The sequence below is a fragment of the Gymnogyps californianus genome, chromosome 3 (genome assembly GCF_018139145.2).
Source record: "Gymnogyps californianus isolate 813 chromosome 3, ASM1813914v2, whole genome shotgun sequence".
Classification (NCBI taxonomy): domain Eukaryota; kingdom Metazoa; phylum Chordata; class Aves; order Accipitriformes; family Cathartidae; genus Gymnogyps; species Gymnogyps californianus.
In genome coordinates this window covers 62317028-62460732 of record NC_059473.1, presented here as the reverse complement: position 1 = coordinate 62460732, position 143705 = coordinate 62317028, and the positions used below count along the sequence as shown (strand labels likewise).

Genomic DNA, 143705 nt, shown 5'->3' with positions numbered 1-143705 from the left:
TGCGTATGTATTGGTACAACATGTACTCAAAACCTGACTGTTTTTTCCCAGTGGGGAAACACTTAGTAAATGACAGTTATGTTTGAATGGGAATATAGTGAGCTGCATTTTCTGGTCTTTGCTAAGTCTGCTAAATGCCACAGAAGATCACACTAGAATAACTGAGAGTTTGTATCTTGCAGAATTAGGTCTTTTGTGAAGCTTTGGTGATAGAAGACATATTATTGCCAGGTCTTTATTAGTCAAGAGGCCTTGGTCTGTCTCTGCAGCTAGTGTTCTAAAAAGCTTCCTTTATAAAGTTGTATTTTGGAGCACAGTATGATTTTCTTGGAAATCTGCTTTCAGTTTTCTTAGAAAAAAAAAAGACATAAAGGCAACAGCAGTTGAAGACACTCACCACCATCCAGCAGGAGTTCAGCACTATGTAGCAGTTGACACAGAAGTCAAGATCCAAACATGGAAATAATTGCATAATAGATATGGTACCTGCAGTGGCATTGGAGTACTTAAATTCAAGTATGCGACATCTGCAAGGTACTCTGGTAGCTCCAAGTCCACACGCGTCTAAGGTTTGACTGGAAAACTTTGCTGGGAACCTAAAATCATGCAAGCCTCCATGTACCCAGAGGCATTGCTACCTTTTCTGCACTGAACACCAAATTGCACAGGGGATCAGCACACACTCGTGCCTAAACTCCCCCAGGATCTGTGCTGGGAAGCATGGACACTGAGTAGTCCTCAGCCCTGTACAGAGATGTCTGTAATCTTCTTCTTAAGAGTCCACTAAGAGACCTTTCATCATCTTGGCAAATGGTTCTGGCTTGAAGGGAGTGGGAGCATCTGCAGTGGGTGGGTGCAGGTTGCTGCTAGGCCCTGTGTGCTTACCCCCTGCATGGCATGTGGTGCACTGAAAAACGTGTCAGCAGATGAAGAGAAATCACTGTGTAAAAAACTGTGCCTCAGGCCCCTTGGGAAGTTGCTCTGTGCTTCTGTGTTAGCAACACCGAGGTTGAATGGTTTGCTCAGAGCCAAGAGTGGGATTCCCTAACCTGTGTCTTACTTTGTCTTGTGGAAAACAATGCCACGCTGTGTGCTTACATTTGTATTGTATTACACTCAAGCAAGCCCAGCCAGCTGGCCCAATAGCGGGGAACTGCCGTAGTGGGACTTCTCAGAATTGTTGTTTTCTCTATAAACACATTTGGCAGTTTGTAGAATCATAGAATATCTCAAGTTGGAAGTTGTAAGCACACATCGGCTTGGTTCCCTCTCAAATACCTTGCACAGTGAGAAAAAGAGGTCCCAATCATGCTTGGGACCCCATTCATGGACATGTGCCCTAGTAAGGGTCTTGTCAGCTTTGTTGACATTACTGAACACATCTCGTCTTAAAAGTACAACAATATGCGGCCCAGAAAATGAAGGGTTAAAAAATGGCAGTACCACAGTCCCACTGTCATCGCTAAGTTTAGGCCTGTACGCAACATGCTTCCCTTATATTTTTGAAACAGCCGAAGACAGCAGGCTTTGCATTTGGATGTCAAAGTCAGACCTTCCCCTCCACGGTCTGCAGCCCGAGCGCTGGCAGGATGTGGCGGTGGGTGACAGCCAGGGGTGAAACGTGCCCTGGACTTCTGCAGAAAGGAAAACGAAACCAATTGACTTCAGCAGAAGCAAGAGGAAGTAAATGGTATAAAAAGTGCAAAGTAAATGATACTGTGAATCTTTGTTTTATTGCAATCCAGACTGCTAGTGATCGTGCAAGCACATATTTTAAATTGCTATGTTGATAATCTCCATTTTAAACAAAAAAAGAAACATCACTGAAACTGTCTAGAAAAATCCTGACTTGAGCCATACCTTGCAAGCTGCATGTGTTGCTGTCAAGTCTTATGACGCTCTCCTTTAAATTTAAGAAATAAAACTGATCGTCTTTGCATTATTAGTTATAGACGATGGCAATAATCTTGGCCAGTTAATGATATCTTGAGGGTAAAATGCAGACAGTTGGCATTTTATCTATTTATAATCATTTTTAAAATGGCAGTGCCATCCCTTCACTCCCACCCTACCTCTCCCACACACACTCAGCATTTTATGAGTCAGGCTGCGAAAATATCAAGAGGCTGATGTAAAGATGAGGTTTTGGAAAGTTCTTTTGTAAAGAATGCTTGAGGTCCTTTTTCTTTGCCTTCCTTTTTTCTGGCTGTGAATCGGTCATATTTCCAAGCCACTGCCTGCAGTACAAAGGCAAGGTTTTTATTAAATCTAAAGTCTGAGGGTATTCTATGGTTAAGGTGAGGCCACAAGAGAAATACATTTTTTTGCATCAAATTTCTAAGAATGTTTCTGCATTTCATAGGACCTTTGTTTTTGCAAATGTTTAGGAGTCAATGGGGCAGTTCACACGTGATCAAGCCATGTATATGGCTGTGGCTATAGAAGCAAGGGGGCAATCAGTGCGAAAATCACAGGTCTCATCACTGCACTCACTATTTATGCACATTCCCATCCCCAGCACAGGTAGTTTGTGAGCCATTCAGGCATATTGTCATGATCTTGTGGCTTCATGATCGCAGCAGTTAGTGATACCAAACCATTGACCAGATGGTACCAAGGCCACAGCTTGGACACACAATCATATTCTAGACACATTTGTCTCATGAGAGAGGTTTATATCACCATTTTAACCCATTAACATTACTGTTTAAAAAAATACACCTGGCATGAGATGTGTTTCAGGTTTAAAAGTTCACTGGGGTAGAACAGGTGTGAAGGCTGCTGGGCGACCTGGTCCCCTGGCTGCGGGAAGGCAGCAATCCTGGGGGAGAAGCCCAGGCTGGAACTCCTGAGTGAGCCTGAGGTCCCGCTGGGTGCTCAGCCCAGTCCTGCCCACGGTTGCGAGACGGGGCTCCGCTCCGGGGACACTGCTGTCTCTACCTGGGAAGCACCCACATAGCTCCTCCTCGCTCGGCGGTCTGCAGGATGAGGGGTGGGCATGCTGCCTCCACCTCCCTCCGCTCTGAGATGTGGCTCTTTGGGTGACTATCCAAAGGGGTGACTATCTATGTCAGCCCTCGTTGGAGAAAGTAAAGTGTGAGTTCGTGTCTCTGTAACAGCAGCAGTCCATTTTACAGGTCTCTGTTTGTTTGTTTTAGTTTATATCTCTAGCGTAAATATTTAAATTAAACAGAATTACATCCCTCCTTGCTCTCTTCCATCCCCTAAAGCCCAAGCCACATAACCCTACCTGTTGTATGGCAAAATATCTCCATCTTTGCATAACGGGTAGACAAAATAACCTTTTGAGATGTCTTAGCCCATAAATCCTAGAAAAAGCTCTTGTAAAGGCATCGGATCACAAAGTCCATCCCTGTGGCTTTCCAGGTAGCACAAGGGCTTTTTGGTGGAAACTCTCCCGAGTAAGTATTGTTTCTTTGAATTTGTCCATGCATGTTATGCACCACTAACCTAGTCCTGACTGGAACATCTGCTTTACTGACGTAATGGTGCAAATGATAGTATCATCTAAACTTACATATAGTAGCTTTCCAAATAATTTTTTCATGTCAGAGTTTGCTTCCCACAAACACAGCAAAAAGTTTTTAAAAAAATCCATGTAAGACATTGTTTTGCACCAGGGGTGGTGAGGTGAGGTGAGAGAGAAAGAGATGGAGAGAGAGAAAGACGGTGCAGGGCTCTTTCTGGATCTCAGTAAGAAAGGCCCAATGACAAATAGATTAATAAAATAGCCCTTTTAATAAGACAGAATAAAGAGAGGAACATAGATAGTGAGTAATTCTTATGTCCCTTCAGATGCTGGGCATCCTGCATTTGAGCAGCATCGGACAGGCCCCAGATGGATTTTCCCATGGCAGATCCCTCCAAGGAGAGGTTCCTCCTTTTTGGTCCTTCAAGCTATTAAATAATTTCCTTACAAGAAAACAACTCTATTCCTAAAGGATGTTTGCGGGAGAACTTCCCGCTGCGCTTTCAGATAAAGGCAAGGCCAGGCGGGTGGCATCATCACTGGTACCAAGCGGGAGCTGCCCACAGGCTCCTCTGTTATAACGAGGTGGCCGAGTTTGTCCCGCGGCCAAGGGATGCGTGCAGCACAGCGCAGGCTGAAGGCCACGCTGGATGTGTGGCACGGCACAGCGCCAGCCTGGGACTGCTCAGGTTTGCTGTGATGTGGATGACCGTCTCCTCGATGCACAGCAGTCTCCTGGTCAGGATGACTACACAGATGCTTTCAAATCTTTAGTTTATTCCTTCTAACAAGCTGCTAAGCTACTCCTTGGCTCATCTCCAGAATGAAGTCATTTAACGTACCGGTGCTAACGGGAAGAAAAATTGGGGAAGTACTTTCTGTTGTTTTCAAGTAGAGTAACTGGTCTTTCAGAAAACTTGGGTGTTTCACGTCTTGGAGTGAAGCTTAAAAACTGTCCCAAGGGGAATTTTACCAAATGCAAATTTTCTATTATGGAAGAACTATATCATATCACATAGAGTTAGAATATTAAGAGGTACCTAATCCTACTGGGTGTCATGTCCTGTTTCTGTGCCTTCCTATTCTTACAAAGACTCAGTCTTTTCTGATTTTCAAAGCTGCCAGGCACTCTAATGTCAGCCCATGTTATACTGACCTGTACACTTCTTTTCCACCCTGTTGTGTCTAAACTGTTGATTCACTGTCCGTGAAGCAGACTGAGGGAACTGTGGTTACGGTCAGGGAGGAAGTCTGTAGCAGCGGCAGGGACACGACTGAGTTTTATTTTGTAATATTCACTTGCTTTATTCCAAAAGACATGCTCTCTCCTGCAGTCTCCTGCCTTTGCTCTTTGCAGAAGTTTAATTTCCTACACGGTGGAGCAAATGAAGCAAGGAGCCTCATCAATTCCCAGTCCTGCTTCTTTTTCTTATCGCTGTTCTCACCATATGACAAGATCCCTGTGAAAAAAAAAAGAACAACAACATTTAATTAAAGGTTATCTTCCATTGCACATACACAAGGAACCGAATTAAGGCTGCATGGAAGGTGTAATTTATAATTCTAGAGTGTTTAACCTCAGTCTAGAGCATATTATGTAAGTGCTGTATGTACAAGCATATATACATATTGATAAGCATTATCTCCATATTGATAAGCATTTGTACATACAAGTCCTCCGTGAGGAAGATGGATAAGCAGGGTCTCACTCTGGATCCATGTATGAGTTATTCCTGGTAGCACACTCTGTCCTCCTGCTTCAGAAGGGCTTGTGCTCAATTATTTTGGCAGGATCTTGGCGGTGGAAATGCAGATGGCAGAAGGACCGCAGCAACCTGAAAAACGCTGTTTGTCATCCAAGCTTGAATGGAGCTCCATGGAAGGCAGGCAGAGCATTTGTTACCACTCCCCTCCAGACTTGCAAAGGCTTGCTATGAGGCAGAGGTAGCAACTGAGCTCCTCCAAAAAAGGTCAGATATCTTTTGCAATAGCAAATGTTAATCAAGCTAAATACGTAACTCCTCACAGCCTGCACATACAAGTCCAGTTTGCTCTCTCATATCATCCTTACTGCTGAACTAAGTCATGGCAAAAGGCAGGGAAACTTCTTCTTCAGAAGACTGATTTTGGTATGCTTAGAAATTTGGTAAACTTAGAAATGTGTTTTATTCTTTTCTGTGGATACACAATGGCTCTTAGAAGCAAGTGTAATATTTAAAAACACCCTTCTGATCCAGTGTCACTAATTACATCTTACTGAGCATCACCAATTGACAGCTGTTTTCTCCTAAATCCTTTTTAGAGCTTCCCTTTCTTAACATTTCCTATTAGTGCAGTACTAGGTCTCAGACAGTGCAGGTCCAGCATAAATAATATGTAAACTGGATGCAAGCTGTGTTTTCCCTCCAGTCCTCAAGACTGCCTGTGAGCAAGGTTAGAGGGCAAGATGGTAAAGATGATAATGTTTTCCTACTCTCCAACTGATGTTGCTCGTAGGAATGAAGCTGCTGCACTTCCATTCTTTTTCTACTTCCATTTTATGTAACTTCCACTTTATGTAACTTCCACAATTTTGTGGGTGTCCTTCATTTTTCCATCTTTTTCTGCTTATTATAGATTCATAGAATCATAGAATGGTTTGGGTTGGAAGGGACCTTAAAGATCATCTAGTTGCCACCCCCCTCCCATGGGCAGGGACACCTTCCACTAGACCAGCCTGCTCAAAGCCCCATCCAACCTGGCCTTGAACACTTCCAGGGATGGGGCAAACACAACTTCTCTGGGCAACCTGTTCCAGTGTCTCACCACTCTCACAGTAAAGAACTTCTTCCTTACATCTAATCTAAATCTTCCCTCTTTCAGTTTAAAGCCATTACCCCTTGTCCTATCACTACATGCCCTTGTAAAAAGTCCCCCTCCAGCTTTCTTGTAGGCCCCCTTTAGGTCCTGGAAGGCTGCTATAAGGTCTCCCTGGAGTCTTCTCTTCTCCAGGCTGAACAACCCCAACTCTCTCAGCCTGTCTTCGTAAGAGAGGTTCACCAGCCCTCTGATCATCTTCGTGGCCCTCCTCTGGACTCGCTCCAAGTGGTCCATGTCCTTCTTATGTTGGGGGCCCCAGAGCTGAACTCCAGGTGGGGTCTCACGGGAGTGGAGTAGAGGGGGACAATCACCTCCCTCGACCTGCTGGTCACGCTTCTTTTGATGCAGCCCAGGATATGGTTGGCTTTCTGGGCTGCAAAAGCACATTGCTGGGTCATGTTGAGCTTCTTGTCAACCAACACCCCCAAGTCCTTCTCCGCAGGGCTGCTCCTAATCCATTCTCCGCCCAGCCTGTATTTGTGCTCGCAATTGGCCCGACCCATGTGCAGTACCTTGCACTTGGCCTTGTGGAACTTCATGAGGTTCGCACGGGCCCACCTCTCAAGCCTGTCAAGGTCCCTCTGGATGGCATCCCTTCCCTCCAGCTTGGTGTCATCAGCAAACTTGCTGAGGGTGCACTCCATCCCACTGTCCATGTCACCGACAAAGATGTTAAACAGTGCTGGTCCCAATACTGATCCCTGAGGAACGCCACTCTTCACTGGTCTCCACTTGGACATCAAGCTGTTGACCGCAACTCTTTGAGTGCGACCATCCAGCCAATTCCTTATCCACCAAGTGGTCCATCCATCAAATCCATGTCTCTCCAATTTAGAGACAAGGATGTTGTGCGGGACAGTGTCAAATGCTTTGCACAAGTCCAGGTAGATGACATCAGTTGCTCTTCCCTTATCCACCAATGCTGTCACCCCATCGTAGAAGGCCACCAAATTTGTCAGGCATGATTTGCCCTTAGTGAAGCCATGTTGGCTGTCACCAATCACCTCCTTATTTTCCATGGGCCTTAGCATAGTTTCCAGGAGGATCTGCTCCATGATCTTGCCGGGCAGAGAGGTGAGACTGACTGACCTGTAGTTCCCCGGGTCTTCCTTTTTTCCCTTTTTAAAAATGGGGGTTATGTTTCCCCTTTTCCAGTCAGTGGGAACTTCCCCGGACTGCCATGACTTCTCAAATAGGATGGACAGTGGCTTAGCCACTTCATCCGCCAGTTCCCTCAGGACCCGTGGATGCATCTCATCAGGTCCCATGGACTTGTGCACCTTCAGGCTCCTTAGATGATCTTGAACCTGATCTTCTCCTACATTGGGGGGTTCTTCATTCTCGCAGTCCCTGCCTTTACCTTCTGCGACTTGGGCGGTGTGGCTGGAGCACTTGCTGGTGAAGACTGAGGTGAAAAAGTTGTTGAGTACCTCAGCCTTCTCCATATTCTGGGTAACTAGGTCTCCCATTTCCTTCCGGAGAGGGCCCACATTTTCCCTACTCTGCCTTTGATCACCGATGTACCTATAGAAGCTTTTCTTGTTGCCCTTGACGTCCCTGGCCAGATTTAATTCTATCAGGGCTTTAGCTTTCCTAACCTGATCCCTGGCTGCTCAGACAATTTCTCTGTATTCCTCCCAGGCTACCTGTCCTTGCTTCCACCCTCTGTAGGCTTCCTTTTTGTGTTTGAGTTTGTCCAGGAGCTTCTTGTTCATCCATGCAGGCCTCCTGGCGTTTTTGCCTGACTTCCTCTTTGTTGGGATGCATCGCTCCTGAGCTTGGAGGAGGTGATCCTTGAATATTAACCAGCTTTTTTGGGCCCCTCTTCCCTCCAGGGCTTTATCCCATGGTACTCTACCAAGCAGATCCGTGAAGAGGCCAAAGTTTGCCCTCCAGAAGTTCAGGGTAGCAAGCTTGCTGTGTGTCCTCCTCGCTGCCCTAAGGATCTTGAACTCCACCATTTCATGGTCACTGCAGCCAAGGTTGCCCTTGAGCTTCACATTCCCCACCAGCCCCTCCTTGTTGTTGAGAACAAGATCCAGCATAGCACCTCTCCTCGTTGGCTCCTCTATCACTTGGAGAAGGAAGTTGTCATCAACGCATTCGAGGAACCTCCTGGATTGCTTATGTCCTGCTGTGTTGTCCCTCCAACAGATATTGGGGTGGTTGAAGTCCCCCATGAGGACCAGGGCTTGTGAATGCGAGGCTGCTCCTATCTGTCTATAGAGGGCCTCATCCGCTCGGTCTTCGTGGTCGGGTGGCCTGTAGCAGAGCCCCGCTATAATGCCTATTATAGCCTGGCAATCTCGTGGAAGCAAGAAAATTGTCTCTCCAACTTCTTTCTCCTTGCAGAACAAAGCATTCGTTCACTGTGGCTTTGCACCTCACAAAGATGGCAAAATGATGTACAATTATTACTAGATCAGAAAAGGTGTTTGTGCTCAGTTTGCACAACAGCAGGTGATTACACCAAGTGCAAACTGCTGTACAATTAGGCCCAGTGTTTCTAAATATATGCAGAGCTAGAAGGGGTAAGTTTTACTGGAAGTTTTCCAGCAGAAAGTATTTGATCTTCCAGCTTGTACTTTGATGTTTGTTGAATATGTCTCAATCAGAGCCATAGGATTGGGCTCAGCATATTCAAAGCAGTTTGAATCTTTCAAGATCAAGTCTTTTTTCCATTTCCAAACCCGATGGTTTCAAATCATCACATTCCACTGTAGCTGAAGTGATTTATATGTGTTAGCAGTGCTGCAAACTGCAGTCTTCTAACCTGGAACTCTCCCCGCAAGGTATTAATGCTCCCCAATGATTTCAAATCACTTAGCACACTGTAAAAAGGGCTATGTGATTAACACCCTTAAAAACTTCTTATCTTTGGCAAAGATTTACATTTAAATCCTAGGCATGTAGAAAGCCAGGCTGATACAAACGACAAGATGTATTATTTTGTACATTTGAATGTGAAAGGTATTTCCCAAGCTTTTTGCTCTATCATTTGGCTAAACGTGTCAGTCTGTAAAATTACTCTCTGCCTCTTAACTTCAAGCCAAGAAAACTGGTGGGATTTTTTTCGCATAAAATGCAAACTCTGCCAATATTATATTATGCTTCCCTAAATTATATACTGTCTCTGTGTTGTGGTTTAACCCCAGCCGGCAACTAAGCACCATGCAGCCGCTCGCTCACTCCCCCGCCACCCCTGGGATGGGGGAGAGAATCGGAAAAAAAACCCCTCGTGGGCTGAGATAAAGACAGTTCATTAGGACAGAAAGGAATGAAAAATAATTATAATAATAATATGACAATAGTAATACTAAAAGAATTAGACTACACAAAGCAAGTGATGCACAATGCAATTGCTCACCACTCGCCGACTGATGCCCAGTTAGTTCCCGAGCCGCGATCCGCCCCTCCCAGCCAACTCCCCCAGTTTATATACTGGGCATGATGTCATATGGTATGGAATAGCTCTTTGGCCAGTTTGGGTCAGCTGTCCTGGCTGTGTCCCCTCCCAGCTTCTTGTGCCCCTCCAGCCTTCTTGCTGGCTGGGCATGAGAAGCTGAGAAATCCTTGCCTTAGTATAAACACTACTTAGCAACAACTGAAAACATCAGTGTGTTATCAACATTATTTTCCTACTAAATCCAAAACACTGCATTATACCAGCTACTAGGAAGAAAATTAACTCTGTCCTAGCCAAACCCAGGACACTCTGTTTCTCACTACCCTTTCTTCTCTCCTTTTCCTTCTCCACGGGCTGTACAGAATCGCCTGTTCAGCATGGGCTATTGTTTATATAGACAAGGGGGTGGCTCTGAGAGCATACAAAGCAGATCCAAAGCTGCATTCAGGGATTAGAGTAAATCCGCTGGATTTCTCCCTCTTCCTTTTTTTCTATGATCTGGTAAAATGAGGGGACATAGAGTAAGAGCATGTGAGGTTGGATCAGTGGGTGTTGGTGCGTTGGTTGGAAGCAGACGGACCTTCCAGATTTGTTGCCAATGGATACAAAGGTATTTGCACAGGTGGAGTAAGAACGGTCCAGTGTGGAAATTCTCTGGTTTTCCTTTTTTTTTAAAATGCAGAACAGGCTATTTTTTTACTTTCTGGAAAGAAAAGGGCAGAGTTTACTGCCTTCCCTAACCAGCTGCAAGCACAAAATCTGTCCCCTCTACCCTTGTGCACATAAACACCACCTTCACTCACACTGGGTCTGTCTGGAGATGGACTCCTCCAGCCAGGTTCGAATCCTTGTCTGTTCCTCATATTCCTTTTGCTCTACTGCACTTTTGTTTCCCCGTACAGCTGGAGTCCCCACTGGTATATGTAACCTCAGAACTATGGTGAGCAATAATTGCTGCTGCTGGGCCAGCAACTTCAGCCTCTGAACCCTTCTTTCCTTTTCTCCCAGCATCCTAATACAATGTCCTCCTTGAGACTAGTCTCTTGGATTTGGATCAGCAGAGTTTTGCCACTGAGCTAGTAATGTCCACAGAGACCTACTCCTTGATATTAGCCCTCCTGAATGTAGTAAGTGCCAAAATCTGTGTGTTTGCCTTATCCCATCAACCTGGGGCTAAATTCTGCTGTCAGCACATCGCTGCCACATCACTACAGTCAATCCCATTCAAGGGTATAATGGAAGGGCAATATCAGCTACGTACAATACCTGTGGTGCAAAGAGCAAAGCTTTTTTGATAAAAAGATCCCTGCCTGAGTATGTGGCTAGGGGATTTCAGCACCAACGCCAAGAGCAAACAAGCTGAACCACATAGCTCTTTTGTAGCACAGAGAATTGCTGATGTGTTAGTAGGGTAAATCAACTGTCAGCTCCCCGAGAGAACTAGGTTTGGCCAAGCATCTTGTTTTCTCTGCTAAGTTTTATGTTGGGGTTCATTTATTTATTACATTTTCTTTCTTTGTTCTGTTTTGAGAGGAAAGGGATGCAAGCTGAACAATACCTGCGTGCTTATTTCAAGACAGGCAGTCTCATGGGCCTAGAAGTTGTGAGTCTATAGGATGAACTGAGTTGTAACAACAGGAGCAAGAAGTTTGTATTGGTCTGCCTTTGAAAAGGAAAGAGTAAGCTACGGGACCTGTGAAGCATCTACCGTGATGCCTCTGAGTTTAAGGAAAGTCCAGGCTATTGGTTTTATTTTTTAATGCGAAGCTTTTAATCTGCACCTGTGTTTGTATGCACACATATGAAATGTTGAAAATTAAATGGAAAGGAAACATTAGGTGGTCTTCAAAGCTTGTCACCGTTATTTTTTGTGCCTGCTATTTTGCTACTCTAGAAGCAACCAGAAGCCGCTAGAACTACTGCATGGGGCTCCTCGAGACCCCAATTCCTCTCAACAAACAAAGAACAAGTTACGAGAAGCCAAAAGTTAGGAAGTGCAACATGCTCCTGGCAAAGAGCAGGGTCCTGCTGCCCATGATAGTCCATGGGACATCAGGACAGGTTTGCTGCTGCCTTCCCCTGTTCCAGAGGAGCCAGCTCGAGTCTGACTCTGCGGAAAATCAGTTTTGTTGCCTGAGAGAAGCAAGGTGAAAGCAAATGGGAGAGTTTGGATACCTGTTCCCTGGTCCTGGCACTGGCCCCAGCTCTTTCTGTGATAGCTTGATGACTCAATTTTCCTGTATGTAAGATGAGGGTAGTAGTATTTACTTACTCGGCAAAGTGAAATGATGATTAATTGGTCTTTGTTTTTACAGTCTGATATACAGAGTGCGATTAGTTGCAGTGCGTGCATGCACTCCCCTGCCAAGAGCAGGCCGTCTTCAGGCTGCTCCTTGGTGGCATGAGCATGAACCCCAGCAGAAGCAGCTGCTTTCAACCCTTCTTGAACCAGGGAGGGAGGTGCCTGGATTTTTCCTTCCTCAGTCCCACACAAAGGTCGTTGTTTGTCTTTTACCTGAAGGCTTAGTGCATATGTGGGTGTTTTGAAATCACCTTGTTAACCGTTCCCCAGATTCTGGGCTGGCCCTGTGCATGGTGATGAAGACCCAGTGGACGTGAGCTGGCAGCTGTAGGTGGCAAATTGCATTACAGGTTGCCCAGGAATATCATACTTGTCCTTCAGTGAGGGCAATGCCTCCCATGAAGACAAATTTCAATCTAAGTGTAACAATATTCTTGAAATATAATGAAACATAATGCAACAAGATTGTGATGACAACAATATGAATCAGCACAGCAGTTAATGAGAAAACCCTACAGGCCATTCATGCATACGGTCCCATTAACTGGTCTTCATTCTGTAACTTCATTTTTTTCCCTGTTTCACTGCAGAGGATTTACAGGTCTGGACATTACATCTATTTGACTTTTGTAACAGAGTAGAGAACAACACTGCAATCTAAACCTAAACTCAGTACCTGACAGAAGTACTCTTGCTCATTAGAGATGAGGGAACTTAGGAAAAAAGCTCAGCTCTTCCAAGAAACTTCAGCTATTCTCAGTGTTTCCAAAGACTGAACATCACCTTCACTCTCTCTGCTCTTTTGATCATGTGCCTGGGGCTATCCTCCATAAAATCTCTATGGATTCGCTAGAATTGCTAGAGCTCATGGCATCCCTGCAGGTTCCAATGCCAGCTTCTCTTTTCCGTAGTGCAGAGGTCCATACTACAGATAAGAGGGAAGGAGCCTTAATGATCTACCCCAGAGCCCACAGCCTCACTTGGAGAAATCAAGGAATGATGGCAAATTAGATAATGAAAAAGACCTCTCAATTTTTTTTCTAGTTCCTCCTTCCTGACTGGTAGCAGATTTTTTTACTGCTGGAAATTACATATATACTACAATTTCATTTTTATCATTTACGCTGAGTTCATGCACGTTCTCTGGTGTGAGAGTCTGTGATACATGATCGACTTTTCCTTTGGGAGTTGAAAAGACGACTTCTACTTCTTACAGCAAGAGAGACCCTTCAGCCTGTGACAGGAATGGCGGGGAGGTTGAGTCTGGCAGTGACGGCTAACCTTTGTGTTAAGTTCTTCATCACCTTTACCCATCCCCATCCTGCTCACGTCATCCCGGCTATTTCTTGTGGCAGAAATGTACTGAATTGTTACCTAATGGAGTCTGCTCCTGAAAATCACCAATCATCTCAGACGTTCAAAGCAGCAGCCAGGCCCAGAGTAACAAATGCCCTCTCATTAACGTTATTTTTCTGTGGTGAAGAAAGTACATTGGGGGTTCTCTTATCTCCTCCTTTTTGAGCTTTCAGATTGCCCTGAACTTTTCAACTTTTCTCTGAAATTATCCGAGGCGGACTCTGTTAATTCGATGCTATGCCCAGCAGCGGGGGCTTTCAGGGAGACCTCAAGGTGCAACACTCGCTGCCTGGATGGTGCCTCCACGCAAGCAGCCCAGGAGGACCTGCATACCCGAGAGGGAGCAGGTAAAGCCAAGCATGAGTTATGGCATGAATAAGCCCTGGGAAGATGGTGTTGGGAAAATCTCCTGGGATCTTGCTGAGCTGAGCGCTGGCGGCTGGCCACACCAGACCCCCTTCTGAGAAGCTGTCTCCAGCTTGCTGGTTTCTGCCTTGTTCAAGGAAGCAGGATTTTGTACATTATTTGTAAACAAGTGGAGCTGTGTCAAAGACACCCGCCTGTCTTATCATTAATTTCTCTTTCTAACAGAAAATGACTACAGAACCTTGAATTTTGGCTAAGCGTTAGGGTTAAAACACAAAAAGAAGAGGAACAGTAGTTTAAATACACAAGGCGTGTCTGGTTCTCTTCAGGCATCCTGCAAGACTAATTTTCTGTTCCTCCTTACCCCCTACCTGAGGCACCCATTGTCTACAATGCAGGATTCACTTGGGTATGTAATTTTTTTTGGAAGCCGTCCTTCCTTGGTATTTTTGATTATTTTATTTTTTTCCCTTGGAACTTCCCATTTGCAGGAAATATTAATAATTTCTGAGTTTGGTATGATTCAGGCCAATACTGAATTAAAAAAAAAAAAGGCTAATTGTCCACGAACTGGGAATACGGTCTTTTCAGACAACTTTATCTAACTAGAATACTCCTGAATTAATGCACGCATTTTTGTATAATTTCAGGATAGCATTCTGAGGCTCTTAGAAGTTGCTCTGTAAATGCATACTGCTGGTGATTTTTCAGTGTAAGGCTTGACTTCATCCATGGATTTCAAGGCATTTTACAAAGGATAGCCATATCATGGTCCTTATTCTAATGAATGGGAAATTTTAAACTAAAGAGAGAGGATGATTTGCTCAACCTCACACTGTAAACATGTGGAATGGCTGGGAAGAGAAGGCAGATCTCCTGGTATGAAAGTCAATATTCACAAAAAATAGCCAGCAGTCCCCATCTCTGTACCTCAGCATGAACTACTGGTTTAATTGGCTACATACACAATTTTGAGTCACTAATACAGGGTCTATTGGAATTGAAGCTATTTCTGAGTGACCTCTCTCAAAGTTTCATTTATTTGGGGGTTTTATTACTGTATTTACAGAATCCCATTTGTCTTGTTTTGTTGGCCTGGAGAAGAACAGAACGTACTATTCTGCAGACACCAGAGTCTACACAAAGAATGACAGACTATCAGCAGATAAAACTGGAAAAATATGAAATAACTAAGCTACCTTTGGCATCTACCGACTCAAGTTAGATTAGTAGAGAGAAAAAGGTCAAAGTACTGGCAAATTCCTTCTCTCAGCTGGAGGGAAGTGAGCAGAAATCTCAGAGGCAGAAGTACATTCTTCGGTGGGGAATTCTGACTGATAATATAATAGACTGAGCTGGGAGAAGAAAGAGGGGAAGGAAAATCTCCATTGATGCAAGTTAAATGCCATAGCTATAAGACAGTCGGTTTTGTCTCCATTTAATATTAATGAAAAAGGCTTGGAAGTAAAACAATTAGTTGAAAAATTAATTTAAAAACAATTAGTTGGAAGAGATCTGTGAATGACATCATCGAGGCTAAGAAAAGATTTTCCGAGTTTAATTTCTCTTTTTTTGCATTGTTTTCATACAGCTGCAAATTATATCTCCTCCTTTGTTACAAAACATCTTGTTCGAAGCAATTTTTAAAAACCTGGCAGATAAAGTTTTGGTGAACAGCAGAACTTGAAACCAGAACCAGAATTTCCCTGAAAACCCAGACAGTCTTATTTCCTTTTTAAATGGGAAACTATGGATTTCATGCTCCTGAAAGCAAATGACCAGGGCCCGTATCCTCAATCTGGGCTTCAAAGGCCTCATGACATTTAGAAAGCAAATTTTCTCTCTCCTCTCCTCTCCTCTCCTCTCCTCTCCTCTCCTCTCCTCTCCTCTCCTCTCCTCTCCTCTCCTCTCCTCTCCTCTCCTCTCCTCTCATTTGGGGGTCCATGTAGAAAAAAGCCAGAAGCAGCATTGTCCTGGGACCTCTAAGCTGCCTGGTGCAGACCGACTCCTGTGGTCACAAGCAAATCCAAGAAACGGGCTCTGCTGGCTCCAGGGTCTTTGTAGGGCTGAGATGTACTGTGGGCTCTTCTTTGGCATCCACCTATTTTTGTCAGGCATATGTGATTTGTATGCTGGAACACAGAATTCGGTGGACACCAGTAGCAGGGTAGCGATTCACTACCTGGTGTTATCTAATCATACCAGTCCACATCTCCCGTGAGTCTGGGGAAAAAAACCCCCAAAACTCACAGAGACCTATAAGCTATTCTGTAACAGATTTAAAGCCTGGAATACACCTTTCTGTAAGATATACTTACTCCTTGCTATACCTACGCATGCTCTCGGAATGATCAGTCTGGATTAGCTCTTAAAATTAAACTCACAGCAGCAGCAGCCGTAACAGGGCTGTTGTCAGCAGGACCCAGACTCGGTGCATGCTGAGGGGAACAGCTGGTGCAGAGAAATGAATAGCCAGCTATTGTCCTTGCACCTGGCCGGTACCGGCTCCCGCAGCCGGAGACGATAAACAGGGCGACCACAGAGACGACTGGTGTATTTTTCTGGAGAGGCATAAATTAAATGATAATTGTGGCAGAAGTGTATGATGTGTAAGAATTATGTATGAAGGAGATGTGATGAACATGATCTTCCACTCCCCCCATCAACGAAAGCTTTTTAGCTCTCTTGTCTTAGGGACAGAAAGACGTTGGGGGGGTCCTTTCACAAAATGGAAAAATGGGGAACAGCCAGATCAGGGAATGCAAATGAGCCTCCCGGCACACTGGACGAGACTCTAATCCTCATTATTCTTTGTGGACGCAGTGGTGATTTTGATTGTTGCTTTTGTTAACTAAATGCAACTGAGACATGACTTGTACACGAGGCCCATCTGCTTGTAAGAGTGAGGATGGTGGGAGAACAGCAAGCGCCGAACTCAGCCTGCCCTGCTGCTTACAGTGGAGGGCATACGCAATTATTACAAACATCGGCGATCTCTTCAGACATGGAATATGGAATAACTGACTGTTATCACCATGCAGGGCTGGTGACTGGGAAGGGACAGGTAAGCCTGCTGCACCGGCTGCGCTCAGGAGGCTGGAGAAACCCTGTGCCTGTGCTGCGGCCACAGCTGCCCTGGTCCCAGTACCGGGAAATAAGGTGTGGGGCGGCAGGACCAGGTTTCAGCACAAGGTGAACATCACGCTCATGCTTTGCTGGAGTCAGGGCCTTCACCTTTGATTGTTAGTGCTCAAACTCACTTGAGCGCAAGGGACTGCACACAACACCGCTTTCCTTAATTTCACGTACAGCTCTGCAGTGCTTTGCAGTTTCCCTGCCACAGATGTCTAAACCAATCTTCCCGTTCAAATGAGTAACAGCAATTAGTAATAGCAGAACCCATCTCCTGAGATCTCATTATAAATCCCCAAACCCAGGCGTTTACATATAGTTAGCAATAGTGGGAGACTGATCCCCTGCCTGTCGCTCCCCTCAACGCAGGAGACAGATCCCAGGGATGGCAAACGCTTCCCCACTGAATGTTTGGAAACTCAATCCAGTTTTTCAAAAGTAAACATCACAAAAGCGATATGAAGACTTCTCCATCCCTTCTCCTTTGACAACTGTTGCTATACCACCTTCCTACAGACGCCAAGAAAACTTGCCTATGCGTCGCTTGGGGCCTTGGCAAAAAATAGCATCCATTATTCAAAGAATGAGTAACAGCTCACAGATTACATGTTGTGTTTCCTTTTTTTGTTAAGAAACGCCTGGAAGAAATGCTAACAACTCCTTTGCAATAAACACTCATGGAGAACTGGAAAAATTTCCAGGTTGTGGATAATTTTGTGTTTTGCAACTTCCCACAAAACGGATATTTTTCACAGATGCATGATATTCCCTTGGAAAATCTGTGCACTGCCTATCATCTCCGCAATAACTACGTGAAATTGATATAATTTCCTTTAACTTCATCACCTACCCACTTCTGAATAGCAGCAAAGGTAACAAATGCCACCAATTTTCCCTCAGTAGTTGCACAAGCTTTGAATGTGCTGCCCTGGAACTGAAGCTCCCAGGACATGAAAAATACTCGGGGCTTCGCAAAAGTCTGTGTTCAGCCAGTTGCCACAAATCATTTCTCAGCTGAAGCACTCACATTTTCTGATTAAACCACTTTTCCCTGGCAAACTTCACTGACCAGCTGCGATGAGAACAGCCTGCTTGCCATTATTCCACATTAAGGACGGAGAAAGATGCTTCGGGAAACCCAGCTTTTATTGTCTTAAAAATTGGAAGGAGTCATACAACACTACTTAGGAAAAATTACAAGTGACTTGTAGGACCAAAACTACTTAGAGAGAGTGGGCAGAAGAAGCAAAGTCACTTCATCTCTTGCTTTCTGAGTTTCAGCCAAAGCCATTGAGGAGAGGGGACCTGCAGCGCAGATGTTCCTGGGCACTCAACTAGGGGCTTTAATAATGGGATGGGAGGCAAAAGACCACTGTGGCACCAGTGGAAACCACAGATGGGGACCGCAGAGGGACAGGACGAGGGACTCGTCTCTCTTCTGAGAGGGTATTTTTGAAAGACAAGTAACTGGAGCCCTGAGGTGAGTTTTTAGTCATCTTAAGTAGCTGGGTGAGCAGCAACCTGTTATCTGGAAAGGTGACAGTAATAACTAGCAATAAAATAAACCAGTCCAAGTACTCTATTTTGTCTCCCACAAAGGATGTTTTATTTTTATTTCTTGGTTATGGGTAGTTCTATTTGATCAGCTTGAAATTGGACTTGAATGAACATTTTAGAGTTGTGCAGGAGAACTGCAGAGGTCTGAGTCTTCACTGTTTTAATCTAATTATTTCTTTTTCATCCTATGCTTCCATAAAAGTACCTAAATAGAATGCTTATAATACAGGATATTTGTATTAAATATTTCAGACAGGAAGATCCCAAAATGATTCACATCCTCTTCCCTCTCATGGTTTTTGACAGCCATGAAGTGGAATATGGTGCTCTCTCTCTCCCTGTCAGCAATCTAACTAAAATGACACTATGTTATCTACTCCTATTTCTTGTGAATTGAGTCTCTTTTCAGAGTATGAACCTGGTTTCAAGTGTCTAGTTTGTATCCATTGAGAAAGTCTTGTTTGCTCCTATACCATCACACTGATTAGGTGCAGTCATTTATTTCTGTTCTTAATGCTTTCAGCTCATTTTTTAACCTCAAAGGAGATTACACCAAGAATGAAATACTGGGCAATACCCATAAACCCAAAATATATTGGTTATGGGAATCTTTCTTCTCTGTAGAAAACAGTCTTAGTACATTTTCTCAAAGTCTCCTGATCCTTTCCATGTGCATCTCTTTTAAATTATACAAATGTGACACTGTTTTGGCTACTACAGCTGGGTGTTGAAGTGTCTTTTATGTTCTAAACCAAAATTTAGTGAGATTGAACAATTTGTGAACATCTGCAAATCAAGTAAGCTAAGGTCAGCTTACTGGCACCAGTGCTAGCCCTTTGTATAGGGAAAGAAAAATCAAAAAATAAGAAAAAATAAGAATAAAAAGCTGAGAAAGGTGGCTTGTTTTGCTAAAACCTTCCTTGTTTATTTACTAAAGGAGGAGATCATATCTATTCTGATAAAGGAGCTCCTGAGAAATTATGGTAAATGGAAAAGATCCAGGTGTGAACAGAAATCTGGTTAGGTTTTTCAAAATTTGTGTGAATAATGTAACTACTTACCTGGCTTTTACATTAACTCATTTCAGAGTGAAATGGCCACAACTACTCTGTGCACAATACCTAGAAAGAAAAAGAGATGCTTATTTTTGAGTTATGAAAAACAAGGCTTCTACAAACAATTGGACTGTGGAGAGAGAAATTGCAGTACCGGTTGGTGTGGACTAATCGCACTCGTCAGAAAGATGCACCTCCAGGACAAGTCCTGGCTGACGATGGGCAGCAAGGACCTGCAGACCCAAGCAGAGCCACCTCGCTTCCATGGGACGGGGAATGGGAGGGCCTTTGTGGAAAGGCTGGTGGAGACCCCTCACCCTCACGCAGAGGGATCCTCATGACCCCACAGACAACCACAGGTCTAAGTAGGGAAGTGCCTGTACCAGGGGACTGTGGCAGTCTAGTTCCACTGCCAGACCAGGCAAGGGAAATCAGGCAGCATACATGGCAGCATCAAGGCAGTTGAGATGAGTTTCCCTGTCCAAAACTAGTGTGTACCTTGAGCCTTCTCCTGCCCGACGCTCCTGCTTCTACTCACTGCTCTGCCAAAAACTTGTCCTAGGTCACAAACTGGCTCACAGCTGACTCAGAGCTGTGGGAATCCCGGAATTGCCTAGACGAAGGCCACTATCTGTGCTACTCCCTTTCTGATGCCATAGGGGTTTTTTTCCTGCTGACCACAGACATACCATTAATGATGCCCAGTTTGTCTTTACCAAGTCAGCTTAGAGACATCATACCAATTCAGAGAGAAAATTTCACCTTGCTGTGATTACCTAGGACCCCGCTTCAGTCCTCCTGCTGCTACTCACAACCCTTCTGCTCTTTGTTAACCGACACAGGCCTTTGGTTCAGTAGGTTTTGCCACATAGCTACAAATCTGTCCTCAGCAATGCTAACAACAGGCCTTTCATTTGGACGTGCATTTAGTAACGGTGCTTTGTACCCATAGAGGGCTTGTCGCTACTTCATTAACTAGATCTGAACAAGAAAAGCCCGAGAGGCAGACACCTCCTCTGTGTGAGCCAGCAGGTACTTGCCACACTTGCGGAAGACTTTTTTCACCCCCAGAACATTAGGGCAGATCTCCATGACTACTGAAACTGCCATGAATTACTTGATCTCTGCACATATTTCTACGATTTCGCCCTGAGAAGGTCTCACCTACACACGGCACAACCCTCGCAGAGCATAAAGGCTGACTGGACATCACCAAGATTTGAGCTTGCAAACCAGGAAGCTTAAATTTTACAAAACTGATGTTTGAGACGTTACACTCTTGTACCCAGCCGTGGCATTTAAGCAGTTACTCCTCCAGCTTCTCTGATGCATGGTAAGGAGCTGCTTTCTTGGCTCAAACCGGACCATTTAGCCCGACACTCCACACCTACTCCAGACATGAGAATCAGGCCCCTATTTTGCATCCATGGGGTTTTCACTGTTTTATAGGAACATGAAGACTTGAAAAGATTTCCTTGGAGGTCTGACCCCCTGTTACTGCAGGCAAGCACATTTACGAGCCTGTGAGCGTGGTAGTGGAAGGGATCAATTTTTTTTCGTCTTGGAAACCTAAAAAACTAGGGGTGAAATATGCTCTTGCCAAAACAAATGGAAATTCTGCAACTGAGATGGCTGGGATCCAGATTTGCCCAAACTTGTGGCCTCAGAAATCGGCCACACTTTCTCCATTCCTCTCATTTCTAGACAGAAATGCAATTTAGAAGCTTCAAAGCTGTGAACTGAGGTAGGCAGGACATTTAACTATGGGGAATGCACGATACTGAAAAGCACATCATTTCACAAGGCTTCCACCAACACAAGAAACTGCTTTAAAATCTCTCTAAAATGTTGATGTCTGCAGGCAAAGAAACTAGGCCATGTGACTCAAAACTTCTTGTGATAGCTGCTTCAAGAGTATTTGAAAATACAGCTGCTAATTTTCTTGGAAAACTAAGGCCTTGGCTACAGGTCCAAGGAGATCCAGGATGTATGTATGTCCACAGGATGTATGTCTAATAGGAAGAAATTTGGGAACTATTCCAGGCAAACAGTTTGGCCAGTCACTGTAGATAAATTGTAATTTACAAAATGTGGCACCTTCCCATTAGACAGACCTCACTTATTACAGGTTTTGACCTATCCACTTTGACTTGACCTTTAGAGCCCAGACAGCTCATGCAAGCTCTTGTCCTCCCAGCCTGGATCAGTTACAGACCACTAACCATAACTGCTCTATGAAGGCGCATTCTTGCACGCCTGTGTACTTCTTCCGTAAGGAAATCATGGAAACCTAATCTGCAGGATCTGGGTCAGAAGGAAAAAAAGTTAATTTATGTGCAAGGAAAAGCTTGCCAGGCTCAGAATAACTGCTCAGCCTGGGAGTTGGCGCGCCGTTCTTAGGACAGGTTGTATTTTTTATTCTCAAGTTGGATAAACCGGTAGGTAGCAACGTGAGCACACCAGCAAATGACATTTAGGAGCAGGGAGCCGCTGCTTCTCAGCCAGGCAAAGGCATGTCGCGAGCGCTGCTGTTTTGCAGCTGACTGGCAGCACCTCACCTCCCTGGGTGCGGGAATCCCGTGAATATTTGTTACCAATTTTCCGCAGTGCCTCCCACCAAGCCCGGACTCCTGCAGAAGCTGAGGCTGCTGCCCCTCCACAACGCCTCTGTCGAGGCGCGGTGGCTTCCAGCTCTGCTCCAGGTGTGTGCAGCAGTTTGACAGTCTTCATCTGACTTGCATCCTAAAGGTTCACCCCCGCTATCCATCACCCACAGGGCTACCCCTACCAGTAACTACATGAGATGAAAAATCTCAAGTCAGGGCTGTAATGCTGTAAGGCTTTCTGCTTCTTATTCCGCCCCCTCAAACACGAGACTGCATTATTTTGATATCCCCCCCCCCCCTTTAATTCCTGCACCTTCAGGTGACATTTTCCAGCTGTTCCCCGCTGTTTGGACATTCACACCGCCTGGGATGCCGAGGTGGGAGACTAGCCCTGACCGCATGGGCCGGGGCCGGGGCTCCGGCGAGAAGCTCGCACGGAAACCCCCGGCACCCGCCGGGCCCCGGGCTGCCGCCCGCCTCTCCCGCTCGCCCGTCCCCCCCACCCCGTCGCCCTACCCCCGGGGCGCGGTACGGCCCACGGCGGCAGCTTCCCGGCACGGCCGCCCGCCCCGCCCCGGCTGCGGGGGGGCCGGCTCCGGCTCCGGTTCCCGCTCCGGCTCCCGGCGACGGGGCGCGCTCTGCCCCCTCCCGGGAGGCGCTGCCGCCCTCCCGCCGCCGTGCACACCGGCGGCGACCCCCCGCCCCGTGCCGGCGGGAGCGGGGCTTTCCCTCTCCCGATAAGCCCCTCCCGCTCCCCCCGCCTGGCTCAGCCCCAGTCCCCCCCAACGCGCTCCGCTTCCCGCTGCCGCCAGCGCCCGCGCCTGCTCCGGGAGGAAGCGGGGCGGCGGCGGCCGGCCGAGCGGGACACGCCTTTCGCCCTCCCCGTCCCGGCCCCCCGGGCCCCGCCGCCCACCGCGGGCGCGGCGCAGCGCAGCGCGGCCGCCGCGGCCCCGCCATGAGCCGGAGGTAGCGGCGGCGGCGCCTTCCGCAGCCGCCGCCGCCCGCCCCGCCGCGGCGGCGGCCGGGCCCGCGATGCCGAACCAGAAGGGCGGCAAGGGCAAGAAGAACAAGCGCGCCAACAGCAGCGGCGACGAGCAGGAGAACGGGGCGGCAGCGGGCGGCGGAGCCGCGGCGGCGGCGGGCGGCGGCGCCGCGGCTGGCGGCGGAGCCGGAGCGGCGGCGGCGGGCGGCGGCGGCGGGGCGGGCGGCGGAGCGGGCGGCGCGGCGGCCGCGGGCGGCGCGGCGCCCGGAGACGTCAAGAGCGGTGAGCGGCGGGCCGGGCCCCGCGGCCTCCCGCGGCCCGCGGTGGCGCAGGCGGCGGCTGGCGGCCGTGTGGGCGGCGCGGGGGGGCCCGGCGGGGCGGGGGAGCGCCCGGCGAGAGGGGGGATGTGCGGGCGGGTGCCTGGGGGCGGCGGCGGGGCCGGGGGAGGAGGGGGGCGGGCGCCGCCCGGGGCCCGGCGCGGCTGCTGCTGCAGCCGCCGCCGGGATCTCCCCGAAAGGCGCGGCGGGGCCGGGGGCTGCTCGCCGGGGTGTCCCCGCCGGCTGACCCGCCGGAGGGCGGGGGCCTCCGCGGCGGCGGTGCTGAAAGCGGCGCGGGCGGCGGGAGCCCGCCTGCCCCGCAGCGCCCGTCTGCCGTAGCTGCGGGCAGGCGGGGGGGGCCGCCCGCCGGGGAGCCCGGTCAGGGGGGCAGAGCGCATCCCCGGCGGCGGGCGGGAGGTGGAGCGCCCGCCGGCTCCGGCCGCGTCTCGGCTTGTTCAGTGCCGAGTTGAAATATCCCGACTTTATTTCAGCACAATTAAAAATGGAGTCCTACTTTTCGGTCCGTTTTATTTGTCGTTTTCCAGCAGTTGGGTTTGTCAGGGTAATAGACTCACTTTTCATCAACCATTTTATGCTGCCTTTCGTTGGTGGGTTGGTTTTTGGCTCGGAGCAATTTTGGTAAGGTGTTTTCTTGCAGAAACTTGCGTTGCTCTCCATGTTTGGAGATAGTCTTGCTGCAAAATGATATTTCAGGCTAAAACTAAAGGTAGGCTGGGATTTTATTACACTTTTTGCTAAGCTAAGCCACCCCCCCCCCCCCACATCTTAGGTCTGCTGCAAGATTTACAAACTGCAGTGCAGAGTCCCTACTCTTGACTTTTTTCCCCTCCCAAGATGGACTTCAGCTTTTTACTCTCGATGCTTTGGAAAAAGTGGGAGGGTAGCTGCAACTGGTTTTATACTTTGTGGCGGTAGTTTTGCCTGGCTGCTGTTAGCGAAAGGTAGTTCCAAGAATCTCACTTCGGCTTTCAAGATGTCTGATTCCTGTGTATTATTTAATGGAAACTTCTCCTTAGAAAAATTAGCGATTAATTATGAATCACTTCAGCTCACAAGGTCTTCGCCAGGCTGCTTTTATAAGAGTATTACTTACTCCAGAGAATCATGGAGAATGCTTAGAATTTCCTTTTTGGTTGGGTTTTTTTTTTTTACTATTTGTTCTAAGTGAGTAAACAAGGGGGGGAAAAAAAAAGATTAGCAGGAGTTAGAGAATTTCTAGAGCGTTTTTATCATGACTTTAGTCAGGTGATATAATATGTGTGACATCCGCTTTGCAGGTGGTGTCTCATACATGACACTGTTGGCTTTTATTTAGTTTTTAAGGTGGGGAGAAACAGTGTTTCCAAATCTTTTCACTCAAGCACAAGTGAAAGCAGAGGTGTGTTTCTGGTGTGGCTGTTTTGCATGGGGTTAATGAAGTGTTGTTGCTTGTGCAGATGCCGCTGAAGGTGATGCCGATGAACACTGGTAGTGGTACAGCTTGCTAGCTGGACAGGTTGTCAGTCATCTTCAGCTGTAAGACTGTGTGACCGAGGTACCTTACGTATCCTTCCTCTGTGCTGGCCAGCTTCCTCAGAAGTTGAGGCTGCCTTTCCGAGAGCTAACCTGAGATGCTCCTTTATTCTCTCTCTCCCTGCTTCCATATGACTTCAGTGGTCAGAAACATCCTCGACTTTTTTGTCAAATCCCCCCCCTCCCCTTTTTTTTCCCCCCTCACAACAGAGGTACAACATTTTCTTCGGCATTTGCTGTAAGCGCCTGGTCCGCACACCTGATCTTTGCCTTGATAGGATCATTGCGTCTAGTCATATCTTTCATTTCAGATAATCGTAAAGGCTGAGGAGTAGATGTGGTTGCTAGCTTTATTTTACATTGGCTACTGCCCATCAGATAATCCTGAGCTGGAAGTTTCGTAAATTGTATTCTCACTGATAAGTCCAAAGCTTTCAACAGTTTTGATTCAGGAGATAAAAGGAGAAACTGCTCCTGTCGTGCTACAGAGCTGGGAATCTGGCTCTCATGTGCAAGGAAAAGATTAGATGATGATAATAGATTCCCCCAAGTCTTCAAAACTGATGAATCTGAAATGAAGCTATGTAGTACAGCCAGGGCCTTGGAGGCAAGTATCCCATTACTAGACTCAAGACATTTGTAAGAGGCTGTGCACTTGATCACTAAGCAGTTTATGGAGGACGCGGCCTGCTGCAGTGAGTTGTGAGGTTAATAGAGTTCTGCTGTACACAGTCAACTCTCGATTATTCATGGGAGACTATCTTGGTTGCGGATTAAGCGTGCTGGGTGCAGGGAAGCTCTTCGCTGTGCTGCTGTTGGACCGTGCAGCTGCATGCTCTGACTCGTGCTGCCCAGGCTCACCGGTCCTGTGGGTCCCTCGTCCCTGGGCTTGCTCTTCACTCCTGCATCGTCACCGTATGTTGTTCTGGAGCCATTTGCATGTGTCTGATATTATCGCTCTCCTACCCTGTCTTTACCCTGGAAAAGTGGAAGATGATCATAAGAACATAACCTGTTTTCTTTCATTAATGTGACAAGACAGAAATATGCAGAGATGAAAGCAGCAGATTTAATAATTGCAAAGTTAAGATTGTCTGTGCAAACCTTGGCTTTGCATCATGATGTCAGTATGACAGTCTAATTATGCAGTCCCATCAGGATCCTGCTTCACTCAGGGAAGGGATAGTGGTTCAGATATTTTTTCTGAAGTCTTCACAGTTCATTATGTGGTCCATGTATTGTTTCTGCCCCCCATCCACGTGCTGTAATGAAACAGAATTTTTAATTTCCTCTGGGCTTCTCCGTGCAACTCTGACTGGCGGTGCCATGTAATATGGAACTGCCATTATAGCACCCCTTTGCAGTGGGAAGATGTTGTTCCCTTTTACATTTTGACAAATTTAGCTTCAATCCCTGCACAGTTTTCCCTCAAAGTATCAGTCAGTTTTTGGCAGGATGATTGAGAGAAGTAAGCTGTTTTTTCCCCTGCCCCAAGAGGGCATCTCTTTATGCTTTTTTTGGTGGTGTTTTTATTTTTGCATGTTCAGAGCTCAAACTGCGATCAAAGGGTTCTAGACTCCGACATGGGAATTGGGAAGGTGGAAGAGCATAACCACTGACCAGACGTGATGGCTTTTCTCCACCTTGCACTGTAACTTTTCAGCAGGTATTGGGATGATGCCCACAAGGAGGATTCACGTTCTGTAGCTGTGCCTTCCTTTCCTATCTCTTCCATCAGACCAAACAGGAATTCTGTATTAATCTTTCTTGACCAAAGTGCATCCATTTTCTGCATTGAATGAGGCACAGGTCATGGGTGGGAGGGATGGACTAATTTAACAGTATCGCAGTGCACAGGAAAACTGAAATGCGATATCACAGAAAGCCTAATTTCTTAGATTCCCTGTCTTCAGAGTGGTTGAATGATATTCCTAATAAATTTTTAGTTTTCTAGCTAATTTTCTGCGTTACTTTTCTTAACCAAACTGGAAAATCTGAACTGTCATCATGTAAAATTATACCAGCACCTCCATGGGACTGTGCACTTACCCCACTGACTCCAGCCTTGTGGATTACCAGCGTTCCCAATGGCAATAGTTGGTTACCTTCATCTGCAGACATAAACGAGTGTGAGGGGGCAAGACGTACTTTGCCCTGAGCAGCAGAAGAGGAGAATCCACAGGATTTACTTCAGATCTGAGGGCTCTGAGTGGCAAATTCCTTCTCCGTTTCTGCCTCGCTGAGCCTGGGCACTTTTACACCGTCAGCTCCAGCCGTTTTATCCCTTTACCCTATAAACTTCTCGCTCTGGTCTCCACATATAGTTGTTTCTGACCCTAAAATTCTTTCTTCCATCCATTTTCTTTGCCTTGTTTCCATTCTTGGTCTCATTGTCGAGTAGACTCGAGTCCTCTTCCTCCTCTTGATGGTCGCTATCTTAGCATCTTGCTGCTTCATCCCCTTGTCCTTGTCACTCTAGTCTCTCTAGCGTTGGTGCTGTGAGAAGATGAGAGACAAGGAGAAGCTGGCTCTCTTTATCTGTGCTTTTCCCCTTTAACATGGGGTTCATTACAGCCAGCTAAATTAAACTAAAAAAATATGGCATAGCTGTCTTTAAATCACTGTCTTACGGTATATTGGCCACCTGTTTTAGCACCATACTTTTTCCCCTCTGGCATAGCAGAGTCCTTAAACTGCAAAAGTGGCAGAGCTGGCGAGTTGGTGGGTTGTCAGGTGGAGTTGCCAGAGGTCAGATTTGTGCAGGATCCCCAGGTATGAGAGTCCTTCAGGGGAAAAAAAGCTGTGGGGGAGCTGGTGGAGGTGGTTGCTGTAGGTCACACTGGAGCATGGTTTCCCAGGGGTGGAGTTCCTGCCGCGGCAGCCGAGGGGTTGTGCGAGCGGTGCCCACTGCGCTGGCCGGGCTCTGAACTTGTCTGTAGTTACCTGGGTTTAAAATGGCCGGCTGTGCTTTTGCACACTCTTCACCTGGGTTTCACAAATTTCTAAGACTGATTTACTTTCAAATAAAAATGCTAATGTGGGGCAAGTGTATGAAGAAGAAAATCTGTCAGCACAACAGTGACTAATGTATTGAAAGCTGTGACTGGCCAACAATTAAGATTTAAAAAAAAAAAAAAAAGATTATATCCTGGAGGTGGGATAGTTAAAGGGGGCCAGAAAATTTGTCAGTGCAATATTTAATTTAAAAATGTATTTTTAGAGCATGAATTGCTCTAGTATTTAAGCGTGGATTAATATTTGCTGTCAAATGTTCCCTGCTGCATATAACATCCAGTTCCAGTTTGGCACCCTGGTGATATTCAGTATTGGCACCTTCTTATTACTTAGCTTGAGGGAGTCCCACTGATATCAGTGAGACCACCTGGAAAATTAAGTTTCTATTCTGTTGCAGTGACTACAAAATTTAATACCTATTAATTTTCTAAAGGAAACCCATTTTGCTTCATAATGCCATTGAATTCTTCTAACTGGAGAAATCAATTGAATGCAAATTTCACTGTCTCTGTCAATGCAAATCGGGTTCGAAAGGACTTTCATGTTAGTTTTAGGATTTTTAAAACTATGCAATTACATGCTTTTGTAGCAAATGCAATTCATGTTCTGCAAATCTTTGCAAATGGAATCATGTCTATGGTATTACTGAATAAAATAAATACTCTCCTTTCATGTGAGCAAGTACACACCCATTTAATTTTTTTTAACAGTTATTTGCTATCAGAATGGTTATCAGTGCCCTGACGGCATTCTGTGTTCATGTGATTAGTCATTTGCTCAAGTGTAGTGCTTGCATGAGTAAGGGTTAGGCTTGATGTTTGTTAGGTTTCATATGAGGAAATAAAGTTTTTGAACTGATTGCTTTACTTTGTACTCGTCCCGGATCTTCCTCCCAGTGATTTAACAAGTAGTGACAAAACAATTTCTAGTCCTTGGAGACATTTGTAAGTTTTCTTCAGCCTCGCTTACAGCCTTGCATATTGAGACATCCTTTGATATTAAAGTACTGTGATGACTGGCAGATGTCCGTCCTCCTCTGCTTTTCTTCCTGCAGTGTGTGTGAGGGAAAAAAATAGAGGTAAACCTTGCATCCAGCTCAGGGTAAAATACTCCAGCTAATCTTCAAGGTGTCTAAATTACAACAGCATTAGTAGGGCATGGGCTTTCTTTAAACAATTTTGATAGAAATTCAAATAATTTCAAAGAGGCCTCTTGAAGCAGTAATCTAGTCACTGGAGTGGGTAATTCCGTTTTGAAAGCTTGCAGGATTTAGAGTGGAGCACTGGCATTTCCCGGTAGACTTTAGTGACATTTATCTTGAGAGCATTCACTTTAACCTTTATCTCTTTCTCTCTGTCTCTCCTGCAATAGTAGAGTCTATCAGTCCTCCTTCCAGGGCTTGAGAGGGATATTGCTGTTGTTCCTGTCTTGAATGCCTGCTGGGAGAGGAGGTAGCTTCAATCAGAGCCTGGCTATTGAGTGTGCCTGGCACTCCCTGTCTCCAGCTCTGTGCTACCGATACCCATTTCGGGAGCAGTGTACAGTCGAGGTCTCTGTGTACTGTACAGATGCCAAAGATGGCACACGGGCAGGACTGGGAGCCAGCACAGCATCGTGAGGGAGATGTCTATTGGAACCGACAGCTCCACACTCAGGAGCTGCTATCTTGCAGATGCTGGGTGCTGCAGCTAGGGTGACTGCATCTCCTGTTTCCCACTGAGTTTCTACCAGCTTCTTTAGCCTTTAGCATGGGAAATAAAAATACCGTCTGTCATATTGAAACTTGGGAAGGATAGACCAATGACATAAACATCCCTAGACCTGAAACTAGAAGAGGTGCTGATACCACTTGATTCAACCTTTTTTCCTTTTTCTCTTCCCTTCTTGTGCTTTTGGACTGAGTCTGGTGGCTAGCTGGCTCTGAATCTGGGCAAGTCCAGCCTGTGATGTTTACATCTGTGCTTGGTATTAGGGCATCTACTGCTTGCCACAGTTATCTCTTTATTCCCAGCATGAGTTGGAATTTGCCACTGAAAACTTGCTAGGGCAGGTGCATTAGAGTCTGCTTTAGTTATTAGGATGTCTGTTTCTTGAGGCACCAGGGTTAGTTTTCTGTAACATTTCAAGGTATTAAAAGCTATTGGGAGGCAACAGTGAGAGAATTTAATGGTGGAAATGCTTTTCTGTGAGGATGATTCATGTGCGGACAAAGCAACAGCCAACGTTCAAAACATGTTAATGCCCACCAGTCTTGAGATAGTCACTAATCTCTGCATTCACAATGATAGAGGTCACCAGGAAAATCCACCTTACGCTGAGGAGCGCGAGGAGTCTTCCTGGCCTGGGCACAATTGCTTGTGGCATGGAGGACCAGTTGTTGCCTGACCTGGTTAAGCCAACTCAGAATTCACACGGGAGTATCAGGAGTGCATTGGCGTTAGCTGTCCTGGTGCTGATACAGGTAGAGGCTCAGGCCTGTTCTCTTTTGGTGAACTGGTGATATTTTCAGTTGGATTGAGGGTATTACAGCACAAGCCAGGGCAAGATTTCTCCTATGCAGAGAGGGTCCTAAGCAAAAGCCAGAGCTGGTGACTGAGTTGTTCTCTGTGTTTGGATGACAGGTATTAAATAAAAAGAAGTTGGCTAAGTTGGCTAGGTGAAAACTGTACGGATTATGGTGACTTCTACAAGACCGTGTGAATTCTCACAATGGGTTTCAGCAGCGTAGGCAGTTGGTCCAGCTGGGAGCACAGATGACTGTGTAAGCAAACTGCAAAACTATTGTGCACATGTAAGTGCCTGTCCTCCTTAGTTTGTATGGTTTTGCTCTTGACTTTCTGACTTACTTTGGTGGGGTGATGGCTGAGCTGGGAGTGAGTGGTTGAATAAGAGCCACAGATAACTGACTTTGTATCACGTGCTAATTACCGATTTCATAAACAGGCACTAGCTCTGACTGTGCTGTAAGTTAGAAGGTGTTAATGTGGCAGGTATGAGTTAAGCCTTCATGATTTCTATGGCATCTTCCCACTGCTGTGTAGTTGCTAGGCCTTTCTCGGTTTTGTTTTTTTTTTTTGTGAAGAGACTCTCTTGGAGGCTACGCGTGAAGTCAGCATAAGTGAAGTGCATGGAGATGGTTCTAGCACCTACTGAGCCCTCCAGGAGTCCCGTCATCTGAATTCCCAAGTGAACTAGGGTTTAGCAGCTCCAAATTACCTGAAATCTTTTCTAGGGGAAGGTAATCACTTCATGTGACTGCTCACCTAATAGAACTAGTGACGTCTTGCACATGGGGCAAGCGTGCCAAGGAGAGCCGGGCTGCTTATGGCTTTGTTCTCTTTAAGTCCCTTCTGAGGGTAAATATGGACTGCAGCTACTTGGTCCTTGGGGGTAGGATTGAGCTCCAGATTGGCATGTAAGCGTCAATATGTAGGTGCGTACATGTGGAAAGCTATCAGCCAGACTCCCATTGCAATGAGGAGTTGTCTGGAGTCAGTGGCTCTCAGAGCGTGATTCACGTGGGTCTGTGCTGGGTGTCACGCCAGCCTGAGCTCTGTCTCACTGAAGATGGACTGCCGGCGTTGGCTTCTCTTTCCAAGAACGTAAGAGGGAGTCTCGTGCCACGGAAGAAAGCCTGTGTTTTAGACGGCTTACCAGGTACTGCTGTCTTGTTTTTTCCCCTCCCTCCTGGAGGATGACTGGAAACTTTCATCTTGATTGGTCTGCAAAGATTGCTTAAGAAGTTTTGGAGAGACATCAGTCATCATCAGTGAGTGTTATCAATATAAGCCATGAGCCGAGCTGTTTGGAAAGACTTCTCTCTTACTCTTTGTTGGCTGTTATTTGTTGTTGTTGCTGCACTGAAGATCCAAGCCTGCCTTTTGGATCCACTTGTGAAACATTTTTTTGCATTGCATTCTTCCTGCTGCATTCAGGCTCTTAGGAAGGTGGCTGATCATTTCTGTATTGCCGTATTATTTGTACTGTTTAAGCAGTTATGGCAATACCATTTTGTCACGTCTTGGTAATCTTTTGAATATTAGGTTGTATTCCAAGGTTCACCAAAGCAAACACATTGGACAACTAATACAAGTTTTCGGTTCAGTCTGTTTTGTTGTTGTTGTGGTGGTTTATTTTCTACAGCTGCATTTACAGTATTAGCACAATGATATTGTATGACTTCAATTAAAATAAAGCTATGCTGATGGCAAAGGAAATTCAGAAGATTCATGCAGATGGTTGGTAGGGAGTAGCCTTCCACAGAAATGACTCAGCTCTGGTTCAAGCTGGCAGAGTGAACAATTCCTAGCTGTGTAGGGTTGTGAAGAGAGCACTGTTCATGGGAAAGCGGTGGCAGAGGTTAAAGTGCTTGATTTGCAAAGTATGTGTCCCACAGGTACCCTTCTGGCCTAGGTAATGTGCTGGCAAGTAAAGTGTCCTTGGCATAGATGATTAGATGCTAGAGTAATGGTAGACCAAAAGCAAGCCGTAGTAAGTGTCTTGCAGCCGATCCAGTGCCAAGACCTTACCTTTTTTTTTTTTGATAATTTCTTTTTCCAGATCCATAACAACCTACTGTCGCCTGACAGTTGTTTTAAGATGACAGTAGGGCTGCCTCTTCCAACAGCCGCCGTGCTTCTCTCTCTCTCCAGTCATGTTTAACACCTCCCTTGAGCTTTACCAGTGATCGCAAGTCTGCGTGGTGAGCTGAAACCTACACTGACGAGTACAGGAAATAATTATCTGTTTCTGTCCACTGACTGAAAAACTCTGGTGTTTAACACAATGGATAATGTGGGAACGTGGCGGGGGAAGAGCGAATTTTGCTTTAGGCGTCCACATTGAGGACTTGGAACAAATGAGAGCAGTCACGAAACTGAAGCCGTGGAGTCATTGCATTTGGCTTGCTGGGTGCATCTTTGGTTTTATGATGGGTGTGTAAACAGAAGTAAACAACATTCTCCTCCATTTACTTCACCAGAGGGAAGTTCCTCAGGCAGCCGTTGTTCTGCTGCTTTCGTTTGGGTCATAAAATGGAAAGAGTGGTCTTCATATACCCTCTTTCTTTTTTACTAAAAGGTAGAAACCCATTAGTGTGTTTTTTTGGTTGAAGGAGATTTATCTCAACTGTCTGTTTCTGTTCCTGGCGTTTATTGATGTTTATAAACCTGTACGGAAAAACTGAGAAAAAGCCAAACACCCAAACCAGCTTTCTTGCAATCTTCTGTCATGTTCTCGTTTTTGAAAGAAAAGTTAATTTTATGGTAGTTCTGTCAAACATAAAACATACCCTTGTTTAAACAATGAGCTATCTTTGCTCAAATGTATGTTTGTTTGGAATATTGTATGTTATTTCTGTTTTAGAGGACACTTATGTGCTGCCCCTTGCAACTATTTTCAGAATTACTGATCAAAATCACTGCAGTGGAGTATGAGAAAACATTGATTTTTTAATGTGGAAGCATAACTTCTTGAAAGAAGCAGCGTGCAATTGTAGTTGCAGCTTGGCAGCCTGTCTGTTACAGCTGTGCACTTGGGTCTAAACGTCGAAGCCGTTCTGCTACACAAAACTGCATGCTGTCTTGTTTTGTTCTCTTGGGCTGTGAAAACCATATTGAAACTGAGACATAAAATAGAGGTACTTTTATGGTCATTTAGGCATTCTTTCAGAAGGGTCTGCTGGGAGGATGGATGCTGCTCTCATACCTGGTAATCTTTCATTCTTCCTGAAGTTCAATTTCGTAACTTTGGAAACCAGAAATCCGTTGAGCTATTAGCTACTTGGAAGCAAATTATATTTAGGTGACAAACCAGCTTGGGGCTGCAGGTGTGGATGGGCAGTCTGGCCGTGTGAATTTCTGTTTACTCCCCTTTATTGTCTCTCTTGACAGTAATCATTGTACTGTTATCGTAAAACATTAAGACAATTCTAGCTCTGACTTTTTGAAGAATAATCTCAAAATGCATTTCTAATTAATGGGAAATAGAAGGGCTTGATAACAAGAATTTTTAAAGTTTTGTAATTCTGTAGTAAGTGCTTTGTCTCATTTATAAAATTATGATTAAATAACCCAGAGCACTTTCAAGGGTGTGAATTGATGGGAAGAGCTCTTCACATTTGCTAATGTGGCTCCCTTGCTAAGTGATCTGAATGCTTTCTCTTTCGCTTCTAAGGTGTATCTGTTGCTGTGAACTGGGAAAGTTGCACAAAAAATTGCTTTGTTTTCTGTTTCTCATTTATTCTTTATGTAGGAACGCGTGGCATGATTATGTTTGGCAGGAGACACGAAGGGAGAGAAGTCTGCAAGGGATGTTCAGTCCTGCATAGTCTGTTTTGTACAGATAGACCTGCTGGAATTTGAAATATTAGGCAGAACCAAATGTTGGCTTGAGGTTTCTATAGGCTTTTCAGGTAGTGGAGTTTTTGACTTTCTTAAATACGGGGATACTACAGAAGTGGTAGAACTTTCTACTGAGACAACTTTCATTAGCCTTGCTGGGCTCTTCAGTTTCTGTTGTGGAAATACTGCAGTGGTTTTATCAAGGCCGCCTCCAAATCAGCAGACTTCGTAATAACAAACCTGTATCAGTGCAAGCAAGTGCTTTGACTAGCATGGCGTTAACCTTGCTGTGGAGCATGGCAACATGGCAGAGAGACCTGGTGGTTTTCTAGAGTATTTCCTATGCTACTACAGTGACAGTAGTGAAATGTCCGGTGAGTCCCTGGACAAGGTGAGTAGGGAACAGTAGCTTCTCCTCTTAGCAATGATGTTTTCCAAAGCAATCTCAGTGCCACCACTTAGCAATGCAGTGGAGTCTTTTGCGTGGGGGAAGGCTCTTGTTCACTCTGTTGCTTTCTTCCAGCTGCTCTAGACCTGCTTTTGTTATGGTGATTGTGTGACCAGCCATTTCATACCGACTAGATGATAGAAAATCAGACGAGGGAACGTCTGAAAACTTTGTAGTCATCTAGTTAACTTAAAGGTTGAAAAAGACATGGCTGTCCAAAACTTGAAGCTTTTTCTTGCTCATAGTTATGCTGTGTGAGAAGTTCCTCAGGTAATCTGGCATCTGTAAGTTCTCAATGAGAAGCTGGAGAAGATGCCATTCCACAATCCTTCCATTGACCAGACAGGGAAAAGGGGAAAAAATCTGTTGAAAGGCACCTTTACAATAGCCTCTAGACACCCAGTACATGATCATAATCAAATAATTGTGGACATGTTCTGTGGAATACACGGGCTGTGGTGTTTTTTTCTGTATTTCAGCCACTTATTTTATTAATTTCTTTTTTTTGTCCACATAATGAAGAGGCTGTAAACTTCTCAGGGGGCTAGAGTTCATATGTTTTTGCATCCAAAACCAAAAACATGTTCAAAGGCTAATCAAGGAAACACTTCTCTTTTTTAGTCCGTTAACTATGCCAGTATGGATGAACAAGTGTAAAGTCTTTATTCTAAAGTGGCGATCTCTAGACTTGTCTGTATAGTAACTTTCTCGGCTGTCAGCTATAATTATACCTGCGACCGTTAGAACATTTACACTCCGAAACACAGGGGGAGCATAAGTGGATTTTTGGCGTGTTCTTCCTTCCTGCCTCCTGGCAGTGGTGGAAAGGAATATGTACCAAAATAGATGAATACAGGAAATGCATAAGTGAGAAGTGTTCATATTGGTACCTCCGGTATCTTGCTGCACATCTGACTTCTGACGGTTTGCCTTTAATGGTTTCAGTTTAACTGGCTTTTCTGAGATGAATTGCATAAGGATGCTATAATTGCAAACTATACCTTCAGACCTTAAATATGATGAAAGAATGACTGACAATGAAGAAAAACTTTGCAGAGATGCTTGGTGTGGCGTAGTGTGACTTGAATCGAAGTCTGGGAGAGTGGGTGGGAGAACTCTCTGAACTGGTAAACTGACAGATTTTGTTTCAGACCGAATAAGTTACTCACTTTTGCTCTTGGCCAGCGACGTTATACTCAATAATACACAGTAAAAAACGTGGAGAAAAATTAGTCATTGGTAGCCAATAAAATTCATGCTTCTCAAAGACATCTCAAAACCTGCATGTTCTTAGTGGGCTTTTCAGAGACCTGAGACAACTAATAAGAATATAGGTGTCATGTATAGAAGGAACTTCCAAAGAGTCCCTAGGGAAAGCCTCTCTTATCTCTGTTCTCTCCAATTTGGTAATTTGTTTTTAATGACTGAACAAGTCCGTGTTTTGAAATAAAATAGGCTTTTTTTGCTTTAAGATAATGTTTTTGGGAATGTGCTTTGCTTGCAGTTTATAGAGCAGTCCCTGAAGGAAAGGTATTGCAGAAAATTCTCCTTGCAACTGTGCCACTTCTGGCATTAGAAACGGAGGCAGAGAATATAGGTGAAGGATGTGGCATCTTCCAGGGAGCGGCTCGGGAAAATTTTCTCGTGCTCTTGTGCCAGTCTCTTCTGGGTAAATAAGTCTTAAGAGCTACCGTAATCTTGAATTTACTGAAGGTAACCTTGAAGATTTTGTTTGTTTGTTTGTTTATAGCCTTTTAACAAAAACTTGTTGGGAAGGGGCAAAACCACTAGCATGGCAAAGATCTGTTGTTTTAAAGCATCTCGTTTGTGTCTTGCTGCTGTAGGACAGGTGATGATGGGTAGTATGTCTATTACTGAGAGTCTGAGTAAAAGTAAACGTAGCAGTGTAAAACCTATCATCCCACCGCAAATTATGTTGTATTATTTGTGCTAGCAGTGACAAGAACAGGATTAAAAGCAATGCAGCCGAGTGGTGGTTTTTTCCCTGCTTATCAGACAGCAGTTTGCAGTCCTAAGGAAAAAAAAACCTGGATCACGGCAGCCTCTCTCCACAAGGTTCGGTGGACCTCTGTTGCAAGTCCTGAGCTCTGGGTGAGACTGGGGAACTGCAGGGAACTGTGTGCTCTGTTTTGCACGGGGTGAGACAGCACTTGACCATGGAAGACCCTGAAGAAGCCTGCTAGTATTTGAGTGCAGCAATACAGAGGTTAAAAGGCAGCCTGCCAGCCCTGTTGGAGCAGTATTTTTTGGTGAAGTGGAGGAAGTAGGAAGTCAGAAATACGGAGGAGAAATATTTGTAATACTTGAGTAAGCATCTAAAAACTTCATAATTAGAAACTCTTAAGATCCAATAGAAACTCCAACTGAAAATTTCCTGTCCTTTCTGTGCCTCCCAGCTGCAACTGAGCAGCCAGAAATGGGAGTCATATGTAGTCAGTGGTACTTTGGTGAGGGAGGGGAAAATGTCAGTGGTCCATAAATGCAGAACATTTTTTGTAGAGCATTTTTGTGTAGAAGCTGATATTCTTGCAAGGAGAGAATTGAAATAAACTGTTCTTTGCTCAAGGATATAGCAAAGACTGCTACTTTGCTGATAAAAGACCACGTGGCATTTGGTTTTTCTAACCTGTCTGTGTTGCAGAACTATTTGGTTTGTGAAATTCAGCTATCCAGGAGGTCAGTGATGGTGGTATAGTGTATATTTGCCTAAGTAATGTAATGAAGGCCCTCCTTTCTGTACTAGGAACATAAGCTGTTTGTCTTGCTTTTCAAAGTCCTCTGCTTCCTCCTTCTCTCCCTAGCTGTTGTCTCTTGCTCAGTCCCAAAGAAAAGATCAGTTCCGGCCTCTCCCTGTGATTGCAAAGCCAGGCTGTATTGCCTACTTGTTTTTCAAACAAACATCTCTGTGTGTTCTCCCCATGTTGCCTCTCAGGCTTCAAAGCAACCCTGCAGAAACATCCACAAAGCTTTCTCCTTACTTCTTAAGGCCTTGCAACGGTATCCACAAACCCTTGAGGAGGGCTAATGCTTCTGAGGTGCTTTGGCTTTGAATATTAAACAAACTGTAATGTCATTTTGTTTCTTTATTCCCTCATTTCTGTATCTCCTTTCACGTACTTAACTTTTTTTGGCAAAGACTGCTTTTTGCCCTGACCCAGAGCTAGTGCTTGTGGGCCCTTTGATAATACAGATCATGAGTAAGAGCTCGCTTGCGTTATTTGGCACGGTGTTTAAAAAAGTATTGCAGTAAGCGGGCCATTAAGTTATTAACGTATCTGTGTTATCTTCCACAGAAGCCCCTTGTGCTACTCCACTGATCTGTAGCTTTGGAAGGCCGGTGGACCTGGAGAAGGATGATTACCAGAAGGTTATATGCAACAACGAGCATTGTCCGTACAGCACTTGGATGCACCTTCAGTGCTTCTACGAGTGGGAAAGCAGCATTCTCGTCCAGTTCAATTGCATTGGCAGAGCCAGGAGCTGGAACGAAAAGCAGTGTCGCCAAAACATGTGGACAAAGAAGGGATATGACCTGGCTTTTCGCTTTTGCTCCTGTCGGTGTGGGCAGGGTCATTTAAAGAAGGACACTGACTGGTACCAGGTGAAGCGAATGCAGGATGATAAGAAGAAAAAATCAGTGTTGGAGAAGAGCACGGGAAGGTCGATGGCAGAGTCAGCAGAGGAGGCCAAAAAGGGCAGGCCGGCCAACAAGCCGCAGAAAGGCTTGAGTAATGACCTCCAGCGAAGGCACTCGATGGACAGGCAGAACTCCCAGGAGAAGGGCGTCATGGGCGGCAGCTACGCCGTTCGTTCGCCTTGTGTCTCTCCCGGCCAGTCCCCACCCACTGGCTACTCTATTCTTGCCCCCACGCATTTCAGCGGCCCTCGTTCCTCGCGATACTTAGGAGAGTTTTTGAAGAACGCCATTCACCTGGAGCCCCATAAGAAGAACATGGCTGGTGGGGGCATGTTCAGGAACGCGCATTTTGATTACGGGGCAGCTGGCTTGCAAGCACATAGATCAGGACACTTCGATGCCCCTGTGCAGTTTTTGAGAAGGCTCGATCTATCTGAGCTGCTTACTCACATCCCCAGGCATAAATTGAATACTTTCCATGTGCGGATGGAAGACGATGCCCAGGTGGGCCAAGGGGAGGACCTTCGGAAGTTCATCCTTGCTGCTCTTAGTGCCAGCCACAGGAACGTTGTAAACTGTGCGCTATGCCACAGGGCGCTGCCAGTGTTTGAACAGTTTCCGCTGGTGGACGGGACCCTGTTCCTTAGCCCATCGAGACACGATGAGATTGAATATGATGTTCCCTGTCACCTTCAAGGTACAGGTTGTCTGTCAGTCATGCTAGGTTTCATTAAATGATGGAGCTGCCGTCTGTGCCCTGTCCCCCCATTACAGATTTTCATCCCGATTCTGCATTTTTAAGCAGTTCTGTAAAGCTTGAAGTCACGTCCAAATTAATCACGTGGATCAGATTGAAACACTTAGAAGGAATTACAAAAAGCAAATGCCATGTAGAAAGATCCATGCCTTGTGTTTGGGTTTACAACTAAGAGATTTCTCATTCGGTTTCTAGGTAGACCATGGGAAGGTTTTCCAGCCAATCTGTTCTGCAGCGTGTGCGTGCTGATTTATCTGTTGTGAGCTTTACTCCAAGATACACATCAACCTTTCAAACAACCTTTTAAATTTAAGCATGCTGCGCTGCAGCATGGGTGAAAGTTATATTTGTACCACCAGTGAGATGAGATGCCTCTCATCTGCTTTCAGACAAGAGAATATCAGTTTTGTTTTATAGCAAACTATTTTTTTTTATATATGGAAAGGATTATAGTCTGGCCTATGTTAACACTGGACTGGAGAGGTTGGACGTAGTAAAAGTAAGCTTTTAATAAGGTGGGTTGAAGCAGCAATGGTGTAGTGAGGGTTTTAGACTTATTTCCAAACTCCCGCCTGTTTGGAATGCATCCTGATCATGTCCCAGCTCCAAGCTGAGTTGAGACCAAGGCATGTATTACTTTTCTCCTCCTAGAGAAACAAATGGATGTGGGCTAGGATGAGCTTCAGCTCTTTGTGAAAGCTGTGCCCCAAACTAAGTGATCGGGGTGGTACACGGCAAAAAATACCTGTCCTGATGCCTGCTGGCAGCCAGCATGGCTAAAATAAGTCAGAGAAAGTATACGTATTTTGGTGCTCAAAAATATAGAATTATATGTTGAAAAGTGTGTTGGGAAGGCATTAACGAGAGGTATTTTAACATTTAAGTTTCTCTCCTTTCAATAAAATTTGTTAGTATCCCATGCATGGTCATAATACATGTTATGTAACATTCCTTTGCTCAACAAACTTTGTATTTTTTTTTTCTTTCCTTAAATCACTGTACCCTAAGTCACTAAACTGTATTCATGCTAACATTATTGTTTCTGTCTTGCCTAATGTACTTTAAGGTGAAAAAATGATAGGCAAATATACAAGCTAAAAAAGCTCCAGGATAAACAGAATATACGTATGTGAGATAACAATGCTTATTTGCTTTGGTGGGGAGGCATGCACAACGTGCTTATGATTTTATCAGTACTGATGGCTGGTTTAGTAATAGTGAAACTCATCAGTTGTTAACGTTTGCCACTAAGAATGAAACTCTGCGAAATTATTTTTTTTTAATTAATTGCTCCTTACCTATTGGATGATACATCTGAAAAACTTGCTCAGACAAGATGCCATGAATAATTAATTGTTAAAATTTTTACCTCCTTGTCCTGGGTAAAATGGTTTATTATCTATCAGAAGTACTCTTTGAAATGAAATTAAGCTTGCAAGGTGCTGTTCCAGGGTGTTATTTTCTCTTCAGTACGGAAAATAACTTCTTTTATTTCAGGCATGTTTAAGATATCAGGTGCCTCACTTCCTGTATAACAAGGATCCTGAAAATTAAGTGGTGGGGGAATGCAGTATTTTAATGTGCGGGAACAGTGCAGAACTTCAGATGGGGAAAATTATTTTATCTCCTTGCACAACAAAACTTTTGTGCGTGGAATTATTTGAATATCTCAAATCTTGAGTGTTCACTTTAGGAACAGAGTTTATTATATTTGCACTTTAGTCTCATCGCATCACATTTTCTAGAGCTGAACACGCCAGTGTGGAATAACTCAATTTTTACCAGCTCATACTAGCGAGTTTATTTTTTATATATATTTTAAGAAGAATCTGTTTTTTCCTCTCATTTTTTTTAAAATAGTTGGCTTGAAAAACAAAACAAGTCAAAAACCAAACCATTAATTTTGAAAGTGTCTGGTATGGACTAATCATAAATTGTTAATATTTTATTCCCTTTTATCTAGAAGACGTACAAGATGTGTGTGTTCATTAAATTACAGGTTGTGATGTGTTCAGTACTTCGATGCTAAAAAGCACAAATTGCAACCCAAAATAAACACATATTATATGCAGTCCTGTTTTGTAGCTGATCTGTAACTGCACTACTTCGTAGCTTTGTCTTATTTAGCAGTGCAAAATATGGTATATTACAGAATTAGTACTCTGTGCCAGCCCACTACTAATAGGCAGCTATTAAACTAGAAATCGATTCAATCACTACAAATCGGGCATAATCTAGATGCCAGATCTTTGTAATTTGTGTAGGGCTTTTTGTTTTCTGTGAAATTTGCATCTTGGATTTTGCATTGGTGAGTTTAGTCACATTTATGTAGAGAAAATATTTCATTTTCAAGTCTGAGCCACTTGATTTTTATGGAAGTCAGTATAACTCAGGTTTTGAAAGTCATTGTGCATACAGAGCCTAAGGTCACAGTAGAGCTCGATAGATTTGTAGTTCTGAGTGACATGTTAAAGTCTGTGTAAGTGTAATATATAATGTTTTAAAATATACTTACTGTTAAGGAACAGTCAGGAAAAAGTACATGAAAGAAAATTGCTCTTCTGGCTGTTGCTTTTTTCCATGAGGAATATTAGGTCCTTAGTTCCCTCTTTGCTGGAAGATTTTGGCAAGTTGTTAAATGAATCTGTACCCAGCTTGCTAATAAGCTCCAGCACTTCTCCACTTCTTCTGTCAGGTGGGGATGAAGCTAGGGCACAATCCTGGTTTTGGAAACACTGCAGCTGATCATATAGCTTAACCTGGCATCTGTTCATGCAGCTTAAGCAACTCCTTTTATAAAATATTTTGCTAAGGTCTACCAGCAAATGGAGGATGGGAGAGTGGGCAGGGTGATGACTAATTCCTGAGTTTTGCATCCATGGAAAATAGCTTCAGTCAAGCCCTATGTATTTCCCATAGAGAAACATTTTTTACTTTATCATTCACCCTTTAAAAAAAAAAAAAAAGATTTTAATAAGGTGTGATTTGTATCACTAAGGGGCAGAGAACACATTGCAGGAAATGTCTGTTTTAATCTTCTGTTCTAGTCTCCTTAAGAAGTGTCTTTCCTGTCCACAGGAAGGCTTATGCACCTCTATGCTGTTTGTGTAGACTGCTTAGAAGGGGTTCACAAAATTATCTGCATTAAGTGCAAGTCCCGATGGGATGGAAGCTGGCATCAGCTGGGAACTATGTATACCTACGATATTCTGGCAGCATCTCCCTGTTGTCAGGTTAGTACCATATGTAAATAAGACTCATAAGGTGAAATTCCAACTGATGATAAGTAAAGCCAAGGTTTGTGTTTCTCTTCTCCCTTCCCTTCTTTCATCCTTCTTTTCTACCCTATGAGTGCAATACAAGAAAGCTGACCAAGTCCCTGTCCCTTTGTCTTAACTTACGAGGCACAAAGGCCGATAGCTAGACAAAAACCAATGCAATGGTCAGTGGTTATTACTTATGTTTTTAAATAAAGCCCCTTTAAATGCATCCACAATTAAATCTGATTCTTAGGATGATCCCTAGCAAGTATCTCTGACATCGGGTATAATTCTAGTAGTATTTTAATAATAATTGCACATTCTTAGCAGATGTTTCATGTATTCACGTTTCTTTCAGTTGCTTGAGTTGTGTTTTATCATAAGATAATTGTAGCAGAAAAGCCAAGGGAACGGAAAGGTCTAAAGAGTCTTTGTGCTTGGAGATTACCCAGCTCTCCTTAATCTTTGCTGCAACTGACTCTGGTAATGGTACTCCACCAGAGCCTGAAGCAGCTTAGTTTTCATTAAATGCTCACCTCATCTATACCTTGGGTGAGAAGTATCCAAGGCCTGGGCTTACTCCAGAGTAGACACATGCCTGAGGCAGCAGGGTCATCAGCATCCAAGAGAATTGTCCATGTGAAGGGCAGCGCACTTTTGTTGTGTAGGTAGGGGTAGACAGCCGTGGAAAAAGCATTTGTCTGGGAATGGCTCAGTGGTCCGCTTGGGATGCTCAGGAGCGGGCTGTTGCCTTCAGACATGTGGGTGTTGTTACTGGGTTAGGACAGGAGCCTCGCAGAGATGCACTCATTCAAAGCGTGATCACTTCATGGTAATGTGCATGCTTAAGAGCAATCTCAAATACAGTTTTGTCAATATGCGAAATGCCATTTTATTTTAAATTTAACATATTTACCAAAATGCGTTGCTCAAAAGACAAGTGGAGTTGCTGCTACTGGATGAAATGACATTGATAACAATTATAACTAAAGACAGAGATATGACCTCCAAATTTAGTGCCTCTTGAGATTGTAACTTTTTTTTTAAAATAGGGACTTTTAAAGATAAAACACTGATGCTGACTTGGTAGCTCTGTAAAAGAAGGAAATTTAAATCTGAATTGCTTCTGTTGAATGTACAAGACAAGAATTAAGGTCTCATTATACAAGAGCCTTAATTATATGATTAATGGACAGTGTGACAGTACATGGTAAGTAATAGAACTGACTATGAAATCATTAGCTGCAGTGACTGTGATTGCCAGATAATACGCATTATTGTTTCACAATGATTGTTACAGATGAGTCTGTGCATACAGAGGAATGACATTTAAATATGGTATGTAATTTAACTCCGAATTGCCTTGCTAATTTCTATTTTGAATAATTTCATACCTTATTTCAAAATATTTAATTATACATCACAAATGTGCATGTAGGATAATGAACTGCAGCCACTGTCAGGTTACTAGCAGATAGCTGATGTGCTGGACAGTAGCAAGGGGGAAGACAACACTTTGGTTAAGAAAATCGTACAAATCCATGCCCTACTAGATTGCACTTACTAGAATTTTTGCTTTTCAAGCAGAGCAGATGGCTGTGGAGCTGATGGTTTGTTTCTTGTTGAGTCTTGTCTCAACAGTAATAATACTTTAATAATTTCTTCCTTTCCTCATCCCAGGAAAATTTCTTAAATCAAGATTGCCATAGAAAATAATTTTTTGTTCATTTCAGTGAAGAGCTGAAGCTTTCATTAGCGTATTGGGCTGCAAGGTTAAGCTATGATACAGCTCAGGCCCTCGCTGCTCATTTGCCACCTTTACTCTTAAACTCCTTTATGGTCTCAAATCCCTTCTACTTCTCTTGAGTATTTCAAAGGGCCTGCTGAGCTTTCACACCGCCTGTTGCTTTCTTTACATCAAATGGGCTGGGTTTCTCAACTAGATTTCTTCTGAAGACTTACTTTTTTTTGTTACTGCTGAACATTAATAGCTCTGTCTGTCCTCACCCTTGACCTTTGATTATTTCTCATATCCACCCAGTTAATATTGATCCTTTCTCAGTTGGATTTTGCAGAATAGTTTGTGTGCTTGAAGTGATGTTTAGTTTGTGTAACCTGATATGTATTATAAATGTTTAAATAGATACTTAAAGTGATACAATACCATGCCATGCTGATAAAGTAGATCGAGTTATACATTTGTTAAGCCAAAAGATTAAAATGCTGATATATTTCATAGACAGATCATGTTCAAACGTCAACCTAGGCAGTTGAATTGCATGGCACAAATGTAAAATTTCTCTGTTCGCTTCGGGGCTTCATTAATGATTTATTGAGACAGCATTTCTTGTGCTGGGGATTGAGGAATTGGTTCAGAGATTAAGCAACACAAAACAATCATTTGCATATATAAATTTAGAAATTCTCTACCTCCTGTCAGTCAAAGTGGGAGGTAACCTACTCTCCAGAATTTGGTGGTGGTATTTCATGTGAAAAACGTCGTGTATGTGAGTTACCAGTCTGGGTGAGGAATGTCCTTACCAGCAGATCCCATTACTGCCAGTTTCCTGACTTGCCCCTTCTGCTGCCGGGGCGGGCAGGGCAGGGGGCTGCGTGTGACACCCTCTTTTTCAGAGGCAAGGAGTGGAGGCGAGTTTGGTTATTTCAAAAGGTTTTTTTTGTTTGTTTCTTTGTTTTTTACAGGCTCGACTGAACTGTAAGCACTGTGGGAAGCCAGTAATAGATGTACGGATTGGCATGCAGTATTTCTCTGAATACAGCAACGTCCAGCAGTGTCCTCACTGTGGAAATCTAGACTACCACTTCGTGAAGCCATTTTCTTCATTTAAAGTTTTGGAGGCTTATTGACGAAAGCTTTGCTTTAGTAATAGCTATTTTATGGGTATTTCAACTTTATTACATATCTTTTTATAGGATTCATTCTGTGATGAAATTTAATTTCTTTTCTAACTGAAAGAGCAGCTTCTTTGTCTGTGTACATATTAATATGTATATATACATGTTGTTAAAACCAGAATCCTCCTGACAAGATCTCTGTGAAGGTTGGAGGCAAGCCAATTTAATGGCCTTTGAATATATCCCGAGTGTGGGGTAAAGTTCAGCTAAAAATGATTTGGTTTTATTTTTTTGTATAATTGTAATACAGTTTATAGGAAGGGTGTGGGGAGAGATACAGGGCAGAGAAATATGTCCAGTTGGAAAGTGGGTAATTGTGTAGGGTTGTAGTCCCTCCAGCTTGGTGGAAATGGGAAATCCTTGGAAAGAAACCGTCCTGTTACTGTTGAATTCATTCAGCCTTTCGCATCGGTTCCCACGGGTGCAGGAGCTGGCCCTGTGCTGCCAGTCACCCCAGCAGGCTTTCTTCCAGATTTCCCAAGACGGAGTAACCTAAGGTATTGTGACAAGTGAATGTAAATGTATGCCAGAAAATGCAATCTTGAAATGAATTTTTTTTTTTTGGCGTAGCGTCTTCCTGCCGTGTGCGTTTGACGTGCGTTGCCCTCACTGACGGACCGTACAGCAATAGTACTGCTTCCACCGGGGCTGTCATGTGCCCAGCCGGGTCATCTGTTCATACCAAAACAAGCTGGAGATCTTAAAATGCTTTATTTAAAGGTGTTTCTTCACAGACATTTGAGGGAAGAAACAGGCTGAGCTGAATGGGGATGTGTTTGTATGTGTCTGCTGGGGCTGAGGCTTTGCTGCCTACTGCGGACTGGTTTGACTGGTGTGGAAGGAGGACCATGAAGTGGGATCTGGGCCGTCAGACCTGTAAGAGCTGAGAGGTACTGAGTACGAAACATGGCATCGCTTTTTAAAACAATTAATTGCTGCACCTTTGTCTGTCAAAATTGCGTTGAGGCCAGGATCTAAAAACTTGGAGACTTTTTAAGAAAGCAAACTTAGCGTATTTACTTTCTACGTGCCTCTGTGCTGTACATAATAGACTATGCATTAGGCAGTGAATTTGTATCACAGGGCTTGGCCCTGTAGACTCTGCAGTTGTTGTTTCTTTGTTCCCATTTCTCCCTTCCTTAAATAAAATTTTTAAAATAGGTCATTAATCTTTTGCTTGGTTTCTCAAGCCAATTGAGATTTAGAGGAGGTTTGGGTTTTTTGTTTTTCTCCATAGTGTATTTATGGAGTGTTTGTCCACTCGAGAGGTGTGGGTTTTGTTTCTGTTTACAAGGTGGGATTATTTTTTGTTTCTTCTGAAGTTTTTTTTTTTCCAAATTAGAATCTTTTTAAAGAGTGTATCTGTTGAGATCATGATCTTGAAAATGGCCCTGATACTCTGCCACCCTGGGAAAGAAAACAAAAAAGTCAGAAGCCAAAAAAGTGTTTCATATGCTGGACTGAGAATTATGCTAAGTTAAGAAATCAATGTGCACATAAAACTCGGAACTGAATATCCATGTTTCTTTGTGCATAAGAATGCCAAGCTCACAGTTTTATTTCCTGGTTGTCTTCACTGCAGAATTAGCTCCTTTTAGCATTAGCCAGTCTTCGAGTAATACCCAAGCTGCACAGAGGGCTTATGTTGGCACAGATGACTTACTGCTAACTTGAGTGGTAATGTCCTTAGAAGCCAGCCAGCTCACGTTAATGGTTTTCACATCTGGACTGTCTATCTCGTACAGTTACACTGGTGATCCGCTGCTGGTCTGAACAACAATGTTAGCAGGCTGTGGTAGCCTTCATCACCGGCGCTCCCCTCCTTCTGTCCTCGCTCCTGGGCTTGGTTTTGGGTCTGGAGCACATCCTTGGGATTTTGTGCAGTTGTTCCCTGTTTGTGAAAGTTTGGGGAAAACTTGTTTCCTTTTTGAGGAGAATTACGGGAAGGACTTTGAGAGACTTCTAACAGTGTCCTGGTGTGGCTGCCACAAACGAAGTTACACCAAGCCCAGTTGCAGTGGGACCAGCACTGTAACCATTGCCCATAGGAGCAGGAGCTGGCCTAGGCATACCTGGGCTGAAAGGTGTCTGGCAGATAAAACCTGGTTAGCTGTGCAGTGTAGACTTCCCTTATGGAGAACAATCAAATTATAAATTGAATTAACTCCTCAGGGAGGATGAGCCCTTCAGCTTTGATGGTGTGTTGAGCAACCTGATGGAGTTAGGGTGGCTAACAAGGTTTGGAGCTGCGTTGCCTGGCAGTACTGTGAAGAACCAGACCAGATAGACAACGGCTAGACTGTTCCAGCGGCCTGAAATCACACAGCAAAGACAAAGTTCCTGTAATGAGAAAAATTAAAGGATACATCTTTTACGGTAGTGTTTGGTCTTGAGTGCAAGTCACTCATGCCATGAGTCTAGGATGTTAATTCCCACATAGGCTACGTGGCATTGTGTACCCACGTTTTCGCGCACTCGGCGAGGGGAGGTGTCACTGTACAACACACATGGTAGGGGAGAAGTGGGATCTGGAGTTCTTCTAAATAGTTGTTCATTTGCTTTCCTTAGAGTAGCTTAATTTATAATTCTGTTCTTTAAGTACTTAGATGCCTCTCCAGACATGTATGTGTGACAATCAAGAATGAGTAGACATGGAAAAAGGGAATTTGGCCAGCTTTAAAAAAACAAGTGTATGAAAGTTTGTACAGTGTATTCAAGTCAAAACCAAGAATGCAGCAGACTGAGAAAATGGGAAGGGGAAAGCATATTTAAAGTCTTAACAGTGACAAGGAGTTACATACAAATCTATCCAAGAAAACAATTTAGTTCTCCATCAGCTTTTTCTTTTAATTCTGCTGTTAAGTGAGTCTTACCTACTGCTTGAGGAAATGCCTATTTTCTTGCAAAACACATCTCTCAACTGGAGGCTAGCAGCACTTGTAGCACTGTAAAAATGATCCTCGATGGAAACCAGCTGAGCTACAGAAAGATTCCTCTGAACTTCCACTCCAAAGTAAATTGTCCCTAATTTGTAGAGAATGCTTTCCCTGCTTCTTGCTAATACTGAAAACTGGTCTTGGGTTACTGCAAAATGCAGTATTTTCTGTAACATGCATCAGATTCCAGTCAAGCAGTCAGGCCCACCCTTTGGCCATGAGAGTTTCAACTGGGCTTTGCATAAGTAGAAAGGCAGATGTAACTTCTTTGGGACCTAATGGCTACTTCAGAGGTTAAACTAGACCACAGTTGGTTTGCTTTCTGTCTTGATGAGCACTGGAAGTAGTCATGAGCTTTTAAATGTGTCAAAAGGGAAATTATTTCCCTAGCTAGGGAGCTGCTTGCTTTGCTTGTTTGGCTAAAGTTTATTCTTCATTACCTTTCATTTTTCTGATGCTGTGTGTTCTTTTTAATCTGGCCTGTGGTCAGATTAAATTATGCCTGAAATATGTTTTGTAAACGAGAATACAGTCCTCTGGATTTGGAGGTTCATTCTACTCTTCTTAAGTGCACGATACTCCTTGTGATAGTAATAGGAGTTGCATGTGCAAATGGCTTTTCTTTCCAGTAGTTAACTCTGTTTTCCATAGGAGGGGCTTGCATTTAGATAGACTTCATATTTTGGATGTGTAAAAATGAATTCATCCATCAGTAGGATGTTTAAAAGTAAATTTTGATAATCGTAACTAACACAATGGACATCTTTTACATGATGATGTGTAATTTGACATCTACCAAGGTGAACAGCCTGTAATTCTTGTTCTATCTAATGCTGCGGAGTCATTAAAACTACAGTGTTCTATAGCCAGCCCACAGACTATCCTATAGTCTATTTGCATTAACATCTCCAGTAGTGAGCAGTGTATTCATGATGAATTTAGTTGGGAAAATAGGGAATATTCCTACAAGGGAGGCATCTAACCCAATTTCTTTTTTCTTTTTTTTTCCCCATGTACTCTTCATTTTGCTGTACCAGGTAACCGAGGACAAACATGTTGTTGTAAGGCCACTGGTGAGAAAACCCCTCAAAAATATACTTGTCCATAAAGGTTTCTTGTTGAGACATTCTTGGATTGCACTTTTGCAGATGGAAGAATATGTACATAGCAAATGAATGTTGATGAAATTAAAATAATTGATTATGATATCATTTGTGTGTGTTGTTAGAGAATATTTTGTTGTGACTTCTCTGTATTAAAAAGTAATAAATACCAGACAGCTAACGGTGTGGGTTCTTCTTTCCCCCTTCTTCTCTTGACTGGTGTCTTACACCTGCTCTTTATAGAGAGACTTACTCTAGTTGCACTAAGTATTAAAGGGCACAGTGAAAACAGGTTTTCAGTGTCAATTACAATGAAGCTTTGATGTAGTCATTTTGAAGACTGCTGTACTAAAAGGGTGTGGGGGTGTATGTGATGTGTCCCCTTGCAAAAGAGAAGTCCTGTTCACTCTGTTGACATTGGAAATGCGCCTCCCGTAGCGTAGCATGTCCTGCGGGAGCTGTTTTGGGAACGCCCGTGTGCTGCACCGGCCGTTGCCAGTGGGGATGAATAGAGGACAGAGTGCCGAATCCTTCACTTCTGGTTGAGTCGGTTAATGGAAATATGCCCTCTGGTGCCTGAGAAATATCAGAAGGGCTTCTGTAGGGGAGAACGCAATATGATAGCACTAGGCAAAAGGATTTCCCATGTTACGACTGAACACTTTATCTCTGAAACCCCGTTGCAAGGGAGGGAGCCTCAAATCCTTGTTTCCTGCGTAAGGTTTTCAGCAGTCTGACTAATCATCTAATCATGCATTTTAGCAAACCTTGCTCCATATCCTTACAGCATGATTTTTCAGCCTTTGCATATTACCACAGAGAAGTTCAGGAAGGATGTAAATGATCAAGGCAATCTGGACTTACAAAAGATAAAACAAATACTGCCGCGAGGGAAGGAGGGCCACGGCTCAAGAGAGATGAGGTGTGATTTGGAGATTGGAAACACTCTAAAGAGCCAGCTGTAGCTGTTCAGGTTTCATTTTGGAAGCAGATACTGTGGCTGGCTTGAATAACCTTGAAGCTGAAGAACTGTGTGTTGTGTTAATTGTGAAAATACTCTGGATAGCTGCCTCTTAAAATATGAAGATCTGTTTATGAGGTGGAAATGTCAATAAGCTACCATCAAGTAATTGCAAGTGAATGTAGTGATTCCATATCGATATTTTGCTGAAGGGATCTTAGGTCATGGTTTAAGCCTTAAGCCTATGTGGGAAAACTAAATGAGAACTAATATTTCGGCGAGACTGTTCCCCTAGCTTAATTACTGCAGTCTTTACCACTTTTGGTAGAGAGCACTAAACTGCAGAACTTCAGGTTTGATCTGCTGTGGTAATTACTGTGTTGCTAAAAGAAACTGAATAGCATTGTGAGAAAGTAGAGGAAAGAAGAAGTCACTGAAAAAAAGCTTTTCAAGCTGTTACATGATATAGTATGTAGTTAAAATAGGGGTGGCACAGGCAAATTGGGTTAGGAGCATGCCTGGGCTCATGTTCCTGCTGGAGGCATCCCTGATTGTATAAGAGGAGGGGAATGAACTACTCAGGCTGCATATGTGTGTGGGGGTGTGCACCTAAAAATACACGTCCAGGTTTCACACAGCTATATTCGTATTTGATTTCTATTCTGACAGTACTCTGTGAAACAACTTCTGTTCATTCTGATGCTAGTAAAACCTGGCCATATAAAACAAAACCTGCTTTCCTGTTAGGGCTGCAGCTGCTGTGCTTTGTCATTGACTTGGTACATTAGTATTTTTTGGCCTTAAATACATGTATTAGTCACTGGGTTTCCTGCACATTCGCTTTTCATTCAGTGATGTCCAACCAACATCAATGGGATGTGCAGAGAAACTACAGCGGCTGGTATAGCTCCTTAACCCACAGACCACCTGATGCGATGCTCACGTGAGCAAAGGAGCCGTGGTGGCATCCAGGAGTAGCTCTCTAGCCATGTTCCAAGAAGAAATTTGCTTCTTCCTCCCATGAAGAAAAATGTTTCCATTTTGTAATGTACCTGCCTGGAGTGCTGTATATTCAAGAGTTTATATCTGGCTCCATTATATAATGTAACCTCGAAGCTACTCCCTTTTGTTAAACATGCACTGCAGTTGTTTTCTTGTGAGAAAAACACGTGTGCAGATCACATCCATCTTACTGCTTCTGTGTCCCATTTTCCTGGCTACATACTCATTTAACGAGCAGTTGAAAAAAATAAAAAGCTCTGGCATGATCTTTTCAAAATAAAAATCTCTCTGGTTATCCAGATAAGAGTTACAGAATAACAAATCAATGCTGCCTTTGTGTGATGCCTGCATGACTTACTAATACGAGAGTCATAACTGTGGAATGGAGTCTTTGGAGATAGAAGGTAATCCGGCCATAAAATCAAGGAGACTGAAATAATAATATAAATTGCCAATTGCCAAATACTTCCGCCTTTTTTTTTTTCTTTTCTTTTTTTTTTCAGTGCCTGAGCTTTTAAATGAGTTTGGCTCCAACCTAAGTAATACCTTGTGTTTGGAATGTGATTAATAGTAGGCTCAGTTTAATTGCCTGGGACTTGTTCTAAGAAACATCCCTGCTAGCCGATTACTTGTATAATGTTCACAAACCTCCCAGTTCCCACATGACAAACATCTTTTCGTATTCGTATGTTTAGGAAGCATCGTTCTATTGGCACAAGACACAAATACTAGTTGAGGATACTTGGTGGCTCTGAGACAAGCTCTTCCTTTCCCATGTCTCTTATAAGACCTGGAGGCAGACAGCACCTCTGAGATCGGAGACAAGAGGAAGATCAAGAAACTGAATCAGAATCAAGGATTAACATTTTAATAACAAGGGAATATTTTTTTTAAAGCTTTGTTTAAATGATTGCTATGGTTACAAGCTCTGTAACCAGGATACTCCAGTTACACAAATAGTAATTGAGTTTAGCCTGCTTTTTAATCTCAATTTTCTGCCAAAGAATATATTGAACTGCGTGGGAGTCTTTCCTTGCCATCGGGCAGCCTTTCCATTTGGTGCAGTCACTGCTACAGTGGCTGGCTGGGCCGACAGCGGAAAGGGAGCAGGCTGCAGACCTTGGCGTACGGCCGGGGAGGACATGGGAACCGAATGGTCAGTAGCAAAATAGTGCGTAAGCTGTAAGTCACTGCTGAAGGCGGTGGGCAGCCGGGTTGGTTGGAGTACAAGTCAAGTGCAGAGTAAGGGGCATTTCCTGTCAAAAGTTTTATGTCAGTTTTTCCCGATGTTTTTGTAAGCAGTCCTCACTTAAAAATTGGCAGTGCTTGTACCTTGTTGAATATAACTTCCCGTGGCTCTGGCTGGAAGAGTCCTTGTTCTGCTTCTTCACCTCTTCCCTCCCACCCATGCTGAGGCTGAAGGGATGCTCACAGCCAGGGGGGCATGGACCTGGCTCCTTCCAGACCCACTGAGCTGGCTCTGCACCTCGGTGCTTGCCCGTACAAGATGCAACGCGGAGAGGCTGAAGCCAGCCCTGGAGAGGGCCAGCATGGGTATGACTGAGCTGAATTATTTTGCCTCTGTGTTCTGCCTCCCTCATCTGTAATATGCTTGTGACCTGCTGCTGAGGACTATTTATCTTAAAGGTTTGCATGGAAAAGGAAGGAAAAAAGGAACAACACTTAACTGCCCCTGCTACTGCATGTTAATGGCATAATACCTGTTGCCCAGGAGAACATAAAGCATCGTGAGCTTGCTCAAATTCCCTGCACCACAGAGATGTCTCGTGAGGGTCCTTGCTTCATTACTTGTGCACTGGAAGAAGATCGGCGGGGGCATACTGTTACTGCTGTGATGTGACTGCTTAGTGCGAGGCATCCTGCCCATGGAGGTGGAGCAGCTACGTAGCAGGTGGAGCGGGATCGCCCAGCCATCTTTCTGCTCTTTGGGAAGATCCTAATAGAAGTAGTTTTCAGGAGCTGCCCGTCTGTGGCTGGAACAAATGAGAAAGGAGTAGCTTGCAGCAGAGCCGGGAAGCCAAGGATTTTGGCAATGTAGCTGTCGTCTGTCTCCTGAAGTCTGTGGAAACGGTGGTGTGCCTGTTTATGCCAGAAGAGGATTTGTACTAGTGCTTCAGATAATTGCTGGACATCAGAAATTCAGAGTACAGGTATTGCTGAGAACAAGCACTGTATAAATTACTCTAGTCATGTGTTTGGTGGATGTCTCATTAACAAGGAATTCTTAATAAGAATTATAATATTCTTATTAATGAGGAATTACCCTCTAAATCTCTTTCACAGGAAGAAAAGAATCAGAAATCCAATTCATACAGTAAGGTGAGGACATCTGGCTGAAGGCTGAAGGCATGAAAGAGGTGATGGGAGAATTAACATTTCACTTCCCCTCTGGAGAGCGTACAGCAGAGCACGGTTGGAGGGAGGAATGTCCTGACACAGCAGACTGGGGGAAAGGTGGAATTAGCATTTAGATGAAGATGGGGAGAGCTTCAATCAAGGTGTTTGATGACTAGTTTAGTTTACTTGCAACATAAAATTTGGCGTGGGAGAAACTGTTGTCAAGTACAAAGGGCTTCCTTTGGTCTCTCTCTTGTCATTACTGTCGCTAGAGCCAGTAGGAGTTTATAGCCATAGCACTGAGTACAGCCCAATGCAAGAACGCCTTGGGAGGGGAGTCTGTGGGTTGCACTCAGCTTTTGCCGAGGATGGTGTCTGCATGCTGGCACTCTCCTCCGTGGGGATGGCAGTGTTGTCGTGGCCTCACTGGAGGTTTGTTATTTGTGTGGATTTTGGCATGCTCCATGTCTGACCTTCTCTGATGAAAATGTGCTGGCAGGAGAGGAGCGCTGGAGAGGCCAGCCCCGTTCTGCTCCTGGGCTGAGAGCACAGCTGCCCTGTTGTCCCTTCGCCGCTCAGCTGCCACCTCTGTGCAAACACACACCTACACATAAAGCAGCTGGACTTTCCAGGCCAGATTATTATTGAATCCTCTCTCCCCACTGCGCTCAGCTGCTGATTAGTGGAAATGTAGCTTTGTGAGCCAAGCCAGAGAGAGTGGGCCAAATTTTAAAGTGGGTGTGTATAATCTTCAGAAAAAATACGTGTAGCTGTGAACTCTCATTTTCTTCTGATTGTTTTGACGGAGGTCAGGGCACGATAAATGTGCATGCAAGAACTTGCACTGGTTTAACTTCATCAATTTGAAAATGGACAGGCATGAACAAGACCAGAAATGTCTGTATTGCACTTTTGAAAACCTGTAGTGTGGTAGTGAGGACCCCAAAATAAGCCTGACTTTCCTTCATATTACCGTCACTCCCTCTGACAGCTGTAGGTGCACACTGCACCAGCACAGTGGAAGATATTTCAGACAGGCTTTTGAGTCCTGGAGTCAACAGAGTGAGGGCACAAACCATGTGAATTAACTTCATCATAGTGTCTTAACCTTGCCCCTGGCTTTTGGGACCAAGTAGTAGACACCTCACAAGTCGTAGCAGTTAAGTAGTTAATCATCAGCTGTGACTGTGACTCTTAGCTAAGTTGTTTCAGCAGAAGTTTTTAAAACAAAAATACATATCCAACAGACTTCAAAATGGTTGTCACACATTTATTGTTCAGACTTTGCTGGTTGGAGTACCCCTGGGAGATGCCCTGTAGGGTACATTTCTGTTCGATATATTTATCAATGATCTGGATGCAGGAGTTGAATGCACCATTAGCAAGTTTGCTGATAATACCAAACTGGGAGGTGCTGTTGACTCTCTTGAGGGACAGGAGGCCTTGCAGAGGGATCTAGATAGATTGGAGCACTGGGCAATGATTAATGGGATGAAATTTAACAAGTCCAAATGCCAGATCCTGCACCTAGGATGGAGTAATGCCAGGCACAAGTATAAATTGGGAGAGGAGTGGCTGGAGAGCAGCCCTGTGGAAAGGGATCTGGGGGTGCTGGTTGACAGCAGGCTCAGTATGAGTCAGCAGTGTGCCCTGGCAGCCAAGAGGGCAAACCGCAGCCTGGGATGCCTCAATCACAGCATAACTAGCCGGTCAAAAGAGGTGATTATCCCGCTGTATTCAGCGTTGGTGCGGCCTCACCTTGAATACTCTGTGCAGTTCCGGGCCCCACACTTAAGGAGGATGTTAAGGTACTTGAACGTGTCCAGAAGAGGACAACAAAGCTGGTGAAAGGGCTGGAAGGAATGTCCTATGAGGAGCGGCTAAGGACTTGGGGCTTGTCTAGTTTGGAGAAAAGGAGGCTGAGGGGCGACCTCATTGCTCTCTACAGCTTCCTGAGGAGGGGATGTGGAGAGGGAGGTGCTGAGCTCTTCTCTCTGGTATCCAGTGATAGAATGCGTGGGAATGGTTCGAAGCTGTGCCTGGGGAGGTTTAGACTGGACATTAGGAAGCATTTCTTTACGAGATGGTGGTCAAACACTGGAACAGGCTTCCTAGAGAGGTGGTCGATACCCCAAGCCTGTCAGTGTTTAAGAGGCATTTGGACGATGCCCTTAAGAACATGCTTTAACTTTTCATCAGCCCTCAAGTGGTCAGGCAGTTGGACTACATAGTCATTGTAGGTCCCTTCCAACTGAAACAGTCTATTCTGTTCTGTTCTGTTCTGTTCTATTCTAGAGCGGCTTCTCAGTGGTAGGCTGGTATGACAAGACAAAATGTCTTTACAAGACTGACTTACGCTTCTTAACCTTTAAGGATTAGAAAAGACTTTTGCTTGTTTTGTTTTCTCTAGTTGAATGTAACACGCATGGGTGTGCTTTAACCAAGTTCTCGTGGTGCTGCATTTTTCTTCTTATTAATCCTTGTAACATTTTGCCTGGCAAGTAGGAACAGTACATGCGGAAAGTTCATACACCTGTGTAAATGTTATTGTTAACAATTACTACTCTGCGGAGGACTTGGAAAGGTTTGCCAAAGCCTCAGGAGAAGAACTTTATCAAGCGTAGGAACTTGAGCTTATGAGAGGTAGGGCCCAAGTAGCTGATGCTGTGTCACACATCCCGTTGAGCTGCAGCTGCAGGGGGGTGAGGATTTTGTATTCCCAGCAGACCTGGATGAACCCACCTGTTTGCCAACAGTTGCTCCTCTACTCAGCTGGCACAGCTGCCTACGTAGTCATCCCCCGAGCAAAGCCAGGTGTCCTGGTTTTGGCTGGGACAGAGTTAACTCTCTTCTTAATAGCTGGTACAGTGCTGTGTTTTGGATTTAGTGTGAGAATGATGTTGATAACATGCTGATGTTTTAGTTGTTGCTAAGTAGCGCTTATCCTAAGTTAAGGATTTTTCAGTTTCCCGTGCTCTGCCAGCAAGCAGGTGTGCAAGAAGCTGGGAGGGAGCATAGCCAGGGCAGCTGACCTGGACTAGCCAAAGGGGTATTCCATACCATGGAACGTCATGCCCAGTATATAAACAGGGGGGAGTTGGCCAGGAGGGGCAGATCGCGGCTCTGGCATCAGTCAGCGGGTGGTGAGCAATTGCACTGTGCATCACTTGTCTTTTCTTATTTCTTTTTTTTGTTGCATACTTTTTCATTACAATTATTATTATTCTTAGTTAGTGTATTTTTGTTTTTACTTTAGTTATTAAACTGTTCTTATCTCAGCCCACGAGTTTTACCTTTTTCCTTTCCTCCTCCCCACCCCACTGGGAGGGGGGAGGGGGAAGGGGCTGCGTGGTGCTTAGTTGCTGGCTGGGGTTAAACCACGACACCAGGTCAAAATGATCTGGTTTGCTTGAGCATTTTCCTAACTAAATCTAAAGCTGCCTGATGCGTTTTCACCAGGCTGGGTTAGGAAATGATCACACGAGCCGGTACGCTGGCAAAATCGGTGAGGGGTTAAGCTGTGGTGGAGTTCATGGTGAGGTACTGGGAAGACTGGGGGATGAATGGGGAGCGGTGGCTGCTTCGCTTGGATAGCAGCAGTTCAAGCAGGCAGGGAACTCACTGCTGCAGTTAAGCATGTACGTGGGCTCTCTTGTCATGAAATAAGGGTGTCCCATGTCATCTCAACAGAAGAAGAGCTGGGTTTGTTCAGTCTGGAGAAGGCTCAAGGGGAATGAACTGTTGTCTTCAACTGATGATGGAAGGCTATGGAAGACACAGTGGTGCACAGTGGCGAGGTGAGAGGCCAAGGGCATGGGCTGCACCAAGGAAGATTAGATAGAAGGAAAAAAAATTCACTGTGAAGGTAATCAAACATGGGAACAAGTACCCAGAGATGTGCAGTCTCTATCCTTGGAAATATTCAAAACTGACAGGACCTGAGCAACTTGACGTAACTTCAAAATTGGTCCTGCTTCCTTTAGGAAGGGGACGTGACCTCTAGAGTTCCCTAGCAACATAAAATATTCTATGTTTATAATTTTTTTTAGGCATTTTAAATTAGATGAAAGCAATTAATCTTACTGAGAAGTAAATGTTGCTTGCACTCAAAATAACTCACAACCACGTTCACTACCTGAATTTTACATGCAGGGAGATGAGGCAGAAAGATCATTCATTGGTCTGAGACACAGGGTCCCAAGAGCAGGGATTATAATGCAAAAATTGCAGGGGTTTCAGATGCACAACCTGGTGTCCGCATTGTATGTCTCCCCCTGCTATCTGCCAGTGCCAATGCGATTCTCCAGGGTGCAGCAAAGATCCCAGCTCCTCCCTGGGGGAGAAGGGCACCAAGGAGAGCAGTGATGTTGCAGTGTGTCCCTGCAGCTGTGGTGTTACAAAGCTTACACTATTAAAATGCCTTACTACAGCTCTGCAGGTCTATGTGCCTTATAGCTACAATAGAACATGCTACATCATATGATATGTTACAGTAATATATAATTAAGATGTTAGTATGGTATATGTTAATTCAATGGTAACTGCAGATGAAGCTGTGTTCCATCAAGAATCTCTATTGGTATGTATATAAAAGAGACATAGAAATAGATAATAGCAAACATAATAAACTGAAGATGTGGAAGGCCTGGGTGGGTTAACGGCAGCCACCGTTCTGTACACAGAAGGTAAATGTGATCTTTTATAGAAGGAGAAGTTCAATCTTCTTTCTGGGGAGCCAGCTGAACATACCATGCTGTTGTGTACCATGCTTGTAAATTGCAGTTATTTTAATCTATATTTTAAAGTGTTGTGGGTGTATTTAATGATGCAGGAAATGATAGGTGAAGAGGAATGGGTTGACTGAGGCAAGTGCAGAGAACTGCTGCTGAGTAAGACATCTCTTGCGGTGGCAGGTCCATCTCTTCCTGACCCTATGTCAAGCTGCTATTTCTGTCAAGACTTTTCTGAACAGACTTTCTAGCTGTACAGAATAGCACCAGTCAAAAGTGTGGTTTTGTGCAATGGTTTGGCAGTCTAGCAATGGTCTAGAAGCACAAACTTAAACCCAAAACTGTCTCCAGTTGATGTAATTCAGATGTGACCCTGAATTTTAGGAGGTAACACTGCATTACCAACCCACAAAAAAAGGCTGCTTCTAATAAAAATGGCATGGACCACACTGTTTTTTTCCTTTCTTTAAAACAAATGCCTCATTTTCTTTACATTACATTCAGCCTCCGGTGTAACAGAAAGATGAGTCTTTTGTGTTCTGGGATGCTGTGGTCTTGATTTAATAACATTTTGTAGTACAATAAGCAAAGAAAGAAAGAAACTCAGTACATTCATAGTGCTGAGGGGATTTGCCAATTAGGATCTACCAGAATGACTTGGAGCAGAGATACGATCCTTGAAGTTTGAGCAACCACCTCGCTGCTGGCACATGGCCTGTTCTCGTGTGTGAGAACCCAGGGTGTCCGTATGGAAGCGCGAGAGCTTTCATTTTCTTTGTGAGCAGAAGATGTGATGCACAGTTCCAAACACTGGAGCTGGTCATTATCGTCGTGTGTTGGGTATTGTGTCTTCCCTGTCTTTTGTGTAGAGGGTCAGACTGAGATTTAAAATACAACTTTTCAAATTCGGTTTTCAGTCCAGGAGACGTCTGCTAAAATAGTCACTGGAAAGGCTACCATTAACTCTGAGAACAGCATTATGCTCCAGAGTTAACATCCAAATGTGTGGATTCCTTTACGAGCAAAGGATGGGTGAAGTTCAATTAGCAGTTATTGTGACCAGAATTCAGGTCATAGTTTCATGAGATACTGTCACAAAAAACCCCCAACTGGATCACTGCAATGATCTGAGTTAAAATTAGTTCTTCTTGGTGGTGGTGGTAGGGTATTTTTAACCTGAATCGTTTGAGTGACCCAGTTGAAGTGCAGCCGTGCAGCAGCACGCTGGCGAGGGCAGTGGGTGCAGCACGTGGGTGGGAGCAATGCCTTGAATGGGGGGACGGGGGAAGAAGCTGTAAGTCCTGTTACTGCTAGAGCCGGCATTTTATTTTTAATTCTATGGAAACTGGTGGAAACACCCAGGAAGAGATAGCTGAGTAACATGATGACTGGTACAACTTGACTCTCCCCTTGAGACTTACTTAAGTTTTTTTCTGTGTATGATTGCTGTGACACTAGAGGTGTTCAGCTTGCGACTTTGTTTTTCAGAAACTGAACTAGCTGGCAGTTTGTAGGCTGAAGCTTTCTGGTGTTAGCCGTAGGGCACCGGGACCACCTAAACTGAGAAAACAGAAATTCCAGAAAACCGATGAATCTCAGCAAATGCTGATTTTAAAAAAGCTATTGCTTTTTTTGTTGTTGTAGTTTTTAGTAATACCCTCCAAAGGGATGGATTGAAAAGGGGACTGAGCATCACAGTGCCCAACTTTAATGTTGCTGACACCTGGCAAATCATGGAACGATAAAGCTAGGAGGGACCTTGAAAGATTCCCTGTCTGGGTGAGGTCTGGCGCTGTCCGTGTGCCCGAGTTGCACAAGCCAGCTCTTCTAGCCCTGTTATTTTGGTAAGGTGCCCAGCCCTATGCCGACAGCATGCCTCACTGAGCTGGCACGTAGTGATGGGACCTCAGAAATCTCTCCGGTCCTCTGGTCCCCAGACCATAACCCTTTCTTTAAGGGGTCCACAGTGTCGTATAGCACACCTTTTCCCTCTGGGCTGCAAAGGCAGATGCTGCCACAGCCTGCCATTCGAGGTAGCTTTTTTGGCCTAGAAATCTGCCCAGCTTTGCAAACTGGAAGTGATGTGAAACAAGAGTGATCTGCCAGAGGAGCTCTTCATGGCCTGAGTGTTACTGATGTGTGGGGGCACATGGATGCTCAAAAGCCCTCGGCTCTTCTCAGCTTCTGCACTGAGTGAAGCACTAGCGCCCCAACCCCGTAGTAAGCCAGTTTGGGGAGCCACACCAGCAAAAAAATATTTTTTTTTTCTTTTGCAAGATTGGTTTTCTGCCAGGTTAAACCCCAAACCAGCCCACAGCTGCGTCAGAGGGGTGCCAGCACCCAAATAGGAGAGGAGGCTGTGATACCCAGCAGAAGTGGGGGAAGGAGGACTCCTGCAGTGGTAGCTAGTCTTTAAGAAATAACAAATACCCTGCTGCTCACAACAGTCATCCACCTGGTCCTGTATTCTGTCTCTGGCTGTGGTAATAGGAAGACCACACTTTAGGTAGCGCTGAGATTAAGTAGTAAGTGAGCAGGATGTCAGTACACCTGAGCTGACCTAGTAGCTTGCTACTGCCAGAAGGACTATTCCCATTTTATCCATCAGCATTCTAACATGCTGGAAAACAATTCTTTTTTCCTTAGTTGGATTACTTTTCTGTTGAGCTAGTGAGTTAGATCAGTTCATCAGAGAGCCTGACAAGTGCCGGAGCCGGCGCAGAGGAGGGTCTGCAGAGCCGTAAGCTGGTGAGAGGAGCAGGACCTCCCCTGTTGTGGAAACAGAGAACTGTTGCAGCAGCTCAAACGATATTGTCAGCCCTGACCTAGATCTCGTGTGAAATGAAACCTGAATCTAATCATATTTTGTTCTATTTTTAACAAGGACTATCCAGCAAGCTGCAGCAAGAAGAATAGGTTTAGACCTGTCATTGGGTGGGAGAAGTGTGAGAAAGAGCAAAGGGCTGCAGGAAGTAGGTGAAGTGGTTGAAGAAATGGTGCTCTGCCTTTCATCCTTTCTGAGGAGAGGATGTGAGCTGGAGCACTGCAGCACTTGGTGTTTGGATGAGCCGCAAAGTGGAGGCTGTGGCCACTTGTGGTCAATAAAGATTGCTTTTTTGGCACTTTTCCTAAAAGTAGCTTCATTAAATGCAATGTGTTGGCCAAATTCTAATTGAGTAAATCCGTTCTGTCTCTCTCAGGGCCCCTGAAGTATCGGTTGGGTAAAATGTTCACTTCATAGGAACAGAGGACTTGCTAATGGCCCAGTAATTCAGCCCCTTGGATGGGATTCTCATTGGACGTCAATGTGTGGAGCTCAGCTGGCTCCAAAGGAGCTGCTCTGATTTACAGCTGCAAAGAGCTGGACCTTTATTTTCTGCTGATGGCAGCACCAGAATTATCAGGGCAAGGTACAAAAAAATAAGCAGTTAGGGAATAAACTGGTAATTGAAACGATTTCTTTCTATTACCAGACAGTGGTTGGATTCTGCTCGGAAAGTTTATACCTAGTGAAGGCCTCTGCCCTAACTCTCTGTATTTCTGCAGTGTATTGCTATTGCATTACAACCCAGAGCAGGTGGCCCTCAGCCCAAAGTGAAGTCATAAGTCATTCCTTAACATTTATAGCTTGAAAAGCATTTTGAGATCCTCTGAAGGCACTCTCTGTGGTGTATTTTGATAATCAGTATATACAATGATTCATGCAAATAAGAGGGCTTCCTGAACATCCTTTTTTTCCCCTTTTTTTCTTCCCCCCCCCCCCCCCGAAAAAAGGAATATTCTACTGATACAGAACTTATTTTCTTGATCAGTGAACGTGAGATATTTTTCTTCATCTCTTCTTTGTCTCGTGGCTTGTGGCCACAAGGTGCAACATCTTAGCCCAACTTTAGAACCCCTTTTTGTGCTGAGTGTAGAGTGTTTTGCTAAGGCTGCCTTTCTCTCAGGCTGGATTGCAAGTATTTCATCTGTGCCTCAAAGCTGAAGCCTACTAACTTTGTCAGAGACAGACTTGCACTTAAGCCTCTCCCTTTTTTTATTTTAAGCATAAAAATATTTTCAATGGGATAAACAGAGAAAGTAACCTTGAATCAGAGATGCATGAAGAAAAAAAAAAGGGCCAGGATCCAAATACAGGGAAATGTAAAGCTTTTCCCAGTCTTCCAGTCAGGGCTGCAAGCAGCTGTGACAGGGAGGGAGGATGATGTGGTTGTTCCCTCCTTATGGGACATCCTTATGGGACACAGAGCACATGATTCATTAGGCAACATGAATGGGTGTATGTGCATGCCTTTGTCACATCCTCAGGGTAAATCCAGGACTGCCCTAGCCTGGGTGCATGACTTCAGTTGCTCTGTCTGGCCATGCTTACATTACGTGGCTCCCTTGAGTAGGGGCAGAGAGCAAAGAGCATTCCCTTTAGACCCTTGTCCATACACATGTGATTTAGATATTGTAAAATACACTATTCTGGGCTTATTTCTGAACTGTTACCTCTTTTGGCTCTTCATATGCCCTTTCTGTCAGACCATCTCCAAATATAAGAAGGAGTGTGGAAGCTACTTTGCTGATGTAGAAAATTGTTCACAAATGGCATACGCCCTGGCGTCTTTCTTTACCACCCCTCTCCCAAGGCCAGGACCGAAACGTAAGAACCTCCGCCTCTCCTCGCCGTGCCTGCAGAGGGGGAGCTGGCCCATGGTTTGTTCAGCTGTCTGCGGCCCACGAGCAATTACCGCTTGACTCGCTGTGTTGGGTTAAGTGTGATGAGGGGCCGGGGCTGCAGGGCGACCTGAGCTGTCAGCCATGTGAAGCTGTGAGCCAGTGGGGACTGTGGATGATGACATTTCTGGGTTTCCCTGGGGTTTGAGCACTAGCCTAGCACTGTCCTGCCATAGCCACAACCATCGTCTCCTGCTGCATCTTCGAAAGGCATCTGATGATAAGTCTTTTCTAAGTAGAAAAAACAGCATTGCACAGTAGTGAACCATGTCAGTGCAAAAAATTCGTGGGAAAGGGAACCCGCCAGCGCAGCAAACACCCTTTCTCCACGTCTGCCCTTCCCTGTCCACCCGACTCCCTCATCCAGCTAGTACGTGCTGCATTGCTGGGCAGGCCGACTCGAGGGCAGGGTTATCTCCGTTCCTTATGCTTGCCCCCTGGCTCAGCAAAGGTCATGGGTGAACATTAGTATGAACGGCAATGCAGGGGTAGCAGGTAGGCCCAGGAGAGGAACAAGTCCTGCTGCCATTTCCTAATAAGGTGAAAAGAAAAGTCTAAATTCAATACAGATGAGCGCAACGATGTTCATTGCAACATGGGGTGGTGTGAATCTGGAGACGACTGCATATGTAGTTGATTGCAATCTGACTGGCAAAGTGAATTTAAAGATTACATTAATAATGAAGCCTAGAATGAAAGTTTCACTGTATTTTACCGTACATCCCTGTTCTGGGTCACTTGCAGTATTGCTGCAGTTCTGTCATCTGGATTGTATATTCCATGCCTGCATCTATTTCTGTTCAGTTTTGTGGGAAAAGTTAAGCTGAAACATCAGCTGTTTCTTACTAATCTCTCATCAACAAGATTTATCATTACTGTGGTCTGCCACAGGGATCAGAAATTAGGTGAGAAGGTCATGCTAGCATAATGGATGTGATTTTAGCTGTCATCGTGAAAATCCCCTCACATTTGGATAAACTCTGGGTTATTGAAAAATGTTGTGTTTTACATGTTCAGCAGGGGAGCTGTTAAATTTTTGAGGTGACAAAGGTCAGACATGCAGAAAGGGAAAATATTTTTGTTCTTTCCTTGCCACTTTTACAAATAAAGGCTGTTGCTGGTTTGGAAGCAGTGCAGCAATGGGTGGTTTTGGTAAGGAGGACATAGCTACCATCACCACCTTTCCTCACCCCCAAATCTGTGCCTGGTAGTGTAGGAATAACTGTGTGAAATAAAAGCAAGACTGAAGGAGGCAACCACAGCACACACCAGGATTGATGAGACTGGCAGTATCAGTAGGAGAATGATGATAAGGATGAACAGCAGGGAAGACGCATGTCTCACTGCTACTTACTGCCTCTGAATGATCACAGAAGTGTAGTGGATTTCTGTGTCTTGAGTGCGGAGGTACCTGAGGGAAGTGCAGCAGAGCTGATGTACAGACTGCAGTCCCAAAGGCTTTTCACAAGGACACTGCTACCATGCCGAGGCAGTTTTGTATTGGGTACCAGTACAAGAAGAGAGCAAGAGGAGGCCAGCAATTAATGTTGAAGAGTGAGAGAAAGTAGGTTAACACACAGAAATCTGTGATGGTGATGGTGATTTAAACTGCCAGTCTGATGCAATGGATGACGAACAGGTGCATGGTTAAATTTCGTAGATTTTTCCACCTCTACTGAGGGTACTCCAGCCTCCCACAGCTCTATAGGCCATGAGATTACACATAAACCATCCCCGTAGTTTGACACTAAATGCTCTATCCAGCCTGGGATCAGCCAGAATTTTCCCTACAATTTTTTCTCCCATCTCTTGCAAACACGTGAGGCCAAATCCTGGAACTAAAAGCCAGGAGGGTCACTCTCCTGTGTTTTCAGTGTTGTATGTGGGCACTGAGAACGAGGAAGAAACTGCTGGGATAAAATGCAGTTGGTAGATGGTATGGAAGAAGAGAAGCAACAGGTATGTGGGTAGAAATGCACAATGTAATAGGAATTGCAAGTATGTGAGTGCAGTTTTAGATGCAAGAATTAAAAGGGCAAAAATGAGGAAGGCGGAATAGAGTGGGAGTGATTTTCCCAGAAGGCTGTGTAATTATTCATGAAGGATGATGCTGTAAGAATCAATCATGACTATGTAGGAAGTTTTTATCTGTAGGATCCTTGTCTCCCTGCTTGCTGAAGTTGGAAGGTATGAGGCAACAATTATATAATTAAAGATGCGACCATAATGATTATGCAAAATGGAACCAAGATAAAGTTGCAAGGCCATGTCAATCATTATTATTATGTAATTGAATATTTGAATGTATAAGAAAACTTCAACAATTAAAGGCATTCTAAGGGCCTACTTGAAGAAAAAGAAGTTGGTTTCATGCAGGTAATTACTAAAATGGCAACAGAATCAAACAAGACCAAGAAAGGAAAAAAAAAACATTAACGGGTATATGAATTGCATTAATTTTAAAAGTCACCCTAACAACACACAAAACTTGTACTTGTAATGGAAACTATATTTCTACAGACTTAAGTCAATGGAAGCTAAAAAAAGTAAATCAGGTGAGTATAACTTTTTATCTTAGGATAAAGATTTGTTATAGGTTAACATTTTCACAGGCACATAACTGGCTTGGTTTTCAGAGATGGCCATTCGCTTAGGGCTTTGAATCTGAACATTTGATGGGATTCATCTTGCCTAATTTAGACACCTAATAATAGACATTTTAAATTTAAGCTAGTTGTCTTAGGCTGGCTCTAGAATCAGTGAAGAGAAATGGCATCCTCAGAGAGAAAGTAATTTCTTCTGTCTTGGATGCCAGTCTTACCATGAGATGACTTGTCCTCGAAAGATGCCTATTCTTCTCCACTGCTTATAAAAGGAGCTTAAGGTAACTAAGACTTGAATGATCTACTTTCAGGTGATTAAAGACATGAAATAAATCCTGTCGGTCTTGGTATCTAACATAAGGCATCCACATTTGAAAACTGTAGTCATAATAGCTACTTGCAAGGCCATATCAAAACAAACTGTTACAAATCACGCTTTGTATACTCCAATGGTTAGCTCTTGAAAAGGCTGGACCAAGCAGTGCAGACACAGATGTACTTAACCAGGGTGTGGACCATGTTGGCAGTAAGCAAAGATTCAAACCCCTCTTTTGGAGGGTGGCGTGCTGGAAGGACTCTGACCACAGTCCCTCACGGTCTGCCAAAGATGGCATCTTTTCTCTTGGTTCACCTGCATTTCAACTCAAGCTTGAATGAGTCACTTTGTCTTCAGGGACTTCTTGGGATTTATCTATAAACATGGGTTTGTTTGATTGTAACATTTCCCTTTCCAGCCTCTGGACATCTTGTTTAATTGTCCTTTTCAAATTCTTAAGCTATCCAGCTCAGACTCGAAAAGGCCTAGACTGAATTCGGAGGAAGGGGATGAGAAACAAGAAATGTGCCAACAGGATTTTTTTAACCTTCTTCCCAAAAGCCTTCTTACTCTCCTTGCTTGAGACCATACAGCAGTCTGGGTAGGTACCCTCTCTTGCCCCCTTCCTTCTTCATCTTTGTTCTTGGTGCCAGAATCAACCAGTTTCTGACAAGGCGGCTACATTATTAAGCAATGGTGTGTTGGCAGGCAGATGGGAAGAGCTCGTTAGACAAGAGAGGGGATGAGAATGTAGCCAGTCCCCGAAGGTGTCTGTGAGAGGGATTCCTGCTTTCCTGGTACCTGTTTGCTTCTGGGCTATTTATTTGTGCTCCACTCCAATGAACGGGGTGACAGGCGAGTGTGCTCACCCTTCTCCTGGGAGCATCAGCACATGCAGCAGGGCCAGGAAGAAGCTGTGGTGAAGAGGTTCATGTGGCTGTGACTGGGAGAGATGGCACCATCCAGAAGCATGATCTCAGGGGTATCTTCTGGAATACATTCTGGTACTTTCTAGTGTAGCTCCACTCTGCTTTCTGCTCCTGGCCTAGAAGCTGGGACCAGCAACCAGCTTCTGAACTTCTGACCTCATTGTGGGCTGGAAACAGCCATGAGCACCTCTGTTGGGCTCATGATCCCAAATGGTATGACAAACTAGCAGGTTTCTGTTGGATGCAGAAAGAGGGTTCTGACCCCTACCTTGGGAATTGCCATCAATTTGGAAATTGCTGTTGTTTTCAGTCATTTTATGAGGAATCTAGAAAAGATCTTCTCCCCTCCCCTGTAGTTCTGTTGAAAACAAAACCGCTTTTAGAACACTAAGCAGAAAAGACCAATTCAAAGTAAGGCTAAGAGCTTGTGGGTGTTCAGGCCACAGTGCTGAGTGGTAGTTTACTCGTACAAAAATTCACCTTTTGTTATGCCACCTCTCCTTGGATATGGCTGACCACATTGATGGTTTCACTATTTTACTTCGTAATTACAGATTCCTTTCACCTCATTTATTAAAATCACTATGTGTCCAAGTAGACCATCTTTTATGCAACGTCATAACAAATAGATACAATTAATTCTGAGTCTTTAAATATATGTATGTGAATTGCAATGATTTTTGAAACATGAAACTTCAACACTTTAAAATTATTTTGCTGAATGAGATGACTCATTATGCCTCGGAAAAAAGATCCTGTAATTTCATTGTATTTTCCTGTCATTAAGAAAATATTATGCTTCAAGCAGATGAAGGACAGCAAAATTTGCAGACCCATTATTACTGGATAGTGGTAGCAAAGAGAAGTGCATTACATTTGCCTACAGATATGTGAGTGTGTTTTAGCACCCACTTTTTGTTTCTTTAAAAAAAAAAAAAAAGTATCAATTTAGAGGACAAAGCAGAGCTGTGGTTTGTAGAAGACAAGCCTGGACACACCAGTGTCTTCAATCCACTGCTTCCATGTCTGTGTCCCCTGTTTGCTCTGCGGAGTGACCTTGGACAGACCGTTCCGCTGGGTCATCCACACGTTCTGCAGCTTTTGGTGGACTTTTCGTGGGTACTGGCGTATTCCCAAGGGGAGTGGGCATGTTTTGTGTGGGTGTTGGCACGTTTTCAGGGGTTGCTGGCATGCTTTCAATGGGTTTTGGCATATTCCCAGTGGGTACTGGCACGCTCTCGGGAGGTATTGGCGCACTTTCTGTGGGTGTTGGCACCCTTTCTGGGAGCGCAGGCATGCTTTTGGTGGGCTTTGGCACACTCTCGGTGAGCATTGTCATATTTTCAGCGGGTGCTGGCGTGCTCCCAGTGGGTGCTGGCATGTGTTCAGTGGGCGTTGGTGTGCTTGTGCTGGGCTGCTCACAGTGATTCCCGGCCTCTGACTGTGGAGTGAGAGGAGAGGGGAGCTCTGGCACCAGGACGGCATTACATGTTTGAGCGTCACAGGTCTCTGGATTGCTGCTGTTGCTTGGGAGGGACTCCTCTGCCTTGTGGGACACCCTGAAAGCTTCAGCCAGCTCCTTCAGCATGCTCTCATCAGTAGCGCGCAGTTCAATGCTCGCCTGCTCAGAGGAGGAAGGGCTCGTATCAGCGTCGTCGTCTTCTTCTAAGATGCCATTTCCATTCACCTCTTCAGGGAACTGTGCTTGCTTTATTTTTTTGTACAATTCATTCCTCTCTTCCTGCAGAGCCCGGCAAAGGTTCTCTAGCCTCTGGATTTTCAGCACGAAGCACTCATATTCCTTGGACCTCATGGCTTTCTGTGGTCAAAGACATCGGACAAAGGTGCGGACTGAGTTTGGGTGCATGCAATTCATTGGTGGAACTGGCAATTAAGAAACAATTTGAGATCTAGGCAGCTCTCACAGGACTCTGCCAGGTAGCTGGCTTTCCCCAACTGCTCTACAATAACTACGGTCTTTTGTACTGAAGCTTCAAGAGGAAATTCACCCCTGTTACTGCAGCGTATTAGCATTCTCCATACAGATTCAGATCAATTTCACTCAAAAATATTTGCAGGAATACCTGTTGATGATCTGTAGAGATGGAAAAACATAGTGGATATCCATACAGATAAGCATCCAAAAGCCTACCTGGACTTCTGGTGGGTGTGGGTGTGAATTTGGGGGAAAACAAGCTGTATTATATTTTTTGTTTATTTTGCCTCTAGGTTCTGTGAGAGCAGCCTGAATTGGAAAATTTTCTTGCTTCTACACCCAGTGAGGAAACAAGAGATACAGAAACCCATAGAAACAGCAATAGCACAGAGCTACAAAGCTAACCAGAAAAACCTGGTCCAAGTTCAGTGTAAGTTTGGGGTGAAGCTTCAGGCAGCCTCTTATCTTATTTGAACGAGTTCCAACATGCTTATGAATTTCCTCTGCAATGCCCCTGTGACAGCATGTTTAAAACTATGGTGAGCCACAGTACTTGCTTTTGGCTCTTAGAGTTTGCCTACACAGGAAGTTAACGAAAGGCATGAATTGAAAGTTCATTAGCTAGAGCACATTAATTCCCTGGGTGGATACTCTTATGCAGAAAGAAAGTAGTGTGAAGTGAACTAATGCCAATTTGCTTCTATGTGAGAGCATTAACAATCACACATTTTTAGAGCACTTAAAATTCACAGTTACATAATTCAGTTTCTCGTGGATGTAATGAATGTCTCTGCACAATCTAAAAGCCCCAGCAGCTGGGATTGTCTTTTGCTTTAAAGACATCTAATTATCAAGGTAGCTTGAAAAAAAGACCCTTAGATTCAAGAACAAAATTTTCATTGCCTTCTGGTGGTTTCAGGTAATCTCATCTCCTAGTTAAAGCTTTATGTGGGGAGAGAGTCATCCTGAGGAGAAAAAGACTGCTCACCTCTTCAATCATGTCCAGTAACGCTCTGTTACAGTTCTCAAACCTGGATTTCCATGTAGCAGTATCCTTTTCCAACTTCTTCATTTTCTTTGTCATCTATAGAAGCAGGAGGAAAGGCTGAATCACAACAGGAATTCCATGCTGCAGATGAATTTAGGGCAGCCCTTTCATTCAGGTCTTTGGCTGTACTCATAACTCTGCTACCAGCAGCTGTAGTGGCTGTGCTAAGTAATAAGTTATGTTAAGGGATGGATTTAGTTTTACGTAGCTGCCATATAACTTTCAGCCTCCAGTCTGTAGTCCTAAAGTAAGACCAGTTGATTATGTGGTTAAAAGGATAGGCAACTCCCAGAGTACAAACCATCACAAAAACAAAAGGCAAAGAAAAGGTAGCATTATTCTGTTTGTCTCTTTACCAGACCACAGTGTTAGATTGCTGGGAAGTTAAAGAAGGGCTTGTATCTTCTGAGCCAGCACTGCCAAGGAAGTTCCCTCTGGATTAGTCACCTCTATACTACCTCCAAACCACACCACTAGCTAAATAGCACCATCTTTCCCTTTGGTTTTCTGCAGACTGAACTCTCAGTGAAGATCATTAGAGGTTGCCTGGATCAGGGCACCAGGATTTTGGGCCCTGGTGGCAGAGCAGAACATTGTTTATTATGAAAGTGGGTACAACATGTGGGTGTGTTTGGTTTTTGACTCCCATTCATTACAGGAAGTAAGTACACCAACTGCAAGGAAACAGTCACTTGGGCTTAATGGTGGGAAGGTGTTGGTGGGCTTCAGCTCTGCCTACGCGCTCCCGTGGGTAGACGTGTAGCCTGTGTCAACCTTCCTGTACCAGTGTCAGTCACCCAGGAGGCTCTGGGCACTCCTAGAGACATGGGCTGACAAATGCAGTTCCAGAGATACCCGCTTTGGTATCTCTGAGGGGTCTGTACCCAACCACCACATTAGGTTTTAGGTAAAATGTTTATTCTTCCAGGCAATTTTGGTTTTAGCTGAAAGGGAGAGTGAAATGTTCAGCTTGCAGTGCTGAAGTCTAAGCTGCTGTCAGTCGTGGCTGAGTGTGCCCCAGATCTTATTTGGATGTTGATGAGATTGTTCTCCAAAATGTGCAGAAATGGTCCCATCCCAGATAAAATTATTGCAATGAGAAATACGAAAATCTAAAAGGAAAGTCTCAAGCACAGAGTTCAGGTATAAGCTGCTACTCACTTTCTCCATCTCCTGTTTGAACGTGGCAAACACTTCATTGCTTTTGGTCAATGTTTTCTGAAATTCTTCAAATCTTTCAGAGTAGAGAGTGATCTGCATTAACAGAGAAAAAAAACCACAGTAATTTCAGAGTCTCCAGGACAGTGAACTTCTACTTTGGTAGAAGAAAATAAAATAAGTATTGTGTTTGGACATGGAAATTAGCTTCTGTTTGGAGACCATGAAGAACAAACATCAGGGAACTGAAACTCTCTGCATCTTTTTAAGGTTGCAAACTATTATGATTCCTCTGTTGCAGAAAGGTAAACTGAGGAAGAATAGAAAGACCCAGGCCAGTGATTTTAAAAAGACCTGGGAATTATGGGTGCCCTATTCTCCTGAATGTTACAGCTATGGTGTCTCTACACAGGGTGCCCAGAAGCAAAAGCATTCCCTAGAAGTGGAGACTTCTGAAAACATTTCCCTTGGTAACTCTGTGGAGACTTCAAGGGGACAGCATTAAAGTCTGCAAAGATTTCCAGTCCCTGCCTTTCCTCACAAGCCCTGTATACTGCTTTACTGTGTACAATTGTGGCTGACATCTACAGGAAAGGACTCCTAGGATGACCTACAGAATGGAAAATGATAATGTGATCCCTGGGCCATCTCCATGGGCAGGGACTGACCTGAGCTGGTCTGACCACTGTGCAGGACCAGGCAGTGGGATTAACTCAAGGTGAGAGCCAGCATGGTCGGAGCTGTGCTTGAGCTCTAAACCTTGCTTCACCACGCAGACATCACCAAACTCCAACTTTAACCTGCGGGCGTAAGCTCTGGCAGGCTTTAGCGGAGGAGCTCAGTACAGCCTGGCTGCCAAGCTGTTTACCTGCTTTCTTGATTACCCAACAAGCCAGGCTGGGAGCTGGGTGCTACCCTGGCTACACTGCTTCTGACATCTGAGCGAGCTGGGGCGACAGGCATCCCCACATCACGATGCAGCCGCAGTTTCCCCTCTTCCATCTTTCCAATCCCCACTTGGTGGCTCAGGCTGTGGCCAGGAGCTGCACCAGGCAGCACTTGTGCTTCACTGGACTCCACCGTTGAAGAGGAGCATCACTCCTCCCTTCCTGTGTTATCTGGCATGCAGGGAAGCCCCACCACTGAGCAAAGCCCACCCTTCACTTCGCACCACCATGATCCTGCACTGGATTCCTTCGAGCTGTGTCCCTGCACCGTGGCTTGAGCGAGCTGAGAGGGCACCTTGTCAGCTCTGGTTTGTAGCCTGTGTGTGGACTGCAGCTGTGGGCAAGGCCAGCAAAGGCAGAGAAAATAACCCCCTGCCAGCCTCTTCTGCCAGTTTCACTTCACTTCACTTCACTTCTTCACTTCACTCTGAAGCAGAGCAGAAGAAAGATCTGTTGCAATGTGCCAGCATTTAAGACTATTAGGGCTCCATATTTTGCTATCAGTTTACACCTGGTAGCCATGTGAAAGTTCATCTGTGGCTGTATTTTGTCAGTAAACCATATTTTTATATGTAAAATCTGTGGATGTTTTTGAAAAAAAAAGTTCTAAAGATCTAAGGTTAGTTTTTCCATAAGATTTTCTTGTTTTCTGCTTTTTCTGTTTTTTTTCTGGGTGGGAAAAGCACTTTCAAAGCTCCAAAATCATGCAGGATGCTATATAGATAAAGCACGGTTATCTGCTCTTTGGAAAAGAAGACCAGCTCCAACTCATCCACTTCCTTCTGGTGAACACCCGCAGAAGTGTTTAGGTGATCAGACATTTCATCTGTCCAGCCTGACAGCTCTCATTAGAAAAAGAGTGATTGGTGTAACACGTGGCAGCTGAGGCAGGGTGGGCGCAGAGCAATGGGAGGTTCAAGAGCAGCCTGCAGTATTCAGGCATCTGGCTGGAGGCTAGCTGCCCTCTCCGCACCAGCGGGGAGCTGACTAAATGATTAGCTAGGAGCTTTTATTTTGTGTAGTGCCAGCCAACACACACTCTCCCCTGATACTACTCTTCAGTTACTGAGCAAAAGAAAATTTAGAAAATGTTGCTAATAGTGGGGTGGGTTTAATTCTGATTTTGAAATCAGATATGGTTATATTACGTTTCATGTTCGTACTGGCTAGTTGTTATGACGCCCCTTGTCATGGCCATAATTGCAGTGTACTGTGGATGTGCCTGAGCTAAGTTTAAACTAGGTAGTCAGGGTCTCGGTGGCTGTGAATACGGCACTGGCTGCAGTCCTTCCCTGCCGAGCTGGGTGAAGGCACGGGAGGTTAATCTGTGCAGAGCTCTGTGGTGCCAATATCGGAGCTAGCTGACATGAAGCTTGCATGTGTGTATTTATACTAGGCTGTAGCCAGAGCTGTGACCTATGCACAAAGAGAAACTCAGAGGGATTTGTTTTAGCAGCCCAAGCGCCACAGCGTAAGTGGGACACTGACACCAAGTGAGACATTTGGAATAGACGTCGTGGCTCTAAGGAGAAATGCCTGAGCATCCCAAAGCCAGGTGAGGGAGCAGGGGTGGGAGCCAGCAAACCAGGGCTCCTAGTCCAGAGCCGTTGTCTTAAAAAAACTCACCTCAATTGTCTGTCTCTGCTTTTCCCTTCCAACTTTTGCCTATTTTTTAATTAGATTAAAAACCTTTCAGGTTTTAACAGGGCAAGCTCTGATCTCAGCTGGGGCCCTAGGCAGTACCATAGCACCAAGAATAGCTTCTGCAATTTAAATCTGAGTAATAAATAAATGTTTTCATAGTGGCTGGGAACAAGCTGTGAGAGCTGCCTCTCACTAGGAGCATGCACTCGTGCTCCTTGGTTAGGGAGATGAAGACCCCCTTGCTGCTGCCCACTGCCCATCCAGCACCCCTGACAGCGTGGGCAGGGAGAGGGGAGGCAGCGCTGCTGCCAGGTGAGAACTTGTAAGTGCAAGGCTTTGGGAAGTGGGGGCATCTCAGCATCGCCATGCCATGAGGGTGCTACAGCAAGGATGCCCCTTCGGCCCTGTTACGTTCTTCTCGGTTGCCATAGCTCAGTGGTTGCACTATGCTGGCTATCAAAAATTAAAGGGCTTGGCTGACTTTTATCTTCTCACTTTGTTTCAAAGCACGAAGCTAAAGAAGTCTGCCTAAGCAACATGCCTGGGGAGGGCGTGCAGCGTCCTGGGAAGTACCACTGTGGTTTGGGTGTATTCCCTCAGCTGGTGCCAGATCCCTGTCACCATTTGGAGGGCCAGGTTTGGCTGTCTCAGGCACACTGTGCCACCCAGAGACAGGCTGGCATGAAGCTGATGTCCCCTGATTCCTTCCAGCTCAAGGAAGCAGTGGATGTTCATCACCTCCTCTAGAATGGAGTGGTATCTCACTCACTATAGCAGGCAGTGAGGGCTATATTATGGCTTCTCCTTATCTCACTGACCAATGTCTTGTCATAATTTCCATGCAGCTGTTCCTCTGTTAATATCTATTTGTTGTTTTGTGCTGTTTGCATCAAGGAGCTCTTTATGCTCTTTCTGTTCTGCGCTCGCACAACGGCTTGCACGATGGCATCTGGTCCATGAGGGAGGCCCTTCAGTGCTACCATAGTGGAAATAATAATAATAATGATGATGATAATAATAATGTTATTATTCCCAGTAATTCCAAATGGAGGCTGCTGTATAAGTGACAGAGATCTCACACTTGAGCAGAACACCTAACTGCATGTTTCATTTCAGCAAGTGAATCACTTAATTTTTGTCTATGCAAGTCTGCAAAGGGCACATGTATTATCAATGCCTTTGCAGACTTGTTTGACTGGATTTTTCTAAAAACAATTTTACCGTTTCAAATGTATGCTTAATATATTCTAGCTTTTATCAATACCTTCAGTTTCATTAAACTGGCTACAGAGGTCTGCCTGCATACAAAACTCACTCTGGTTGAACATAAAAGTTTAATTAAAACCACTCTCAGAAAATTGGGAGCAGGTTTGCAGTCGGGAGGGACTCAGCTAGAGGCCTTTGAGGTTTGATTGCAGAACCTGTCAAACTGGTATCAGCAGCAGTTTGTGTGATATTCTTTGGTGCCCTACCAGTTTATCTTAGCCTTTGAAAAAACACATACAGGACTAAACCTCTCTTAGCATGTTTCCAGGTTATCAGTTTAATGCTAGTCTTTCTTGACTGCTCAACAGGTAGGAATTAGACCATCTACAAGGGCAGAGCTGGAACAACTCACCAGTACAAGTAACTGTGAGCAAGGGCTAGGAGGGGGCTTCCTGATGGGTGAGGAGATGGGCAGCTGCAGAGGGGCTGAAGGACTGACACACCCCCCACACCCCCAAAGCTCTGCTGTGGAGGACCTTTCTCACACACAGGTCAAAGAAGATAAATCTACATGACTGCTTCTGTAAGTCCAGGAAAATCTACCGATGCTGTCTCTTTTTGATGTGAAAGTCCAGCATGTCATCTAGTGTTCTCACTTGTATTCAAGGCTGATTATTGCATTGCTCTCAAAGTGTAGTATATACTGCCTGTTTCTTGTTTTTACTGCCTTTCACTCCAGCCTGACTCTTAGTGCAATTTTGGCAAGTAATTTTATTTTATTGAATGTTTCAAATTCCAACTAAACACTGAAATCCTAGAGGCCCCTTTGTATAAGCCCTTAGTAGGCAGAATTCCTGCTAAAGTTAATGAAAACGCTGCCTTCACACCCCAGTCCAGAAAAGCACATGAACACATCGGCTCCAGTGTAGTAAACATGTTTCATGATATGTACGTACTCCAGTGCTTTGCTGGATTAGAAACCTGCATGAAGGGTAGTTATGGTGAATAATCAAGCCAAGGCACACACATTGTTGTGTGGTTGAGTACTGTAAACACTCATAAATCACAGCACCATAGAATGGCTTGGGTTGGAAGGGACCTTTAAAGATCATTTAGTCCAACCCTCCTGCCTTGGGCAGGGACATCTTTCACTAGATCAGGTCGCTCAAAACACCGTCCAACCTGACCTTGAATACTTCCAGGGATGAGGCATCCACAACTTCCCTGGGCAACCTGTTCCAGTGTCTCACCACTCTCATAGTAAAGAATTTCTTCCTTATATCTGATCTAAATCTACCCTCTTTTAGTTTAAAACCATTACCCCTTGTCCTATCACTACAGGCCCTTGTAAAAAGTCTCTCTCCATCTTTTTTATAAGCTCCCATTAAATATTGAAAGGCTGCAATAAGGTCTCCCCAGAGCCTTCTCTTCTCCAGACTAAACAACCCACATGCCACAGTATGATTTGCAGTATGGGCATTACCTTATGGTTGGCTTGAAAATAACCTGTTTCCTTTGCAATAGCCTATGGGATGTAGAATGAGGCTAGAAGGAATACATAGAAAGTAGTTTGGATACTTTACCTGGAACGTGCCTCATGGGTTAAAAACTGGGAAACAAAGGCACACCATGCAATCACCTCTCCTACGTCACCTGTGCCTGCAGGACAGTCTCTTGCTCCTTTAACATTTTGGCCTGGAGCTTCCATTCTGCCGCTTGGTTCAGGAGCTGTGTTTTGGGCAACAGAGAGAAAATTGTTAGGTGCCTAGTTTATCAGTTGGAAATCCTCATCCTCCAGCTACCTGTGCTTCTGCCACTGCTACCTTGATAAGGAGTGATCTAACTTTCAGATGAATGTAGTTAAAGGAGTTAGGCAAGACAGAGTATTTAGTGCTATCCTGAGACGTGGGACAGGGCATTTGGTTTCCAAAGGCATATTTGAATAGGAGTTCAAAACCTACTTGGAATGAAGTGTGCAGTACAGTGGGCTCTAAAAAGTGTGGTATTTAACCATATCTTCACCAGACTTCTAGAAAGTGGTGATGATACTTTCTGGCACTTTCATTTCAGCACAGCTCCGGCCAAATTCCTGCTCTCCAGTGAATGGCAAACTCCCTTTTGCATTAATGATCAGGACTTAGCATACAGGTACAGTCACAGTCAGACATGCCTCAAAAAATCTGCGAGCTTTCAGAAAGGGAATGCATAGTAAATGTCATACATTTACTGGTGTCTGTTATCTTTGGGCTCCATTTGCATTGACATGCCATCAGCGGAGAATCCCAGCTCAGGGTGATAAATGCCTCACTTAGATCAAGGAGGCAGCCCAGGAAGAGCTTGACTGCAGTTTCGTCCCTGGCTGCTCCTGGGAAGATGTGATTCCCTACTTCAAGGTATTTGGCAAAATGACATTCTGACGTGCAGGCTGCAGATGGGAGGGTCGGTCAAGGCTGAATGAATTGTAGGAATGAGGAGTACAGAGACTTTTCCAGGCTGTAGTTCTGAGTCAGCACTTCCAAAGTGCGTAGTAATATTCTAGCAATTGGTTTAATCTGAAAGCAGGAAACATTTACTGAAGTGTTAAAGAAATATGCCTATTGCCTACCAAACATTTATAAAGTGTTTTACTGGTTAGGCCAAATGTATTTTAGAAAAAGAATGCCAATGATAGCTTGAGAAATGAGATATAAACAAGTTAGTTTACCACAGGACTTTCTTCTGTCGGATTAAACTGTACTGTTTAAGATAGCACAGTTGGGCTCTGAAAATATATTGAAGATAAAAGTACTGTGTAAGTCAACAGATCCTACTCTCATATTGGAAGTGAAAGGTGAGTAGAACCACATGCAGAAAATGTATTTGATCCCTAGTAAAAACTTTTATTCTAACCGTTTTGTTGGAAATAACACATGTAAACTAACTGAATACCACCTGGCGAAAGAGCTGAGGATGTACCCTACAAATGCTGACTGAACAACACAATGAATTCCCTCCCTGTCTCTAGCTATTTGTGGCACGAAGACTATCTGAATTAAACTTGTTGCCCATATATATATATATTAGCTCTGGAAAAATATTTCTTCCATCAATTTGGACTTTTGATTTGGACCCACTGAATTTTTACCGTCTACAATTTCCTAGTCACGAATGCTTTACAGCTCAAGTATGCATTGTATGAAAAATACCACATTCTATTTGTTTTATACTTGCCTCTTAATATTTATTTTGAGAATTTAATTTGACGTTTGGTTCAATGGAGATAAGTCAAATTCTTGAATTTAAGTCTTGTTGACTAAAATTTCAAATAGGTTGTGTCATAGCAAGTAAAAAGAGATGGTATGAGTAGGCCTACGTTAAATGAGCCTCAGTTCATGCATTTATTTACTTGGGAGAGGGTATGTTTTACGCACACAAAAATAATTAATTTTTTTTTAAGTTTGGATGAAATCTGGATTTTTAAGTTTCACATTTCTTCAATATCTACTTGGGGTTTTTTTGTTTGTGTTGTTGTTGGTTTTTTTTAGGAATGATAGGGTGTCTGGTTTGAATGGTTTAATGAAAAGTGCTTTGAAAACCTTCAGAGCTACCCAGTCTCTAGGCCAGTCATTACTTCCTAGAACTGGGCTTTTATCTGTATTGCTTAAATCTCAGCTAGGGTTACCTTCGTACCCAGTGTGCTTGGAATAACGAAAAGGTCCCACCTCCCGCACCATGTCTTCTGCCACAGCACGAGAGATGGACAGAGAAGGGAAAGAAAAGTTGCTTCTTTTGCCTGTTAATGAAATCCTTCTTCTCTCCTATTGACCCACATAGCTTCTGCAGCCAGTAAAAATCCAAGAGTTAATAAACTCTTTTGTAATGGAAGCAAGCCACAGAGAGGCTTGCTCAAATTAGCACGCGCTCTTATGCAGCCTGAGGTCATCTGCAAACACCAAGCTGGGAGAAAACAAATCAGGAGAACTGATACATTTATTAATAGGCTATGAAGTGGTAACAAGGAGGCTGAAGTATAAAGAAATGAATAAATATTGCATGTGGTGTTTACAAAGCAGCACTTCAGTGAAGTGTGGTGATGTTATACTATATTATTAGAGCTGTGATAGCTGCTGGAGGCCCAGACAGTCACATCATGCTCAGGACTAAGAAAGCCAGTCCCCAAGAACATACATTCCCATTTAATGACATGGATCTAGGGACTGGCTTAATGAAAATTAAGCTTCCCTTTTTGCTGCCGGACTCTGCAAATTCCAATTATGTAGAAATCTGATCAATACCTTCCAGTCATATACTTGAAAGCCACAGAGGCTTTAAACTGCAATTAATTGCACATCAAAGTTTGTATTACAAGTGCTAAAAATGCATGGTATAGGGAGGAAGTCCAAGTAGCGCTGATCAGTTATGGGATGATAGTAAAATTGGATCCTTGGGTAAAGTTGACCCTTTGGGAAGGCCACACAGTGTGAACCATTACTCCTTATATACGGAATCACATTCTTAGTTGCATGTGTAAGTGAATTGTGCAAGCAATGAGATGACCTGCCTATTGAGATGTGATGTACAGAGGCTGCAGGAGGGGACATCTCTCCTTGTGTGAGGTAAAGAAGTTTTGTATAAGGGCAAAGATTTCTACATGGAAGAACTGCATAGGAAGACATCAAAAGTGAGCCTTCAAAGCGTAATCAAACAGATAAAAGAATTAAAAAAAAAATTTTGTTTCAAGACATTTTCAAAATCCTGCAGCAAAAGTCATGCACAGGGATATAAAAAAAAAGGTATGGAGAGAATTGGTATATAGCTCTGAAAGCCTTTCCCTCAAATGACAGGATGCTGAAATGCAGTAAGGCTCTGACTTTGCACATTACTGAGCTGGAGAGAGGTACAGCTAAAGGAGAGGACTCCATCAAAACCACCTTGATTTCATACATACATACATATCCATTACTCCCACAGACACTAGCACAATAGCTGGGTGGGTGGGACTAAGTGCTCAGCAATATGATTGAGGTGGGAGACAAGTGTAGGCCAGCTCTCTGGGTGCTGGACTACCTGTGATGAATCATGACATGCTAATCGTGCCTTGACTCATTGCATGGCTTTTGGCCAGTCGCTTCAGTTCTTCAGCTAAATCTACCTTGCTCTGAGGTGATGTTAGCCATACATCACCAGCCTACCTCAAAGGCAGGGTTTTGAAGCATTAGTTTGGACAGTGTGAAAAATATTCTTTGTACACGGTGCATATCATTATACACCCACTACTTAAAGGCTTTGTAGCTTGTTTTCGAACCTGTTATTTCATAGGTGCTAGTCACACATACAGCAAAGCCACAAAGAAAATCTCCCACTCCCAAATGTAGACAGTGATGACTTTCACTGCTTTAAAAGAAATAAAAATAACAAAACTGTGCATATGAGTTCTGTATAAAATACACAAGAAAGTTTGGCTAAAACCAGGCCCAGTCACAGGCAACAGGCAGCCCCAAAATACACGTTCTGTGAGGCACAGCAAGAAAGGTCATTGATATAAGGCTGTATATGTCACTTTTCCACAGAGCCAATGCCCTGTCTTTCACATCTTTTTCTACCCCACCCCCCCACACCCCCCCGTATCTGAAATCTGGTACTCCGTTCCAAAACTCCCAGTGACTGCAGTACAGTAAGCCCAAATTTGCTTTGTCATTGTAAGGCATTTCTTGGAAATGTTTCCTGGGGTTTTAATCTACCAAGAATCAGCTGTCATGAATGAAATTTTGGATTTCGGCTTTACATAGGCCCCACACTGAAAGGGAGGACTCAGGTGGACCACAAATTTTCATGCAGTGACACGCAGATGGGCACATGGAGAAGCCCCAGCTCCTCTTCCCCCCTCAGTCTTTAGCTGGGAGTAAAGCTGAGCAGGAGTGGGTGTCCCAGCCACAAGATCAGTGCAGAGAAAGAGGATAAATGCTCTTATGGGCAATTTTTGGTAAGTGTTTGCTGTGTTTCCCTTGTGCTCTATCCACAGGGCTTAGAGCCCCACGTTTTCATCCATGTTTTATGATACTTTGGCCATGCTTGTGCTAATGTATCTCTTTCCAGACATGGGGAGGGGATAAATATCCTCTCTTTAGAGCGCTCTCATACTGCTCCTGAGTTAGCTGGAGGACTGGTGAGAACTAAAGCTTTCTTCCAGCCGATGAGAGCCTGTCGCTCCCCCCGAGGAGCCTCAGCTGCTGCCACTGCTGAGAAGAGGGACTAGATGTCAGTGTTGAACTCCAATCCTTTGTAGATGTTAGGATGGCTGTGAAAATTCCAGGCAGCCTGAGAAAATTAATTTTGGTCTGATTGAGTTGCAAACTGTGTGAGACTAGGGAAGGGTGCCCTCCTCCTGTCCCAGCTGTTCCTGTGGGGGACATCCTGCCTGGAGCTGCTCTTCCCTGTCCCCCTGCTAGAGGTGTCCCCTCCGCCAGGTTGGGAGGAACAGCAGACGAGGCTGCTAAACGGACCCAGACCCTTCCTGCCTGAAAGAGGCACTGGCAGACCAATGTGGGGAAGGGAACCTCTGCAAAAGAGAAGGGGAGGCTCTGTCACAGCAAGCAGCTCCTGTGGCCTCCTCCGCTGGTAAAACCGGACCCACAGGAGGACATCTGGGGAGGCTCAGAGCCTGGGGGGATACCGGCCTTCAGCCATCTCACTTCAATCCCATGTTCTTGTTCTCCTCTCCGATTGTTTAAATGTGCTCATTTACCATGTGGGGAGATGGAATATCAAATATCAGAGCTGTTTGAAAACTAATAGCATCACCTGACCCAATGTCACGATGAATCAACTGTGTAGTGTTAAGGTGAGTTAGCTAGAGCAGTCTGTGCTCTAACCTACTGCTCTGCAGTTTGCTTCAAAAACTGTAAATGCCAATGAAAGGAGCCTTTCGGAGGCTGCTCCTTTACACTGAGCATTGACAGTAGCAATAAAAACATCTCTGCTACCGTATGCCAGCTCGGACCTGAAGAACCAATATATTAGTGAAATAGCATGCAGGGCTTGTTTTGGCCTAAAGTTAGATACAAGACAGACAGATTAGAAGGATAGGTACGTATTCCTTTTCTTTCTGATGTCGCTCCTCTGCTTCCTTCATCATTTCCTGAGACTGCTCCAACTTGGCATCCACCAGTTTCTGTTGAAGTTCTCTGTGCTTAAATATTTTATCAAGGTGCTGTAAGAAAATAAATTCCGCTGAATGTGCAGGTTTAATTATGTACACAGACCTTCATGCTCATGCATGTACAGCTATCCACTGGAACACTCATAAGACAAAAATATTGCAAAACAGGAAGACTCCCAGCCTATTGCAATTACTAAAAAGCTACAGCACTGATAAGAACAAACTGTGCCAGAATTTGCATGGGAAGGGAAACTTGTTTACATTATCTATTTTGATTTATTGTAGGGGAAAAAAAAAAAAGCCTTAACATCTTTGCCAGTTCTATGGTCTACGTATGAAGTCATCAGCATAATCCAATATAACTGAAGATTAAATAATTGCTCATCAATAATAAATATGCAGGGGACACACCTTTTTTGAGCTGTTAAGTGGCCAGTGGATCTAAGTCACTGTGTGGATAAGTGTGTAAAGACACATTGCACCTGCAGTACTTGGGAGCACGTGTACAGCTCATGCTGTCCTCTCTCTAAATACAAGCTCCGTAAATCCCCTTTGCTCTGGCCACACATGCACAACGCGGGCTTGAGAGCCTGGGTGAAAGTACATAAGTGGGGATGCGGAAGAGATCTGACTAGATGAACCAGAGGCCTCCTCTGGCCTGTAAAATGTCTGGCTCCATGGTGACCTTCAGGAGGTAAATGTTGCTGATAGCCCTTTTCACTCTTGATTCATTTAGGTAAAATTCACAGGAGCAAATATTCTGAGCGCGTCCCTCTGCTTTACATTTTCTTCTCATAGAAACCGCAAGACAGGAACGTACATTTCTGTCATTCAGCATAAGACTTCATACATGATGCAACAGATTTGGAAATGCATGTATTGTATCAGGCATTCCAGATTGTAAGGACAGATTACTTATGTTTTATTCAGTATGATAATGTTGTCTGATTGCACCGAGGCTCACAGTAAATGTCTTTAGAAACCATAAAAAGACCCATTGTGATATTTGTTAGCGTTCGTCATAAAATTAAAAAAAATGATAGTTTGGGCTTTTACTGGAGGGGTTTTTTTGTGTCAAAATTTTCTGACCAACTCTAATGTTTACAGAAAGAATAATTTCCCATCTGTCTATTATCTGCTAGATCTTATGGTGAGCATTGTGCCTGCAAAGAAGAATCTGTTCCAATGCAAAGGGCCTCCTTTATCTGTCTTCTTAATTTTCTGCTTCTGGGGAAGGGTCAAAGCATTTACATAAGAGCCCTTCTCAGCAACCTGTGTCTGGAGGGAACAAAAGTATATTTGGCGTCACCAGCAGAGCAGGCTGTCCAAAAAGACGGGAGCTGGGAGGTGCTCGGTGGGGACTTGGGGGGAAGCAGGAAAGGGGTGTTGGGGGAGGTCCCCGGGCATTTCGGGGAGCTGTGAGGGGGGCGGAGGACAGATTAGCAGGCAGCTGGCACACCGGGCTGCTTGGGTGCCTCAGCCCCTCTCCCCACAACAGCAAGGCTGCTGTGGGTGCCACAGCAGGGTGCTGGCCCACACAACTCCTTGCCCGCAGAGTTTGCCATGTGGAGTCCAGTGGGCTTGCTGCATGCATGGTCCCGCTCAGACGGCAAAGCGTGGTGGGGGCTACCCTCGTTACCTCCATGAGACATCCGAACGATAGCCAGCGGGGAGGACAGGCTGGCAATGCTTTCTGCTTTCCCCTGGGGAAGCCGGGTTTGCTGCCTGTCCCTGTGGGCAGCCAGGGCGTTGCTCTCACCTCTTCCCGCAGCTCATACTGGTCAATGATGCTTTTCAGCTTCTCTGCCAGCTCAGTGTTCTCCTGGCAGAGCTTCATGTTCCTCTCGCTTTGCTGCTCGATCTGGGCCTGGATTTCACTCAGCGTGCCCTGGAAATGATTAGTTATTTCTTTCCTCTTCTCATCTTCCTCCCGTGCCCGCTGAATTGTTTCCTCCTGTTGTTAAATGGGAGAGAACGCAGTCATGTAAGAAAGACGCATAATAAGCAGTTCCAGAAAGATACTGTTTCAGAGTAGCATAAGGCTTCCCTTTGAAGGATTATACGTGTTTGCATTCCTCTTTGGAGATTTTCTTGCTTTCATCTGCTCCAGCATTAGGCATGATTCTAAATTTACACAGCAAATTACATAGTGGCCTTGAAAAAATTAGGGAACTAAGAATTTGCATTTATGAAGATGAATGTAGAGCAGAGTTTCAGATCAAAGCAAGCCTGGAAAAGGGGACATACAGGCATGTCTTGATTCATGATACTGCAGCACAGCTTTTGCTTTGGAAGAAGATATTTAGTGGAAGTAGTCAAAAGCTCTTTTATCAAAATTCTTTTTGATTGAATTAAAAAATCACCCTTTAAAATGCCTCCTTTTAACTAGGAATCCTCATATCAAATTTATGGTCTTTGGGATTTTCATTTTTAAGAGGAATCCATCACTTTCTGTAGAATCCCTCTCAATTCCTCAATTTTCCTTCCCTAACTTTTTAACTGACATCAACATTTGCACTAATTTATTAGGTAGTGGAATCAAGGAAAGCTTGTGGGCTGTTTCTTACAGAATCAAAGCAGAGAATCAGAATTTTGCCTGGAGAAAGATCGATGTGGTTTTTTTTTTTTTACCAATTATTGAAATTCTGTTTTGGATTTGTTTATATAAAAGACAATGCAGAAAGAATCTGGATTCATTGCTTTGGAACCAGAAATATGGACTATTTTTACTCCCTACTCATTTGCTTCCAGGGCAATCTGCCCTTCTGGGGAATGTAATCCTGACGTACAGTGGCTAGGACCACAGCTGCTGTAGTTACAAATCATGCCAGAACCACGTTAAGAACCCACTCCATAGCATGCAAATGGCATACTGTAATAAGGTTTCATCTAGCATAGTCATTTACATAAAAATCTGATAACACTGCATATGGATATTTTTTATAAATATACTTGAATAAAGCCTTAGCTGACTCTAATAAGGTATAATTTATATCATAAATGTGACATAAAAGGTGTTGATTCAGGCTCTACTCTTAAAGTAAGATGAACACCAAATGACCCAATTTCTACTTAGCATGCACAACACAAGCCTGATCTTGGACAACTGCTGTTCAAGGTAGGGGACGTTTGTCCTTTTGCTGACCGGGGAGTGATAGAGATGACAACGCCTTGGATGACAGGAGGAAAGTATTGGAGCCATTAGTGCTAATAATACCGTAGTGCACAGAAATCACCGTGAAGTCCTGCTGTGCTCTGCAGCTTACACAAGAACATGTGTGTGTACTCACAGAGTAAAACAAAGTGTGAGCCCAGAAGGACTCTCAGAGGAAGAAAGAATTTCAGATGGAGCTGGGCAAATGACTTGGGGGGGTCCTGGTTCAGTACCTGGGTTGGAAATTGGACACATGAAAAATTTGCAACAACATGAAAGGGAAGCTCTCTAATTATTTTTTTTAAATTGGTGAGAATGATTTTGATTTAGCCTGAAACATTTTGCTTGACCAGAAATTGAGCTGTGTTCTGTTTGTAGTTACTTTTTGTTTAACTCTTTTTAGTACAATATTGAAACAGAAATGCTGTTCCAAAGTAGAGTTAAAAATGCTACTCAGAAGGTGTTTTAAATCAACCGCTTTAGCATTCCCAAAATGAAACATTTAATTTTCTTTTGAAAGGGGATGTTTACAAACAATGTCATCCTTTTTGTTTTTGTTCAAAACTTTGCCAAATTTAACTTGAATTCCTAGATAGTTTCGGTCAAGCCAGAACTCCATTTTACCTCTAATAAACTGTTTAAAAACCTGCTCATGCCTCTTAGTTCTCCATTGTATAGGTGCAGCCCTGAGCAGGGAGAAAAGTGACCAGGTGCTTTCACTTCAAGAAGTCAGAGTGAGAAATTGAACTTGCATGCCTGGAGTCCTATTTCTATGGCTTCAAAACATCCTTCCTCAAAAATACTTCATTGTTTCAGTGGACCAAATGGTGTTATAACACATCACTGCTGTGATTTAAAGCTCTCTGGAGTAATAAATCCAGCTGAATATAAAACAAAAAATTGGTGGATTGTGCGTATGTCACACCTAACAAACAGTTCTGTTACAAGGTGAAATGAGACATCCTGAGAATAGCAATCATGCAAATGTAAAAAAAAAACAAACCGTGCATGTGTTACTCAGAGGATCTTATTTCCTGCTCATCCTCTCTTCTGAGGTAGAATAATTATACAGAGCACAGAGACAATATAAAGATTCATGGTTAAAGACACTGAGCCAGGAAGCATTTAGTTGCAGGGCACAGTATTTCTCTTGACCTCTTCTGGTTTGGCGAAAAAGATATTTGAGGAGGATGCTTGCTTGGGGGGGGGGCTGGGGTGCGTGCCAGAGAGATCCTCAGAGTCTCTCATAAAATGGCAGTGATTTGTTAAATCCTTGAGATCCCAGTTACAGATTAAGGGTGGGTGTGGGTGAGAGGAGACGGCTGAGCAGAAATGCGACTGTGTGGCTACGGCACTGTGCAGAGACCTGCAGGCATTGCCTCTTCCCTGCACCAAGGAACAAACCCCTCTGTGCCTCAGTGCGCTGCTGTGCCTTGGAGCTGGCTGCGATGCTGCCGGTGCCCAGCTGATGGTAGGCTGATGCCCGGTCCCTAAGGTAATACAATTTCAATCTCAGAGGCTTCTGGGTGCTACTGATAATACCATGGGAATAGTGATGGGTCTTTGGAGGTGTCTGCTTTAAACCTGAGCCTTTACTAGCTGTAAAAGCCTATGGCTGAGGCTGCATCTGCACTGGAGCCAGGGAGGGAGCTGGATGGCCATGGTGCCACCAGCAGAGCCCTGCGTCCCTGCCAGTTCTGCTCCGGGGCTGTGGGGCCAGCTCCCCTTCACCCACCTCACCTGGAGCAGCACAGTCTGGCAAACCCCAAATCATTGGTATCACCCAGGTTTTGTTATCACAAGGCTACAACCCCAGCTCTTTGCTTATACCTGTCCCTGTAACCTGAGAAAATGCACTTTTTTCCAATAGGTTCCTTAGTCCTTCCCATCTCAAGACCCCATAGTTTAAAGTAAGATCCTTAAGTTTTCCCCAAATTGGAGGCTTGAAGACTGAATTCTGTTTTGTGTTACTGCTGTTGCAGCTGAAGTAGCTGTGTGGAGTCCAGAGCTCCTGGCTCGCTTGGTTGTAGGGAGCAGAGCAGAGGGTGTTTGGGGTGGTGACTTTTCAGCATCATTATGGTGAATTCATAACATGCAAGCCACGCTTGGCCTTGTCAGCCACTTCACTCTGTGCTTATTCTTTTAATAGTTTTAAATTAAGCGTTCAGTTTTAGTGAGAAAAATAAAGCATTGTAAATTCTTTTTAGATTTCCAGTTGTGGAAGACTAAAGTTCAGCCATAAACTATTGTTCCCTTTCCTCTTCCCTTTCTTAATCTTTGTGCTCCGTATCTACCCTATCAAAGCTACATTCTTGTGTCCTACTGCAATACTGCTATCACTCTCGTGTTTTACTGCTAAAAATGTAAGAATGTATTGAATAAAACCTTGTAAAATTAAGACAAGGATATTTTGCAGTTTGGGATTTATCACTGGAATGTGACATAATTTGCAAATAGAAGGGCAGGATTGTCTGTGGTCCTCATGCCTCTCTGGGGCAACTCAGGAAGACTGCTGGTCTGCTGAAGTCATATCAGCCGAGACGATATGAGCGCAGACTCCTAATTTTCAATGAACCGTCCTCTCCATTCCCAGGCACCACGGTCTGAGCCAGTTTGGAGCTGAGCCCATAATCGAAGCTGTTGACTTTTGTGACATTTGTATGAAAGTCATTGCTTAATGCCCGGTAGCAGGAAGGACAAGGGACCTGAGATGTTCATGCCACTACAGGATGCTAAGTAGCCACCAAACTGTCAGACAATTGGCAGGACACGAACACCATGCAGAGAAATGAGTTGCTGTTGTTCTTAGCAGAGCTACTCTCTATTGCAGTGGGAACGCATTCTGCTATTTCATGAACATTTATTCCGCTTTTCTTGGAGGGAGAATTAAACATCTGTTTTCTGCTGTCAAGTGTAACTGCAAGGAAATAATCTGAATAGCTGGACTGTAAGTAAGTCAGATTTTGAGGCCAGTATCCAACACTAACCAGAAATTTTTCTTCTCTGATCTGCCCTGTGGATTTTCAGCACAGCTCCGCATTGCATATTCATCACCACTTGGCTGCACCGATCTCCAGTTAATGGGAATTCCACACACCAGATGAGTGAAGATGACATTTACATGACGTGATGTGCATATAATGTACCACATGGCAAGTCAGAGGAGGTTCGTGATCTGGACAGGCCAGGTTTCTCCTTTGCTATTGAAATGACACAATCTCCTACAGTTTTTATTTTCCACGCTTTGGAACATAATCAGAAGTGCTAATCCCAAGTGCTAAAAAATTATGAATCAGCTTCTCTGTCCTGCCAAAACCAAAATAAAAATTACTTAAGCAGGAGATTTTAAAAATAACATTTGATGGATTCTCCTGTTTTGGGCCCTCTCAGTACAGTCATAAGTGAAAGAAAATTGCACTCATTTAAATAAACAGAAGATGAGATTCTGGAGATTCACAGATCTCCAGGAGCTAAAGCTTAAAGGCAAATATTCCAAGAATTATGTTAAAATTCTTAGAGAGACAAAAACGGATAAAGATATTGAATGTCTTTGTTTATTAATTTAATCCTCATTCATTCTGCAAGTGTATTTTTGTCTTACTGTCTTATTTAACTTCGGGTTTTTTTACACTGAAAGCACAGGAACCGGAGGAAAGCTAGTATTCTGAGTTTCTTAAAAGGTCTCCAAATTCTTAGAAAGAAGTGGCCAGAATTTGAACACTTCTTCGTACTACAAGATCAGCTCAGGTACCTTTCCTGGCTCACCTGGCATAGGTATAGGACAAAAATCAGAACTGAGTCTGAAATTGATAGGTTTATTTAGGGGACCTAATCCCAAACTAAAACAGTCCAACAAGTGGAAAGATGTTGGAAAGAGACTTTCCTAAATGTAAAGATGAAATGTGTAATGAAGTATTTATATGCAAACAGAAAGGAAGACATGCTCTCTAGTAGTGAGATTAATAAGCATATGGTAGCTGGGAAATCGTGTGAGGAATTCAACAAAACCTGTTCCAAAAATGTTTTTCAAATATAATTAGTTTTTCTCTATATGGCAGTTTCCACTGATTTGTTCCACTGATATGATTTGTTTGTTTTAGAAATCTCAGTTAAGTCTATGCAAAGCACTGTACACTGTACTCTTAAATCACTTTAAAATTGGCTTGTATTTCTGTTGAAAGATTTTGCCCAAAGATGGTCTGGTAAATCAGTGTGGATCAATATCAAGGTATAGCTTAGGTCTGGTACAAATGACAGGCACAGATTTAATTGGCACTACCAGTTTTGCACTGCTATAACTGAGCACACAGAGATTTGCTTCTAGTTTTCCTAGAAGATAGTTTCCCAGTCTGTTAAACTGCTTTTGTCCTTCTACTAGTGCACAGTTTGAGTGTATATGTGGCCATTCCCCCTCCCACCTATATTCTTACCAACTGTCCTGGTTTCGGCTGGGATAGAGTTAATTTTCTTCTTAGTAGCTGGTACAGTCCTGTGTTTTGGATTTAGTGTGAGAATAACATTGACAACACGCTGATGTTATAGCTGTTGCTAAGTAGCGCTTATCCTAAATTAAGGATTTTTCAGTCTCCCATGCTCTGCCAGCAAGCAGGTGTGCAAGAAGCTGGGAGGGAGCACAGCCAGGGCAGCTGACCCGAACTAGCCAAAGGGATATTCCATACCATGGAACGTCATGCTCAGTATATAAACAGGGGGGAGTTGGCCGGGAGGGGCAAATCGCTGCTCGGGCATTGGTCAGCGGGTGGTGAGCAATTGCATTGTGCATCACTTGTCTTTTCTTGGGTGTTATTTCTCTTTTTTTTTTTTGTTATATTCCTTTTCATTACAATTATTGTTCTTAGTGAGTATTATATTTTATTTTACTTTAGTTATTAAACTGTTCTTATCTCAACCCACGAGTTTTACTTTTTTTCCCGATCCTCCTCCCCATCCCACTGGGAGGGGGGAGCGGGGAGCGGCTGCGTGGTGCTTAGTTGCTGGCTGGGGTTAAACCACAACACCAACATACAATGAAAGTCAGAGCTAGACCCTGAAGGCCCGCTCCTGAGCTGGTGGAATTGAATGAAAATCTGTTACAGTTAATAGAGGTTATATCAGGTGAAATTCTTGCTGCTGACAATTCATATGTGTAATTCTATACATAAGTATATCCCCATAAAGAAGGATTTTGAATAGATCAAAGCAGAGGCTTTTGTATAATAATAACACCACCATCACTAACGTGCTCGGAAAAAAAGGAAGATCACAACAGAAATATACATCTTGAATCTAAAAATTTTTCAAGAAGCATAATCATATTATAAATTTCACATCTGAATGGCGTGATGCACCAAGCAATAGGCAGACACGGCATATGGATCCCAGCTTTTTGACACTCCTGAAAATTTCCTTTTTGAACTGATTCTCGTAATCCAAATGACTTCCACAAACAGTGTTGGCATTCTTCCTGTCTTGAGGTTTGATGTCTTGAGGCAAATGCCCTGATTGACTAACCCTCACAGATCACTTGAAAATGCCCGAGTGCTCAAATTACATGAAAACACCCACCAGCCTGCCGTGAGTCCCCTGGAGCAAAGCTGGTGTTCCTATTATTCTGTCCATGCACATGCATTTGCATCTGCAGTCTCAGGGACCTGGTCTGTTAGCACCACTGGTTTTCTCTGCGCTGAGCTCCCTGATAACGCAAGGAGGGCTTACAGCTAATGTGGGCAAACTCAATGTCCAAAAGGGCTTGGATATTTCCAAACGAGGAATAAAGGGGTCTTGGTGTAAACAGGCCTCAAGACTAGACCGTATATATAATTATATATTACGCGTGCAGATGCAAATGTCTCTTTTATTTGGCACTAGAGCAAGATGAGGAAGGCATCAGCATTGTCTTCCCCCCCACTGCTGGGTACCTTGATAAGGCCACCACTCACCTTGAGGTTTTTATTGTGCCTCTGGAGCTCCCGGCACAGGCTCTCGAGCTTGCTGCGGGCGAGGATGGCTCGGCTGTGCTCGCTCTGCAGCTGGTCCTTCTCCTTGGTGATCTGGGCCTGCCTCTTCTGCAGGTATTTGAGCTTTTTCTGCTCGGCACGATGTTCTTCGAGCTGGGCGGGGAACAGGGATTAAAATGAAACAAAGAGGGAAAGAAAAGAAAATGAGCTCTATTGGTTTTGGGAAAGTCTTCACACTTTCTTGACCTCTTCAGAAATGTTTTGTACTTTTCAGTGCTAATGGGAGAGGAGTGAGCGACCTGGAAGGAGTCCCAAGCCTGCTTGCTGCAACAGTCCCAAGTGTGCTGTAGTGTGAGTGGGTGAACATAATTTTTGATACTGTTGTCACACCATTTCAGCCCTTCCTTCTCTGGTTTGAATTTCTTTGAAGGACAGCTGTGAGGTTTTTATTTTTGTTTCAACGTTAGGAACTGGAGCAGCCGGTAGTGCTTTATGTGGTGAGATTTTTACAGATCATGAGATAACGCAATAGTTGCTCATTCTGTTTTGCAACTTCCTGAAAAAGAAGCGGCTTCCTAGATACCCAGGAACCTGCTGGAAAAAACAACAGCAAAAGAGGTGCTGGAGACTAGGGATGCCGTCTGTGTGGGGGCTTTGCTGCTGATGGGGGAGAATGCTCTTCAGGGAAGAGTTCCCCAAAACGATGTGTGGGCACCTCTTCTTGCCAGGCTCCTCTCGCTCGTGAGTGAACGTGGGACCGTCCGTCAGTTGTGTTTCTGGAGGTCCCATCATCAATGGGGGTGGGTTACGGTGAATCAAACCTCTTTTGGGCTCTTCGGCTCCAGGTAATTACTGAAGAAAACATGGACAGTCCCTGACATTCACTTGGGAACCTGCTGTTCCTGTGGGTGCGTGGCTCCTGCCTTCCCTAGAGGGCTGATGGGGAGGCGGGTGTGTTTGGAGGGGGGATGAGGGGCAGCAACAGAATTGCTGATAGCAGTCCCCGCACAGACCGGTCATTTCTTCTGACACATGCCTATTACTGGCTGTTTTGAAAAAAATTCCTGCACTGCAAATTAACACCATAACAGTCATGTCAAGAAGCATTTCACCTCTGAAGCTTTTAAAGATTTCATCTCCTGTTCCAACATACAGCAGCCCTCCTCGCTGTATTACAGGCGTGCATACATTGTGAGATATTTCTCAAGTCCAGATGTTTTCTGGTTGAAAAACAGCAGCGCATGAGCTGCAATGTGCAAACCTTAATAATAACAGTTGCTATTAAGATTACATTATCTAATAATATGGTACCTCTAGTATTAATTATTAACCCCAGTATGACTGGGAAAGTCTGTGAGTGCGGAGGAATGATGTGCAGCTCAAACAAGACAGCCAACAGACATCATATTTTACACTTTCTCTGCCTGAGGATCTGTTTTCTGCAGATGTTCTGTAATTTATGCTTACTGTACAGAGCTCTGTGTATTATCAATCAAATCACAGCTAGGCATACCACAAAACAATGCAATCACCAGCTTGGAGTATATTTACAGTTTATGCCCAACTTTCAACATGTGTATTGTGTGTTTTTACCCCCCTAGATCAGAATAGGGGCTTTTGCATCTAATCAAGCTGTGCTAGCTGAAATCATTTTTCTAGTATTGTAGGGAAAAAATAGCCTCTCTGTAATTAAGGCTGAGATTTATTTTCCTTTATAAGCTTGATTTTGGCCCCTTCCCCTTCCCTTTTAAAAACACAAAAAAGATTCTTTTTGCTTCACATTTTGCATGTGCAGCCTGTGCTGAGCGGATAATGATTTATCCAAATTTTAGATGATTCACTCAATCTGTGCTTGAGATACAGGGCTTAGAATAAAATAGGTCTTAATCATGATATAAGAAGTCTTCCAAGCATTTTTTGCTCTTTTTTTCCATAAAAATTACTTGCACCAGAAACTTATATTTCAAAGTTCTCAGTAATGTCTAAGACATGGTGTCACTTTTGCACTGAAGAAGGGACTTCACTGGTAAATAGGAATGACAAAAGGGCCGCCGATGATAAATTTTTAAGAATAATTAATGAAATATTAGCTAAAATTAACTACAAATAGAAGGAATTCTGATTTTGGAAGGCTGATCTAGAGAGATGAACTCTCCATTTAGGAAAAAAAGTTTTATCTTGACCCCACTGCAGACAATGACAACACTCATATTTATTTATTAGTGTATAGTTCTTGCACCCAGCACTTGCAAGACCCTCAGGACCTCTGAAAATAAACCGGTCACAAGCAATTCTGCAACAGCTGTTTGTAGGCAAAAGCTGAGGTAAAGCACAGTCTGCTTTGCTAACCCCAACCACTCTGCCTACACCAGTATTAGTGAATAAAATGTTCTCTGATGGTGAGTAGCGTGGCACAGCTTGTGCCCAAATGGCTACACTGCCTTGCTTCCCTGTTCCAGCAGGCATGGCTTCCTTCACACCAGCCCATGATGCCTTCCATTTTCTGGTGTACCTGTCGCTATAGACTGCGCCAGGGCATGTGCTAACAGTTAAACAGCATATAGTTGGGTGGCTGTGGGGAAGCGCTGGTGCTGCATAGGGTCCCCAAGTACAGGCAGCTTCTTAAGCCACAGCCAGCAGCGGCACTATCTAACGCAGCTGAAGCCATTGCCGGCACCCAGCTCAGCCTGGCACATGGCCGCAGCTTCCCCTGAGCTGTGCTGCAACAAGGGCTTGCGTCACCATGTGGTTCACCAGACCAGGGAGCTGATCTGGCTGGAAAACAACTCAGCAAAAGCAAAAAGTGGCCTGAAGTGTGTGATGGGGGTGGACAAGAGGGAGCAGAGAGAGTGGTAACTACTACAGCCGACTGCTGACAAGTTCTTAATCACACTACACCACCCCTCAACTGTGCTGAGTGCGCAGTGTAAGGCTTTCTCCAACAAGCTTTTAGTTATATTTATTAAATTATTTATTTTAGTGACATTGCACAGAACGTCAAAACTGAATGCTCTGAATTTATGTCTTAGCACCTTTCTCCTGCATGGGTTACTGGCAATAAGGCCCCTGTTTTATACCATGCTCCAATGACGTTTGAATGCAGTGGAGAGTACATTATAGTGGAAGAAGACCTATTTCAGTTAATCCGTGGGCATGAAGTCCCTTTAAGTACACGCTAAACCATAAACAGCCTGAGCCCAATTTATGAAATCAGAGAATTTTACAGGAAAAAAAGGAAAAGCTGAACTTTACATTATGATGAGACATGGACACATCTGTGCATAAAACCAATTATAAAGTCAATGTTCTGCTTGGCACATTTTTCAGTACTCCACAAACTGTAAAATGCTGCAGCCTTTTCATTTGTAAGATTTCCACAGCTTATGGCCATAGAGTCATTTAACTACTTAGAAGAAAATACTTGATCTGAAAGTAACCCATCTTAAGTGCGGAGAGAACAGAGTCAGGTAGGTGGCATTGTTACAGGGGTGACGTTATGGTGGCAGGGGCTTTGACTCTTCATTTCACTGTGTTGTGGTTTCTCTCACGATTAGCCTCAGCTCTCTATTTTCTGATTTTCTGCTTCCTAACATTTTATACTAAGCCCTGTATTATTTTCATTTTGATTGAATCATGGATACGTAATTTAAAGCAATACCGCATACAAAGATATGCAAAACTCCTTGCAGAAGGTGAAGGCAGGAGCCTAGACACTAGTCTCCAGTGTGGGTCAGTTAGGTAGATTCGCCTTTAAGATCAAATATTCTGCCCATCAACTTTTTAACCCAAAGTCTGGCTTGGTTTCCTCACTTTTAATTTTTTTTCTCCTTCTCACCCATAATTGATTATTTGACCCTGACAATTATTTTGGGATTCACTTAACAGGACAGACGCTACTACTACATGAGGTTTGACCATGCTGCATGGCATATGTTTTTTATACCTTCCTGTATAGACAGTTTGCACAGAAAAGAACCAATGCTGTACTAACCAGCTCAGCATACTTCTTAAATAACAGGTCCAGCTTCTCCTCTGGAGTATTCAGCTTGTTCAAGCTTTGCATCAGTAGGGTGGCTTCCTTCCCTTAAAAAAAAAAAGCAGAGATCTGATGGTAGAGGTAGTTTGTAGCTGATGTACTGTTATGAAATTGGTTGCTTGACGCATGGATCTGTAAAAACTCGGTGAGAAATGAGGCATTTTGGAAGGAAGGGAATAATTTTTGCTATGAATTTCTGGGTTTTTCTTCTCCCCATAAGAACAAGCATGCTTGAATCTTCCTCCATTCCAGACCTCAGTAATGTGCTGTCTTCTAGCAAAAGCATTGGCTGTGAAATGCTTTTGTCCTGTATAATCTGATTTTCATTTAATGTTTTTGCAACATGACTGGGTCACATATATGGCACATTTGACTGAAATAGGATGGAAAGGGCCTGGACCCTGAAGGCTCAGAAACCAGATATCTCTGCAGGCAAAAACTGATCAAAGCTGGTGTACTCAGCTCCTGTGCTGCTCAACCTGTACAAGACATAAGGAAGATTAAGTTAGATACGGAGACTATGGTGTGGATGGAAACAGTAAGAGAGCAGCGGGTACTGCCAGCCAGGTCTGGGTTACATGATAGTGGTGTAAATCAGTTCCCTGACTTGGTGAAGAGAGTATGGATACCAGAGACAGTCTAATAACTATCTGGGCGTGCACAGCTAAATCACTGCATAGCCATTTACTTATTGCTTCTCTTCTGATACCTCTTGGTATTCATTTCAGCCCTGAGTATGAGCTGGAGCTTGAACACCACTTGTTCATCAAATACAAAATGTCCCTGGTGTCTCTTGGAGATAAGGATGGCTGTGGTGCCAGAGGCTTGGCATTTTTCAAATGCTCCTCTTTCCTGAGGCTGTGAGAGCAAATTTGCTTTCTTTAGGCTGGACTTTTTCTACTTCAAGTCTAGTGCAGTGGAGAAAATCCACTATTTCACACTAAGTTCTCTCTACAGCACCAGTATAAATAAGTTGAAGAGAGCTAAAATCAAATACTGGAGTGAAAAATGTTGCAAGTGCAGCTGGGGAACTGTGCTTTGGTAGTGTTTTCACTGATCTTGGAGAGGTACCAATAACTGCACCAAAGCCAAGGCAGTAGAAACTGAGGAACTCTCTTTCTCCTGGACATTCAAGGAATTTGGGGAAAAAAATCCGTGCTCTGTCCTATGCTTAGTCCCTTGTCTGTAAGAACGTCCTGCAGTGATTTTTCTATAGGCTTAGTCTGCGGTTGGGTTTGTGTTCTCACCCAAAGGAGAGGCTGGAAGATTGGCGGGAGTTAAATACAGGAAGGGAAATAAATTACGTGTTTGCTAGATTGGGATGTAACTACATTGCTCTCTAGTGGCTGCCCAGCAGAAAGGACATACTTCACAAAAACTGGCTGAGACTTCTTTCTAGCTCAGCTAACAGAGCCCTGCCATGGCCGAGGTGCTCTCCAAGCACCGCGCTTAGAGAGAACAAGCATATTGGCTTCTTTCGTATAGTCCATCATGAGTCCGGAGGTCTGCTAGATGAAAAATAACCTGGGCATAACAGTGAATTTGTTCTGCAGATTCCCATTCCACATAGTAGCACCATTAGCACCCATATGACTGGTGAGAAGTCATACCTGAGGAAGCAGGGGAAGAAAAAATTTACTGAGGCACAAATGAGAGGCCAGGTTTTCCTTCGTCTAAGAAGCAACTTCACGCAGTGTGTCGTCAGACTCACAGCTTTGGCTAACTAGTTTGGGTGGCCCAGTAGTACATCAGAATTGTGTGATACAATCCTAAGCTTTCATCTTTTTAAAAGGACTGATATCTGATACAGCCTACATGTATCTGTTGGGTAACTGCTGAAAATAATTATCAGTTAGAGAAAAGTTGTAACAGTCACCGTAATTTTCAGTGGTAACTAGAGGTCCCTATCATCCACGGCAGAGGCTTAACATGGGAAAGAGCAAGGACCAGGGAGTTTTTACTTCTGGTCACAGAAGGGCTGTGTAAGTATGCAAGTACTTGCCTAGTCCTTTCAGGATTTTCTTCTCCAGCTTTTGCTCCTTGCTGCCGCTGGGCTCCTTTGCTCTGGAAGCATCCCCAGGAGCCAGCTTCTCTTTCTCACTCTCCTCATTTGCATCTTCATACTCCGCATCCTCCACGCTGCCTGGCTCTCCCTTCTCAGGCCTGTCGGTTCCCATAGCGGCGCCTTCCTTCTCCATCAGGCTTGCGGCAGACCCGTAGGTTTTAATAATGTCCTCCAGCTGCCGGCTCAGCTCCTCCGAGATGTCGCACACGGCTGCTTCGGGCTGGGCGCTCGGCTGCTCCGCGGGGGCTGGAGCGGGGGGCTGCGAGCTGGGGGCAGGTTTGTCCCCGCTCTGCCCCTGGATGTCCTTCCCAGGTGAGGTGGGAGACTGGTCATTCTCCATGCTTGGTGCAGTACCTGACAGCAAACAAATAGGGGGTTAATTTAAAAGCATACAGAATTAGTCATCTAACTGTTCCCAAAGCTCGGCCAGCACGTGAGTGATTTTTTTATGTAGAATTTGGGACGGCAGCTCATCCATGGGCTCTGGCTTGATAAATATGTCACACTTAAATAAACAACCAAGGTGATTTGCCTGCAGGGAGGAAAGCAAATTGCATACTTTCCAAGAGGAAAAGCCTGCCCAAACCTAATACTTAAAAATCAAAACCTCTTATTCCCATTACCAGCAATAACACATGAAATGACACCCGAGTCATTTATACCATTTCCCTCCCTGAACATACTGTTTGCCACACGTTTACTTTTCTTGATCTGTTTACCCGCAACACTGGCTACCGATATGGGCAGCTTCACTTCAGGGCTGCATCAGTTTCATTTCCTATTTCTCCCCTGTCAGCACATCTTAAGTCAATAATCAGGAAAAAGGAATCTTTTAAATGAAACTGGTGTACTGAAAATTGCGCTGTGCTCTTGGAGAGCCCAGCGTGGTGCTTGATCTACAAGAGGCCTGGCTTGGTAGTGTCACAATAACAGCAAAGAATAAGATAAGCAGCTATAAACCACTCTTCTTTTGTACTTGCTGTGTGCTGCTGACAGCTTGTTTGACAAAGTACAAAATATGGAATAAATCACAGTGAAGTAAAACCAACTGGGCGTAACATGGGTTGATAGTCCATGGTGTTTTCTAGGGCATATTTCAGCTAATGTGTTCCCAATTTGCAAAGGGAAGCTTTTGTTTTCCCATGTCTTTGAGCAGCTGCACTCAGCCGGGCAAATACAGAGCCCCCGATGTGTCTGTGTTCCTCCGGAGGCTGCTCCGGCTTACCCAAGACCTGGCGATGAGGGTGTCAGCGAGAGCATCCCGGGCACCTGCTCCCAGCTCCTGCAAGGTGTGAGCCAGCAGAAACAGCATCTCTGACTGCATGCGGCTGGAAAACTCAGTGTAGAGAAGGCTCCTTCCTTCTGAGAGTGCCAGCAGAGCTGCTGTCACCACTGCATTGCTTTCACAAGGTAGTGCAGAGGTGCGGGGTGCACAGCTGGGTCTCGCCCTGCAACTAGCCCCCGCTTCTGCTTGACTACAGGCTCTGTACTCTTTATAGCCATGAGTCCTTTCTCTCTCTTTCTCAGGCTGATTTTTGTTCCTCCCTTTGATGATATGATTTACAATGGTGCCAGTGGAGAACGAAGAGAGGAAGAAGATTGCTTTCTTTGTTCTGTTCCAGTGTCTGAGGTAGTTGCTTTCTTATTTTTTAAAAGACAACTTGCTTTGAAAACATGGAGATAACTGGGAAGCATTTTGTTCCCTGTTCAGTTGGCCGTAACGTATGGCATCTAAATTTCTACAGCTTTCAAAATCATAAACTAACTTGGCCAAAGGCGGTATATGATAAGAGAGATGTAATTTACTGTGATACATGACTCAGTGTTTGTTATTAAACTTTCCCCAGTCAAAGTGATGTTTGGAAGTGCAGTGATGGCCATTGCTAAGGCAACGTTTTTCAAGATTTGATTGTCTAGGTATTTATCTGCGCTTACAGATAAGATAGTCAAATATTAGGGTTTATCATCTCTCAAGCAAATAATTGAAAGCTCTGAGTAGGGCTCAGCATGTGCTTGAAAACTGTTAGCTATAAATCCATGCCCCTGCGGTCCTCCCACAGATACAACTCGCCAGCAGGAACGGCTTGGGAAGGCGGCTGGACCTGGTCTCACAGACCCTGTCAGACACATCCCATTCTTTCCTTCCTGCTTGTGGCATGGTCATTATATCACTGCAAAGTGACTGTAAAATTATATCCATCTGATTTGATGTCATATCGAGTTTAATTTACATTGAAAGATTAGACCCTACATGTGCAATTTAGGTAAATAATTCCAGGTAGCATGAATGTTAGACTACAGTTTGCGATCTTGTTTTAACTAGAGTTAATTGATCGTCAATTAATTCAAGGTCAGTGAGATTATTGTAGATGCTAAGCTAGAAGCTCCACAAAATATGTGTTTATGTCTGACGTTCAGACTAGTGTTTATAATTGTATTCATTAATTTGAGCTAATTGGCATTTGGCGATCAATCAGCTAGAAAACCCAGCATCACCAGCTCTTGTCTAGACAGAACAAAAGTCTCACAAGGTATATCCGCAATTTAAACTAGCTATTTTTGTAATACATTCATCACAGAAGGAGAACAGGATCGCTAAATGCTTCATTTCCAAATATGAATTTCTCTTCCGACTATCTCCCCCTCTTTGTAAGAAGGCACAAGTCAACACGGTTCTCACTGCACCCCGACTCTCTCCCTTGGCTGCCTCCCAACTCCCAGCTGCATCGCTCATGGAGCAGCACCATCCAGCTAAAGGTTTCCTCCTACGTGAATCACGAAGCACGCCTGCAAACACAGTAGGCTTTAAATCAACAGCGGCAATCGATTTATGCACGGTGTTTCTCAGTAATAAGGGAAAAACACGGGTGAATGAAAGAGAAACTGGGTGTTTAGAATCAAGGACACAAGATGTTTAAAAGCTGGCCTCGCAGGAAATCTTCCCTAACATACATTCCTGGCTAGAAAGGGATTAGTTATAATCAGTCTCTGAAACCATGGCAATACACATCTGCTAAGGTTCAGGCCACCAGCCTGGAACGGTGAGCAGGCAGGAACCACAGAAATACCCAGCGATGAACCTTTAACCCAAGGGTGCCCACCTGCCGGGTCATACCGGGGATTGTATTTACACACACGAATAAATATTTTAATGTTTTATTCCATTCTTCTTCAGGCTAAACCAGAGGTCTGACAACTGCTTTCAAGCATGAACACAACGCCTGTTAAGACTTCTGTACCTTGTTTTGTGTAACGGCTTCCACAGCGTCACGGAGTTTATATTTAGGGAGACAGGGCAGCTCTCATCTGCTGAGAGCAGCCCACTTACAGCCTTTGATGCTGGGAGATTTTACGCAGTTGGCCCCAGTCCTCCTCATGCGCCAGCCTGTTTAACCTTGATGTACATCAGGAATTCTTCCTTATCAGGCCATAAAAGTCTTTCGGTGCCAATCTCAGCAAGACCCAAAGTGTTTACATTATACGCTATCATCTTAGACACAGTAATGCCTAAAAATTAGGTGACTGAGCCCAGAAGAGGAATTCCTTGGTTCCTCAAGGAATTTTAGACTTGCCCAATTTTAGACTATCCACCTCTTGAGTTTTGCGACTCCTACTACCATTACTGTTGCCTCCAGGCACCTGAATTTCCAACACGGCCTTATCCTGTTTTATGGCGAGGGGGAGGACTGACCAGTTATCTGACTGAGTCTGAACATTGCATCTTGTTTACTCTTTTCCTCCTGCACTCCCAAATCCTGGACCTGTTTCACAGCCCTGAGATCAGTGTCTTTTGTGGCCCTGGTGTTTTGGATGGAAGCTTGATCCCAGACACTTGTGGTTGCTGCCTACAGATAGTCACTCTCGTCCTCCTCTCCTCCAACGGGAAACATCCCTGAGAGCCATAGGGTGCTACTGCCTCCCCACTGTGGGAGAGGCTCTTCTCCATTCTCCTCCTTCCTCCGTTAAAAACTTGGGATAACCCAGGAGAGCAATGGAGTGCATTGGGGCACGGGTCACCTCCAGTCTCGGGTGGGAGGTGACAGACATTGGTCCCAGGCTGATGCCTTTCTGTAGGAGGACTCGTGGCCATGCCTGCTGTCCCACAATGAGCTGGTGCTTGGGGCAGCAGCAGTCTGCGGTTGGCCCCAAAGGCATAAAACCGGGCTGAGCCCACAGCGTAGCCACAGCTGCACTCAGAGGCAACAGAAAAAGGTGTGCTGCTAAGCTCAGTCTGATAACGTGCTGAGTTTGTTTGTCTCTGACCATATCCCTTAACATTTCACGTTTACGGCACGATTTGCCTGCGCTGTGCTTTGAAATCAGACAGTACCTCCAAAGTAAAAGGTCAGTCAGCAAGCGCCAGCGCCTGATTTAGCAGAGCTGCAACAGCCATCCTGCTGCTGCTGCTGGGAAACCTGTCGCCTGTGCTGGGCGCCGCCTCAGCCAGCCTCTCGCACCGCTGGAGTGGGCCCCGCTGCCGAGGCACCATCCCGGCACGAACAGAGCACAAAACAAACGTCCTCTTCTTAGCTTCTCTGGCAGACTGTCTTGCATATCTGCCGCAGAGTTTTGTTTAGCTTTTTTAAACAGAGCGCTTCCCCCTTCTTCTCACGGGAATTGCTTCCTCCTTCCCTTCTTGCAGCTTGGGCTTCTGGAGGGTTTACAAACTGGTCTATATTTAGCTCTTGCCTCCCCATGTATCCAGCAGGACACATGGCACCTGCTCTGCAGCCAGGAGTTATTTTAAGCACTTCTAAAATGGGTAATGGTATTTAGCACTTTATGCTCAAAATTCACATACATACACACACACACAATTCTCTAAAACAAAGTGTTTCATATACTTACACCAGCCAACATATGCTGATAAAATCTGAATTTTTACCTTGACATAACACCAGATTGAACTACAGTAACACCTCAAAGCAGCACATATTAAAACTCTGGAATGGCCCACACTACTCCAGTTACCCTCCAGAAAAATACAAGTGCCTTGTTATAGCCTAGACACTGTCCTATGTATTACTTCAGAAAGCAGTGATAAAATCAGCTTTATCAACTATGATGTGCTACATTTGAATAGCTTTATGATTTATGCACAATTTTCTAGTACAAAACTGAACAAAAGTTTGGAGGTTTCGTAGCAGGTTTCCATACAAGCATGGAAAGAACCGGACTCAGAGACTTTCTGAAGTCTCATGTGGCACCTGAATCTTGATCACTTACTGTTGTAGCAAACGAGCCATGGCCCCTAGTCTCACTTAAAGGCAAGCTCTACCAAACTCAGCTTAAACTTTTTTGATCACTCTTTAGAGAAGCATTTCTTACTTTCACCAACAGCCTTAGATGCTCGCCTGTTTTCCTCACACATCAGACGGTGCCCAGGCTTTTAAGGCTATTCCTAGAAAACGTGGGCTGACAGTCCCAAAGGGAAGTACTTAGATTAAACCCCTTGCACCATGCCACCAAGCAGTGACAGCAAGGAAGCTGTTCATCAGACTTACCGGAGCAAAGAGAAGAGCTGAGCGGAGAAAAAAAGTCAGGCAGAAAGCTCAGACAAGGGCACGCCAGCAGCAGGACACCGGTACTGTAATCCTGCCACCAAGGGAAGAGGGACGGGAAGACCAAGCGAGGGGGGAAGGACAGAATGACACAGCAGGAGCAAACACTGCGGAGACTGAATGCATGCTTTGCAGGGGACTGGCTCTGATAGGCGAGCAGGGAGGCTGCCTGCTAGCTGGCAGTGTAAACCAGCTATGCTGGCTATTCCCTGCTCCGACAGAGATAGCATGAGAGATTAGAGACTCGGGCCCTCAGAAAGAGAAAATAAAGGAAAGATTCATACACAGCTGCTACCCTTGAGAATTAAGTCTCAATCCTTCAATGACTTGACATGTTGTGCTGCGTGGAATTTGTCTGTATTGACTATGGATTGGTCAAACTTGGTCTAATTTTTCTGTCTGCACCAGAAAGACCCAGGATGGCTTTCCATAATGTGAGCTCGCAGCTGTGACTGCCCTTTGCAACCTGGGATTTGGGCAGGATTTGTTAAAAACCAGACTGATTCTTAACCATAGACTCACTGGCTGGAAGGGACCACAGGAGGTCTTTAGTTCAACCTCTTGCTCGAAGCAAGCTCAGCTGTGAGCTTAGACCAGGTCTCGCAGGGCTTTATATTAGTCTTAAAAACCTCTGAGGATGGAAACTGCATGACCTCTCTGGGAAGCCTGTTCTGCCTGACTGTCCTCGTGGTGAAAAAGTTTCTCCTTATACCTAGCCTGAACTTTGCCTCTTGTCCTCCCACCTTACACCCCTATGAAGAGCCTGTCTCTGTCTTCCTGATAATCTCCTCGTAGGTACTGTGGGGCTGCAGTTAGGGGCCCCCAAAGCTGTCTCTTCTCCAGGCTGAACATCCAGCTTCCCCCAACCTCTCCTCACCCACGAGTGCTCCAGCCCCAGCCACCGTGGTGCCCCTCCAGTGAATTGACCATCTTTTCCCACGGGGGTGGCAAGGCTAATGGAGATGGCTGGTGTAGCTGTCCCCCTGATCCCAGTAGCTCCCAAACAAATGTTCTCGTTGCTGCCAAGGTAACCTGTCTGACCTACTCTCTGCATGTCACCGTGCTGGCTCACATTGGCCCAAAGTTGTTTATACGAACAAGCAGAGCACTCCCCAGGGAGCTCAGCTGCACGCTGTTTATCCAGCGACCAGCATCTCCCACTTCTGTGACCCGCAAGCCACTCAGGCAGCGTCTTGAGATGCCAGATGGCCTCAGGACCATCTGCTGCCCACTCCCTAGAGAGGGATGTAGGTCAGTTTAATGCACAAATATGCAAACAACTGAGAAGCGATAGGCTGGTACTGGAAGCGGCAGCCAGTGCTATGAGAAGAGAAATGGGACTTTGGCTCCAGTGAAAAATAGTAAGGCTCAGAACAACATTAGGAGGAAAAACACATGTATGGTACAATGTTTTGGAGTAAGCCCTCAAATGGACCTATTGTTGCATGGCACTAGAGGATCCAGAAATGTTTTGCATCTGATTTACAAGGGATATAAGAGAAAACAGTACTGGGCAGCTGAGTATCAAGAAGTACTGGCTCAGAAATAGTCCGTATGTTAACAGCATCCCAGACCTTCACTGGAGAGGACTAAAGGTCCTGCTGTATTTGTGAAGATAGTGTCTGTGGGGCAGAAAGAACATACTTGGTGTGGTTTCTCATTAATCTTATTTATCTACTTGGAAAAGGCAGCTCATATTATCTGGGGATGCATGGGCATTGTGGCTTAAGGAAAAATCAGTTCTTCGAATCTTCTTCAGAGACTGGTGGTGGCTCGGTAGTGCTCCTAAGAAAGTCACAGATTTAAGGATAATGAAAGGGAGCTTGCAAGGTGGGGAGCTGCTTCTGTGAATCTTTTGGAGGGGGTTGGAAACCAGCTGGAAGTGTTTTGAGAGAAGATAAAGCTCTGGAGTTGTTTGTGACAGGGCAGAGCGAGCCAGCAGAATACTAGTGAAGATAAGAGTGCTTGTGTGGGCTCCTTATGCTCCTCCTGTTTTGACTGGAGAATTCTCCTGTTCCAGTCCCCTGTTCACTTCTTTTGAAATAAAATCAGCTCCAGGGTTTCTGAGATCAAAATCTGAGTTGCAGAAAGTTACTCCAGCATATCCTCACTCCTTGGCAAACACAAGGCAAGACACGTTCAGCTTTGCCTTCTTTCACCGAGGTTAAAGCTATTATGTGTTAGCTCATTTTTGCAACAGACTGACAGCATACACACAGATCCTTATTGCAGCTCAAATCACATGCAAGGATTCACTAGGTGGTGGGAACCTGGTCATGTCCTTGAGACATGAGAATGTACTGATAACAGCAAATTAGTTGGGGTCATCATTATAAAAATTAGCTACAAGAAATCCAAAGCTACATGTTCTGAATTGTTCCTAAATATGCAAGTAAAGAAAACAGTCTCTGGTACAGTCAGGGAACACAAAGGAGCAGATAAAATCACTGTTCCTGAGTATGTGGGGAGTATGTGTGTGTAGCTCCAGAAGATTAAAAGGGATCTGTTGGATTTTGGCCTGTGAGAACAACCACCTTAAGAATGGAAAAGGAAACTCAGACTGAGAAATTTAGAGGAGTGTGTTGAAACTTCCATGCAGGCAATTTACATGCTGAGGATGACTGACCGACTGGCATTCGGACTCTGCACGCTGGGATGGCTGGATATGGCAAGCTGAGGAGAGAGCTAGCTGAAAATGCTCTCTGTGAAACCTGCACTGCTTCTGAGGTTTCTGCTTTTGCAATGCTTTGGGCATTTCATATCCCTGTTTAGGGGAAGAGAAAGAAAAGCTTTCTCTAATCCATGAGAAAGAGGAGAAATATACCTTTCTCATATTAAAGCTAGAACACTCCTTGAGAATTTGCTGTAACAAAGCTGAATTTCTTTTTCAGTTGTGTTCAGTAGTGAGCTGGATTGCATATCCATAACCCTACACTCTCTTTGTTGCGCAGTGGCATTTCCACTGAGGTCCTTGGTAATATTACACAGAAATTGCCTGTTTCTGGATTAAACATAATCATCATCAGCATAAATCTGCTGAAGACATAGGCTTCCCAGGGGAAAAAAACCCTAATAAGTAAATTTCTACCTAAATTTATCATTTGCCTTATATGATATTCAATGCATTCAGCCTTACCAAATGGACGGACAAGTTCATCATTAAGTCAATGCTATTGAAGCTTTTGGGTTTTCTTCCTATCTCTTTCTGACATATTTCTTCCTTTCTTTCCCCAGGCCATTTTCCTCAACTGCAACATTCAGCTCTTACCTGCTGATGCTCTCCCCCCTCCCTCCAGTGCTAATGTCATTGGCATTGAAACAGTTACTTTTGGGGGTTTTGTGTATTCTTTTTGTGTGCCATGGGAAGGCTTAGGCAAAAGACCGATGGTTCAAGTTTAGAGTCTGTCTCTCAAATGCTCAAGGGCTTTAAAAAATGCAGACTCTGTCTGAAGGCAATACTGTGTTGGCTAAAACCACTTTAAGAAGTTTTGAGGGTTTCTTTTTCACCACAAGCAATGGCAAGCCTTAATTCTTCTTCCACCTAAACGAAAGCTTAATTTCTGCAGAAGCCCTAATATCCCCTGGAAGCCACACAGACTGATTTGGCCTGCAGGCCAGTCTCTTGAAAGAAGGTGAAGAGGCTGGGGAGGGTCTCCTGCCTTCTGCACTGGCCAGAAAAGAGCTGTCTGCACCCCTCTGTAAATTGTAGCTGCTCTGCTCCATGAGACCCCGCTTGCCAGCAGCACAAGAAAATCTGGAGACAACCATTCCCGGTCCTGTCATACATGGGGAAGCAGACTGCAGTGAACTGCTGTGGTCTGCCACTTCAGTGCCAGATCTGTATCAGTGAGAGCATAATTTTTGGATTCTAGCACAGAAACCCCACTAAGAACCTGGAGGAGTTCTTCATGGCTTTCCTGCTGAACAGGTTTTTGTTTATTTTTGGAAAGATACAAGTCTTTCAAATTATATTGTACCTGGGCAGAACCAATTCCCATAATACCACTATTTCAGTCAATTATATTGGAAATAAAATTGATCCATTCTGTTTAAATATGTACCATAATATACTTATGCCATTACATAATTATATAATATACTTATAACATGATATTATATAGTAACAAGGATGCATGTAAGACATATAATGGAAGTATAGCGTGTATGAAGAATTTAGAAACGCCTATAACGTAAAACGTATAATTAGAATTTAGAAAGAGCCTCATAAAGGTCTTGAGACACAGAAGCACGGTGATGTGTGAGCAGTGGTCTAGAAGTCAGAAGCTTGCTGAGTCTGGCAGCGTTTCCCTGCTGTAGGCAGCTACAACTGAACCAGTGTTGGGAGAGCCCCATGAGGTCCCAACGCAAAGTCTGTCAAGACCGATCTCCACTGGGTTTAATTTACTTCTATAGAAATGTTGTAAACATCTGGACCAATCAGACATTTTGCATGGTGACCTCTTGGGAATAATTTCTGTCTTGCTTAGTCCTGTGTCAATGAAAAAATAAAAGGGAAAAAAATAACATATTTGCATTTATTTGCATACACAAAGCAGGTGTTCCACACTGCATCGATTTTCTACAGATTTCCTAGCTCCAAATCAATCTCAAAAGGGTTGGGAGGTTATGATTTGCCTTCTAATAAGATTTTATGGCCTGAAGGTTTTGTTATATACTTAAGATTTGCCAGGTTTTTTTCTTCTACAACTCCAAGATCCTGGCTACTAATGGCAGTTAATAATGCAGCCAAATTAGCTGACACAGAAAATCCCAGTAGGCAACAGACTAAACTATTTTAAGCAAATAATTTAATTCTTAATCTACATCAGTAAGAATATAATTTCTGAATTTTAGCAAGGAAACCACTCTAAGAATCTGGAGGAATTCCCCACGGTTTGCTACTGAACAGTTTTTGATTTATTCTTGGAAAGATTCAAGTCTTTTGAAACCTTAAGAGCAAGCAAAATCAATTATCAGGGTTTCAATTTTCTCTAGGCAATTTCCACCGCTTCAGCTTGCCCAAGAGATAGACTTCTCATAAATACATTATGCTATGTGCTATTTGAAGAATTTGGCAAAGTGGAGAATAGCTTGACTTGAAAAATCACGCATAAGGTAAAGGACTCCCTCAGGTAAGGCATGCAGTCACACCTGAATGCATCTCTGCAGTTTGGAAACAACTCTTCTCCAATATATACAGGTAATTTATGGGGAAGGAAAAGAGCAGTATTAGCTGTTTCCAGTTATTCTGGTACTGCAGTGAAGTTACTGCTGATTTACACCATTATAAGCTAACATAAAATCTAGCATGAAACTTCAAAAAGGTACTGAATCCTTAAACAGTCCATTTTTAATCTAATTTAATTTTAAAATGATGCTCCTCTAGCTAGAAATGATCTTCTATCAACAGACTGTGGGAACAGAGTTCGGCCAAGTCAACCGTCAACCCTGGACATTTTGTGAACCTGCCAGGGGAAATCTCTGGGCTCAGTTCAGATGTGATCATGCTGTAAATCACATATCAGGCGTAATTTGGAAGTCTTTTAAATGCCAACCGTACATTGGTCAAGGGTGAGTTGTAGAAAAGAAATTATCTATTCCAGTAAGATAATGTAAACTGACTTGCTTTGTATGAAGTAGCTTTTTCTCTTTCCCTCCCTTTTCTAGCCCCGTCTATTTGCTAGTAATGTTCACTTGCATCAGTTTCATTATCAATATGCAACATTTTTTTTTTAGATTGCTGCTAGACCTGGCTTATAAAAATTAGAAATGGAAAAGACTTATTAAAGGCTCAGTCCTGCAGCTGCTCCGTGTGTGGAACTGCCATTGATTTCCCAAGCAGTACCTGCTGGTGAGCAGCACAGAGAATAAAGCAAATTAGAAATTGAAGGCTAGCTCTCTCAGCTGTACGGGCTGTACATGGGCGGTAAAGCATCTTGTAATTAGAGCCAAACATCTTTCTCTAGAAAGGACGAGGTCCAAATTCTGCTGACAATCATAAGTAAGCTGAGGGGGGCGGGGGGCTGAGCAACACTGAGGTTATGACTAACCTGTCTAAGACTACCGGAGGGAAGAATAGGGACTGACACAATGGGAACAACGCAGATTGAGATAACACTTACACAACGCCTGGAAATGAGGGGGACATTTGTGCTGAAAGATAAAGATGTGTAGAAAGAAGGGGGAAAATAAGAGAGACAGTGATAGTGAAATAAGTCCTAATGAGAACCTTATTTTATAGGATAATGACAGGGTGGCTGATTAACTGCTAGTTCAGAAGGAACCATGCGGTGATCTGCAGAGCTGGCAGCACTACTGTGTGATGTCTAAAACTGCTGCTGATGTAAATACCAATGACCTATTTTAAGACATGCGTGGAAAGAGAATCACTATGTGGAAAACACAAAAGGATGCAAAAGGTATATTGGCATTAACAGATCAAAACTGTGAAATGGTGTTAATTGGATTTTTTTATAAGGACTTTCTAGCTGTCTAGGTAGAACCACCTTATTAAACATAACAGCATTTGGGGGATCAAATGAGTAAAGAAGAAAATAAAACCCAAGAGATGAAAGGATGAATAAAGAAAAGATCAGGTGAGAGTGACTTTTGTATTTTACTAAGCTGAAAGACAAATACGAGAGGTGGCACCAATGTCACTAATTTGTTAGAATATAGTAAATCTTCCTTTTATGTACATAAAAAGCCTATGCAAGTCATATTTATTGTGAAAGGCAAATTGGTCTCTAATTTAGATCCTGGACTTGAATAGGAGTATACGGACAGATATATGCACAATATTTAGTCTTAGCTATCTTCAGATGTGTATCCAAAACTCTACTACTACTACTATGAATTTTAAAAGTGTTTTTTCTCTAATGGCACTCTAAAAGAGAGGATGGGTTAGATCGCAGTGCTTCTCAATAGCCTCAGAGCGGTTATGTAATTTGGAGACTCCCAAACCAGTTGGAGCATGGGGAATTGCTGAACCAGGGAAAAATCAACTATTTATCACCCCCCTTGGAATCAGAGAGAACAATCCTACTTCACTTGGATACTCCGAAATCATCATCAGCCAATCTGTAATATTGTCTGTGTTCCTATAGCATTGCAAGACACATCACTAGTTACTGTTTACCTTATTAATTATTTTTGGGGGGGTATTAGTTCTGTTTTCTGAGAAAACGTGTTTACTATAAATCATGGTTATCTATGGTTAAAATATTTAAATCAAACTTTTAGAATTAAAGACGTAAGAACAAACTTCTGTGGCAGTGATTTCCAGTTGCATAGTAGCTTGCATGCAAGGATCTAATATAATCTATTAAGCAGGTTCAACATCAAGCAGCAATGAACTGCAAAAAGCACATTGTACTCATTATTTGAAAGGGTAAACTGAGACATAAAGTGTTACATGTTAATACACAACAAATAATGACTTGCCCAAGGTCATGCAGATGGGAACAAGATGTGCTCAAATTCTTTTCTACTTTAATTGTAGCATGCTTGCTTTATACATGAGGACCAGAGTTGCATGATCAGAGAGAAGGGGAGGTCCACCTCACAAAAATGTTCAGTGTCTTGATGTGCTTTATATGCCTTCACTTTCTGCAAAGGGTTTGCATCAGTTGTGAAATTCATAGGACCTGTCTACTCAGCTTGAATAAAGATGGTCTAAAAACTGCACTGCTTTGCACAAAGGAGGGCTAAGTTAGGTAAAGTATAGGACTGGAGGGCCTAAATGTTAGCCAATATAAAGTAATCTTCTCTATACAAAGGAACTGTACTTCACATGACCACGGAAAACTGAAATTCTGATTTTCATTAAATTCATAAGACATCTGTGAGATCTCTGAGTCATTTCAGGGGTTGTCACTACGACAACCCACACAGGACAATGTAAATAAAATCCCGGGGCTGCCATATTGTTATTCTAATGACTAATAAATATTACCTTTTCTCAGTTTGTTTTCTTTTTTCTTATCATTTGGTCTCCCACCTGCCTTCCCTGTCTTGTAAGATAGCCAGTGGGTAAGTCCCCAGAGCCACATTTCTGTTGCATCCTCGTACTCTCCCGGCACAGCAGGCTCCTGCTCTCTGGTTGCACCTCCAGGCTCTTCAGTGTTAGCTTCTGTGCCGTAACCTTTTCTCACTAGGAGATCAGCTAGCAGAGCAGGCAGGAAGGATAGTCACTATTTGTAAGGTTGTGGACTGTTTCACCAACCAGAGAACGGGAAAAATAAAATCTATCTTTAGTCCTATTCTTCCTCCTCATTTATCTGCCAAACAATCACAAAAAGGAAGAAGCTATTGGAGGGCACACTGGGCAGTAAGTGCCCCAGAAACCTCCTGTGTGCCAGCCAAGAGCAAACAAGGAGAAGATACAGTTTTAAACCTGGCTTGCTCTGTCTTCTCTTTCCTTTTATGTCACCAACTAACGTTTGACTAGCTGGGTCCTTGTGAGGCTTTATCAATTTCAAAGTCCTGTTCTGTCATCCTGTTCCCTCCTAGACTGTCAGGTGTCAAGGATACCCACAGGTCATCAATCTTCCAGGTAACCTTCATCAAAAAGTGGAAGAAGAGAGAAATGCAGCATTTCAGCATGATCATCCATCTCGGGCAACAAATGCTGAGGAATCATGAACCCGGTAACTGCTGGCACAAGCAGGCATAAGCTGGCAACTTGCTTTTCTAAAGCCAAGTACGACCCCCCACCCCCCCGATAACAATGGATGCTTTACTGGCAGCCTGAATTGGTTGGGACATTAAATACTATATACATCTATTTCTTCCCTGTTTTAGGAGAACAACCAGAAAGAGAAAAATGTCTACACCCCTAAGATGCGACATACATGAAAGTGTACTCAGCATGCGTGTACTTAGGTTTCCTTAAAAAGTAACATGCAATTTCCTCACAATGAAAGAGGCTGGCAAAAGCCACTGACCAAAAGCAGTTTGGAGCTCTTCATTTTTGTGGGGGAGGAAAAAAAATCAGGAAAATGTTAGTCAATCAGATTTAGCAGAAAACATGTAACTCAGCTTTCCATCTACCTTCCTCTCCTTTTCAGTAGTTAAAGGCCACCTGCTACCAAAGTGATGCAAAAAAATCCCCCCAAACTGAGAAAGAATATATTTTCAGGTTATTTTACCTTATGCTGAGGAAAAAGTCATCAGAAAGTCCCACTAGATCATTATTAGAATGATTATAACAGTAACAATAAGCTAATGTCAGAGGAAAATATGGTTCAGAAAATACTCTAATCCACTCCTGGCCTAAACACCACATTAAGAATATACTCAAATATGTGATGTTGTATTTGAATTAAGTTAATAAGGACCTCGGATAGGCTCCCAGTCATCATAGTGATTGTGAATCCTGACTTAATCCAATCTGAAATTATCATCGTAACACAAAGTGTTGGAGTCACAGAGGATGGTTCATGTCTGCACCTACAGTGCTGTGCTCATGCAACGCTTTAAGTTGGTCCAAGCAGGGACTCCACCACCACCACTCCAGAGTCTCAAGAAGGATTTACAAGACCTGAGACTGATTTACACCACTATGGTGTACCCTGGCCAAGCAATGTATAGTCCTCCTAAAATGAACAATGTGTTCAGAGCACTTTTAGGCCCACTGACACTGGTGGGGTGACTTAGGGGAAACTGAAATAACTGCGTTAGACTTGGAACGTGCAATGCAGTTTTGGCATAAAGTATTGCCTGCACTCCAAAAGGGACCCCAAGGGTATGGCTATACTGGGTAAGCCATCAGTCAAACCTTGATTTTTGACTTGGACACCACTGGCCAAGCAGTTACCTAGGTCAGAACTAGACCCAGAGCACCATTGATCTAGATTATGGTGATTAAGTTTATCTGAGAAAATCACAGGTGGATAATAATTTTAATTCCTGTTAATCTTTGCAATTCATAAATCAAGATCGCTGCTTTTTGAAAGCTAACCATACATAACCCAACAAAATGGAGAATGGACCTCCTGAATTTGGCTTACACACCAGGTCTTTTCTTGTTTTGCCTTATCTCCAATCAAAGTGATGAGGATACCAGTCAGGGCAAAGCTGTTATGTACAGAAAGAGCTAGAGAGATCCGAAGGAGAGGCAAGGAAGCAAAGTATTCTCCCTTTCTTCCTTCGGCCAAAATACTAACTGAGAGTTCACCTTTGGAATCTAGAAGTGCTCTGCTTCACTGGTTTCTGTGGAGCCAACCTCCTCTTTTAAACACAGCCCTTAGTAATAGAGCCTGAGGGAAAAACACACAACCAAACCCAGGTCCTCTAATAGAGGACTTCATTGCTTGCGATATTTACATGTAAAATGAACCACGTCAAAAAGACTCCTGGACTAGAAGGTCTGGACTAGAGGAACCAGAGTAAAGAGTCCCTGTGCATATTAACCTAATTTTTGTGATGGCGTTGTGGAATTGCCGAGATGTAATTCTTGCATTAGGTAAAGGCTCTACTCCATAAGCATCCATCACTATTCACTCTGACTACCTTTCATTTGGTTAAAACGTATACAATAAATCAAATTAAAAGGCTGCTCTTTGAAAGACTTTAATCAATAAGAAACGCAGGGCTTCAGCTACACCTAGTGGACAAACTCTGAGTACTGCAGCCTTTCTGCAGCCGCTCCGATAACGTGGGTTTGTCTGTCATGTTAAATTACTCCTGCTCTGTTTCAATATATAAACTGTGAATTGAAACTAAGCACCTCCAAGTAAGCATCAACAATTTAAACAGCTCCTTTCAGAAATCTGTGTGATTATCTGTGCACTGCTGTCTTTCAGGTAAAGCGCTTGATTAAAAGGTCGGGCAAGAGGACCTCGTCTCAAAAGGCGAGAGCCAAGAAACAGAAGCAGCGGCCACGCGATGGGACGGCGGGCTGCCCTGCAGCAGGTCCCTCTCTGCGAAGCCGGGGATGGGGCGAGACGCCCGTCAGAGCTTGCTCTTGTCCTTATAGGGCAAAGTCACACACAAGGTGACTTGTGACAGACCAGCTGTCGCCCTCCCCTACCATCCTAGGGCACAGCTGCAATAAACCACCCCACCGGCTGACCGCGCATCCCAAAGCAAACACGCTACCGCCTCAGACGCTTTCAACAGCTTATTTTTGCCCTGATTAAACTGAAGGGAGGACACGAGAAAGCACGGGGCCTGTGGTGCTTCCTGGCCACCGAAAGAGAATCCCACCAGACGAGGCTGAGATACTGGATTACAAGGGATTTAAAGAGAGAGAAGGTGGTTTTTAGAAGCAGGACTGAGCACAGGCTTCAAGTCCATGTTTTGGCTACGACAGTTTCCAGTGTGGTGGCTGACTGGGAACGGGACTGCTCCCTACTCGTCTTCCAGGAGCAAGGACACGGACCCCGCGTCCGTCCTCAAGAGCAGAGCAGCCGGCACACAGGACTGCAGGCTTCATTGGCTCCATCCAGAGCAGCTTTGCTCACTTATCTCTGCCAGAGCAAATTCAGGTTTATGTTGTCAATAATGGTGTGTGAAGAAGGTTAACACGTCACGTTTTCTCGAATTCTCCGCTTCTCCAGTATACAACATTGTGCCCCATCAGACATGACAAGCAAAACCAAGCTGTCCCCATCACTCCACAGACAGGCACCTGTTTATAGTTTGTGGGTTAGGGATGACTGGTTTTCAGACCTATCCCCTAAAACCTTCTCAGTGATGATCGTAACTAATTCTTTTTTGCCTACTCCTTAGAAAGGCTTTATATTCATCTCCATACCTGTGTTCATACCTTGCCCTTCATCTCCCTGCCAGATCACACGCTAGCCTTAGTGCAGCCTGCTGATAAGCAACCCAGAAGCAACCCAAAATATAACTATATAACCCTTATAATCCTATAAGCAACCCAAAATATAACTATTTAGCTTCTGTACAAAGCAGACGTGTGCAGAGGCTTGGTGTCATTTCCTGTCATTGGAAAATCCCAGGAATCCATTCCTGCCTTGAAATACATACGTCATACAAAGTTGATGGACAACATATAGCTGTACCAGGTTTGTAGAGAAAGATAATAGCAATTATTAGACCAAATAATTGCTGGAAGAAAACAGAAAAGATTTTGAGTAACAAGCCTTTAAATACTTATCCTGGCAGAGAGAGAGAGTGAAATCTGAAATTCTCTGTGTTACTTCTGTTTGAGTAGCAGCAGGTAAGACATTTTATAGACTTTCAGAAATTCCACCCTCTCCCGCGCAGGGCACTAGCGTTAGCTAAGCAGGCTGCAGCAGAAAACTCACAGTGCAATTGCTAGGAGGCTCTTGGGCAAAACTGCACGTCAGTAGGTGCACCTTCAGCATCTTATTGGGATGAGCGTCTGCTAAATATTTAGCTTTTGAGCTTAAGAAATGCTGTGTACTCACACTAGTAACCTCAGCCACAGTTTTAGGAGCTTAACAATTCTGAAAGTTTCTTTTATTTTACTTTATTGCTGATAAAACAGGGAATATATTGCCAAATGAACACACCAATAGAGATAACAAAATGGCCCAGTGAAAGAAAAAGGTGAGGACTGGTCAGCATTTTATGAAGCCTGATAAGCTGGAAAAACTTTTGCTTATTTTTAATATGGTAAATATGTGTCTTTCAAAATCTGTTTCAGGCCTGTGATCAAATTGCCCCTCTGTAATTTTTTAAGAGGGGGAAGGGCACAGCAGATGGAGAGAGACTGCAATACCTGATCCATCTCTATTAAAAACCTGGTGTTGCAAATTTCTTTCTAAAATGAGGCAAAGAGAATAACAGAGAACCTACCATAACAGTGGCTCATCTGTTCAGTCATTTGATGTATCTCATTATTGTTGCAGTTACTGAGACTCAGCTTTATCTGGTGCGTGAGCACAATAGTGGCGCCATATTGAAATGTGTAAATATATTTTCAGAAACTATGTAAAACACCTCCTCTGTACTGACAAAATGATGCACTTGGAATACATGAAACCCTGAGAAAATGCTGCTGCCTTGGGTTCCAAATTCCTTTGATTCCTGAACTTAGTTTTACTGCACATGCAGTGTTATCTGACAAATATATTTGCCTGACTATTTAAAAAATACTTTGCCTTATCATTTAAACAGCTCCTGTCAATGTTACTTAGTCCTTGTTCACACTGCTATCCCTATGAGTGATGACACAGAAATAGATCAGGTTAAGGTCAGTGCGCGTAGCCCAGATCCGTAACATTGGCATTTCTTATTCCTGTCTGCAGTAGCCCAGCAGTGAGTATTCTGGAGGAAATGAAGGCTTCAGAAAGGATAGCTGTAGGGTCAGGGACAAGCGCTGCTTTTTCTGACTTCACTTCCCTCCCCTCCATGCCTGTGCCCACCCCGATTTTGCTGAGGTTTCTAATACGGGTGGGTATTGATCCCTTGGGTACCAGCTCACACGTTAAGCCCTGCTGTGCCACACAGCCAGGAGGCAGCGGAGGCAGAGGGCAGGAGGAACAGAATGGCTCCTATAGCAAGATGTTGATGCAGAAGCTACCCATGCACTGAAGAAGCATGACTATGTGGCTCCACAGACACATGTAATAGCCTTCAGCCAAACAGCAGCCATCCACGGGGCTTCGTATCCAACTCATCTAGCAGATCTGGAGTGTGGAAAACATCTCCTGGGGGAAAAAGGAAAGAAAAAAACCCAGTAACTAAAAAAAGAAACAAACGAAAGGAACTCTGCAAATCCAGATGTTGGAATTTTCCAATCCCCCTAGCAAGACAAGATAAGCAGGGGATAATCCTCGTTTATGTAACTTTTTTTTTTTTTTAAATAAAACCTGAGACCAACAGGCATGTTTTCACAAGGTCTGTTTGCTTCTTCTCTAAACCCACGCCGAGAAATTTGGGGAGGCCCCGCACCCCCTCGGGCCGCCGCGCCGCGCCGTGCCGTGCCGTGCGGGGCCGTGCCGTGCCGTGCCGTGCGGCCGGATGCGGACACCGCTCGCCCGGCCGGCCCGCCGGGGTGCCTCGGGCAGGGCTGCGACGGGCACCGGCGCCGCAAGGGCACATGGCCGGCTCCCCTCGCCGTGGGCCATGCCCTTCCTCTCCCTCCCACAGGCCTCGGTGCGGGCCTCTCGCCCCGCACAGCCCAACGCCGCGGCGCGGACGAAGCTCCCCGGCTCGGGGCCGGGGGGGACTCCCGGCCCCCGTGGGCCCCCGCGGGCCCCTCGTCCCCGGCGGCGGCTGCGCGGAGCCCGGCAGCGCCCGCGGGAGGGCGGCGGCAGGGAAGGCGACCGACCACAAGGGGGCGCCGTGGCGCCGCCGGCCGCCCCGCGCAGGTGGCTGCGGCAGCCGCGCCGGGAGCCGCGCCGCGCCGGGCCGGGCCGGGCCGGGCCTCCCGCAGCGACCCCGGCCCCGGCGTGCGGCGGCGGAGCCCCGTCGGTGAGGGAGCAGCTGCCCCGCCGCGGCCGCCCGCCCCAGCGCCCACCCGTGAATTCGTTATTCCCGGGGAAAAAGGCAGAGGATGGCGTTAATCAGCACCTAATTTTCCGCCGAGCGTGTCTTGCGTGGCGGGGCGGCTTAGCGCTGATCTCCCTTCCAAATAAAGCAGCGCGTCTATTTATGGCCGTGGCTTAAAGAGGAGCAGATCTCATGTACCATGTTGGAAGTTCTTGAAAAACTGCCAAAGTACAGAGGTCAAGTTTCCTGTACTGAAAGCAACTTAATGGGACGCAAGACGGCAACGTCCTTCGCGAGGATCTGGCGGTAGCTGGAAAACTGGGTCACCGTGCATTTTTCACTAATCGCTGGGTTCAAACAATAAATTATTTCAGCGTATTTCTAAACAGTGTGGAGGCTAGAGAGGATCTACTTGAAGGCCTGTTACTGCTTCCACTATGTGAGCCAGTGGGAGCATTGCCAAGGGGTTCACGTCGAGAAGATGGGGGTCAGGCCCCCAATATTTCTTGGTGGATGATATTATGAATAAGAAAATATGCAGTTGTGCTATCCACTGGGATCTGACTCTTCATTAGAAATTAAGGGACAAGGGAGGCAATATGATTGTTGTGCAAATTCCCCCGGGGTCTACTTTTAAGAAATCGTAAAACTCCTTGACAATGCCTTGCCCAAAGCCAGTGCTTTCAGTAGCTGCTGTTGTTTAGAGGCAGCAGCTCTCAGGAGTTTTACAAGGAGTTGTACGCAAATAGACTCTACCAGCATGCCCGTGAAACTGCCTATTCTTGGAAAAGCTTATATGGAAGGATTTAATGTTGACAGACTTAACTAGTGATGTCTCAACTGTGAAGAATCTGTTGTTTAACCAACTTTATGAAGCAAAAGTGCTTATCATTAAAGTGAGAGTATTCCCTTTTGTTTTAGGAGATAGTGGAGGCTTTAAACTTCTATGCAATTTGGTATACACGTAATTTGTCTGTTTTATAAGAAGTTGATTAGAATCAGAAAAATCACCCTCCCAAACCCCAGCAGAAGAGGGCAATGCAACGTGTGCAAATCAAACCGCCTTAAAATGGAAAAAGGATTTATATAGTGGCAAGTTGGGCAATGGCTCTTAAAACTACAGCTGTATTCTTCTAAACACTCTTTTATGTTATTGGTGAGTTGATAAGTTATGATTCACTGCCATTTGATGTTAAATTTACTGTCACAAAACATTAGCGATCACTGGCTGAAGCCAGAAGGTTGTTTTTTTAAATTCTTGGGTGCTGAGAGTTGTCTAAGAACAGGCTGTTACCGCCTGGAGCAAGCATTTTGTCTTCAGGTTTTCCCAGAAGTGTACACTTCCTTCTTTCTGCTTTTGCTAATACTTTAATACAAGCATTTTTTTTTACATTGATAAAACATATTAGCTGCTTCATGTCTGTAAGGCAAAGAAGGCCAAGTATCACTTTTCTCACCAGCTGGGACAATTTTAGCAATAGTAATCAGTTTAATTTCCCAGCTTGACTCAAGACACTGCTATTTACTCTCCCATTGTGTGGCGACATCCTCCCCTGTTTACGTGCCCAGGTTTAAAATTTAACTACATCCACCATGCTGTCCTTCTTCCTAATAAATTCAGAAGATGTGGCTGAAAAAGTAAGCAAAAAGAAAGCACGGTGGTATTGCTCCTGTATGGAACTTGGGAAGCGTGGCTAAACGGGATTACATGTATTATTAGGGTCCTGATCCGGCAGTCCTCACTGAAGTAACAACTTGTGCGGGAGCTTTGCCAAAGGCTGAGTGGGGGCAGAAGGCTGCAACAGTTGGCACTAAAGGAGCAAGATATCAATTGCCTTATAATGGGCATTTTTCTCCCAAATATTTAAAGTAGACGTGTATGGATTTGTCTCAGTGGCTTTAGCTGGTAGCAGTTTCTGGGAGAGAGGGGTCAGAGATGTCCCACGGTGGAATATTTTAAGGATATATGCCCCTTCTCCGAAGCCACTGGAAATGAAACACCATCGGTCCTGGTGCGACGCAGATCTGGATTGATGCAGCAATCTCCTGTGTTAACCCTGTGAGGTGACAGGGACGGGACGACACCCACCACCCTCCCTTCCCAAGTTACAAATACTTGCACGTTAAGCGCTTGGTCTTTTTACACAGCTCTTCCAGGTGAGATAATAAAAATACAAAAGAACAAAGTCTACTATATAAATGAAAGCAGATTTATAAAATTACAAGTTTAATAGATAAATATAATAAATACTTTATGCATCATAACTCTGGACAACTACATTTAAAGCAAGTATGTTGGCAAGTCACAAAAAAGTTGCGCCTTGGCAACTTTATTTTTCATAAAACCACACTGACAGGCATTATTACAATGTTACGTATGAGGCTTTATGCTGTAAGTATGTTCAAATCCCGCCCACCTACCGAGTTCACCATGACATATATATGGGTGTAGTGTACCTTCTATTTTGGAATGTCTTTTTGCACACCAACACGGTTGTACAGATAGATGTTCTACTTACCAGGGACAGTGGGGAAGAGTTTTGAAGAAAAATACTGGTAAATGACTTCTAGAAAAACTAAAGCATTTCTTAACTTTTTATTGACATTGGCAAATTAAAATAGAATAAATTAACAATATTTTCTCAAAAAAATGTTTTGTACAAAAATACTGTCAAAATTTCCTGAAAAGCTTTCAACACAGTAGTATCTTTTCATGTACTGAATAAACTATATTAGCTCAGTGTCAAAATGCTGAAGACAGAAACAAAATAAAAAAAAATAATCTGTGAAATGTTTGCCACTAGTCAACATTCCATCCACACCATATTATTGTCTGTACATATGGGGGAGGGGGAATGGGTAGCAGACTTTTTAAGTAACAGTATTACTTTTCCTGATCTGGAAAGGTTTGGCCCACATCTGTTAAGCTTCCAGTTTAGCGTATTCAAAAAAAAAAAAAAAAAAACAAAACCCAAAACCTATTAGTCTGCACTGCAATGCATAGTTAAAAATTAAGCAAGATGGCAGCATTTGTGCAGTAGTATCTGCCCTTCAAAGTTCATGCAACCAACTAATGCAATTTTTTTTCCCTGTTCACTCAGAATTTGAATGCAGTTCAAGTCATTGGAAATGATCGTTTACAAAATCCACAAGATTAAGCAATTTGCCAAGATTAATATCTAACAGTTCAGCACTGTGGGAATTATGGGCACATTACTGCGAGGAAATTAAGAGAGCGAGGAAGGGAGGGGGGCGACCAACATAAAAAGGCAGAGTTCGCTAGAAATTATTACTACGGGAGGGGACGTGAATGTCAAAGCTACAAAAAAAGTGGCAGCGATTTAAGGGGGGGGAAAAAAAAAAAGAATTTATACAAGCGCATAGTTGACTCTGCTTTCCAGATTCTCACCTTTTCAAGCCCTGAAAAGTGAGACACCGTGTCTAGGGGAATGTTTTCATTCGCACCGATAGAAAGTCCTTTGTTTGTTTTAAATGAATCAGCAGCTCACCCTGCTGGGCTGCTGTTTGCAAACGAAGTCTGTCATGAAGTCAAACTCGTTCTGTCCCAACCACAGCTCGGGAAGCTCCTTGATGCGATCCAGCCCCATTTCGATGACTAAGGACATGAGGACCTCCTCGTCGATGAAGTCAGTGTCTATGACATTGGGCGGCAGCATTGCCGCGGGGACGTGGGGGACGGCGGGCGGCAAGCCGCTGCCGCCGCCGCCGCCGCCGCCGTGCTTGGGGTTGCAGTCCCTGAAATGCTGCTGGCTGCTGCCGTTCAGCTGGTGGCTGCCGGGGTGCAAGTCCGGCATGTAGTGGCTGTGGGGGTAGGGGTGGTGGCTGAAGTACTGGTTGTTCAGCTTCTGGAGCTGCATGCTGGCGCTCAGCTGCCCTCCCGGGCTGGCCACGGGGGGGCCATGAACTGGGAGCCGCTGAAGCGGGCGGGGGGCGGCATGCTGCCGGCCGGGTGCCCTCCGCTCACGCTCCCCGGCCCCATGGCGTGCCTCACCCCGCTGCTCGCGTTCATATTCCCAGCTCCGTAATGTATATGGTCGCCCATCAGGGCGCTGAAGGCGTGCTGCTGCGGCGGCTGCTGCTGCTGGTGGTGGTGATGGGGGGTGGGAAACTGCCCCATGCCCATCCGATGCGCAGGGTGGTGGTGAAGCCCGCCGGATCCGTCGGGGAATCGCCCGTGGTTCATGGCCATCATGTGGTCTGCCATTGCCCACCTGGAAAGTTAGCGCGTGAATACATTAAGAAAATATACCCTCGGACATCCAGCCGCCCTCTCCCGGACCGGCTGCAAATGCCTGGCCCTGGGAGAAACGACTTCGCCGGTCCCGCCGTCCTCTCGTTCTCAGGGGGAGGGAGGCGGGGGGGGAAAAAAAAAAAAATCTCCTACCGCGGCTCTACCGTGGAGTACAAAGGGAAAAATAAAAGGGGAGCCTGCGGTACGAAAATCCCGGTCCCCTCCGCTAATCCGGCGAGCAACACGCCTTCCCACTCCAACTTGTGCATACCTATCAGCGGAAAGTGTTGCATACGGCAACAGCCGCCTCCTCCCCGCACGTTCAAAAGGCGCCCGAGCCCCCGGCTTCGCCAGGGAAGGCAGCGGATTTCCACGGCACTCTCGCTAACTTGCGGGGAACAAGCAAAGAATTGGGAAGTCCCAGCTAGCCGCCGTCAGCAACTTTTGGAATTAAGTCCCAATTATTCTCCTAAAGATACAGTAACGCACAGATAAGGAGGTAAAGCCAGGCAGCTGAAACACCTTTCCTCGCGTGTTTAAACAGTCTCATTTTTCCTGTTGCACACAAAAGGGACACCCGGCACCAGCTACGAGAACCGCCGCACTCACCTCCCGGCTTCTTTCTTCTTTTGCTTCAAAGGTGGCGGTGAAATCAGTCAGCAGAAGTCACCCAGCATAGAGAGGGCTTCCCCGGCTTCTCTCCTCGGCGCTTACGTGACGGTGCTGTGAGCGCTGCCGCAGCCCCAGAGCTGTTTTTCACTCCTCTGCGAGGCTCATCGGCACTTGCCAACAATGAGCTGTGTTTCTTACCCAGCTTTGGCCACAGCTAATATAGGATTTCAGAAGGGAGGAGCAAAACCCTTACAGGCAACCAGAAGTAAAACCTGGAGCAAGCGACGGGGGGGGGGGGGGGAGAAAAAAAAAAAAAGAAAGAAAGAGGGAAAAAAAACCCCAACCAACCCCAACACCCAGCGCGCGCACCCACGCGCGCGCGCGCACCCGCCCAGGGGCACACGCGCGCAGGGAGACACGCGGGAAGGGGCCAGGCCGCTCAGGAAGGCATCCAAGCGCCCCGCTCCCCCCGGCTGGGCGACGCGTGTGTCCGTGGGTCGCTTGCGCCGCGCTGCGCGCCCCGCTCCGCGCCTCCCCCGGGAACAAAGCGGGGCTCCGCGGCCGGGCGGCAGGGAGCAGCGCCCCGCGCAACCCGCCCGCCGCTCAGCCGCCTCCGGCGCGGCAGCGGCGGAGGGCGCCGCCCGCCGCCCACGGCCCCGGCCGGCTCCGCGCTCAGGCATCGCCGGGCTCCCTCGCGCCCCGTCCGCTCGTGTCGCTGCAGCGCGGCGGCCGCGGACACGCGTGGGGCTGGGCGCTACGGCAGCGCTGCCCGGGCAGGGCGAGGTCCGCCCCTCCGGCGCCGCCGCCGTGCAGGTGCCCGGCCCCGCTGGCGGGAGTCCCCCGGACCCGCGTGGGCGCCATCGGGGCCGGCCCCTCTCCCGGAGGCGAGATCCGAGATCCACCTTTTTCCACAGACACGGGCACCGCATGCGGGAGGTGTGTGTTGGGGTGCCCGCACGCTCTTCCCCCCGCCCCTCATCCCTCGTGTTTGCCCCACAGCCACCCGGGGTGTGCAGGGTGAGTGCCCACCCACTCTTGCCCTTGGCCGGTTTGGTGGAGTTTATTAGCATTATTTATGATTGTTTTTCTTGGAATGGCAAAGAAAAACAGAACCTGCGGAGCGCGGGTGGGTACACGCTTTGCAAAGGCGATCGCCGTGGCTGGGCATATCTCCTGTCACTCCCTGCCGTGTCCGGCAGCGTCCCACCTCACAGCACCGTCCCAGCAGGGCCACGCGTGCGCAAGTCCCCCCGAGACCAGCGCTCCTGCCTCTTGCTCCAGCTCCACCAGCTCCTCGCTGAAGGGCAGCCGTGCTGAAGTTGCAGGGAAGCGCCGAGGGGCCGGGGGAGGCCTGCCGCAGGGAAGCGCTGGATGGTGGCCTGTTTTCAATAGTGCCTTCGCCTGGCTTTCTGCTCCCCCTCTCCGCTTTCCCCCTCTCAGCTGCCCACGGGCACACCGAGGGGGCAGCGGTAGGCAGGACACCCTCCCCGGACAGGAGGAATTGCGTGCTCCTCTTTTGAGGTCAAAGCGGCCATCATGTAGGCTGAGATGGGCTTTCTGCTCCTCCATGCACTCCACAAGGACACAGCGGTGCAGGAGGTCCTCCTTGGGGAGGCACAGGCGAGGGCAAATGGGATGCTTCAAGATGCTGTCCATGTGGCAACCCTCTTGCCCCCTTTTGGGCGGGCTAGGCCCTTACCTGGCTGCAGTGAACTAAGAAGGTGAAACCAAAAGGAGGGTTAGTTAGTTCCACCTCATCTCTCCCTGGGATGGAGGCAGAGCTGGGTTCCCAGGTGCAGCGAGGTGTGGCGGATGAGAGGAGAAGGGCAATTCCCTGCGTGGCTGGTGCAATCCTTAGCAAAGCCATGCGGGCAGGCGGCAGTGGGAGACGCCAGAAGAATACCCGGCTGACACTCCAGCTGTGAGGGACAGCAGGGATGGAATCAAAGCCCTGGGAGGACAGGAAGCTTTACAAGTGTCAGAGTTACCTCGAGGAAGTGACCTCATCCTGCAGCTCCCTTTCCCGCAGCAATTAAGTAGGGTGCCCACCACGATTTCACCTTTTGGTCTTCAAATGCGTGTGAGTAGGTGGATGTCTGGGAGTTGCAGTTGAACCAGGACCTCCAGAATGGCCAGGGATGGTCAGAAAAGTGACAGTACCTTTCTGGAGACTTTTCCCTTCTCGTGGTTGTGCAGGTATTGCAGGGCAAAACAATGAATAATAAGAAGATCCTGTTCCATTTGGCAAGTAGTCAGCTGTGTATCATGACAAGTGGTTTGTTTAATGTCACATATCCATGGTGATACTGGTATGCCTTTTTGCTCTCCGCTGCCTTAAGTTTGTGATCCTTTTTAAAGCCAAGCACACATCATATCACCGCCCTGCAAATGCCCTTTCCTATTTTCGGCTTTCAGATGCTGGAAGCTGCCAGCTTGCCAAAGTGAGTTATGGAGAATTGGCATGAGACTGCCAGAACCAATAGCAGGGAAGTCACAGCCTCCATGACGCCTCACTCATACAAAACCTATCTTCAGGTATTTACAGCCCACATACAAAGAATTAGGCAGGATGGAGCTTTCTTCATCGGGTCCAGATAAGGCTCAGCAGAGTGGTGCCAGACGAGCCAAGTTTGTCTTTGCTTATGGCCATAGCAAAGTGGGAACACAATCAGTTGGTTGCTTTCCAGGAAATGGCTGGAAGACTGGTAACAGGCAGCTAGGGGAATGCAGGACGAAGCATGAGCCCATCACCACTGAGCTAGCAGGAAGCCCTGAATCTCATCTGTTTGCCTCTCCTGATCTAAGCCACGGTTATTTAAAGAAATTTTTTCATTTCTATTCTTCAAAGTCTTCTGTATACGTGAGTTGATTCTTCAGTCAAACAGCAAGAAAGCAGGGCACTGCGTATTGGGAGAATGCCAGAGATGGCCAGGGGCGGGAATGAAAGCAGCAGGGTTCACAGAGTCGCTCCTCAGTGAAGAACCCGAGTAGAGTTGAAAGCAGAATGTGACTGTTGTGCCCATCTAGGAAGAGTCACTGAGAAATATCAAACACGACAACGGAAAAGAAGGGAAAAGATGGATCCTCAGTTGGGTGTTAACATTTTGGATCGGAAGGTCAGGCAGGCACTGAGGCTGGGTTGCGGATGCAGCCCCACTCACTCCTTCCAGACTGGAACGTCTGCAGAGTGCGGTGAAAGGAAGGAAAGGAAAATCAAAAAGGAGAATCCCAGATGGTGTTTTTCCAGGTATTTACTGGAAATGTTCAAGCTCACTGAATACTTATAGTTCCAGGGATATATCACTGGAACAAGATACACAGGGCAATGGATTTCAGGGGACTTGGATCTCTAGGTCCTTTTTTGCAACTGACAATATAATCCCTAACTCTCTGTGACTTGTCTGTCCCAGATCACCGTGGAGGTGAGTTTCTATGTGTTCCCTCCCACGCTGACACAAAGCAGTCAGGAAAACCCAGTTCAGGACATCTGCTAGGGTTATCTGATAGGAAATTTTATATTAGAATGATATCCTGGAAGAAATGCCCTTTCTGTAGAAACGATTAAGCTCTGCTATTGAGAAGACAAGCCATGATTTTCTGGCTGCTCTTGTTTTTGACCTCCTCACAGCTTCCTTCAATCCCACCCTTCCCTGAGGCACCTGGTGCTTGGGAGGGAAGAGGGAACTGTGGCACAGGAGGTCCCCAGCTCTTTGCTTTACTGGCGTCGAGCTGGATGGCTGCCGCCGGTTTCACTGCCCACCCCGAGGAAAAACAATGAACATGACAAGTTTGTTCCAGATGGGCACCCAGGAAGCAGAGAAATCTGTTTTGGTTTCTCAACATGCCTTTTTTTTCCCTGGAATTCCCTTTGTAAGAAGAACAGTGGGTTTTTTTGCCTGTGGGGTAAAGACACAGGGGTTTTGACTGGAAGGGAGTTCCATTTTCCAACATGCTTTACTGAGAGACCTATTATTCTTAAGTGATTGGGGGGGAAGAGTGGACACAAGATTAGCCACAGGTCTGGGCATGAGATCCTCCGAGTATCCAGGTGGGAAAGAATTACCCTGGCAAATTTGGCTGTTTGAACAGCACCAAAGTCCAGACTATGGCAGAAAACATAGGATTAACTCGGTTCGCTTAGTTCGATAGCAGGGACAAGCTTCCTAAAGCCATCACAGCTCCCCTCTGACGGTCCAGACACCAGCCAGGCATTCCCCAGAGCTGAGCATCCGCCCTCCCATTTCAACGGACTGCTCCACTGGGGAAGGCCACTGTTCAGTGAGGTAGTGCACCTGACATACAGGTCGGCAGCCCAAGTGTGGAAGAGATGACCCACTGGGGATTTCTTTCAGTGGTGGAGCATGTGACAAGGAGTTACTGGAGTGATGGCAAAGCGAAGTTCCTCACAGCTGGCTAGTGTGGGAGAGTCTGTGGAAATGCAGAGAGAGACAGAGCATGCGCTATCTCCGTTAGTCAGCACAGGACTTGTTTTTTCTTTGCCAGATTTCACAAGGCAATCCATCTCTGTGCTGACTGGAAGTGGTTACTCTGCTGAGAATGGGGGTTACCAGTGTATTTGTGAGCAACAGATCTTTATGAAAAGCAAAGAGGTACCCAGAGCAAGGAGCTTCCTGAAGCATTTGGGGGTATGTTAGAGGGTTTCATGTGCTTGCATCCCTCGTTGGTGTGCCAGGAACCAAAGATGTACACATTAAAGTGCTGCTATAAATTAAGGAACGCAGGCTATGCAAATTGTGGTACTCTCTCCCCACCCACCTTTTCCTGTTTGTTTAGATGGCTCAAGATAGTAACATGCCACTGTATTTTATTTCGGTAATAATGAATGTGGCTTTGCACCCTTCATCTGCGCCGTCTTAGTCGTGTGAGAATGTCTTGGGAAGGGTGACAAGCTCCATTGTTTTACCGTTACACCCTCTCAGCGTAGTGCTTCAAGCTTGTGTGATCGCAACCGAGGTTCTTCCTTCAGTGTAATTTCACTGCAAGGTATTTTCTTTGAAAAAGTAACTGTAAAAATGGGAAAACTTATTGAGAACATTATTTCTTGAAGAGGCTCAAGAGGGTGTAAATATACAAAAATAAACACACACATAAGTAAATCATTAATCAAGTATCATTCCATTTGTATTCTGTCACACAAAACCCCAACATGGACGTTTTCGCTAATCTTTACTTTGGGGTATCAGTGGGAACCAGAAACCACAAAAGGAAAACGTTCAGGTGCGTTTGAGAAAGTGATAGTAGCTTCTCTAGTAAACCAAATGACACCAGGTTCAAATAGAGCAGAGAGATGGAAAGCGGTTACCAGCTAGGCTGTATGAACAAAATTTTGTCCCCGTCGGAGACCAAGCCAAGTAATACTACTACTGTTTTGGGTCAACAAAGACTTTTAAAAAAATTTCAGGTAGAATGAAATGTTTTATTTAATTAAAAATTATTAGAAAGCAGAGTACATACTTCTAAGTATGTATTAGACCTGGATGATTACACCTAAAGTGTTCATCGCATACATTCTGTAATTAATTGAGCTGGTAGTTGACAAGTAATTTATTTGAAGTCCACCGAATAATTGAGGCTTATTATTACAATGAATTGGAATGCTCCAAAAAAAGAAAGATTTATGATTACAAATATAGGCCCCAATCCAGGATACATTTATACACACGATTAACAGTCACATTTTTTGGGCAGATCATTTCACACAGTACCCTACTCTCTCGTATCTGCATACAAATATTCTATTTTAAATCAGTGAGGCTGTGCAGGAACTAAGATACTTCTCAGTATGAGTGAGACTGACAAAATCTTAACTTCTCAAACCACTAACTGATCAAATTGACACAACTTAAATCCAACAATGGTCTGTACTTGGGACAGGATTTCCAGGTGGTTGCATCTTTACAGCACAACAGTCCGCTTGAGACACTGATCTGTGTGAGTGTCTGGCCTGGAATTTAATAATACCTAATCTAAAATGTAATTATATTATTCCATTGATTAAGTCCACATTTTCCCTTTGCAGTTCCAATATTTCTGACATGAAGAAAATGTTAGTAAAACTAACGTAATGGTTATATAAGAGAAATGTTCTGCTGCTGTACTGAATGTCAATTTAGATTTGGGTAAGCACGTACTTTGGACATGCTTACTGGACCTAACGGTATCATACGCAGCAGAATCTTTCTAAATCACCTGAGAAATACTGACTTCCATGGGACTCTACAAGGGTTCAGTGTACACCAAACAAGTGTGTGCTGGAACAGTGTTGTAGTATGCAGGAAAGTAGTTCTTCACTGTAATCACTGTGGTCATTAAGGCTTCTCCAGCATCCTTGCCACTTTGAATTTTATTTAAATAAATAGGGAAGTAGTTTAATCCTCCTCATGATGATAAAGGGTTACAAGCAGCTGTGGTGGTGGTCACGTGTCACACATTGTCAGCAGACAGTTGCAGTTTCAGTTACATTTTCTCCTTTGATTTGATTATGTTTTTCTCCTAAATCAAATAATTATAATGTGTATACTGTGTGGTAACGGCAGCAGCACTCATTCCAGGCCTTTACGAATATGCTGCGGGTTCAGGAGAATTTGTAAGCAATAAACCTTCTCTTCTCGTTCAGCATTTTAGGCAACTTATTTCACATACACCTTCTCCAGTGTGGTTTCCTTTTACAAGTATGAAGGACCTGGGAATCATTCCAGTCTGACCCGTCTTTTCAGTGGATTTTCACTGCATTTCTTCAGTTGAGAACCTGTAACCCTTCTTACAGCAAACCTCTATTTTGAGGCTTTATATTTCAAGTTGGAGCTCATCTCAATCCAGTACTTCGCATCGTCTTTCTCTGGAACACTGATATGTTATCTTTGTTTTCTGTGGCAAGGGTTAATCTCGCTCAGACAGGCCATTCTCAGTGTGGAAGATGCCTATCTGTGCTTCTCCCTTCCTGAATGCTTGCTGCAGAGGAGGCTTGCTGCTACCCCTCTCAAGATGAGTTACACACTTTCTATGTGGATTACTTCCTGTTTTTCCTCAGCCTTTCATTTTGGTTAGCACCAGCAAGTGTTGCTTCCACTTGTGTAAGTAGCTGTTTCGTGGGCCATAGGATTCGGAAGCAACAGACTCGATTTCAGTACGTTTCAAGTTTTGCTCTGAAGTATGTCAGTCAGTTGGACCCCTGAAAAATAATGAAATGCAAACAAAGTAAATGTAAATAGTTCAAAATAGTTTATATTTCCTAAAACTAGTTAAAACTCAAGTTTTGTAGCCCCTTATTTGGGAACATAAAGATAAACCCTGTTTTCTTATCGGACATATCTTTTTGAGTGCTGCAAAATTATGATACACTGATTTTTTCAATTGATTAATTTTGGTTTAAGTTGTTTTTAGGAAGGCACAGCAGATGTGATTTTTCACACTTTGCTGTTCTTATGTGTCAGCCTGATGATATCATACTCAAGCACTAATAATACTACTACTTGCCTTTTACATAAATTAGCACTTTACAGCTTCAGAGCATAATACCAACATTACCTAATTACTCTAGAATTGAGCATGCACTCTTTTCCTTTTAAAGTAGAAGCTGATGGATTTAAATGGTGATATGTAATCAGAAAGGAAAACAAGTCCTTTAACAGCCTATGTGGTGGTCTCATCAACAGGCCAGGAGCCAGGGTATTTGTTCTCTCTCCTCTCCCAATTCCAGCAATGTAATGAAAATCAGACTTAGGCACCCAAATTCCTTTCTCCTTGTGAAAGTCTCACACAGACCTCAGTTTCTCTTTCTATAAAGTGGAAAAACTGATACCCTTCTCCTAGAAAACGACTAGCAGAGATCTTTTTGGGTGAATGCCCAAGTATCACTATTGTGGCCACAGATATTTGATGTCAAAAAGATTTTAAAGCTATCCTAGTTTTTTGCTTTTATTTCAGATCATGAGTGGGACCCTGGCCACCTTAATGTCAGTAGAAATAGTCATTATCATCACTGACTTCAATGGAGGCAAGGTCCACCCTGGCACTTTTAATCTCACACAAAAGGTAACCCTTCCAATAACCTCTTGGCAGCGGCTCCTTGCAGCGCTCACTCCCACCCAGGCAACAGGACAAAATGCTCCCCTCTCTTCTCTGCCTTCCCTGTGTCCTAAATATTCCACTCCCAGTGCCTCTTACCAATTACCTCTGCAAGACTCTTTGGAGGATCTTGCTTCCTTTCTGCTCCAGGATGAATTATCCCTGCAAACTTTCAATCCTCATAGCTCTTGTCCAGGAAGATCGCTGCAATTTTCCTTCCAAATAGCCCACTTCCTGCAGCTACATGCAACACCCCCCACCAAATCTCTCACACGGTGAATGGCAGCAGTCCAACAACATACTATGCATCACAGTGAAGTTATGTTCAACAACTTCTCTGCATAACCGCTTCCACAGCCTCTTTCTTCCCTCCAGACCCTGCCACCCCAATAACCAATTTCCATTCATGCTGAAAATGTTAAATCCAACAACTTCCCTCACTATAATGCCCACACACGATAAAACAAATATCCTATCGTTTGCTCTGGTACGGAAGGTGTTCAGCAATAGCAAGAATGTGTGTTAGGGCTCTTACATCCATCTGAAGTTGTCTTCAAGATCTTTAGTAAAATATTTCCTCCAAGTGTGAGGCTGGCCTACCCTTCTACCTCCTGAGGCTGCCTGCTCTTCCAATCCCCCCCGCCAGTCCCATGCCAGGGTAGGAAGAGGATTATTACTACTAATAAACATGTACATACAGCTTTTACTCCTCCAAGAGTCTGAGAAATATCCGCTACTCTGTATTTTCATTTACAGGTTTTCTAAAAGTCTTCACATTTAAGGACAAAACTCCTGCCAGTTTGCAATGTTTTATGAACATTTCATTCATTGTCTTTCGTGTATAAATTCTCAAGGCTAGCTGATTGCTCAAGAATATTTATGTTGCTTGCGGAATAAAACAAACAGCTCTGTGACTAATACTGGCTTAAATTCAGTGTATAGCTCTGATTAATGCTATTTTTAACTGTAATATAAGGTTCATTGCTGCTCATGTATTATGGCTAGCTATCCCTGGCTCAATTTTTGTTAGCACAGCACAAGGGAACTTGATTTCAGAAAGAACAAATAGCTAAGAGGATATCTGAAATTGTCACACGTATTTTGCCTGAAGATAGGTATTCATAGCACAGAAAATGCTGCTGGTACACTAAGTTCAGTATCTGCCTACTAGCAGTGCCAACACTAACGTCTTCTAAAGAACTCATAATGCATCAGGCATTCAACAACGCTATACCTGGAAAAGGATTCCCTCGTGGCCATACAACTGAGAACACAAACCTCTAATATAAAGCAACTAGCCAGCTGTATCATCACTGATGGAGACACAAATCTGAGGGATTTCTATCTTAACCCTGCCAAGTCTTGAACATTGGAAGTTGAAGGCTCTTGGCATTTTTATTTTCTGTACAACAACTGATGAAATGGTACCTCCCTGGCTTGTATAATCAGTTCTACTGATTACAGCAGTTAATGGACTGACTCGATTTACATGAGCTGAAAGACTGGGTTTCCTTTTTTTTTTTTTTTAATGTATGTTTAAGTCTCCTCTGTTTTGGTGGTAAATGAAGCTATTTACCATAGTAACAGTTTATGACCAGTTTTCTACAGATTAGTTATATGCTGCATTGATAAGCTATGTCCTTTTGCGTGTTTCCTTATTATTGAACAAGGTACATAAGCATGCCATGTGCCATGTCTGGTCTATCCTTCATTGTACAAGCTTTCCTGTACTCTTTCTTTAAAAGCCATCATTCTGCTCAGTTAAGGTGCTGAGAGCCTAGGGTGCACTGCGGTCAGTAACAGGGGAGATAACTCGGCACTTGGCAGGCCTGACCTCTACAAGGTCATTCGGTTTATTCCATAGGCACGTTTCTCTTCCGCATCCCTCTAAGGTTGGCTAACTGAAACTTTCTATCAATGTTTTATATAATCATATTAAAATATTTTCTGTCTTCCATTTTTTTATTACAGCTTATTTTCTGGGTTTGACCACTGCAACACACTGAGCAGACATCTTCATGAAGCTGTCCACACTGATGCCTCAATCTTTTTGTTGAAAGGTTACAATTAATTCAGAACCCATCTGTGTATACGAGTAGTTTAAATCATGCCTTCCAAGGCACATTACTCTGCACTTATCTACACCGCATTCCCTCTGCCGACGCATTACTCAGTTACTTAGTGTTGTCAAGGCTTACTGAGGTGCCTCATGATCCACCAGCCTTGTCTTGCCTGCCACTCTTACGTATCCAGCCTTTCTAGTAGGTCCTCAGTAAGTACATTAAACAATGCCGCTGTTTGTATTGATCCTTGAGGCACCCCACTACTTAAATGCTGTGAAGAGAACTGAGCAATTATTCCTGCTCTGCCGTGCTATCCCCTAACTGGATTTGCATCCAGGACTCGCAGGATGTTACCACCTCTTCTCCTCCTGGCAACTGACTTTCCCTAGTAGCCCTTTGTGAATGGTCTTTATTCAAAGCCTTTTGACTGTGTAAATAACTTCCTCTGGTTCCCCATTACCCTGCATTTTGCTATCCCTTCACAAAATTGCTGAAAATCCAAAGATCTGACATCAAAGACTTCTTTCTTTTCACAAACTTCTGTTTGTTGACCCAGAAGTTTTTGTTGCTATGAGTGTTGTTATTTCAGTGTCCCGTACAGGCAGGTGAGTTTCAGGCCTGTTCTACTGCAGTGCTGCTGCGACAGGCAGCTACTTTATAAACTAAATCCATCCAGCGAGCTGATGGCTTTTGTAAGAGTAGCAATCTCTTCAGAAGCAATTCTCTCAGCCACTTGAGAGCTACAAAAATAAAATAAAATTGAGAAATCACGCATTCTCAGCAAGGACGCATCCAAGTACCCGCATGCCAGTTTGGGGCTGAGGGTTCACTTTTAATGCCGGGGTCCCGTGCTTGTGCGACTAAATTTGATAGAGGCTGGTCAGCAGCTATCAGCTTCTCCCTCATGAGAGTTTCCCACGTTTTTGTTTTGCCCGCAGTGGAGGCTCCTCTCAGACACCAGGCTTGCCAGCCAAGTGAGCCAGTGCTCCCCTTCCCCTCGAGGGCTCCTCTCTCTCTCCCTGCCACCCCACAGCCGCCTCGCCCCGGCCTCGCTCATCCCTGGCGCCTCTTCTCCGCAGGCCTCACACCGGAGCCTCCGCCCTTCCTCGGCCCTCAAGCGGATCGCCCTCCCCTCCCCGGCCACCGCCTCAGCCGTCGGCGCCCGGGCCGAGCGCCCCTCGCCGCGGCAGCCGTTGGGTCAGACGGCCCCGCGCGGCTCCCGCCCTGCGCCCCCTTCCGCGGCCCGGTGCCCTTCCGCCGGGCAGAGGCGGCCCGGCGCGCAGGGCAGGGGAGAGGGGCCGGGCCCTCCCGCCCCGCGGGGTGCCGCCTCAGCCGCCTTCCCCTCCCGCCGTCGTGTCACCGCGGCAGATGTTCCCGCTGCAGCGGGGGGCGGCGGGGCCGACACGTAGGGCACGTCGGGGGCCGGCAGGTGCCCGCCCGTGCGGGGAGCGGGGAAGGGGCCGGGTGGGCTTGCTTCTGGCTTTGGGGAGTCGGGGCGGGCTCCGCTTTCAGAGCGGTTTCTTGCTGTGCCTGTGAGCAGGGGGCCTGCCGGCTTGCAGAAGGGGAGATGTGGTCCCCGTGTGTGGTCAGTCCCTGGCTGGGCCCCGGGAACCGCCCAAAACTGCGTGCAGAAGTCACCTGGCTTGTGGTTTGGCTTTGTATGTGTCACCTTTTTCAGACTCTTCTTCATAGGTGTAAGGAACGGAAAGTCACTTTGAAAAAAGAACGGAGGAGTTCAGGTCACCTGGTGCCAAAAAATAATGGCACAAAGTGCGAGAGACTTGGGACTCTGTGGGAAGTGGCACGGCGCCGGCGAGCAAACCTGCTCTGAAATTGGGGCCTTTCACAGGAGGGGACAAACTTTCTTCCCTAAGGGGATTTTTGTTTGTGGGGGGTTTTGTTTGTTGTTGTTTTTTTTTTTCTTCTTTTTTTTAAAGGCTGCAAGCACTGGTAATGGGTGGGAGCACAGCTCCTGTTAAAAGTTTGGGAGTGCTGATGGAGATAAAAGAGTCGCTGGCAAATTTAGCACTGCAGTGTCAGGCCATGAAGTCTTAATGGCAGTGTTTGAAATACGCACAGCTAGGGAGCTTCATCTGCAGCTGTGCACCAAGCATCGCTGGTACTGATGGGGTGCGACTGGCCTTGTCAGTCCTGAGAGACTCCAGAAAAAACACTGGTACGGACAAGGCCACTGCGCCCCGAACAGCAGACGCTGCAGTTTTTGAAGGTTGCCTTGTTTACTACTTGTTGGCTTTTGCTAGTACAAAATAACAGGTTTAAATGTGCAAGACCAGCTGTGATTCTGGTCAAGACATGACTGTCATGCCAGCATGGGGCAGGAGGCAAAGATGGGAGTTGGGTGGCATGGGGGTAAGGTTGGAGCGCCTATTTTGCTGGCCTATATAATGCGGAGCAACTGCATGGCAGGACTGCAGAGCCCCTCAGGTAATGTGCAACCGGATACCTTTTTCATTATTCCAAGTGGCAGAAGGGGAAGCAGCAACTCGTACCCTGAGCAACTTGCACCCTGATTCTGTACCTCAATAGAATATAGCTTAGGGCGCTATACATACTCTGTGGCTGGTACTGTTGATACCACCTTGGTTTCCCAAAGCTTTCAGTTCATGGTATTCCAGTTTGGCGAATAAAAAGCTTAACATTTTTTTCATTCACATTAACCTCCAAGTACACCTGCCAAATCTGACATGCTGAAAATAAGTGATACTCATTTTGGATTAATTTTAAGGCACTGTTAAAAAGCATTACCCTTCCCCCCTTCTGATGAAAGAATTTTGCAGTTGGTTTCAATGATCCATTTAAAATCTCACTCTGCTTTTGAGGTTCTTTTCGTAATCTAATTTAAATTCCTACTGCTTGGAAGACCTGCTAAGAATTCTTAATTGGTATATGGAACAGTAAATATAAAAACAAATGGCAAAGAATAGTGGAAGAGAACAAAACACTTTGAATACAATAGAAACAAGGAGTGAATTTGTTGCCACTGTTCCAGCAATGTAAACTTTTTCTTTTAACAGCATGCTGAACGTCAGTTCTCTTCCATAACCTTTTACCCTCTTCTTACATGTACAGGATTTTTCTTTTCTGCATTATTTTTGGAATCGTGGTTCTGAAAAATTTGATTCCCTCTTTTCACCCCTTTATTCCTCTCCAAACTTCCTTGAAACCAAGAAACTAATTTCTTTCTTTAGTAACTGCAGTGTGGAATGGAGATTATCATAGAAATTAGAGATGCAAATGGGCAAGTTAGGTCATTCAGCAGTGCATCTGTGCTGCGTATGCATGCTGACTCCCCACACTGTAACGTTCTCTAGTGTTTTGTCCAATCCAATTTTGTAAATTGGGTTGACTTCTATTTAAATTGGGAGGCTGTTCCATAATACAGAGAGATCACCAAGAGGAATGTCCTACATATGGCCCAGTTTAGGGAGGTTTTTTTTTTGATCAAACGTTTGCCATATAAGTTTTAAAAACGTCTTGCTAACACCATATGGGGAGATGTACAGAAACTATCTAAGAACACTGGAATGGTGATGCAGCTTTGAAGGAAAACTGAGGATTAATCTTGTCAGTAAGTGCATTATGGGGACTTCTTCCACAGTAGTTCTTCCCACACCAGCGCCCATTGCCCCAAATAGGAGCTGCTCAAGTGCAATAGCTGCAAAATCAATCCCACTTTATGTAGCATCCATTGAATAACAAACTAAGAGTGCAGTGTTTTATTAGTTTATCTACAGTCTGAAAGTCTCTCAGTTGTTTTTGCATTTGAAGTGATGAAGTGCAAAATTATTATATAACTGCCTGAGCAGAGATCCATTAGTCTAACCCCAGACATTTTAAAATGATTTGCCCTAGTTTATTTGGTGGAGAAGGAGACAGGAGGCACAATGTTATTTAGGCACCTCACTGGGCTTGAGTGATTTCAGTGTGAGCTGGCTATCTACATAGCTGCTTGGTGCCTTAGACCTCTGCAGCTTTTGGCCTGAATATTTGGCCTCCAGTTCCCGGCTCTAAACACTGCTTAGGACTTCTAATTCAGTAATTTGTCATATGAGGCAATAGAAAGAGTAGATGAAGCTTCAATATTTCTTTTGTGTGTGTGGTTTTTTTAAATGGCTATTGTTACGTAGCTTAATGTTATGTTTTTGTTTCCGAAGATAAAGAGTCAGCGGATACTGTTGGCACTTGACTGCTTTGGAAATCAAGATTCTTTTTTCAGGTGCCTGAGGCTGTGTGTGGTGTTCCAGGCTGGAGCAGCAGTGCAATTTTGAAGTTAATTCCCCAATTGTCTCCACTTACTGAGCTCTGGTTTAGTTTGCAAAGTGTTTTTGGTATATGCTAACTAAATTTTGTTTCCTTTCAGAGAAGCTAAACCAGGAGCTTCACTCTGCTTGTACACCAAAACCACTTTGACAGCTGGTGATGGTCCAAGCCTGTAATGGGTCCCTTGAAAAACTTTGAATCCGCTGGGGGAACACACACTCAGTTCAGGGGATTGGACTAAGCCTAGTCTGAAGTAAGTTCCCCAGACTGCTTGAATTGCAGATACAGGGGCCTCAGTACCAACAACTTCAATTGGCTTATCTGTGCCTATAATATCAAATTACTGGCTAATGATAAACTTAGCCAGAGATTTTAGGAATATAATTTTTGGCCCCTCTGTCTGGCAGTTTGGACCCTTGTGTGCATTAGGGACTCCCTACATGCCTCTTCCAATTCCACTGGAAGAATAAGTCATCTTTCTCTCTGGCTTAATCACTTGGAAACTACATCATCTTGAATTAAAATTGCTTTTTCCTATTTACAAAACCAGGAATGGTTTCTAAGAGCTCTGCTCCTCCCACATAGCTTTCTTTGCCTCTTTTCCAACTAGGTCCAGCATGATTCCAGTGCTCAGATAACAAAGCACCATCGTGGAGGCGCATTGAAAGGGTGTAACAGCCCACCACACATTTAGATCTCTTTTCACTGAATCAGGTGAAAAAGATAGTACTTAATGCCTTTAAGAAAGGGCTGCCTGCGTGACAAGTACAAATTATACTTCATGTTCCTGTAATTTGACCAGTCAACACCTGGTCTAAAACAAGTGATATACTGTTAAAAGAGAATTCCAAAGCCACATCTAACACACAGACGTATCATTTTCCCTATGAAATAAACAGGCAGTTAAACCCCCATCTGCACCCAACCCTCCCCAGAAACCAGAAAACCTAAACACTCAGAACTTTACAAATAAGATTTTAAAAAATGAAGAAAATGTAAGTAATAGCACACCAGTTTATATTTACAGATGTGCTCCTTTTTTTTTTTTAAATTAATGGCTGTATAAATCAATTTTTAGTTTTTGAATCATTATAAAAATAGAAACATTTTAAGATAAAACCTGGAAAATAAAAATTCACCAGATAGAGTCTCTATCAAAATAAGTATGTTTTATCTTGGCTAGTAAATTTAAGTACTACTTTAGTTTTGTGTATATAAATAAGAAAACTGGAGTGCTCAGATGACGTTGGTTTAATAACTTCTGCTGAGAATTATTCTTTAAATTCTTTTCACTGCCAGAATCCAGTGTAGGTGCCCAGCAGATCAAACAAAACCAAAAACAAAACAGTAAATAATTGTTCAGGAATGTACTTTTGAATTGTGGCACTTGGAATAATAACAGTTTGGCTCTCTATAACACAATATACAATTGAACTAGCTTGGGAAAAAAAACCCAAACAAACCCAAACTTGCTGAGAAAGAAGGATGTCTCCATGCATCAGAAATATGTGGATAGAAAAGAACTCGAGAGAATGAGAGCTTAAAACCAGGGCAAGGAAGGAAGGAGTCTGCAAGATTCAGTGGCTACCAAGGAAGAAAGGAGTTTGGGGGCTGATGGTGAGGAAAGTGCACCCTAGTCTGCTTCAGGCAGTCAGCTGAGAGAGCTCAAACCCCTTTTCTTTGTTGCTTGACCAAAATCAGCAAAGCTTGAACAAGTTTGGGACTGAGTACTATGAGCCCTCCAGTTCTGTGAGGGCAGGGACGTCTATCAGAAAAGAGAGCAATTAGTAGAGAACGTTTGCACACTTGTCTCTAAATTGAGCATCTGTCCACAGCACTGGCTTTAAGAAAAGTACCTGGGACTGTGCTTTACGTGTGGTTCAGTATATATTCTGAGGATGTCTTGTGGCTGGAGCCATCAACTGAGGAATGTCATACACAGTGTTACATAAGAAGTATCTGTCCCGAGAGGTGCTGGGCACAGGCCATTCCTCCTGATCTTGTTAGAGCTCCTACTGTGAATAAGGGCTTGTGTACACATAAAGCTATTTCTGATTAATGCCACATGTGGATGCTCTGGCCACACATTACATTAATCAAGAACAATTAATCAGGAACAACTCCATGTGTAGACAAGCCCAAATTTAATGTGAGGGTGGTCACAGAATGGTGCTCTGCACAAGAGGGACCTCAGAGCAGATGAGTAATTGCCTGTCGTTTCCATGTGGATAATAACACTCTTGGCAGGGAACGAATAGACATTTGAGAATGATTTAATTTTTCATTACCAGGTGCACACACATACACCGTTGTCAACAATACCCAATCCCATGAACACTGGAGTGTGGATCACTAAAAGGAGCATCTCTCCCTGTTGTTGCCTGGTATGTGCAGCATTAGGCTTTGTATGCATTACTAGACACTTGCAAGCATAGCTGTGTTGGCCAAAGGTGTGAAGAATTTATTCCTTTATCTTAGGAAAGGATAAGCACAGAGAACCTAACCCTTTGTCACCAAATGGCTTGTTTTGATCAGGACAAGCTTGGGTTAAATTTTCTTGTTTAGAACCAAATTATTGCTAGTGCAAGGCTGCTGAAAAGTACTTCTTGTGTGGGCAGCTTTTAAAGACTGGGATGGTTCAATGTACCACAGGATAACCTCTTCCTGTTATCATCATGGGAGTTTCCTGAGTTGAGGCTGATAGGAAGCAAGATTATTCGGGAGGTGGGTTGGTGTGCTCAGGAAATATTTATCCATACCTGAGCTGGCTCCCAAACTGGCTGTTACGTTATTTTTATGCAAGCTCTTTTCTGTACCGTTTTGTGAGGAGCCAGTTGCCCATGCTTAGCTTGCTCTGGGTGTGACCAATACTTCTTTGTCTTTTTCTTCTCCCTGCCTTTTGGTGCTCAGACCAAGAAGTCGCTGCCCTCGCTCAGTGTCTGGTTGGGTTGGTCGGACCCTGGTTCCACACTGCTGGGATGATGTGCTTTTTCTACTCAGAGTATTTAGTGGACTTCAGTATATCATTTCTGATGAAGCAATATAAAATCCCTTGAAAGCCAGTGTGTCACAGGTTAGGATAAAGAAATTTTATTTTATTTTATGAGGGAGGATGCAAAATAGCAGGCCAGTATTCAGACCATGTTTGTATATGGTCTGATTTGGAGCCACATATGAGCACAGGTTTCCAATATCCAAGGCCATAGCATATTTTTGGGTAAGTATCTCCTGTTGAAGCTGTTCTACTTCACTGGGAATGGGAGCCTGCGAGACTAACCTGCTAGTTAAAGTGGTCATATGGGAGACCCAGATTCATGTGTGTGTTCCAAGAAATGTACAAATGTTTATACAAAGTGGAGCAGCCATAGCAGGACAGATTGAGACAGATTTTTTCAAAACACTGAATGGCTTTGACATTTGGCCACTTCCCAGAGAAACAAGAGAATGGGTTCAAGTTCATTCAATGAACCAGGCAGAGAGGAGACTTCGGAACATATTTCCCAATACATACGCATGTGCCCTAATCCTGACAGATGTGTGCCCTGACCCTTCTGCTCCCTCTTACCTCCCCCTCAAATGCTGAATGTGAGATTTCCAGCAGGGATTAGGCGTGAGGTAGGGCTGTGAGCAGCTTCGCAGTCTGGCACGTGCCTACCTGTTGATCTGCTCTGCCCTCAAATTTAAGCAGCGATTGAAAAGGATCTGAGTTGCGGTAATGCTGAAATGTTAACCTGAGGTACCTAAAGGTGGAGTTAGGCACCCAAGTCATTTGTAGATTTAGTTCATAAAATCTAAAGTGTGGTATAGCTTAATAATTGGTTTCTATAATAAGCACTTAATTTTAGCAATAAAAATGTGTTTCATGTATGTATAAATTGGCATTTTTAATTACCCATTTTTCTAATACTCTTGTGAGGCTATAATTTATATTGTAATGTCATGGCACTCAAATGTAATTCTAGGAATAGCATTTTTGGTATGAACAGATTTTTTTCTTGTTACATTTTACTGAACCATTTAAAATTATAGTCAGCTGAGAGAGCGTGTGCAGCTTTTATTACAGATCCCTTCTTATGCTGATTCTAGATGTCCAAAAAGCTGAAAAATAGTGTCTTGGCATTTGTAACCTTTCCTTTCAGTAGATTTATGCTTTTAAAACCTCATTATTAGCTCATGGCAAAATGCTCCTCATGGTGCCACACCTTAGAGGCCACCTAAAGCTCCGGCTGGAGCAGAACATATGTGTTCTCTTGTGTCCCCTACACAAGGGTGCTACGCTCCTGTTCTCTGATCTGTGCTGTCTTTTGATACGTTCAGGGTTGCGAGATAAAGAGTTAGCTTTAAATCCCGAAGTCATAAATATGTTTTTCCTAGTTAACAAAAAGAGCGTCTCCTCTGCGTCTGTGATAATATGGAATGGGAGATATCTGCAAAGCTTGGGCTAACAGTCAGCTGAGGGGTTGGATACAGGGCACATCTGAGCCAGGAATCTATTACCATGGAATTTGCTTCCTCCATTTATTGCCAGAGCATGAATCTGTTGACCTTTAGGTCGTGCTCTCTCTTCTACTACATCTTCTCTGGGGAGGAGAAATGAGAGGATTGAAGACATGTTTCTTGGAAGACTTTTTTTTTAAATTTTTTGGAGGGTTGAAGTAGGAAGGTCTAAATGTTTGGACATGAGTGCTGTTCATTAGGACTTAGTCTTAAATGGATGGAATACAGATATTTTGACTATGCTTAAATAAATAAACAATATCATAAAGGGACACAGCCTTTAAAAATGTCAGCTATCCAAAGTTACTGCAATTTTGGTCACTTTAACTCATGGAACTGGCATTCAGATGACAGATACTCAAGGTTTTGCTGACCTTGGGAACATTACTGAGTAATCAGTCATTAAGTAAGCATGAAGTGTTCTTGAACAATTTAGTCAATGTCTTCAGCAGTTAACATACTTTCCCTTGAAAGCACCCATCTTCTTGCTCCATCTTCTATTCCGGGACACAAATTTGTTCTAATTTAAAGGGAACACCGTTCTTCATTTTCCTTGTTTGCGTTTTCCTGTCATATCTCTTCTTAATGGGAGTAACAGCCTTCTGTTCAACCTTTGATTTTGCATATGTCTCTTAATAAAAGTATAATACATCTTCAGAGAGCAACATAATCTTGACTGTGGAAGGGCTGAGTTCTGCCTTCAGATGAAAAAGCATAATTCCCATTGAAATAAATGAAACTCAAGCATGTACAGAGAGAGAATAAAATTTGGATGTCGGACTGTTTCTTGCAAAATCCTGTGAGGAAGGCGAGCAAAGCGTTATTATACCAATCTTTGCAGATAATCTGAGACAAAGAGGATTAATGAATTGTTGGGATCCATTGAAAGAATCATTAGTTAAAGCTATTACTGGCACTCAGGAGTTTCTGGGCTCCCAGTCGTATGTGCAATCCACTTGGCCATATTGCTGAAACGAAGGCACCCTAGGACGGTGAATAACTCACTCCGCCAAGGGGTTACATGGAAGGTTGTTTACATTCTCCAACTTAGCATGCTGACAACCAAATTGGTACTTGGACCCACACGCTTCTTTGCAGTGTGAGGAAGCAAATCAGCAGTGAATAGAAGGCTCTGGAGGCCATGGCTGAAGGATGAGAGGTACTGTTCGGTGTACTGGGGTGGCACTGTTGATGCTCAGCGCACAGGAGGCAGGACAGGGTGAACAGAGGGGACGTGGGGGAGGAAACGTCATGATGAGAGAGAACAGGGTGGGAGTGGGAGGAAAAGGAAATGGGAGGAGTATGCGAGAAAAAGCAGAATGTGATGGAAAGGGATCATAGAGTTAAATTAAACAAAAGCGTATTAATTGATGTCACGTCTCATAGTTTAAGAAGTGCCCATTATATATATCCATCTGCTTACTTTCTATGCATCATGAAAATGCTATTTTTGAATATTATTGATTATTTATTTTATTATTGAATTGTTGATTGGTTCTGCAACACAAACAAGTATGTGTTTTAGCCATTGTTAATTTGATTTTCTGAGTTTGACAAAGTTAATGTTGTAGTTTGTGATAGATTGGAATCAGAACTGCTAGCTGAAGCACAACGAATTAAACTGATTTCTGAAAAAATAAAGGTTTGCACTTACTCCCACTGATATTAATATCAGATTTCAAATGGACTTTAATTAAAGCAGGATTGTGCCCTTACATGAAAGCCATGATTTCCTAAGCATTACATTTTCTGTTAGATGCAATGGGCATCCCTTTCATGGCTGGGAATGGAATACATATGCCCGCATTTTATCACTAAAACTCCAGTGTAAAATCTACCCAGGGCCACCTGACTTAATGCTTTTTTATTCTGAACTACTTAAAGGGACCCTCCTTAAAACTTCCTGGTTAGAAATATGCACTTTCTGGTGAAGTGCACTTAACTAATATACTCTGAATTATTAAAAAAATTATGGAAGTTTTTAATTCCCTGATGAAATGCATGAGATCGTTGAGTAAGGGAGAAATGAGAGCTTGAACATGCAAAACATGCCTATACCAGCTTATTTAGGATGGGCACATAATCAAATGTCAGAGATACAGATATATATTTCTCTGTTGTTTCTTTCAGTTGCAGTAGCCTTAAGTGTTATTTTTACTGTTGTGGGTACCACATTTGATAGGCGTAACAAAAATGTGGTTTTCAAGCTGACCCTTTTAAGGCAGAATAGCCTGAAGGAAATGCACCCATTCTGCTTCAAAGAAGATCTGTCAGTAGGAAGGAGGAATAATATGCATGCATAAGTAATTAATAATGATCTGAAGCTTTGATATTTTGTAAGGCCCAGAAAATTACATTTTTACAGGGTGTAATATATTGTTGGGTTAAAAACACATGGCTTAATTCTGTATCCTGTAACAAAATTTCTGTTGAGATAAATAGGAACTGAGCTTGAATAAGGACAGAAGTATCAAAAGCACTGGTTTGAGTGCTGTGTGTGTCCTTTTATTACACCAGTGAATCCAGTTGTGGGTATCACTGCAATCCTTAATAGGATAATATGGATGAGAAAGATCTTCAATACAGAGTATAATGAGGTGCTCAAATAGCCTGACTTTT

The 143705-nt window shown here is 44.4% G+C and overlaps 3 protein-coding genes across 4 annotated transcripts; 1 reads left to right on the top strand and 2 right to left on the bottom strand.

Moving 5' to 3' along the window:
* Positions 1-23160: 23160 nt before the first annotated feature.
* HECA (hdc homolog, cell cycle regulator) lies at positions 23161-49576 on the top strand. Of its 2 annotated transcripts, XR_007766192.1 has the most exons (5): positions 23161-23393; positions 38080-39120; positions 42259-42413; positions 45144-46246; positions 49330-49576. XR_007766192.1 is itself a non-coding variant. In XM_050894088.1 (4 exons), exons 1-4 carry the CDS (start codon positions 23162-23164, stop codon positions 45306-45308), a joined length of 1593 nt encoding a protein of 530 aa, XP_050750045.1. In that variant the 5' UTR covers position 23161; the 3' UTR covers positions 45309-49576. The 2 variants fall into 2 exon arrangements, 1 of the variants encoding a protein (XP_050750045.1); XM_050894088.1 differs by having other exon boundaries at positions 45144-49576.
* Positions 49577-68022: 18446 nt separating this feature from the next.
* On the bottom strand, positions 68023-102849 carry TXLNB (taxilin beta). Its single transcript, XM_050894306.1, has 10 exons — positions 102810-102849; positions 97243-97659; positions 95196-95287; positions 91187-91357; positions 83853-84047; positions 82025-82144; positions 76609-76683; positions 71162-71254; positions 69941-70036; positions 68023-68835 (listed from the first exon to the last, which is right to left on the bottom strand). The coding sequence occupies exons 2-10, from the start codon at positions 97643-97645 to the stop codon at positions 68023-68025; spliced, it is 2058 nt and encodes a 685-aa protein (XP_050750263.1). The 5' UTR covers positions 97646-97659; positions 102810-102849.
* Positions 102850-119489: 16640 nt separating this feature from the next.
* On the bottom strand, positions 119490-122120 carry CITED2 (Cbp/p300 interacting transactivator with Glu/Asp rich carboxy-terminal domain 2). Its single transcript, XM_050894053.1, is given in 2 exon segments — positions 119490-121215; positions 121218-122120. Coding segments are annotated over 2 exon segments (726 nt in total). The 5' UTR covers positions 121519-122120; the 3' UTR covers positions 119490-120790.
* Positions 122121-143705: the final 21585 nt, after the last annotated feature.

What these genes read in the sequence shown, in the direction of transcription:
- HECA (XM_050894088.1), top strand. Translation starts at nt 23,162, where the DNA reads ATGCCGAACCAGAAGGGCGGCAAGGGCAAGAAGAACAAGCGCGCCAAC. An exon ending in GCCCGGAGACGTCAAGAGCG is followed by an intron (nt 23,394 to 38,079) that starts GTGAGCGGCGGG and finishes TATCTTCCACAG; the next exon opens with AAGCCCCTTGTGCTACTCCA. An exon ending in CAGCATCTCCCTGTTGTCAG is followed by an intron (nt 42,414 to 45,143) that starts GTTAGTACCATA and finishes TGTTTTTTACAG; the next exon opens with GCTCGACTGAACTGTAAGCA.
- TXLNB (XM_050894306.1), bottom strand. Translation starts at nt 97,645, where the DNA reads ATGGAGAATGACCAGTCTCCCACCTCACCTGGGAAGGACATCCAGGGG. An exon ending in GGCACAATAAAAACCTCAAG is followed by an intron (nt 84,048 to 91,186) that starts GTGAGTGGTGGC and finishes ATTTAACAACAG; the next exon opens with GAGGAAACAATTCAGCGGGC. An exon ending in AGTATGAGCTGCGGGAAGAG is followed by an intron (nt 82,145 to 83,852) that starts GTGAGAGCAACG and finishes ATTTTCTTACAG; the next exon opens with CACCTTGATAAAATATTTAA.